Source organism: Kogia breviceps, chromosome 8 (genome assembly GCF_026419965.1).
Source record: "Kogia breviceps isolate mKogBre1 chromosome 8, mKogBre1 haplotype 1, whole genome shotgun sequence".
Taxonomy (NCBI): Eukaryota; Metazoa; Chordata; class Mammalia; order Artiodactyla; family Physeteridae; genus Kogia; species Kogia breviceps.
The window spans coordinates 15,679,373-15,823,551 of record NC_081317.1 but is presented as its reverse complement, the minus strand read 5'-3'; positions in this window follow the sequence as shown (position 1 = coordinate 15,823,551).

Below are 144,179 nucleotides of genomic sequence, written 5' to 3'. Positions count from 1 at the left end.
GTGACCTTGGATAAGTTACTGAACATCCAGAATTCTCAGTTTCCTTCTCTAAAAAAAGGGGTGGAATAGCATCTATGCAGTGGGTCGATATGAGGATTTGATCCTTGCTGCTACAGGTATGGTACATAAATGAGCATCATCACCTGGAAGCTTGATAGAAATGCAGAATCTCAGACCCCACCCCAAGCCTGAACAGAATCTGCATTTTAACAAGGTGTCAGGAGATGCACACGCACACTAAAGTTTGATCAAATGGCATAATATGTATTAAATCGTTCTGTGCAGTGCCTGGCATATTTCAAAAAAACTCAATGAAAGGGTGTTCATTTGTCTAACAAATATTTATTGATCACCTACTAGGGACCAAGAACCATTTTAAGCATTGGAAACATTCAGTAAATAAAACTGTCAAGGACCCCAAAACTCACGGAGTGTATATTCTAAGAGGGAGACAGATAACAAACAGATAAGCAAATAAATACATAATTTAAAAGCAAGTATTATGTTATTATTAATAGAGCCATTTAGAGTCACAGCCAGTTGAGTTCAATACAATTAAACAAATATGCAATAAGTAAATATTATGTACATGGAACCTCACAGGTATCTGTAGGGGATGGAAAGAGGCCAGATCTCCTCTCTCTTAGAGCAGAGCTCTTTGCAAAGCACCATGCTGATTTCCTACTTAAGATGAGAGGTAAATAGTTCATTAGAGCCAGAAACAACAGGAAATCACCAAGTCACTTTATAAGCAGCATTACTATAGGGACGCATCTGGGGGGGGGGGTCCCTGCTAAAGAACCCCAGGCTTACATTCCAGCTGTCAGTGTGCACACTGCAACTATTGATTCAACATATTCTTATACATATTCTTTTGTTCACAATATATGGGGATCACAGAGTCTTCCAAGTAGGAAGGAGTTTGGCAGAACTAGTGAGTATGGTCCATTTCTTGAGGGTTAATGGCTGGCAGGAGAATTCATGGTCCAAACTCATGGCTCACATCACTAACCTCAGCTGACCATTAGTCCCTTTTGACTAGGTCCAAGATCACTGCAGAGGCCGGAAGCTAATTGGTGAGAACCTATGCATCTGTGTGCCCACATACAAATGTGCACACACACACACACACACACACACACACTATAAATGTGCATGAGCAAACACATGCTATAAGTGAGATTGTTTAGAATAAATGCAAAACACAACAGATTAAAGAGAATGAAGATGATTCTTGAAGAATACTGGTTTGCAGCAAGTGCTCCAGGTTTATGTGTCATTCTGGGAGATGGGAATCTCTGATGTCTTTACTCCCTATCTGATCCTGCAGCATGAGACTTACTGCCTTTTTCTCACCCACTTTCTGTTCCTGTAGCCTGGGAAATTGTTTCTGCTCTAGCCTTTTTCCATCAGGGTTCTGAACGAGAATTAAGCCCAAAGGTCCCCAAGGAATCCCTAACGTGTAAGTAAATAGCTTCTCTCCCATGAATCTAGAATGCCCTCCTTATGTGCCATCCTTGAAAAAATGTGCTAAATAACTACTCACATCGTTTTTGTGATCTGTGGTTCAGATGAAGAACCCAGGCTGAGAAAGACTACATGGCAGGAAGTCCTAACAAGGTCGTTTATGGTCCTCAGTCATCACTTTCTGCTTGTGCTCCTGAGTGTGCATCTCACTCACTGCAGTGGATCTCACTGGATAGCAAACCTGATAGCCCCATACCTATCTATCTTGCCCCCTTGCGTTGTAACTGGACCATGAACTTACTTCTTTCCCACCAAGGCAAGAGCACATGTTTGAGCTCGTTCTCCTAAAGTTGGTTTCTCTAGTTCAGGTTGTTGGAGCCACATGGACCAGGATTATCAGGTATATATATTTTTAAGAAAGTTTCCAGTTTTCTTCACCGTTTTTTTTTTCCGTACATTGGGAAAAATAACTATTCTGATGGTTTGTTGTGAAAGTTTGAGAAAATAATCATCCTATACTGTGTTTATAATACATGATTAATGAAACAGTAGCAGCTATGATTATTTTGTTAATAACTTCAGAGGACCAAATGGTGAAATGTTGTACTGACTAAAAGTGCAATAGGACTTTACAAAGAAATAACTTTGTGTTGTCAAAGTACTAAGAATGATCTTCAGAGAATGCAAAATCCATGCTGCGTTTAGCGGTAAAGAGAGAAGCAATATTGGTTGAGAGCTTGCTATAGGCCAAGTCCTGAACTGTTTCACTCCTTAAGTTCCCGTCAGGTTTCTATTATTGCCGCCTTGAGGATGAAGAAACTGAGGGTCAGAATTTTAGCAGCTTCCCTGGTAGCTCTTGAATAACAGGCAGCTAAGCCAGACCAAAGAGATTTTCAAGCTGTGTTTTCTGATCTCTTGGGTTTCCTTGGGGCATCCCAGGGCAACCGTCAGGGCCAGGAAGCTCGGAGAAGAGATTGGATCTGAGTCTCTACTTTTCTTTAAATGTGATAGATCTGTTTTAATGTGTTTTGTGTTTTGGACTTCAAGACAAGTTTTCATGGATACATGGCTTCTGACATTTCATAAAATGGGAAAAACCTTGAACTACATTACCCTTATTTTTGCTACATGGAGACAGAAGAATAATACTTAATATATCTAAAATATCTTTCCCTTCCCTTTACAAACAATGGAGTTTGTAATCAAGCGATTCATCTCTTTTCTTGCTGTTATTGCTGTTTGCTGTGTGTAATGAGATTTGTATGTTTACTGCCCTTCCTTTCATGCAGTTGAATTTTTTCCATTAGTATCCTATTCAGACCTCAAAGGACACCCCAGTTCTCCTGTGGCAGGATGGGCTGTGTGCTCCTATGCCCCTTCCCCTCCCTTCTCCATCCCCGTTTTTATTTTATAGAAGCTAAAATGGCTTTTGCCAAGCATCTGGCTTGCCTTTCCTGGGCTTTGCACTTTCCTATCAGTGAAAGGCAGCCACTGGAGAAAGACCTTTACGCCCTCACCAAACTGCCTTCTTCAGCATTCAGCCATAATAGCCACCCCCTCCCCAACTTCATCAGCACTTTCCGCAGACTGTTTAGGGCTATTACAGTAGACTACCACTGGAGAGTCTGAACGGGAAACTCATTAGCTTTGTGAGACTGCATATGTCCAAAGAGAGATTATTTGTAATCCCAACAATTTTCTTTTGTTTATTCTTTAGGTTGCATTCTCTTTGACTAGGGTTGATTACACTAGAATCATGAACTCACACACACCTGGAAATAACCCTTTGGGGAGTCATCCCAGCCCAGACCCCAGGGAGGAGCTACATAATAGTTCCTCTCCATCGCCAATGGCTCTGTTTCTAATTAATGATAGTCTCAATGCTGTTTTTAGAGGTTCTTCTTAGTTCACTACGACATCAGCTCTTCAAGGGAAAAGGAGCTACTTAAAATCTCCCTCATGAGTTTAAGTTCCTATTACTCCTTTGCAGCTTCATTTTCGGTCTAGCCCATACTCTGTGATTTACCATTAGAAAGTCTAAGGATGCCACACGTTTTTTATTTACCTTGACTCCTTTTAAGATATTTCTTGACACATGCAATAGTTTCATATTCATAATATCACATGGAAGATTTTCTTATTCAAGCTCAGATTTTTTTTTTTTTTTTCCCTGAGAGTCAAGAATTTAGATGGTAATTTTAAATTCCCTAGTGCAATTGCCTGGCACATAGTAGGTGCTCAATAAATGGAAACATCTCCACTTTTTCTGCTGGAGCTCTAAGATGTCATTATTCTGTTACTTGAATTGAATTATCACGGTGAAGCACTATAGACTTTAAATGACCCCAAAACAGTGAGAAAAACCATGTCAGGTGACTCAGACATCAAACCGCAAGACTTGGATCCAGGAAGTAAAAATTATTTGAATGCCGACTTGCAATCCCAGTCTGGTGCTAATATTCTTACTTCCACTACTGTTCCTGTGATGACTGTCACCGACAATAACTAAATGCTTACTATGAACCATGCACATGGCCAAGCTCTCAATGTGCATCATTTCCTTTATTTCTCCAACAATACCTATTAACTCCACTTTTAAAATGAGGAAAATTAGACTTGGTAAGATTAAGTAAAATGACCAAGATCACAGGAAAGCAGGTAATAAAGCCAGGGTTTGAACAAAGATAGTCTAACTCCAGGACCCATGGACATATTTGGTCTGCCTCATCTCACCCAACCACCCAATGTTCTCCCTTTCCCTCAACCCCACTCCTCCCCACTCTCCCCCTAAATACCAGTGAGTGTCCATTATGCCACGTTTCTAATTTGAACGAATTGAGGGAATGAAAAATAAGATGATGGTGATAGGAAAATATTGGAGGATTTCATTGATCAGAAGTAGAAGGGTTAAGTAATTATATAATATATTTAAGGTGAGATGCTAGGAACTTGAATGCTAGTTCTGATGGTCATTTATGATCTTCTATGCTCTGTGATAGGTTATGGAGATGGAGCACTGAGCAAAGCTATATCTCTATCCTCAAGGACCTTATAGTTTAGCTGGCAAAATGGGCAGTAAACTATTGATCATTCAGAATTACTTGCTATGACTGGGTATATGATGCATTGGAAGCCCAGATGGGGCCCACCTAATTAAATTGTAGAGATCATGGGAAACTTTCTAGGTGAAATTAAATCTGGGTTGATTACCTGAAGGATGAGTGTGAAGCAGGCAGGCTAAAGGGGATGGTGAAAATTAAGACATCAATCCAGGAAGAGGGAACACCATAGGTAATGTCTGAGCATTTCTCCACGCTCAAAGTAGATGTGGTCTTCTGTAAAATGAGGTCCAGAATGAAAATGTCTAATGTCTCTAAAGCAGAGCACATATCGGGTGGGCCAAAAAGTGCCTTCGGTTTTTTAAGTAAGAGTGAAAGACACATTTTTCATTTTCACCAAGAACTTTATTGAACAATGTAGTCACCCTTTTGTTCCACTACCTTCTGCCATTTTTCAGGCAACTTCATAATTCTGTCTTCCCAAAACTTTTTATCATTTTGAGCAAAGAACTGTTCCAGGTGCCTTTTACAGTCTTCCAGGGAATTGAAATACTTTCCACTAAGAGAATTTTGTAAGGACCTAAATAAATGGAAATCCGAAGATTCAATGTCTGGTGAATACGGCAGATGAATCAGAACTTCCCAGCCAAGCTGTAACAGTCTTGCCTGGTCATCAAAGAAACATGCAGTCTTGCGTTACCCTGATGAAAGATTATGTATTTTCTGTTTAATTCTGGACGCTTTTCATCGAGTGCTGCTTTCATTTGATCTAATTGGGAGCGGTACTTGTTGGAATTCATCGTTTGGTTTTCCGGAAGGAGCTCATAATAGAGGACTCCTTTCTTATCCCACCATATACACAACATCACTTCTTTGGATGAAGACCAGCCCTTGGTGTGGTTGGTGGTGGTTCATTTCACTTGCCTCAAGATCTCTTCCGTTCCACATAGTTGTGCAGTATCCACTTTTCATCACCCATCACAATTTGTTTTAAAAACAGAACGTTTTCATTATGTTTCAGTAGAGAATTGCATGCAGAAATATGGTCAAGAAGGTTTTGTTCGCTTAACTTGTGTGGAACCCAACCATCAAAGCTATTCGCATAACCAAGCTGGTGCAAATGATTTTCAGTGCTTGATTTGGATATTTCGAGTATGTCAGCTATCTCCCGCGTGGTATAATGTTGATCGTTCTCAATTATTGTTTCGATTTGATTGGTATCAACTTCAACTGGTCTGCCCAACCGTGGAGCATTGTCCAGCAAGAAATCTCCAGCACGAAACTTTGAAAACCACTTTTGACACATTCAGTCAGTCACAGCACCTTCTCCATACATTGCACAAATCTTTTTGTGGGTTTCAGTTGCATTTTTACCTTCCTTGAAATAATAAAGCATAATATGCCGAAAACATTGCTTTTTTTCTTCCATCTTCAATATTAAAATGGCTACACAAAAATCCACCAATTTTGATGAGTCTTTTTTAAAATGCACACTGATATGACAGCTGTCACATACAATCTAACATAATTGTTTAGAATGAAGTTAAAGACAACTAAGTGCTACTAGAGTCATCTTATGGAAAAAACCAAATGAACATTTTGGCCCACCCAATAGTAAACTCTAAAAAATTAGACTGTAAAATTAGCTCTGTAAATTTTACTATCCCCTTCTTTCGGTAAGGGCTAATAAACTGATCCTTGAGCAATGTGGACTTTTGTTACAACTAACAGTCAGATTGGGGGAGACTTATTCTAGATAGTTACTGTTGAATAATAAACCACCCCAAACATTGTAGTGTAACAAATAAACCATTGTATTATGCTATGGATTCTATAGGTCAAGAATTCAGCCAGATACTCATACAGAATGACAAATTAAGTTGACCGTTGGCTAAAATAAATTATAGTGTCTGCATGGAGTCATGCAACCATATTTGGGTTTCAGTCTCAGCCCTACTGTTTACCAGCTGTGTCACCTTGGACAAGTCACACCCTCTAAAAGCCTCTGTTTCACCATCTGTAAAATGGGAATTACAAGAATAAGCAACATTCCATGGTCATTTCAAGGTTTAAATGAGCAGAGAGCTAATTATGTAAATCCCTAGCAGAGTGCCTGACAAGTAATGAGACCAACAAATGTTAGCTATTATTTTTTAGTTCAGCCAGAGTATAGTGGGAATAACTGATCTCTGCCCTTTGAGGTTTGGGCTCTTATCTGAGAAGACTTGAATGGTTGGTAGCTAGAAGTACCTAAAGGCTTCTTTTCTTGATTATCTGGAATCTGAGCAGGGATGTCTCCAACTCTCAGGTCAACTGGAACTGTGAACCAGATGTGCGTGGGGGACTCACCGTGTGGCTTGGGCTGTTCAAAGATGGCAGCTGAATTCCGAGAGAGTGGTCCAAAAAGGGAGCATGCAAGGAGCATATGAAATAGAAACTTTCTGGCTACCTTTAGAAATTAAAATCGGTTGCAAGACCATCCCAGAAAGAAAGTTTCTTTTTCAGATTGAAGTATAGTTGATTTATAATGTTGTGTTAGTTTCAGGTGTACAGCAAAGTGATTCAGATCTCTATATATATATTTAAAAGTATATATATATATATATATACTTTTTCAGATTCTTTTCCATGAAAGTTTCTTTTTTTTTTTTTTTTTTTGCGGTATGCGGGCCTCTCACTGTTGTGGCCTCTCCCGTTGCGGAGCACAGGCTCCGGACGCGCAGGCCTAGCGGCCATGGCTCACGGGCTTAGTTGCTCCGCGGCATGTGGGATCTTCCCGGACCAGGGCACGAACCCGTGTTTCCTGCATCGGCAGGCGGATTCTCAACCACTGCGCCACCAGGGAAGCCCGAAAGTTTCTTTTTTAAAACAATTTCACAGTGTCTGAATAGACGCATACCACCTAGTCAAGTATATTCATATGAGCACAGGACCTGGCCACCATACCAGATGGGATTTCCTTGAGAGCAGGATTTGTGTTTTAGTCACCATTGTACCTTTAGTGTGCCTTACAGTGGCTGGTGTATACCAAGTGCTCTATAGACATATGTTGAATAAAGAAATGAATTAATTCAAGCTCTGTTGAAAGAATGTCAAATAGTGAACACATGTGTAAAATACTTTATTATTTTGTCCAGGAAGTCTAAAACTGTGTGACCTGATGTGGGTACAGTTTCCCTGTCCTAAAAGAGCCACTAGTGGTGGCATTTCAGATATTATGATGCCAAGGGAGAAAAAGGAAATTATTTATGGACCAAAGACTTTGCCAATACTCCTCTCCCTCCAGATCCTATCATTTTTCCTAGAACAGTTTACGCTGGTACAGGAAAGCAATATAATTTCCATCTAAACCATTAAATAGTTCTGTTGGTTTGTGCTGTTGCTTTTCCTTGGGAGACTAATTACATAGTTAAGAACAAGGAGTCCATGGCTGAACACCATTTTGGTCAATAACTCATCGTGTGACCTTGAACCCATGATACGCTTTTGACATCAGCTTCCTTCTCACTTAGCACAACTTATAGCTAGAAGACACAGCCACAAGAGATCAAAATTTTATTCCCAAGTGACAACACAGGGAGCTTCACAAAAGTAATGTATGGTGATCCTAAACACCTTCTCCCTGTGCCTAAACACTCTCTTGACCATAAGTCACATCACCCTGGAAGATGCATTGTCTCTCGTAAACAATCGGAATATGAGCCCTCAATGCATAGCAGCTGGGAGAATTTGGTGCCAATAAATTTTTTTATTTGCTAACATCATTTGGCTTTCTCCTCAAATGAAATTTAAAATGAAGCAGTTTGGCAACCCACATTAGCACCATCTAGCAATGGTCCCATGGTCCCAGTGAAGTCTGACAATTTACAGACTCATTGGACTGAAAGGGACTTGGCAAGCTTAGCTAATTCAGTGGTTGCTAAACCTGGCTGAACATCAACATTTAATGGGGACCTTTAAAAAATACAGATTCCTGGGCACAAAGCCCTACTGATCAGTAGGTTAGAATCTGCACAAGTGGGACCTAGAAATCGTAGTCTTTACAAAGCTTTCCAAATGATTCTGATAAGGTGGGATTTGAAATCATTGCTTTCATCTGTATCTCATCTTCGACTGAAACTCTGAGAGTCCTTTTATTTGCTTATTTACATGTTCGTTCATTCAATTATTCACTTACCTGAGTAAAGAAAATGTTGCAATAAAACTCTCCAGATCCCCATTGGTAATTTTCAGACCTCTCGTGGGTGAGTGGCCAGGATGTGCTTTAATCAGTTTTAGAGATAAGAGGCTAGAAGTTCTTCAAAGCATGGGTGCTTCCAGGAGCTTACCATCCGCAACATTTCCTCTTCTGTAAATCCCTAACACTAGGTCACTCTCTTTCCCTTCTAAACTCTGATCTTGTTTTAAATTTGCTTATTCCCATTGGACTCTGGTGCTTCCCTGAAAGCAGAAACTTTATCAAACTTTCTTAATGTCCATCTCTCTTAACAGCATTACTCTTTCAGTCGAGATATCATAGATTAAAAGAAAACGTATGAGATTATAATTGTCGACTGAAAACAATGCACAACCTAAAAGTTGAGAATTATGTTTTATTTGGTGGACAAAACTGAGGATTTAAGCCTGGGACACAGCCCCTCAGCTCTGAGAGATTGCTCCAAAGAGGTGAGGGAGGAGCCAGGTTGTGTAAGAATTTTTGCAACAAAGAACAGGTGGTTGGAACTTCGAAAGATTACTGATTACTAAAGAAAACCAGATACCTCAAGTTAATGAATTTAGCTCTTTTCTTTGTATGGGAAGATGCAAGTGTCTGGGCTCACTGAAATCATTCCTTTGATATGCACCTTAACTTTCTAGGGCCAGTATCCTGCATTCAGGATGCATCCTGAATCCCTCAGGGTACACAGTTGGAGGTGGCTTCACCGCTGAGGGCTTGATGGCAGGCAACATTTTTCATTCACAAATATCTCCCTATTTAAAACTCTTTAATGATTTCTCATTTAATGAAGAAAACCAGACTTCTTACCCTGTTCTTGTGCACTTGCATGCTTTTGCTCATACTGGCTTTTTGACTGTATCGTGTCTCATTTTCCTTCTTGTTCTCTAGCTTCAAAACCTCCATTCTGTTTTGTGAACATACATGTCCTGCCTCTGGAGTTTGACCCTTATTATTTTGCTCTGCCTTGAATATTTGTCTAATATATAACTTAGCCCAGTATTCAGATCTAACTTAACTCTCACCTCCTCAGAGAGCACTTCCCTGATAGATCTCCCACACACCTTATCACTCCCGGGTTTATCACCCAGTATATTTTTCTTCTACAGCAGCAGCAATCAGAAGCTGTTATGCTTTGTTTATTGATATATTCATTGTCTTTGGTCTGTCACCCTGTTAGAATATATGCTTCCTGAGGGCAGAGATTTTGCCCCTCTTCTCTACTGTGGAATTCCTGGCTTTCAGCAGGGGGCCTGGTAGAAAACAGGCATTCAGTACATACTCACTGAATGAGTAACTTAGTGTTGCAGGTCTTACCAATGCGGGCTCTGCTGAAATCAGAAGTAGCTTCTTGTCGAATCTGCTGTGTCATAGGAAACTCTTCTCTCTTGGTACATCTGGTTGACTGAACAGTTAACAATTTTACTTAGTCATAGTAACTCATATCTTAATGTAATCATCTTACTAACTAACCTAGACCCTTCTTTCTCCAACATAAAGCTATACTCTTTTCGTAGTGACTTCAGGGAGAAAAAAATCCACTGGCACACTAACAGTGTATTCTCAGTAACTTACTATTAGTAAATAACACCCTTTGCTTTGAACATCAAATTCACCACAGCAACTGTATGAACCACCTAATGAAGATGTAGATCATTTCATTATTTGTACACAGCAAACATTTATTTTTATGAACTACCCAGTCTGACAGCATTTAGAAAGTTTTTAACCTTTTCATATTGAAGTTTATATGATTCTAAACTTGAAGCATGACATTGTGGAGAAAGCACTGGGTGAAGTCGTGGCTTGAAGTAATTATTTCACTCTTTGTGTGATCTTGGAAATGTCATGTCACATATCTGAGCATAAATTTCCTCCTCAATAAAATGGGGATAAAAACCTAACCCACGGAGTTACTGTGAAATTCAACATCCAAATAAATTTCTGTACATGTGTTAGACCTGAACGGTCTCTGAGGGATCCCAGCTCGCCCAAGAACCGCCAAGAGTCGAGAGTCGCTGCAACACGCAAGAGGTTTATTAGGAGCCGGTGCACCGGGGTTCCTTGGTCCTCACGCAGGAGGCCGAAGAGGAACCCCTTAAAGCGGAATTACACATATTTTATAGTTTTCTTTATCTAATTATGCAAAGTGTGGATACATCGAGGGTTTTCTTCTGATTGGGCTCGTTTGGTCCGGAGTGGGGACTTGGTATTTCTTGATTGGTTAGCTGTTGGATGCCTATTTTACATTCTGGTGTTTTTGTGGTGGGGGGTTGAGTCACATGAGTTATGGTTGGCTAGGGCGACCTTTAAACTCTGGCTTAATCTTTCTTATCACCCGCCATACTGGTTTGCTCGAGGTTTCATCCCCCGCCATACCTGTTTGCTGGGAACGGTTAGGGACCTGCGGGGGAAGGGGGGAGGCTTACTCTCGGGTGAGGGTCTGGCAGAATATGATTGGCCCTTCAACAATGAGGAGACTAGGGTGACTAAGGTAGGCATCTTGAACAATGCAGTTGCAACAGCCTTTTCTTCCAAAGGTTTGTTCTAACCTTTGGCCTGTGGCAACACACCTTCCTAGAACAATCTGGCCATTTTGGGTTCCTGGAATTGTTCGCCGTTGGGGTGGGTCACCTGCGCAGGCCTGCGGTTTCTGCTAACTTACATTTTAATCTTACACATGGATACATTTTATAAGTAAGAATACTTTATTTAAATTTAAGGAAGTATGTAAATGGTAGCTGCTATTCATTCATGTAAGGTGACTTACTGGGCACTTAGTATGTGTAATCTTTGTGCTAAGTGCAGGAGACACAGTGAATGTAACAGGCATGGTTTTCATGGTCTAAGAAAAGGACAGATGGTATATATTCATAAATAAATATATCATCATTATTTTTAATAAGCATTACAAAGGAATACTATATAAGACTATCAGAGACATAACATTCAACAATAAATAATAACAGTTATGAAATTGATACAGTCCTAAAATAATCCTCTATTATGCCAACATTATTAAAGCTCTCATTCTCTAAGGAGAGGAAAAGAAGTAGTTGACATCCAAAAAAGGGAGTAGCATTGTTCATTGAAATATTCTAATACGTTAGAATTGCTTCCAAGTCCAGAGTAATGCAGTTCATGGAAGACTGGAAAATAAAGGAATTTCCTTAGAGAAAATGTATGTATCAACTCCCAGTTCTATCTACATTCTAACCTTGGAATTTTACCCATTTTAATTTTCACTCACTTTCTGTTCTTCCTTAATAACACCTATTTTCTGAGTAAGTTCACACTTATTTTCTTCTATTTCTTTACCATTACCATAGTCTTGACCACTTATTAAAGTCATTGTAATATTCCATCAATTCATATCTGTGTTTCTAGTATTTCCTTTTCAAATCTAAGTGGTATTTCCTCTTAGGGATCATTTGGCCAGTAGCAGTTCAATGTAGATAAGTCATAAAAGCAATTGAAAATTTGACTACATGATACTTGACAAAAAAAAAAAAAAGAAAAAAATGCCTACACATAACCAAAAGACAAATAATAAATGGAAAAATTATTTACAGAACATAACATAGGGAAATGGCTGACTTTATTAACATGCAAAGAGCTCTTAAAAATCAATAACAGAAAGACAAATGATTTAATAGAAAAATGGGCAAAGAAGATGAACAGGCAGTCCCCAGAAAGAGTCATATATATATGGCCCATAAACATGAAAAAGAGCATAATCTCACATATAATTAAGGAAATGCAAATTAATATTTTAATGAGATGTCTTTTGTCACCTATTCAGAAGGGTATACGTCAGTTTGAGAATACTGCATACTGGCAGTGGTTAAGAAAATCCGATCTTGCATTAACTATTGATGAGATTGTAAATTTGTAAAATATATAACATGTAAAAAAAAATAGAAATCAATTTGGTTCTATCAAAATTTAAAGAATGCATACCCTTTCATAGAGTAATTCCACTTGTTAGATTATACCTTACAGATATACTCACATTTACTTATGTTAGTGTATTTTGTGTGATTTAAAAGAAAATATGCAAACAACATAAATGTCCATCAACAGAAGACTGGTTAACTAAGTTTTCTACATTTATATGCATTGGGTTCTTTGAGAGACTGCCCAGCAAATAGCACACCTTTCTCCTGCCTAAGTGAAGAATCAATTGAGAAATAAGACAAGAAATAGCATATGTGGAGACTAAAATAACCCCTTGAAATAAATAAACAATAAAGGCTGTGCTAAAGAACAATAAACAATAAAGCCTGTGGCTTATATATACAGGCAGATTGGCTTCCTAGAATGCCCTCTGTACCTGTGGACCAGTAGAGGGCTTCCCACTGGGCAGGGCTTGCTCCTGTAGGGACTTCCTAGTGCATGCTCCCTGGGGTAGAACTTCCTAAAGAGAGAAGAAAGGAGGAAGCTGAGACAAGTATGTGAAATTCATTCTTCTCAAGTTGACCAATTAATAAGTGATCCCATTTTGGTAAAAAAAAAAAAAAAAAAAAACAAATCCAAGGCCACAAAGCAAACTTGAGTAACTCAAACTCTTCTGGAAATATGACCAGCTACTCTTTATTGGTTACATTTGTGGAAGACAACAGATCAAGGACTCAGGGCAACTATAACTGTTCATTTTATATGCTTTGTATTTTTCAGATTTGTTTTTATTATGTACATGTATTATTTATTACAAAGATAAAACTAAGTTAAAACATTTGTCAGTGGCTGATTTTTGCTATTGAATAAAAAAAGCAAATTTAGGGCTTCCCTGGTGGCGCAGTGGTTGAGTCCGCCTGCCGATGCAGGGGACACGGGTCCATGCCCAGGTCCGGAGGATCCCACATGCCTCAGAGCGGCTGGGCCCATGGGCCATGGCCGCTGGGCCTGCGCGTCCGGAGCACTCACTTGCTCCAAACCTCCCTTCAAACTTTGTCTCCAGCTAACACCTAGACATTAGGCCTGAATACCACCAAATGTTTACATTACCCCTGCCAAGGTTATTTTATCAGTGGACAAAACATTCCCCATCAACTCTGCCTATCAGAAAACTGTCTAAGAAGTCACAGTCCTATCTACTGTTGGGAAAGAAGATTGATAGAATATTTATCAAAAATGACATAGCAGTATCTATCAACAACTTTAAAAATGTCTTTTTATCTGGTAGTTTTAGTTTTAGAAATTTATCCTAAAGTAATCATCATGGATGTGAGTAAAGACTTTATTTCTAGGATGTTCATTAGAATATTGTTTTTAATCCCAGTAACATTTTTTTTTTTTTTTCGGTATGCGGGCCTCTCACTGCTGTGGCCTCTCCCGTTGTGGAGCGCAGGCTCTGGAAGCGCAGGCTCAGTGGCCATGGCTCACGGGCCCAGCAGCTCTGCGGCATGTGGGATCTTCCCGGACCGGGGCACGAACCCGTGTCTCCTGCATTGGCAGGCGGATTCTCAACCACTGCGCCACCAGGGAAGCCCCGAGTAACATTCTTAATACTAAATGTCCAGTATCAGGAAATTGGTTAGATAAGGTATGAGATATCCCTATAAAGGATACCTTGCAGTCATTAGAATGATGGAGCAGAATATACCCTGACCTGAAAAGCTGTTCACAACATATTCTTAAGTGAAAAACACGTAGCTACAAAACATTATGTAAAATATATATCTGTTTCTGTATATAAAATCTAAATAAGAATAGCTATAGAAGAAAACATACTAAACTATCAATAGTGGTTATCTCTGTATGATGAACTATTGACCTAGTTTTCATTTTCTTACACATATATACTTTTTTCAGTTTTCTCTAATAAACATATGTTACTCTTTTATTAAAATAATTAAGCAATTTTTAAAATAAAAATGTAGCAGAAGAATACTGCCAATTTCAGGACCCAGCTAGGGAATCATCTATCACAGGATGCCTTCCATGTCTCCATGTTGTAATTATTTCTCCCATTCTCCCTTTACAAGTGTTTAGACCTTCTTGCTATATCTATGACTCCTGCCCTAGGCTGAAGGCTCCTTGATGGCAGGGACCATGCCTTATCTAACTGGGAAACCCTTATAGCTCCCGAGAGCAATGCACGGAATATGTATACAATAACTGCTGGTTGACCTGAATTGAATTACCTGTGTTGGGTTTACATTTAAAAGGAGAATACCACAGTACTGATGATGTAACAGTAGATATAGGTCATGTTAACTATGGAAATTACCCATTGGTGGTAAAAACAAAACTCTACTTTGATGAATTTTTCAGTTTCTGCTGAATGTGATTCCATTTGAATGGACACTCAGATGGATATTTGAGATTGTCAAACACAAGTGCCAGAAGGCACCCAAAAAGGCTCTCTATACCTTGAGCAGAGGCAGTGGCGTGGCACAGTAAAAATCAGGTTTCCACAAGGAAAGTTTTGCTATGGAGAAAGTTCTGAGTCCTCCATCAGTCCAACCCTTGTACAAGTCTGGAGTTCTTTAATAAAGAGCCCAGTAATCTAGTACCTGCTCTCATTCTTACCTTCTGGGGAATAAAAGCAGCAAGATGAGGCTTGGCAGTTTTGTGCCTCTGTAGGACTTGTTAAATTTCTCTCTCTCTCTTCTTCTACCGCTTGAAATCTTTTTTTGTTTTAAACATCTTTATTAGAGTATAATCGCTTTACAATGCTGTGTTAGTTTCTGCTGTATAACAGAGTGAATCAGTTATATGTATACATATATCCCCATATCCCCTCTCTCTTGCGTCTCCCTCCCACCCTCCGTATCCCACCCCTCTAAGTGGTCACAAAGCACCGAGCTGATCCCTGTGCCATGTGGCTGCTTCCCACTAGCTATCTATTTTACATTTGGTAGCGTATATATGTCAGTGCTACTCTCTCACTTCATCCCAGCTTATCCTTCCCCCTCCCAGTGTCCTCAAGTCTATTCTCTATGTCTGCATCTTTATTTCTGTCCTGCCCCTAGGTTCATTGAACCTTTTTTTTTTAAGATTCCATATATATGTGTTAGCACACAGTATTTGTTTTTCTCTTTCTGACTTCAATCTGTATGACAGTATGACAGACTCTAGGTCCATCCACCTCACTACAAATAACTCAATTTTGTTTCTTTTTATGGCTGAGTAATATTCCATCATATATATGCATCACATCTTTTTTATCCATTCATCTGTCGATGGACACTTGGATTGCTTCTATGTCCTGGCTATTGTAAATAGAGCTGCAATGTACATTGTGGTACATGACTGTTTTTGAATTATGGTTTTCTCACGGTATATGCCCAGTAGTGGGATTTCTGGGTCATATGGTAGTTCTATTTTTAGTTTTTTAAGGAACCTCCATACTGTTCTCCATAGTGGCTGTATCAATTTACATTCCCCCCAGCAGTTCAAGAGGGTTCCCTTTTCTCCACACCCTCTCCAGCATTTGTTGTTTGTAGACTTTTTGATGATGGCCATTCTGACTGGTGTGAGGTGATACCTCATTGTAGTTTTGATTTGCATTTCTCTAATGATTAGTGATGTTGAGCATCCTTTCATGTGTTTGTTGGCAATCTGTGTATATTCTTTGGAGAAATGTCTATTTAAGTCTTCTGCCCATTTTTGGATTAGGTTGTTTGTTTTTTGATATTGAGCTGCATGAGCACTGATGCTTTATGTTCTGGCTTGTAAATGAAGCCTGTTATTATCATTGAGATATTGTTTTTATGGCATAAATAATGAGCTCAAACAGGGGAAGCTGCATTGGGTGGAATTACTGCCTGAGCTGAGATGAAAATAGTCAATATGTCCTCACTTACAAATCTCATCTTCACGTCAACTCCATCCTGCTGGCTGTCTCACTACAGATTCATTTCACAGAAGACCCAATAAAACATGCAGGTGGCATTGATCTGTTTTATTCATCGCCAGAGATAGAAATGCGTCATTTGAAAGTAATAGGAGGGCTTGTGTTTATAATCCAATCCAGAATGGATTGGCCTGCAATGCAGACCATTAAGAAAAGACTCATCCACCTGAAGGAAGAGATGACTCCAGGGACCCATGTTTGAAATCCTCTGTGATGTCATGCCTGTTATCACTCACCATGCTTCAGGGTTTGGCAACCTGAACGATGCAATTACTCATTAGAACAAGTCCCTAAATCAACCCAAGATGCTATGATCAATTTCCAGATATTTCTCCCAAATCTGCCTGCCCTTTTCTTCTTTAATCCTGTGCAAAAAGAACACTAAGACATAATCTTATAGAAATGGAAAGGAACCTTAGGTATAATCTATTTCAATATTGTTCCTAATCATTATATATGTCCAAAATTACAATGGTCAACCACTCTTACTGAATAGTTTCAGATAAGGGAAATTCACTATATTATAATACAGCCCCCGGCCTCACACACACACATAAAATATTTTTTGAAAGCTTTGGTTTTTAGAAAGTAATAATAAAATCATCCTGTTGGTATTTTTAGGGAAGACAGTTTTATTCCCTAGAGTCACCAGAGTAACCCATTGCATTCCTGGTATGATAGCATTTCAAGAAAGTGCAAAATAAAGAAGCAGTCCTTAAAATGGCCTATAATGGCAATCTTGCTTACCTCTGTAATTTATCCTGTACTATTCTATTTCCTTTCTTTCAATTCTAAGAACACGTCATGCCCCCTCCTCCTAGGTGTCCCTTACTAAATACCCAGATAACACATACTCATCCTCAGATCAAATGTCATCTCTTCAGGAGAGATTTTACCCGTTCCCCCAGGCTGGACCAAATCCCTCTGTCGTATACCTTAATCCTATCAAATAAATACCATTATAGCTCATGTTGTATTTTAATTAAACTTTTTATTTTGAGATAATTATAAATTCACATGCAGTTATAATACAGTAAGATCCTCTGTACACTCTTCCAAAGTTCCCCCAAGAGTGACCTCTGGCAAAGCCACAGTGCAGTATCACAGCCACTATATTGATACTGTTATACTTCACCAACCTTATTTATATTTCCCCAATTTTACTTTTTGCACGTGTGTCTTTAGTTCCATGCAATTTTATTACATATGTAGGGTCATGTATCTACCACTACAGTCAAAACACTAAAGAGTCCATCACTATAAGTGTCCCAGATATTGACTTTTATAGTCACATGTCCACTTCCTTTTCCTCACATACAACCCTGAGCCATCCCTAACCCCTAGCAACCACTAACTTTTTCTCCACTTCTCCATTTTGTCATTTTAAAACTCTATGTAAATGGAATACATTATGTAATTTGAGGATTGGATTTTTTCACTCAGAACAAATTCCTTGAGATGAAACCAAGTTTTTGTGTGTATAAATTGTTCACCCTTTTTATTGCTGAGTAGTATTACATGGTATGGACATTCCACAGTTTGTTTACCATTCACCCCCACTAAACAACATCTAAAGTCTATTTTTCCCTTGGCTTTTGGTGATTACAAACAAGGCTACTATGTGAACAAATGCTTTTATTTATCTGGAAAAAAAAATGCCCAAGAAGGTAATTGCTGGGTTGCATTCCTATTGCATTTTATAATTATGTATTTGAGCTTTTTAATTCACTTACAACTGTGTTAGCCACTTGGCTGTGAGCTCTATAAAAGCAAAAGACTAAATAGTTTTGTATCTCTGGCACCCAGCATGATGCCTGGCACTTAATCATTATTAAATACATGTAAACACAGTGTATGTAGGTATATTTTTAATACTCTCCTAACTGGTGTAGGGGGTTGATATTGAGCCCAAGCTTTTCAAGCCCACGAGTCCCACTAGACTTCTCAGTTTACACCTTCCTTTTCTAGGATCTGTGAGTGTCCTAAGATCTGGCAGCTAAGAATTCAGAAAAAGGAAGGCTTGTCTGGATGTGTCCTACGATTCTTTTCTTTCATGTTGTTTATCTTCAGTCCATGGTCTTTTACTGAAATAATGTCTGTTGTGTCCTCTTGACTCTAGGAAGTTCACTGTGTAGAACTTAAAGAGGAGGGGAAATAATAAATAAAAAGACACCAGAGATCCAATTTTGATAATAGTAACCTTTGATCTGCAAGTCAGTAGTAAATAACCTGAAAGATCTAACAGTGAATTAAAGACAAGAAAAATATTTTTAAAACAAAAAGTGTGTCTCCTCTGTTGTTTTTTTCTGTTTCTTTTTTCCTCTATGTTTCTGACAAAAGTAACATTCTTACACAGAGGTTTTCTAGAGAAGTTCACTTTCAGGCGAGACCTGGGTTTCTTTCATAATTTTCTATTATCTTTGTTGGGTAAATCCATATCCCAGAGCCTCAGTTTCACAATAAAATAAATGTTGGTAATAATGCCTAAGAAGGTCACATGAAGTGAGGCATGAAAAGGTAATATTACAATCATAGAGTATCATGTGAATGCATATATCCATTTTTACCCATTAGACTGAAATCAGGTTCCTACAGCACCTCCATTTCAATTTAGTTCAGAAGACTTGAACTGGTCATCTCCTATGTTCTAAGCACTAAGGATAATTACATGTGTGTGTGGCTAGGGATGGGGGTTGGTATAAAGGTAGAGGCTCTGTATGACTTTGTCACCATGGAAAGAAATACTGGTGATAGTGTAATGATAGATGGAAACAGAAGGTGTAACAGAAAACCAGAGGAGAGACACCTAATCCAACCTGGGAAAGATGAGGGAAGATTCTGGGCATAAGTAAGGATTCTTTGGAGAAGATGATATTGAGAGGGTCTTGAGGAAGGTAGGATATGGACCTTTCGAGATGGAGGAAGGAGATTTAAGAAAAGTGGCGTTAGAGGATCAAAGGCATAGAAAGTGAAAAGGCATTAAGAATAAGTGAATTGGGCAGAAGAGTATAATGAGTGGACAAGGAGTAGTTAGGTGAATGAAAACGTAGGTTTGGGCCACATCATGAAGGGCCAATAAACGTAGAGGTAAAATTTTGGCCTTGAACCATTGGCAAGAGAGCCAGTTGAAGGCTTTAGAGCAAGGACACCAAAGACACCAGGTGAGGAGTTGTGCTGAGGAAGGTGATCATGGCAGCAGAAGGGGTTGGAGAAAAAGAGACCAGATGAACATATACTAGCCGAGGAGTGAAAAAGAGAATGAATAAGCAAGATCAGAAGTCAGGGTGCTACAAGCAGAGTAGAATTTTCAGGAGGAGATTGGAGGAGTTGAGGCAGGAACACTCCAGGAAGTGTTTAATAGGTGAAGTTAGGTTATAGGCATGAATTCTACAGATATATCTCACTCAGCTTAAATGCTTATTCTTCCACTTAGTGTGTAACCTTAGTGTCCTCATCTATAAAATGTGATCAATGACATAGAATCCAAAACAGATTCCTATTTTTATCATTAAATCAAATAAGTATAAACATAGTCACTAACACATAATAGCTTAATAAATGTTAGCTATATTATTAATTTTTTTTTTTAAATTTTGCTTATTATTACCCAGGAACTTAAATTCTATCTTGTGTGCTAGGAGGGACATGAAGGGTATTAAAATTTAAAAAGGTTACCTTCGGGCTTTCCTGGTGGCGCAGTGGTTGAGAGTCCGCCTGCCGATGCAGGGGACACGGGTTTGTGCCCCGGTCCGGGAAGATCCCACATGCCGCGGAGCGGCTGGGCCCGTGAGCCGTGGCCACTGAGCCTGCGCGTCCGGAGCCTGTGCTCCGCAGCGAGAGAGGCCACAGCAGTGAGAGGCCCGCGTACCACAAAAAAAAAAAAAAAAAAGTTACCTTCTCCACAACAGAGAGAGTGGATTTGAGGAAGGTAAGACCTACAAAAACGAGACCAATTAGGAGGCTGTTTCAATAACGTAGGAAAGATATATTGAAAACCTGGACTAGAGGAGAGGCATTTTATGGTAAACCTCATAGGTTGCTCATAGTAGTAACCCCATGGCTTGGAAGTGCACTCAGCACATGGTGGGCTCTCAGAATAACTGAGGGATGACTGAATGAATGAGTGAACAGAGTGGCAAATTTGAAAAATTTACAGAGAATAAATTTTAAAAATTGAAGTATAATATGCACTCAGAAATGATCACGTCATAAATATATAGCTCCATGAACTTTTACAAACTGAACAAACCCATAAAACCATCTCCCAGATCAACAAACAAAATTATCTCCACTCCCCATCTCTCTTTCTGTGGTCTTTCTGTCACTACCGCCACACAAAGAAACTGCATACGTTAGATTGTCTTTTAAATATATATATATACATATATATATATAGTCATTTGCATCCATGTTGCTGCAAATGGCTATATATATATATATATATATACACACAAAAATTGAGGCATATAAGTATATAATTATTTGTGTCTTGTCTATTTCTTTTGCTCAATATTATATTCATGAGATTGATTCAAATGTTTGTGTGGAACACTGGGTCTTTCATTCTTATTGCTGTGTAATATTCCTTTCTGTTAATATACTAGAATTGTTTATTCTGATGATGGCTGTCAGGGAGGAAGATATTTTCCTCTGCGCTTCTAGGTTTTAAGATCTAGGCTGATCTAGGAATTAGACTGACATGAGACAGATTAACAGGATAAAATCAAACAAAAGTTTAATAACATGCATACCTGGGAGAGATCCAGAAAAACTGAGCAAGTCATCAAAATGAAAAATTATTCGCTCAAGAATTGTTTGTTTGTTTTTTTTTTTTCTGTGATGATATCCAGTTGGCTGGCTACCCTTTGTTGGCAAGATTGTATTTTCCCAACACAGTGATATCACCAATATAGTGAATTAGGTAACCATATTCTTGAAAGTGTATTCTCTTCTGTTGGTCAACTTATCTAAAAAACACCATATTTTAAAAAATTTTATTGGGGTATAGTTGATTTAGAATGTTGTGTTATTTCTGCTGTACAGAAAACGGAATCAGTTCTACATATACATGTATCCACTCTTTTTTAGATTCTTTTCCCATATAGGCCATTGCAGAGTATTGAGTAGAGTTCCCTCTGCTATGTAGTAGGTCCTTACTAATTACCTATTTTATGTATAGTCGTGTGTATGTGTCAATCCCGATCTTCCAATTTATCCTCCCCCCCACCCCCCACCTGCTTATCCACTGGTAAGCATAAGCTTATTTTCTACATCTGTAACACTATTTCTGTTTGTAGATAAGTTCATTTGTAGCCCTTTTTTTTAGATTCCACATATAAGCGATACCATATGGTATTTGTCTTTCCCTGTCTGACTTACTTCATTCAATATGACAATCTCCAGGTCCATCCGAGTTGCTCCAAATGACATTATTTCATCCTTTTTATGGCTGAGTACTATTCCATTGTATATATGTATCACATCTTTTTTATCCATTCCTCTAATTCCTCTGTTGATGGACATTTAGATTGCTTCCATGTCCTAGCTATTGTAAATAGTGGTGCAGTGAACACTGAGGTGCATGTATCTTTTTGAATTATGGTTTTCTCTGGATATATGCCCAGGAATGGGATTGCTGGATCATCTGGTAACTCTATTTTAGTTTTTTTAAGGAACCTCCATACAGTTCTACGTAGTGACTGTACCAGTTTACATTCCCACCAACAGTGTAGGTGTGTTCTCTTTTCTCCACACCCTTTCCAGCATTTATTGTAAAAAAAAAAAAAAACCACCATTATTTTGCATGTTTGAGGAAATCAAGTCTTTGGGAAGGGGCCTTGGTGGTATTTGATGGTTTCTCCAGGAAGCCCTAAGTTGCAACAAGCCCTAAAGATTGGCTTTGAACACAACTACAGACAGTTGCAGCTTCTGTTATTTTAATATTCTTGGAATGAGATCTGTTTGAAAGCTCCATGTAAGTGGCTGCAATTTCATTTGCCAAATGTGTGAAAAATATGTATCTTCACATTTTCCTGAGAACACATAGGTTAGGTTCATTTTTTTCCCCATGCATTATTAGGCATAATAACTTTGTTCTGATGTTTCTTCGAAACCAAAGCTCAGCCTGGTCACAGAGAATAATGGTCAAGGCTTGGTTCTTCCAGAGAGCAAGGTTCTAATCTCAGAGCTCCCCTGTTTCAGTGGGAGACACATGGTGAAGTCATCTGAGTGCATGGTGCCTCATTTCCCTCAGAGTAAAATGAAGCTCATAAAAATTTAATTATATATATCCCCCAGCTAAAGAACCAATCAACATTTCCCTCAAATAATTATTATAATTGTAAAATTGGAAAATATGTGTGATAGCACATTAGAATGTTAAAAACTCCTTTGCATAAAGATATTATTCTGGTGTGCTGCTTCCCTCCTAGATTATATTTTGTTGTGGGTCCATAAAGTCTTTAACTAAAGGTGATGTGCTATTAAAGAGAATAAAGACTGTGATGCAGTGAAATTGACAACTGCCTTCACTTCATCCATAAATTTCAAAGGAATTCATTCTAAATTTTTCCAACACAGCCTCCTCAGCATCTACAGTTTCCTCCTGGCTTCAAGCTGTTCCCCTGTGGGGTGTACCAAACCTGAAGACATGATTAAAACAGTTATTTTCACATTTGAATCTTCTTTTCTGCCAGTGATATGTTTACTTCTCTCTTCCCAGAGTCAAATTTTTGAATCAGGAGATTGAAATTTTGTTAACGTATTGATAGAGGAAAAAAGCCATAAGATTCCATATGGACACGTAGCCTCTAGTCTTTCCCCATCACAAATCTAATGTAGGATATCTCAACTTCCTGAAGCATTAGAATTTAATCAAGGAGGGTGGGGGTACTTTCTCTCTCTCTCTCAACTTTTTATTTTGAAATAATTAGAGATTCAAGGGGAATTACAAAAATAGTATATAGAATCCCAAGAATCTTTCACCCAACTGCCCCCAATGGTGACATCTTACATGACTCTAGTACCATATCAAACCAGGAAATCACCATTGGTGTAACCTTTTTAATAGACTACAGACCTTACTCAGTTTTCACCAGTTTTTAAGCATTTGTGTGTGCGTGTCTGTGTGTGTGTGTAATTCTACGTGATTTAATCCAGTGTCTAGATGAACGTAACCATCACTACACCCAAGATACAATAGTGTTCCCTCATCTCAAAGGAACTCCCTTTTACTATCCCTTTCATGGTTGCCACGTGGGTATGATAGCTGTTTTTCCCGGAGGATAAAGTACAAACTTCTTAGCCTATTAATTAATCAAAGCCCTTCAAAAGGAAGAGGTTACTTTGAATTGGCAGTGCCTAAGTTATTCACTGGGACCTGGTTTACCTGTGGGCAGAGACATTGTGAGTGCAAAGGTTAATGCACAGATGTTAATCTTCCCCTAATCTTGCTCTAATGACAAGGTAAACTTTTGCAGAGTACTTCTGGACATCCTCACCTTCTTGAGCCCTTTTCATCTCCAGGCAGGTGGTGTGGCAAAAATATTTTGTAGAGATCTAAAAAATTGGGACAGGTCTGCGATTTTCAGATTTTCTTATTTCAGTTCTGTTACCTGCAACTGGATAAGTAAACTGGGCCAGAATTTTCCCTACAGAGGGCATTTTAAATTCAGAATTAGGAAGTGGAATTAATGTTCTCCCACACAGCTTGTTTCAAAGCTTTGCAATGAACACTGTTTGATGCTTTCCTAAGTATTAATCAAAAAATGCTCTGTAATTAACAGTGGACTAGTCCATTTCTACTTGTCTTCAAGGGCACTTGCTTCCTGTATATCTCAAAGATATATTGTTAAGTTATGATATATTAATATATTGATATAAGATATATTGTTACATGATATATCACTATGATATACTGATATATTGTTCATGGTAATGGTTGTTAAATCTTATTGGCAAATTGTAACTTTATCAATTAAAATAATTATCTTTTTGTTTTGAAAAAAAACAACAGTGCTCTGTAAAAATTCAGCTATTTTCTTCACGTGTATTTCTTGTTCAGATGGGATCGTGGAGAGATTTTATCTTGCCTCCACTAAGGGAAAGACAAGGGGTGGGACCACCAAATCCCATCTAAATTCTTAATATCCACCATATTCTAGTTGTGTTGCTAGGTTCTGGAGACTTAATTGTGGGCAAAATAGGCACAGCATCTATCTTCAGAGAACTTATAGTCTAGTGGAGCAATTTTTAAGGGCAGCATTCACATATGATTATCTCAGTATAGTAATATTGATTCCAATATATTATACATAGTAAATATTCATTATATATTGGACACATAGATTCAATAGCAAATGAGTGATTGAAGGAACAAATGCCAAACTGAGATATATTAACAAAAAGTTTTATTCTCTTTCTTCCTGCCCTCAATTCTGTTTTGTAAGATTTGGAAACAAGTTGAGGTTTCATAAGAAAATGCTGTCTTTGCGTTTCAAGCGGAAACTTGAGGCCAAAGCCTGAAATTTTGCAGCAGTGTTTCGAAGCAGCTTTACAACCTGTCTTCGTTTTGAAGGCTGCATCCAGCAACCAATATTCAGCATTTCTCTCCTCCTCATTCTAATTTACAGTGCAACCAATTCAAATAACATGCAAAAAGAAGCATTATTAAAAAATAATCAATTAGCATACAAAAGTGGAACTGTACAAGCTGTTTCTGGATAAGAGGTCCTGAGAGAGCTCAATAGCCCATAGACAAGAATAGTGCTAAACATTCAAGTTTACAATCCCTTTGGGGTGCTTGAGCAAAGAAAATCAACTCCCTATCAGTGGTCCTAAAGCAAACCAGTTTTAATTCCCTGCAAACTCAGTTGGAAAACAGCATGATTTGGGGGGAAACCTTTAAGGGTGTTGTAAAGAGAAAACTCTCACCCATCCAAAACTCTAGGTTGACCTATAAGAGCAGACCCTGACAAAATACGAATTGTGGACAGGTCATTTGTTATAAGTTTAGACTGAATGCTCTATTTAAAGCAAATGGGATTTAGTTATCTTCAGAGAAATGTATATGCACTCCAGCCAAAGGGCACTTGAGCACTGAGAGTGGATATGCTATTAAAACTGTTCCTTTTAAATTCTTTTTACATAATACCAAATTCAGAATGCTATCTCCTCTGTGAAATAGTCACAGATCCTCATGGTCGTCATACATTCTGTTCTTCTGGGCTTCCTCAGTGCATTTTGTACATTAGATAGCCCCTTGCATGGTTTACAATATAAGGCCCTGAGATCAGAACTTGTGTACAGCTCCATCTTCATCTCTCACTTCTCACCATGCTTCTTTTACACTTTGTATTTCAGCCAACTCAAATGAATCATGGTTTCCTAAACATATGATGCCAAGTCATGCCACCTGTCTTTGCTCGTGTTGTTTCTTTCCCTCTATGTGGAATGTCTTACTTCATCATGTTCAACTAATAAACTTCCCATTTTCAAGACTTACATCAAAACTCACCATCTTTTTTGACCACTCCTACAGAATTGGGTACTGCCCCTTTTCTGGCCTCCACAGTCCCATGGATATACTTTGGTTATTGCATCTAGGTCATCTTTGTTGCATTTTTAAACAACATCTTCTGTACTCTCAGTGCCTGCAAAAGTGCATGCTTAGCAACAGGTAGCATCAATTATAAATGGAAGAAAGGAATGAATGTTGGTAAGGGAGCAAGCCGTTTAAAACCTTTGTTAGCTTATAAACCTTGGGAAAGGAATACCAATGTGCCAAGCCTCAGTTTTCTCCTGTGGGAAACACCAAGGAATAAATGAAAGGAGATAGTTATAAAGGATCTGGCATATACAGATACTCAATACTTGCTAATTCCCTTCCTTTTCCCCTCACCTTGAGTTGTGATGAGTAAAGCAGAAACTGCATTAAGTAAGGCTAAGAGACATTTTTATTTTTAAAAAAATCTTTATTGGAGTATAATTGCTTTACAATGGTGTGTTAGTTTCTGCTGTACAACAAAGTGAATCAGCTATACGTATACATATATCCCCATATCGCCTCCCTCTTGCGTCCCCCTCCCACCCCTCTAGGTGGTCACAAGGCACCGAGCTGATCTCCCTGTGCTATGCGGCTGCTTCCCACTAGCTATCTGTTTTACGTCTGGTAATGTATATATGTCAATGCTACCCTCTCACTTCGTCCCAGCTTACCCTTCCCTTCCCCCTCCCCCCGTGTCCTCAAGTCCATTCTCTACATCTGTGTAAGATACATTATTGACGAGAGGAAACAGAGAGCAGTATCTAAGGGATACTGAGCCAAACACTCTGTGATGTGTGTGTGTGTGTGTGTGTGTGTCTGTGTGTCTGTGTGTTGTCAAGAGGCAATCATCCACCTATAGAATGGGAGAGAAAAGCCAATATCTGCTTTTAGGAGAAGTATACGGTATAGCTATGTTTTGATCATTGTTGGAGAATGAAAATATCCAGATACTTAAACAAAAAGTTGTTTTCTTAGGCTGTACAAATCATTAGGCTGTGCCACTTGAAAATAACGACGCAGATGTATTTGGGGGTGTCTCCAAAAGCCCAAGTGAGCATCTGTTGTTGACACATCCCCCAACTCAAAGGCTCTGTCTGAGCAGTCATTTTCCAATGATGTGACCCCACAAGTGAAGCTCAGTCACAATCCCAGCCTCATTATTAGGGCTGAAATGTTCAAATTACCCTGTACTGGGGGCTTGAAAGAAGGGCACATGAACTGTGGGGCAGTGAAGTAGTCCCCTTTTCCAGTGTGTTTGGGGGAGCAGAGAAATCCAGTCTGGATTTCACAGACCATTACATCCACGGGATGCAACTGGGAAAGAAAAAACAAAAAGGCTCTGTGGTGATACATGTGGTAAATTCTAGTTTAAACAAAATCCATTTTAATCAGTCACCTTACTACAGGATTGCTTAAAACCTATAAACTGGTAATATGTTTTGTGATTCCCCAAGATATATACTACATACTATATGCTGTAAATATAGTGTATATATAGTTATTTCCATCTTCCATCATGGCAGACTCATGGGGCTAGTGGGCCATGGAATACACTTGGAATTACGTGGGATAGAGATTCTGGAGAAGATGGGTTTTAATCCTGGTTCCACTAATGACTTTCTCTGTGACCTTGATTGAGCAAAGCATTTGACCTCCCTCAGCCTCTACACTACGTATGTAAATTCAGATCTACTTATTTATGCCTTAGGTATTTTTACTGTCAAAATCTGACTGAACAAATAATCCCTACCCTTGAGTATTGCTGATAGGAAGTGGCACATTCACAGAGTATATAAGGAGATCTCAATAGAGAACTGCTAACAGTCAGGTCGGTAGGGTTAAAGGACATGAAAAAGAATTGAGAAAGTACCCCAGTATGAGCAAGAGCAGGACACTTTCAACACCCCTGGGTCTGAAGAGACAAGGTGATTAAGCAGTTATAGGGACCTGCAGAGATTAGTTATTAGTCATAGGAGAGGGCTACCTAAAAGGAGCAGTGGCTACTGTAAAGGGACGCAGCCAAGCCACAGTGACCAGAAAGGAAGAGACCTGAGGAATAAATACCCCCACCTCATTTCTCCCCTGACCTCCAGATCAGCTGCCAGTGCCTCCCATTGGCTGAACCCACCAGAAGCCATAGGACAAAGGAGGCCAGTAATATTCAATACCAGTCAGCTTCCTGGGGCACAGAGCAGGAGAGAAAAGGGCAGGGAGTACCCTACCCTTTTGTTTGTACCTACAAACAGTTGGCAGTTGGCAACCAAACTCATTCATAGATACATCAAAAAAAAGGTAGTCAAAATGATAACACAACTCTTTGGAGAAATTGACTTTGATGTCACCCTCATTGGCATGATTCAAAACCTCCCCGTGTCTCTCAAAGTATGGCCCACACTACTAAATGTTTCAGAGTTTTCCCTAATTTGAGGAAATCAAATACGATTCAAAATCAGACCCACTTTGAAGTCTCCCAGCAAGTAGCAAATCTGGGACTTGATAGATCTAGTTATTAAGAGTCAGTCCATCTGAGCAATCTGTTTGCCTGCCTTTCTTGCTGTGTTGGTAATTTTGCACAAAAACTGCTGAATTTGCTCTTCTCTTCACGGCAGATTGTAGGCAGAGTCAAAGTTGTCTCTTGGTTGTCTGTCACCCTTTAGGAAGAATCCCCACCCCCTTCTTTCAACTACTCCCATCTTTCTCACTCTGGACATTTAGAGAAGGAAGTATAGGAAGAATTATCATTAAGTGAGTGATCGTGTGTTTCATGTGAAAGGCAGAGAAACATCTCGTGCTCCAGCTACAATCTTTGGTTTGCTGTTCTGGATTGAAGAATCTTCAGTCAGAGGGAGCTCCGTGGCCTGCAAGATGAAAAAGAGACTGGGGAGTTGAGGGGAAATCTCAAAGATTGATTGAAAAGGAGAAAAAGAGGGAGTTAAAAAACAAGAGGGCGTGTGGTAGAGCCCAGACAAAGAGAGGAGGAAAAAAAAAAAAATACAGCACAATTCCCCAAGTGAGACTTAATTTCTGGCTATTTGTTGCCAAGAATACAGCTCTAGGAACTCAGAATCTTTTTTGCATTTCTCTTTCCATCTGAATTATTATTGAACTGTTGGGCACAATTAATTGTGAATTACATCCAACAAGCACCTACCATCACCAGCATTGAAGAGAATCCTCACCATATGCCAGATCATAAATGTTTCTTTCCCACAGGAGTGACTTACCTCTTCAGCAAGAATCTATTCATCCTATTCTTAATGACGCTTGCCCCCATTATTTTTTTTTTTTTTAAATAAGGCACTGTTTGAAGCAGAGAATGTAGAAAACTACTTCCGTAGTCTTGGGAAGACATATTAGAATTGCAAGCAACCTTGACCAATTTGAAAGACAAATTTGTTCTAATATAAAAACATTTAACAATAGGGAGCATTTCGTACCGGTTGACCTACAAAACTCCCCAGATTCCATGCTGGATGAGCCTGACCATATGCAAAACTCCAAAAGAGAAAAATCTAGGATTCTAAGTAAATATCATTGTATTTAACAATCACAGATGTAGAATTGGTACTATTCATGTAAACAGGCTATAAGTGTATCAAAAACAAAAGGAAAGGGAAGCTAATGCCTTTCAAGTTTAACACCTGATTCATATATTATATTAAAGACTATGTCTAATTCAGAGCCCAATAACTTCCGTACATGATTAAGAATGTTAAATAATTTCAAATTGTTTTTAGAAAGATATGAACCCCAGATTGAGTGGAAGAATCTTGGTTGAAGAATGAAAGATCCAACCCTGCTCACTCCTCTCATCTCACTGACTCTGACCTCCACCCTATGGACTCTGCCTGTTTCCCTCCATCTCAGCCTCTGCCAGTCTCACTCTGCTCAGCTGTCCCTGTCCCAAGTCTGCTGCTGTCTACAAGCACAAGTGCAATTAATCTCAATGATTACATACAGGAAAGAAATATGGAAGCCTACTACCAGACTAGTTCAATCACAGTGACCTTGGAGCCTAAGACAGGTAAGGCCATACCTTGAACTAATGCACAGAAACAGGAGCATGAAGGTATATAGAGGATTAGGGGACAGGAGCTTCTTCCACATGCCAAAGGACATTTGCCAAACTCATTTATTTCAATTGATGGAAGCATTTAAAGTACACTTGCCATAAGAATGCACAGAAAAGAATAAAGTTAATCTATCCATTGTCCAACACTTCTACATGTATCTGTAGGATGTATATAGGAATTCCTGGCCACCAATGTGTCCTTTAATAACTGTGCTCCTCTTAGCCCTAACCATGATTCCTCTTGAAGTATTCCACATTCAGAAGTTCTCAGTCACCTGATGTATCGTATATGCTCAATAGATGCTTGATCCATGAACTAATATCTTCTACCAAAGGCACATATTTCACTGGAAAATAATTGTGACAGTTTTTACCCTTTCTCAGCGTATTATCATAGCAGTTCTCATATCCGTATTGCAAGTGTTAACCAAGATAATGCCCATAAAATTGCTTGCAACAATCTATTTCAGAAATGCACTTTCTATTCAATTCTTTCTAAACCTCCTCTGTTCAAGACGCATACTTCTGTTATAAGAGATGACATTGTCCTTTGTTTCAGATCACAGATGATGCATTTTCTAAAATATGGGGATATTTGCCATAACTGGAACATTTCCTTTGATGGAGAGACTGTGGTGGCCAGAGACTGATAAAAGTGAAGGTTTCCATGTTATGGGCTGAATTGTATCCTCCCCGCCCCCCAACAATTCATATGTTAAAGTCTTATCCCTAGTATTTCAGAATGTGACCCTATTTGGAGATAGCGTCTTTAAGGAGGCAAATAAGTGAAAATGATGTCATTAGGGTGAGCCCTAATCTCATACAACTAGTGTCCTTCTAAAAAGAGGAAATTAGGACACAGACACATGCAGAGAAAAGACAATGTGAAGATACATGGGGAAGATGTCCATCTACAAGCCAAAGAGAGAAGACTCAGAAGAAACCAACCCTGCCAACACCTTGATCTTGGACTTCTAGACTCCAAAACTGTGAGAAAATACATTTCTGTTGTTTAAGCCCCCTTATCTGTGGTATTTGTTATGGCACCCCTAGCAAACTAAAATACCCCAAGACTCCTGGGATGTCTTAACAGAAAGAGTCGGGAAACCTAGGTTCAAAATGTGGCATAGCCACTAGGTCACTGAGTAGCTTGGAGGAAGGTTTCTCAGGTCTAGGAAACTAAAATGCCAGACAGACTTAGAACTGGATTCTAGCTTCACCCTTATCATCAGCAAAGTGGCTAATCTCTGGGAACTTCAGGTCTTCATCTGTAGAAGGGCTAACAAGCAACCTACTTCCTAGATTTTATGTGAGCATTCATTGTAAACATATATTTTAAATAAATTGTGCAATACTGAACATATAATAAATACTATTAAACAACAGGTATTATTAGTAGTAGCAATACTCATATTATTATCATTATCTCTTAATGACTCAGTTTTAATATTAATAAAGTAGAATACCTTTGCCTAACTAGGAGGGTTAAGAGTAGAGAATTAAATGCATTAATACTGATGAAAGAATATTTCTGTTTGTGCCAAAGGTGGTGACGAGTGTGTTCTGTCCCAAGTACAGGGGATAAGCTGATGCGTCCTTTGTAGAGAATTTAAAGGCAATAATACAACTGATTAAAATTTGGTCTCCTTTAATGATGTCAGTTATGAAATACATTTGGGGTACATCTCTCTCACCCACCAGGGTTATATTGTAAACTAAAATGAGCCAAATCAAAGTAAGATTTAAAAAATGATCCTTGTATATTCTTTACATCTTCTGAACGCTCTACTAAGTGCTAAGCACTTTACAAGTTATCTCATTCAATCTATAGACTCACCCTATAAAGTAGGTTTAAAAAGGGGAAGTAAAGTGCCCAAGATCACAAAGCATACAGCAAAGCCTGCATTTGAAGCCAGGGAGCCTGACTCCAGAGCCAAACTGGTTGTATAACAGTCCTTATCATGATATAGGGAAGAAGTATCTTTCTCCCTCTTCCTTCCTGGACAATGTGCTAACAAGGAGGAAGCATCTCACATGCTTAGCCAGACCCCCATATGTAGCCTGCAAGTCTCCAACCTGATCTTGGTGGCTGTCATTCTTGATGTGTCCTATTCACGCTGGCCCACTGTTTGAATTTCACTCATTTGGTGACTTATGGACCATGTCAGTGTAATTTAGGGTCTTAATGCTCCTAGTTAGAGACCATCAAATGTCTTCTAAAGCCTCCAGTGCCCTTCAGGGAGGCAGAAGTAGAACTCAAATGTTAGCAGCTTTTGTGCTCTTTAGGTGAAAGGAAAAGTATATTGGGCAAATAGTCAACAGACCTGAGCTCCCGGCTCTGCAGCTTATTAGCTATGTGACTCTGTATATGTCAGTTCTTTCCTCTAATCTTTATATCACAATAGCTGCCACTCTGGATTTTGACTCATTTACAGATTTGTCTTTTTTTCTGGGTTCTGAGCCCCTGCAAAAATAAAATACAATCTTATATATAAAAATTATGTCTGTTTATTTGATATCCTTAGAATCTAGAGAGGTGTATGGGCACTAATGAGGGTTCCTTTTTCTCCACACCCTCTCCAGCAGTTGTTGTTTGTAGATTTTTTGATGATGGCCATTCTGACCGGCGTGAGGTGATACCTCATTGTAGTTTTTGATTTGCATTTCTCTAATAATTAGTGATGTTGAGCAGCATTTCATGTGCTTCTTGGCCATCTGTATGTCTTCTTTGGAGAAATTGGTATCTGTATGTAGTCTTTGGAGAAATGTCTATCTAGGTCTTCTGCCCAGTTTTTGATTGGGTTGTTTGTTTTTCTAATATTCAGCTGCATGAGTTGTTTATATATTTTGGAGATTAATCCTTTGTCCGTTGATTCATTTGCAAATATTTTCTCCCATTCTGAGGGTTATCTTTTCATCTTATTTGTAGTTTGCTTTGTAAAAGCTTTTAACTTTCATTAGGTCCCATTTGTTTATTTTTGTTTTTATTTCCATTACTCTAGGAGGTGGATCAAAAAAGATCTTGCTGTGATTTATGTCAAAGAGTGTTCTTCCTGTGTTTTCCTCTAAGAGTTTGATAGTGTCTGGTCTTACATTTAGGTCTCTAATCCATTTGGAGTTTATTTTTGTGCATGGTGTTAGGGAGTGTTCTAATTTCATTCTTTTACATGTAACTGTTCAGTTTTCCCAGCACCACTTATTGAAGAGCAAATTTTTTTTTTAATATAAGTGCATGAACAGGCTTACCAGTGTCTGAGTGTACCTATGAACAGTCCTGAGGAACAGGCTCAGAATTTCGTCTTATTTTAAGAACTACTAACTAAAAATATGAGCATGATTCTGTATTTTGAAATAAGGGAGCTGTATCATGAAGTAAAGGCAGAACCATGTGGGATTAAAATGAGCTTAACACAAAAGGTTGATTCAGAAGTAAAGGGTAAGATCAAAATTTCTTTTAGGAAGGGATACTCTAGAAGGGAAGTAGATATACTTTTATTTAGCATTCCTGTGGCTTTCAAGATATATATCAGAATCTTGAATCTAAAAGGAACCTCAGAGTTTATCTACTTTGCTTCCTCAGTGTTCAGTTGAGGAAATAGTGGCTCAGAGAGAAGAGACTAGTTAATGATCAAACAGTTAATTAAGTGCAAATCTTTTTTTTCACCACACTGATTCTTTCTAGGATATTCCCCCAAACAGTCGAACTGTTTCTTTAATGAAATATATTACCTACAGAACCCCATATGAAAATTGATACAGTGGAATTTTTTCTCATTGAAGCAGGTCTTGGGGCTCTGGAACTAAAACGTATTCCCTAAAGCATGGAATCTGAAAATCCTAGTTTGAAATCTACTGGGCTAATCCATACTAGCTTTCATAATATTTTCAATGCAAATTAAAAATGCAAGTTAGCTAAGAAAATTCTTACATGGTTATTAAATGAGTGCATTCTTGCAGAAGAGGAAATGAAGGGTGTTCCCAGTCTAAAGCTCACCTTTAAAGAGAGAGAGACACAGGATGTCCAGCGATATGTCCCTGGTCCCTGCATAAGCTGTCAGAGCAGATAATTGCCTGGATGGATGATGGATGACATTTCTTAGATTCTTACTTACCCTCAGCAGTCTTTGGCATGATATATAAAATATCTATTGTTTGGTTCCTGTTTCAGTCTTTTCTTGCTTGCTTATGTAAGGGATGGTGTATCTCATGGGGATTATTATTGTTCAGAGATGCCACTCACTTGGTCTTCCCAGTCCTGCCATCAGAATGGTGATGGGAAGCCCATGCTGGGTCTACATTCACTGTCCTTTAACAGGTAAGTACCCGAGGAGGAGACCGAGTGGGCCAGCCTTCAACATAGACACTTCTACCATGATACCAGTTTGAATGTTTCAATATCACTAGTTGCAGGATAGAGGAAAAGGAAACCCTTTATTCTTGTATACCATGGTAATGATTTTTCAAAGATTTTTCTCGGGCTTCCCTGGTGGCGCAGTGGTTGAGAGTCCGCCTGCCCATGCAGGGAACACGGGTTCGTGCCCCGGTCCGGGAAGATCCCACATGCTGTGGAGCAGCTGGGCCTGTGAGCCATGGCCGCTGAGCCTGTGCTCCGCAACGGGAGAGGCCACGGCAGTGAGAGGCCCGCGTACCGCAAAAAAATGAAAAAGATTTTTCTCATCATCTTACCTGAGCCTGCTAAAAATCCTTTAACGGGGCTTCTTTGCCCTCAGAATGAAATCTAAATTCCTTCGCATGGATTTCAAGGCCCTTGCAGATCTGTTCCCTGCTCACACCTTTACTATTCTTCTCAACTGATTCTTGAATTGAATGCTTTTTCAAGCCACACCACAGAATTTCCTTTTCTACCTTTAAGACAGAGGCTCTCTTTTACCTCCAGGCCTGGATATGTACTGTTCTCCCTATTCGAACAACTATTTCTTTTTTCCCTATCTCTGTCTGTCCTCTAGTCTTAGCTTAAACTTCACCTGCCTAAAAAAGTCCTTTTCTGACCCCAGTAGAGTATGTCAGGGTCGCCTCCTTTGTACCCTTCCCACCATATTGCTTCACACACTAATGGGAATGGGTTGCTTCATTTCCTACCTTTCCTGTTAGACTGTAATAGGGTAACATGGGGACAGATAATATGGTAATCTTGCTCACAGAGAGCCCACTCAAGAACCCTGAAGTGTCAATAAATACATATATATATATTTTTTTTTTGCGGTATGCGGGCCTCTCACTGTTGTGGCCTCTCCCGTTGCGGAGCACAGGCTCCGGACGCGCAGGCCTAGCGGCCATGGCTCACGGGCTTAGTTGCTCCGCGGCATGTGGGATCTTCCCGGACCAGGGCACGAACCCGTGTCTCCTGCATCGGCAGGCGGATTCTCAACCACTGCGCCACCAGGGAAGCCCAATACATATATTTTAAAGGGTGGATCAGTTATTGAGTGTAAAGCCCTAGAAAAAGGGAGGTATGGACCTTCAGGATCAAGACCAGAAGGAAATGTCTAGATGGTAGCTGCAGAGCATAATCTGAAAAGCCAGCTGTTGGTAACACCCTGCTAAAGTCATCAGATCAAAAGGAAAATCCTGAGCAGTTTAGACCAGGAAGGAACGAATGCTTCCTGTGAAAATGGGACCTTAGGCCAAGGATCCAGGGCAGACAATGAAGTTTTGGAGACAAGAACTACAACAAACAGCCTCACTAATATCTGGCTAATTCTGCCACACTGCCTTTTTGTTACCTGGAATTACTTGTATTCGTTTATGCAAGGTGACTGTTTTCCGGGTTAACTTAAAGGTCTCTCATGATCTCTGATAGGAAGTTTGAGGCCCTGCACAGGGACTGTGTGATGTGTGATGAAGATACATCATAGCTGCACTGGTATAGTCCAGATGAGCTCAACAGTTGACTCAACTCTACCTGTGGGTGGCCTACCTTTCCAAATTTACTAGTGACTAAGAAAAGTGCTGGTCCTGAACTATAATAAAATGGAAGTTCCTCTTCTCCTGCCAAAGTCTGATGACCACCAAATTCATATCAAAGATTGCTTTGAATTTAAAAGCAAGCAATCTTTGAGAGTATCATCAATTTAACTTCAATTATCAGCCACAGTATTAAGCTTGCATTTGCATTATGGAGACACAGAAAGAGAAAATATTATATATACATTATGTGTGTATATTATATATATAATTTATGTATGTATTTATGAATGTGTAATTTATATATATATATTATGTATATATAGTATGTTTAATATATGTGTTACATATATTATATATAATTGTGTTATATCTCTTTTGTATATCCAGCTGAGCTACAGTTCCATAAAATGGAAATTTAAGGAAATTATTTTATTAATTTTTGCCTTCATGGATCTAGGATACACTGAGGATTTTGTTTTATTAATCATGATATTTGACATAATAAGTTTCTTCCAGACTTTACACTCAATGCTTCCATGATTCTGAATGATATGATTTCCCCACTAATAGGAAGGTTATCAAATGACTGATTTCCTTAGTGTTGTGTCTACAAAACCCTTAGTAGCTATTAATCCAAGCCTTTTTCCTTTTCATTTTAAAAACTCATGTTTCTCCAAGGAAAATTCAATCCACTTAATCTTCATTGATTGGCATTTAGTGCAGCAAGATGATGTTTTGTGAGAACTCTTGAGTGTCTAACCAGCAGTTTGATCAATTTGTTATGCTTCTTATCATGCTAATCATATTTTGCACCTGGAAACCATGTTTCCCCTGAAGTGTTCTAACTTCATTTAAAGCCAGTGTCATTTCTAAGTTGACAATGGAGAAACTGAGGCAAGAGCTATTGACGATCTTAGGTTAGTCAGTGTTATCCACAGCTCTGTGCTACTGGAATTCCTCCATAATTAGATCTCATCCTTTCCTTTGAAGAGAAAAAGTGTCTTTTATTTTTGTAACACCCATACTTGTTTGTGACCTTGAAATACTTATTTAGGATACTGAGCCTTGGTTCCCTCTCCTATAAAATGGGAGAAATCATTTTTACCAGAGGGGTTTTATAAAAATTTATTAAATAGATTTATGAGAGAGAACCTAATTTAGTACCAGGAATATAGTAAATGTTCCAGAAGTATGGCCTGAAGGTGAAAGTAAAGAAACAGAAGGAGTAAAGGTAGTGAAGACATACTCTGAGAACTTCCTAAGACAGGGTTCTCCAAGTCTAGTACAGGTTCCACTTGAATCAAGGTTATCGGGAGTGGGGTTTTTTTGTTTTTTTTTGTTTTTAATTTATTTATTTTTGGCTGCACTGGGTCTTTGTTGCTGCACTCGGGCTTTCTTTAGTTGCAGTGAGCAGGTGCTACTCTTCATTGCAGTGTGCGGGCCTCTGACTGCAGTGGCCTCTCCCGCTGCAGAGCACGGGCTCCAGGCTCGCGGGCTTCAGTAGCTGTGGCTCGTGGGCTCCAGAGCGCAGGCCCAGCGGTCGTGGTGCACGGGCCTAGTTGCTCCGCGGCATGTGGGATCTTCCCGGACCAGGGCTCAAACTCGTGTCCTCTGCACTGGCAGGCAGACTCGTAACCACTGTGCCACCAGGGAAGCCCGGGAGTGTTTTTAAAAGTATAGATTCTTATGGCCCATTAAGACCAACTGAATTGGGTTTCCCTGGTGGCGCAGTGGTTGAGAGTACGCCTGCCGATGCAGGGGACGCGGGTTTGTGCCCCGGTCCGGGAGGATCCCACATGCCGCGGAGCGGCTGGGCCCGTGAGCCATGGCTGCTGAGCTTGCGCGTCCGGAGCCTGTGCTCCGCAACGGGAGAGGAAAAAATTTTACCCTTTTCTCTGACACTTCGTATATACTTGGATGAGTAGTATTTGGATGTATAGGAAGCAATACTGTAACCTTTTCATTAAGCATTCTAAAATCCCAGGGAGGTCCTAAGCAGAGGACGTTAATTGAGTAGACAATGATGGAAAAATGTGTTGGTTCTGGCACAATGTTGGATCCGTCCTTTCGATAGAAAAGGGGGTTATATAAAGAAGTTGCAGTCCTCTTTTGGCTCTTTGGTTTGATTCAGCATAATCCTCCTTTTTTGGTGTTCTGGCCTAATGTTGTGTTGCATCCATCGGGTTTCATTTTCTGCCATGTTTCCTTGACCATGCTCCAAATTCATTGCCTCTTCTTAACAAGGACCTAAGGAAAAAAATTCATCTTTGCTTTTTATACAAAGAACATTTGTATTTCTAGATACCTTGCTTTTTTCATATGTAAACTCAATTGGTTGACTAAACTAGTTACCCTTTTCTATTTGACTGCCAGGAAACTTAGAAAAAAATTCATGGAATGCCATAAACAGATGCCTGGTTTACTAGAGTCTAATGTTTATCTTCATTTCTTGTTTGTTCACTCAGTTATACATGCTATATTGTAAAGTTTTATATGTCTTTGAAGGCACCTTTAAGGATTATCCCACAGACAAATAAGTGCAGGGATTGTGAGCAGAGTAACTGTTCGAACATGGATACTAGTTGCCTAGCCTCAGGGATTGGAGAAAGAACCAGTTTCCAATGAAGGTGAGGTTACTATGAGCTGGAAATACACACATGAAATGTGTACATTTTTATTCAGGCACGCTGCTAAGTCCTAAGAAATCATCCTGAGGTTGACTGCATTCTTACTTCTCTAAAGTCCCCTGGGCTCCATCCATCTGTTGAGATGTCTCTAGATTAGAGTTGAAGTCAATGAGAGTTGAAATGATCATAATAAGCATTTACTCAGTGCTTATTAAGGAGTAGACAATGCACTAAACATTTTAAGTAGCTGTTACTCTAAATCCTCACAAGACTCCTATGGAGTCACACCATTATCTCCGTTTATGGATGAGGAAACTGAGTCATAGAAAGGTTAATATCTGGCCAAAGAACTTCAAATTAGAAATGGTGAGGCCAAGTTTTGAAGGAGGATAACTGATACCAGAGTGGCAGTTGTTAACTGCATACAGTGCTGTAGAAACTCCCTCCCCAGAGATTAGCTCCAGGAAAACCTAACTACATGCCAGTGGTAACCAAGTTTCCCTAGTTATCACAATCTGAAAGGCCCGTGGGAGCCTAGAGCAGAGTTTCCACTGCAGTATGTAGGACAAGATCTTTGTTCTAGTCTATAATAGCCAATTAATTTACTCAATTTGAAACATCTAAGGTTGAGAATATTATAAACCCCAAATAAAAACACTCTATTTTTACCTCTTCAACTAACATAATTCTTATACTAATGATGAGAGAAAGTCATTCATTGTTTATTATCTGTGTTATAGAGATTAGGAACATAAGACTCATAGATGTTAACTGACTTGCATGCTGTTAGGTAATGTGGTAGATCTGGAAATTGCAGTACCTCTGACACAAGGGCAAAAGGTCTTATTCATATACTACATAATTTCTGCTGTAAAAGATTGTAAGTTGCAGTTCTCTGTGGTTCTGAGTAGAAAGTGAGACAACTGTAAGAAATGTAGATATAAAATTGCATGTGAATTCAAAGGTAGAAGAAACTAGTAATTGGAGACATTTGGGTAAAGCTCTACAGAGAAGATGGACTTTGAACCAAGTCTCAAAGGATGGGGCATAGTTGAGTAACTACAGTGTGGTATAGAAAATGTATTTCAGGCAAAGACAAAAAGACAGTCTATTAGATGTAGGTGTTTTAGCGTTGGGAGGTAGCCACATGTCATAGGGTGTACTTGGGCTTTATAGACAAAGGCGGTTTTAAGTCCTACCTCTGTGGGATACTACCCATGTGACTCTGGGCAGGTTATTTAACTTCTCCAAGAGTCTCCATTCCTTCTTCTGTTAAATGGAGGCAATAAAATCTGCCTAGGAAAAATATCTATATTAATATGTCTTTTGTCCGTTGGGGAAAAACCCTATATTAATGTGTCCTTTGCTGATTATTACTCCATTAACATGGCTAAGTTCTTTCTTTTTCCAAACTCTGGCATGAATACCTGCGTGCCCCGTGCACTGACTCAGGATTGCCTATAAAGACAATATGCGCAGAATCTGTTTGATACAAAGTAAGGATTCTGTAGCTTTTTTTTCTTAAAGAAATGAATTAATGCGAATAAAGAAATACATCAAGTGATATCATGAACTCAGCTTCCTATATCATCATTTTCAGTTTTGCATGTTCCTATGTAAATCCCCATCTTCTTCACCCCTTTACATCTTTGCAGTGTCTCTGCTTGCATACATTTATTTATTATTATTATAAAATGTATGTTATAATTATAATAATAATTACTAATAATAACAGTTATAATAATCTGTTCTCTCAGTAAATCCAAGAAAATGTTTTCCTCATCCCCATATTTTGCATAACACTCCCAAGTGAAAAGAGATTATACCCTTCTCTCTGCAAGTTGGGTTGGAAGAGGATTCAGCAATCCTCTTTGCTCACACAATGTTATAACCATCAGTTTTTCCAGCTGCTATCTCCTTTTGTGTTACTGTTGGAATCCTTTGTAGAAGAGCGATAACCCAGGTAAAGCTTTTGTTTCCTTTAACACACAGAGCCAGGAGTGATGTCACACAGTGCAATTAACTGCAGCATCAGCAACAATTCTTTTTAATTTTTTAATTTGTCTATGCTGTTTTAGTATTAGCACAGTATTTCTAGAAAATATATCTTTCCCAGTCAGTGGACTGAAGGAACTAGAGGAAGGTTACTTGTTTTATTTTGTTTGTTTCCTTCCCAGATTTCTTCTCCTATTTTGGCTTTTCAAGGAGTCAATTAAAACAATGATGTTTAAATGTAATTTACCTGCACCTCTTGAGCTCTTCTTGGAAAACCACATAACAGTGGTTCTTAAAATATTTGACTCATGGATTTCATTGAGAAAAATAAAACAAGTTTCTAAAATATAGTGCAAACAATTTCAAGGTATTCATTGGTCCCATTACCTAAAAGAACTTAACCCTGTCTGTTGCCCTGGTCTGGCACCAGTGAGCTGTGTGACCTTGGTTAACTTCCTCATTCTCCTTCTTTAAACTAAATTGTGTTTACTGGTAACATGAGGAATTTGAACTAAATGATGTCTAAGGCTTGTTTTAGAGTTGTTATTCTATGAAGCAAGACAAGGTAAACTAAATATATGGAGACTGGGCAGGTGGCGAATAAATGCACTGTGGATCTCAGAAGCTTAGGGAAGTTAAATGACATGCTGGGTTAGGCCAGAACCTGAGTGTTTAAGCCTTCTTTTCCTCCTCAGTGATGATAATCTGGGTAATGTCTTGTGTTTGAGAGAGCAGTGCTTCAATCTTTCTGCAGCCTTTAGCATGGTGTCCAAAATTCCAACAATGTGTGTCTCTCACATTCCATTTTTTTCATCTTTCCCCGCTTTTGCTCCAGTTGCTTATATCCATGCCCCATCAGAATGGCATGGCCATGCCTCAGTTCTGTTTTGCGCTCACCTGTCCTCAAGGCCCTGTCTATGCCATCCTTTTTCCGTAACATCTTACCTGTCAAGCCAAGGGTGAACATTTTATTCATGTGCTATATCCTCTGACTTTGCAGATTTCTCGCTCTTTATTGTTTTTTGTTTGTTTGTTTGTTTTTAGTTTTTATTTTGTTTTGTTTTGCTTTGTATGGTTTGATCGGCACCGAAGGCATGCCTTGAGTTGGAGAGGGGGGTCAAACTAATGACAATAGAAAAGTCTTACCCAGATCTAGAGTACCTGTATAGAGTGGTAGGTGTATAGAGAACAATAGCAGGAGAGTTAATGTGGCCAAAGGCTAGATTGGAAGGTAGATGTCAAAGGCAGTGTTTGGTGTGGAAAGTCAGTACTGAAAAGGGCACAATTGCAAGTTACTGTTTTTAGGGATATTACCGATTCTTGAGTTTCTCTTGTACACAAAATAGCTAGCTTAATATTTTGCATAAATTATTAACTCTCTGGAACCAACATGCCTGTTTGTATTCTGGTCCTGCTATTTGCTTAGCTCTGTGACCTTGGACAGGTTAATTAACCTTCTGTGCCTCAGTTTATATTAATTAATTAATTAAAATGGGAATAATAAAGCATACCTCATAGGGTTGTTGTAAACAAAAGAGGACACTGGGCTGGAGTAACCCTTTGTCCTGGACTCCATGGAAGAGTGAGCACATAGAAAGTGCTCAGTTCATCGTCATTATCACCGTCATCATCATCATCACCATCATCATCTATTGTTATATTGTTGTTATTCTGTATGTCAGCTTTCTGAGATAAGGATAGGTACTATTGTTAGAAGATAAAGTGAGGCATATTAACAATTGTAAGAGTTTATTTGAGCAAAAAATCTACGGGAATTGGGCAGCATCAAACCAGTGTCTAGGAGTGCTCCTTGATCGGGAGCTCAAGGAGAGACTCTTGTTGACAAAAGGTGGAAATAAAGTAAAGAGATTATTGATTGGCTATAGCTTAAAGCCTAGTTGGCTATTTGTGATGAGTTGTCCTTAGGTTTCAATTTTGTGACCTTGAGGCCTTTAGAGGCTTAGATTTTGCTTTGACTATTAGGCCACCAGGGCACTAGGGCTAATTCAGTCTAATGGCCTCCTTGTTTAATTAATAAAATTAAAAATTAAAAAAAAAAAGTAACCACTTATTAATTTCTTCAGTGAATCAATGATGTGTTTGAGCTTGGTAAAGATGAACAGGTTTAGACACATACTTTTCTAGGAAAGTGAGAGGATCCATGTTGAGGTTTTGTTTCCTGCCTTTTCCCCAACACATCATGGAAGCGTAGAGTCCTAGGAAGCAAAACCTCAAGACCTCCTGCTCCCAGTCCAGCCCTGGCCATCCTTCCTGAAGGGAGCCTGTGAGATTCACTGCCCCCAGGCTTTAAGCTGAAACTAACTTCCCAGGTCAGAAGCTGGGAACTCAACCTAGCCATTTAGCCCTGAGTTTCTTTTCCTGCTGATCAATTCTGACCTTCTGTTTTGAAGTTTAAAAGCCTCCAAAGCCTCCTTGGACATCAAATAGCTCTTACCAAACTCCATTTGGGCAATTTAAATGCAAATGAATTGGCAGTATTTGGGCTGCTTCCAGTTAACTCGCTTGCACTTTCCCAAACAAAAGAGGAGGCTGGGCTGGAGCCACACTTTGTACTGGACCGTGTGGTGTCAGAGTAAAATTGTACGGGACATTTGTGAAAAATAGCAATACGGATTTTATTCAGGCTACTGTAGTAGGTGAAAGAGACTTCAGTTCAGGACAGAGCTCAGCTATGCTGAAACAAAAGGCAGGGCTGTTTTCTTAGCACTGGGGTGAATTAATAGAAAATTAGCACAGGACCTTGGGTGGAAGTTGCTCGAGGTGATTAGTCCATCTGTGTGTATGTGTGTGCGATTTGTCCCTTATTGAAGTTAGGTTCCGACCCTCCTGCAGAGACTGGGAGATGGGGTGCTATGTTCCTTAATGGGGACATCTTAAAGCAATGGCTCCTAGGTCCTCGAGGAAAAACACTCCCAGGCTGTAAAATGGCAAGTGGCTGGGAAGAGTTATATCGCAAAAGAGCAGAGAAAGAAATTATAATGACAAGTTTTATAAAGTAAATGCTCTAAGAAAAGGGAAGTCAGCGTCCTAGACTCTGGAAGAAATGTGTCTAAATTTAGTCAGGCTGAGGGGAATATTAAGGTTATCTTGATCTGTGGTCTTCACAGTTCTTAAAAAATAAGTTAATTCAAGACATTGGACACTCATACTCTGAATCTACCCTGCATTGGTTTCAAAACCAGTAGAGATGAGTGTTTTCATCCTAGAAAAAGGTAGAATAAAGGCTCACAGCCAGAAAGAGACATAAACCTGGAAGAAGGAGGGAGAAATCAGATTTGTACTTCTGTCTTTGCTATTAATTCTTTGGGTGGCCTTGACAAATGACATTCATCTTCCTGGGCCTCACTTTCCCCATCTGTAATATGAAACCACTGACCTCTATGGATCTCTAAGGGACATTTTAGATTATAAAAGAATATTTTATTTTCTTGATTATGTGACTCTATGAAACTCTGGTGAGGAGAAAAACAGTTACTAAAGATAGCTGCATTTCTGTTAGGGTAAAACTGTTTCTTTCGAAGACTCTTAAACGGACCTCATGAAAGGTTACGAAAGAGAAGGACAGGCATCATCTGACTGGGAGAGGTTAAAACTGAAAGAGCTGAGGGTCCTTTGTGACCACCTAGAGGGGTGGGATAGGGAGGGTGGAAGGGAGGGAGACGCAAGAGGGAAGAGATATGGGGACATATGTATATGTATAACTGATTCACTTTATTCTAAAGCAGAAACTAACATACCATTGTAAAGCAATTATACTCCAATAAAGATGTTTAAAAAAAGAACAAAAAAACACAGAGAGCCAAATTCCTCTGAGTACAAAAATTCCTTTAAAAGAATTTCTGCTTCCTCTAGGTTTCCTAGGAAAAATATATTAGGGCCCAGAAATTCGGTGAAGGTGATAATGTTTTGTATTTTATTGAAGTTTAGTTGATATGATTTACAGGTGTACAATATAGTGATTCATAATTTTTAAAGATTATACTCCATTTATAGTTATTATAAAATATTGGCTATGTTCCCCATGTTGTACATGTCCTTGTAGCTTATTTTATACGTAATAGTTTATACCTCTTAATCCCCTACCCCTAAATTGCCTCTCCCCCACTTCCCTCTCCCCACTGGTAACCACTAGTTTGTTCTCTATATCTGTGAGTCTGCTTCTTTTTTGTTATATTCACTAGTTTGTTGTATTTTTAAGATTGCACATATAAGTGACAACATACAGTATTTGTCTTTGTCTGACATTTCATTTAGTCTAATACCCTCCAAGTCCATCTGTGTTGCTGTGAATGGCAAAATTTCATTCTTTTTTATGGCTGAGCAGTATTCCATTATCGTATCTTCTTTGTTCATTCATCTGTTGATGGACACTTAGGTTGCTTCCATATCTTCGCAATTGTAAATAATGTAAATCATCTACGATGATTTTTCACATCAAGAGCACGGATATAGGATACATGTCCTGATGGCAGATCTGCCAGCATTTTGAACTTGAGTGCAAGGGAGACATTGAAACACAGTCTTTTCTCTATGCAAAGTGTGCTTTGGTTTTGCATAATGCATTGTGCTTCAGGTGCCAAGTTCCAGACACAGGGAGAATTAATGGAATAACATCGGTAAAGGGGCTTTAGACCCCTCAGAGGAAGTTCCCCAGCCTCCTTAAAGGTAATATTATTCCAGAACAACAAAATCATATTTTCCTGTCTTTATTGCTGATTTCTCCAGGCTTGGTAAAGCAAGCTGTGCTGTGAATTCACAAGCTCTATCACCCTCGTGGATCCCAGAATTGCACTTCAGAATGGCCTCCACCAGGGTACCTATGAGCGTGAATCGTGGGGACATATAGGCACACGCATTTTCTAAGTATTTGTGTGCATATAAACCTTGTCTCTCTGCACTTTATCACCTGTGAATATGTTTATGTTTCCTATTGAATTGTCAATTTCTTGGGGGCAAAGGACCTTATTGTTTTGTTCACTGATTTGTCCCCAGTGACTGCCACGATGTCTGGCACATAGCGGGAGTGTCATAAATGATGAACCATGCACGCATGCACACTAAGCCAGCAAAAAAGACTGAAGGAATCCAGGGAGACCAACCAGTCTCCTTGTTCTGATGGGAAGATTCTATGAGCTTACAGGAAAGTTTTTCAGAACATTAACTGAGCTCTTCCACCTTCCACTCTAATCAGTCTAAATTCATTGAATTGCACCCATGTCAGTGGTGGCCACCAGAGACCATACATTGACATAAAAAAATCCATGATGATCTGGCTTCTATTTCTTTGGTCTCATCTTCTACCACTCTCCCCTCCCAGACTTACTGTCTTCCAGCTACTGTGATCTTCTTGCATGTCTCAAATACACCAAACACTCTCCTACCTCAGGACCTTGTACCATGCCCTCTGTACTTTTTCTCTTCATGGAGTCACTTAAACCGCCTTTACAGAGAGGCCTGCAGGGACCCCCTACCTAAAACACCATCTGTCTTCACACCTTCACAAAGGTAATTGATGAGTCTATATACACAGCATGTATCACCACCCAACATTTATTGTATTTTTAGTTATTCATTTTTAATGTTTTCATTCTTCCAGTCACTACTACAGTGTTTGTTCCATGAGAGCAAAGGTAGTATTTGGTTTATCGCTGCTTCTCCATAACAGGACCTGCAAACAGCAGATATCTACTGCATACTTGTTGAGTGGATGGATGGGTAAATAAATAAATGAATAAACTTTAACATGCACCATGGATATAACACTGGGCCAAGAGTCAAGAAAACTTCTTGTTTAAGGTCCCTCTTCTGTTATTTCTAATCTAGGTCTCAGTCCTTTATTTCAGTTCTCTGAGTTCAGCACTTAATATGTGCCCAGCATTCTGTTTAGGAATTTGCCTGAATTTTCTCATTCAGTCCTTTCAAAAGTTCTGTTATCTCCATTAAGCTTTTCTTTTTGTAAAATAAGGATGATTATCTTCATTTTACAAAAGAATAAAGGTAAATAGAAGATACATATAAAAGTACTTTGCAAAGGGTAAAGCCCTTTACGACTGATAAGTGTTCTCATCAACAAAGCTCTCTCCCCCTGTTCAGCTTCTACAGTGAAGTTCTTCTGAATTAGGTTTTTATATTGGTGCCTTCGTTCATACTGTGAGCAGACACAAAATACATGCTTGACCCGAATGTCGTGTGCTCATCAATGTTTAACAACCAGATCGCTGCAGGGCAAAGCCTCTTGTAGCCTTTGCCAGGTTCCATAGTGTAAATGCTCCCACCATGAGATTACATGCTGCCAACTTGAAGTCCCTGCATTGGAGATAGTTGTTGACAATCGCTCTTCAGCCGGAAGGGTGGCTCCAATGCACCACTGCTACACAGTCTTGTAATGGGTATATTTCCCTCCAGCCTTGGCTTCTCTCCTTTCTCCACAATGCAGCCTGAGTGGTCTTTCTAAAAATAAAATACACCATTTGGTGAAAAACTTCAGGGCCTGACATTCCTTTCAATGCCAAGTTAAAGATCGAATGCCTTATGGCTGTTCTCACAAGACTCTGCATGAGTTCACCTTTGCCTCCTCCCTAGCTTTAACTTCATCTGTTTCCACCACTCTTCTTTTTTTTTTTTTGCGGTATGCGGGCCTCTCACTGCTGTGGCCTCTCCCGTTGCGGAGCACAGGCTCCGGACGCGCAGGCCTAGCGGCCATGGCTCACGGGCTTAGTTGCTCCGCGGCATGTGGGATCTTCCTGGACCAGGGCACGAACCCGTGTCCCCTGCATCGGCAGGCGGATTCTTAACCACTGCGCCACCAGAGAAGCCCTCCACCACTCTTCTTGAAGGACCAGAAGTGCAGGGACTATGTCTGTTGTGCTCACCACCGTTTCCTCAGTTCTCACCATAGTGCCTGACGCTTGTTAGATGAGTCTGTGAGTTTAAGATGTTATATTCTGAGTACAAAGTCTTTGGCCTGTTATACTTTGTGACTGTGCGTTTGCCCAGTATATGCACACATTTCCAACTTAAGGTGATTTCACTTGCCACGGAGCATCATTGACGTTGCTTTGTGTATGGTACATTATTATTCCATTATATTTCCCCTGATGGAAAGCTGGCAGGCTGCTCCTCCGTGACAGATGTGCTTGCTTTGGTTGAGTCACCACCACGAGGCGTATTATCAGGTTTACTAACGTGTGCTCTTTTACACTCCAAAAGGTAGTGTGATTCATCCAGTCGGTGCAAGTCAGGAGACTGACACACACATAAATCTGTATTGCGTGAAGGTGTGCACACAAAATTTCATCCATGGGGAGGGAAGGACCGTGGAACACATGACCCTTGCATGCGTAATACATGCACATCTAAACAAAGGTGCAGTTAGCTTATGTATTCACGGGCACACACACTTTCGTTCATGCTCATTTGATTTCAGATGCTCCAGAGGATTGGGATGGATCTTTTATTACTTGTTGCTGTACACCAGTTTGCCAGTCTGTGCTAGACTCAACGCATCTGAGTCAGCTGGAGATAGTTTTCATATACAGATTCCTGGATTCAGAACATAGATACTCCTTTTCAGGACAGTAGGGGTAGAACCTGGGAATCTGTCGTTTTTAAGAGCTCCAAAAGTTCCACAGCTGATTCTGATGGGCAGGCAGCCTTTAGAACCCCTGTTTTTAGACGATATATACCTAATATGAGCAGAGGGTTTTGTGAGACACTTGTATATATACACCTAAACTTTGTTAAAATAAAACATTTACTGCAGTAGCGTAGACAGTTTCTACCATCTCTGCCTCCATATTTCCCTAGGTCTCAGATCTGGGAGGTTGATGTCTTCATCCATGTTTGAAAGACAAGCACAAAAATCTGCTGTATAGGAAATACTTATGAACTTCATGGATTGCAAGCCCCATGAAGGTAGGATGTATCCTTTTTTCTTCTCCATATCTTTAGTGTTAAACACAGTGACTGGCATGTAACAGGTCCTCAATAAATACTTGTCGAACGAATGAATACATCTAGGTATGTGTTTCAAATTCATGAAAGCATGCAAATGGATGTTCACTGACCAAAAGGTTATTCTTAAAGGACCTCACTGAGTAAGGAAAAAAAAAAAGGGATTAACTGTCAACCTTGTTCTCCTTGCCTGACCCATTCAGTATTACTTCACTATCCTTTAGTCTACCATGAATAATAATGAAAGAATGGACAGCTGAGATGTAACAGTTTAAATTTTATGGTTTGGAGCAGTTTTCATGCTGGTTTTTTAAAGCGCGTTGGGGAAATCTGCGTGTGTGTGTGTGTGTGTGTTTAATCAGACTCTGTCAACCCCTTTATTTGGGCAGTGGTGACAGATAACCCTCTGCAGGTCTCCTAGGCCATAACACCCTTCTGGTAAATGAGGCCATCCAGACCACTGGAAGCACAGCATAAAGGCTGGGCTGCCAACTGAACTACAGTGAGGTGCAATGAAAAGTAGTTTTGTTCGTTACAATCTGATTCTCTCTCTGTCTGCTGTGGTCCTTTATATCTCTCCGTCACTGCACTTACTTTGCTGGCTCTGATGAAGAGGTGAGTGGATTAAATTCCTGGGCACAGACAAAAACATAGCCTCCCTTGTTTTTCCCCTGAGCTCGCCTCCTAGAATACTCCAGAGACTGAAAGAAACTAAGGGACTCAGGAGCAGGAGTGAAGCCCTGTAAACATACTAAGTAAGCTCCCCTGTGAATATTTAATTATTCAAAAGCTGAGGGCTAATTATTAAATGAGCATCAGCTTGTATGGGGCAATGAGGACAGGTGTTCAGCATTCGGCCACTGCCCCTATAATTTCTGAACATCTCAAATGTGGCTTGATTCGGTTACATCTAGGGGTGGGAGGGTGTGGACGTTAGCAGGCAAAGGATCTGAACCTGGAATTGGATTCAGCTAATGTGGAAGGCAGTCAGTGAAGGTATAAACCTAGCTTCAGGGAGCAGTAGGAAGCCAATATATTTGGTTAACACAATATCTAAGGAAGCAAGTGTACCAAACATCTTACGTGGTTGCTCCAATGTGCGTTTCGTTTTCCAACACCATCAAGCAGTTCTACATACCCGCTGGGTGTCCTACACTTCAACTCAATTCTCACGCTACCTGGAGGTAGTGTCAGATCACACAGGTTAAGGGCTCAGTCCAACAAGACTGCTCCCCCACCATATACAATGTCAGACCCCAATCACGAGTCCAGGTTTTCACCTGTGTTTCTAGCCCATGAGCTAGATCAGAGGTTCCCACAACCCCTTCCTTGGGTTTGATTAATTTGCTAGTGTGGCTCCCAGATCTCAGAGAAACTTTTGCTTATTAGATTGATGATTTATTATAAAGGGATACATACAACTCAGGAACAGCCAGATGGAAGAGATGCATAGGCAAGGTATGGGGAAGGGACAAGGAGTATCCATGCCCTCTCCAAGTGAACCACTCCCGGTGTGCCTCTATGTGTTCACCAACCCAGAACCGGTCTGAATTGCATTTGCGGGGGTATTTTATGGAGGCTTCATTACATAGGCATGATTAGCTAAATCATTGGCCATTAGTGATTGATTCATTCTCCAGCCTCTCTCTCATCTTTGGAGGTCAGCAGGCTGAGATGGAAATTCCAAATCTCTAATCACATGGTTGGTTCCCCTGACAACCATCCCCCAACCTTAGGTGATTTCCAAAAATCACCTCATTATCATAAACTCGTGTGGTTGACAGGGGTTTGTTATGAATGTCAAGACAGCTTTATTGCTCTTAATCACTTAGGAGATATTCAGAGTTTTAGGAGCTCTGTGCCAGAAACAGGGGCGAAGACCAAACACATACTTCTTATTTTAAATCACCATATCACAACAGTCGCCAAACACAACTGCGACTTTAAGTTGACTACACGAGATACTGTAGGCTGATAGACTACAAAGAAGAGGTGCCTCTGAGAAGAAAAATCTATATCATCTAGCAGATAGCTAGACAGTTTAAGTGACATAAATTAGCAGATTGCAGGACTTATCAAGACCTGTAGTCTTAGGCACAGGAGGTGGGGAATTTGCTACATGTCAGACGGGGTGCTAATTCAGTAAGATTTTAGAAAAATGAGTGAGACTCAGAAATATAATTTTCTGTGCCAATATCCAGCATAATTCAGTGTTAAGTCATGAACTAATTTTTAACTCAAAAAATTAAGTTGTGCTTCTATAAACCTGACAAATGGTTAATTGTTAAGATGCTTAACACTCCTGATATGAACCATTTATTTGTAATGTACTATACAAAATTGATATTTAAAGCACATGTGGGTAAATAGGGTTAATTTGTAAACCATAATTTTTCATTGTTTCTTCATTTTTTTGTAGTTCTTGCTCTGGTCTAAGACTTCACTTTTCCATTTAAAGCACTGACTTTCTCAGTGGAACGAGTTGTTTTGCTCATTTTCCAACTAGAAGGGCCCATGGAAAGTTCATGTAAGGTTACTAAAAGTTATCTCAAGGGCTGAGATAGGCCCTTTTATTCCAAAGGTGAAACTCTTTGGAATAAAATTCTTCCTCATTTATTTCCACTAAAAGTCGGATGATTCAACTTTTATATGTATAATATATTAAATTCTATGTAAAATCACATTAAAATCTTTTGATACTTTGAGAAGTTTGTAAAATGTTGAATTTCAATGACCTCATTCTTGTCGACCATTTTTAAAAAGATAGAAATATACACATTTAAGTTTGCAGAGCATGATTTGAGAGGTCACCTGTTAGGTATCTTCAGATAAAATTAGTGTGATTTAGTGGTAGGGAAGAAAGTTAGGAAATAGATCCAGCCTCAAGTGGTAGTTCTAAAATTTCTATATAATGATAGCTAATGTGTATGTGGGGTTTACTGTGTGTCCAACGCTATTCAGAGAGCCTCAGATAAACTCATATAATTATCATAACAGATATTATAGAAGATATTATTAATATTTCCTATTTTACAAATAAGAGAAGGGAGACACAGAGGTTAAATAGCTTGTCTAAAGTCACATGGTTAAAAAGATGCAGAGCTAGTGATTTCAACCCCTGCAGGATACCTTCAGAAGTTTTTTTGTTTTTCTTTTTAATTGAAGTAACATTGGTTTTTAACACTATATATGTTTCATGTGTACAAAATAATATTTTGGCTTCTGTATACACTACAACATTCTCACCACTAAAAGTTTCAGTTTTCATCTGTCACCATACAGTTGACCCCATTTACCCATTTCACCCTCCCCCTACTCCCTTTCCCCTCTGATAACCACTACTCCATTCTCTGTATCTATGTGTTTGCTTCTGTTTGCTTTGGTTTATCTATCTATCTATCTATCTTGTATTCCACATATGTTATCCTGTCTTGAGTCTCTACTTCAGGAGCAGGAAATTTGTCCTGAACCAGCATCAGTACATTCACTTTTCTTTCTACTGTACACACCATTTACTTATTCATCCATTCATTTGGCAATTTAAAAATATATATATTTATTTATTTGTTTGTTTATTTATCTATTTATTTATTTGGCTGTGCTGGGTCTTAGTTGTGGCATGAGGACTCTGATTTGTGGCATGTGGGCTCTTAATTGTGGCATGAGAACTCTTGGTTGCGGCATGCATGTGAGATCTAGTTCCCTGAACAGGGATCGAACCCAGGCCCCCTGCATTGGGAGTGTGAAGTCTTAACCACTGGACCACCAGGGAAATCCTGGCAACTATTTTCCAAGACTTACTATTTGCTATAACATCACTTAGGTGCCTTTCCTCATTCCTTGATATTTATTTAAATATATTTGATTAAAACATTGAATTTAAATGAAAACCATTTTCAATGACTCTTAAGAGTTTCAATTTCCTAAGAGAGATACAAAGCACTGAGTTGTTTAAATCACTATGAATCCTCATCTTGCATGGATTTACTTACCTACAAGCAAATGGGAAACAGCTTTTGTCCAACCCCAATATATATTGTAACCCAAGTCTACACTCCTAGAGTCTTCTGCTCATAGCTCCCACAGCCTTATCTACTGATGTGAGTGGCCTTGGAAATCAATGAAAAGACATATAATCTTTTCAGTTTCTTGAGGGAAACAAATTTTTTTTTAATAACAATAAAACTGTATTTGGAGCATGGGCTCCTCAAAATGTGATTATTCAAACAACCCTCTTTCTCAAAGCTAAATTCACAGAAGGGTAGTTTATATCCTCAGAGAAATCAATTAATCCACCTTCTTCAATATGGGTGTCCTTCTGGCTTTTGTATTGGGTGCAATCTCATTTTATAATTATGTTAAACCAATAAAAGCATTCTAAGCATTCTCCTGGCAGGGAGCAATAAAAAAAAAGGCAGCATCCTGTGTTAGATAAAATCTTTCATTATATACAGCCAAAATACCATGTATTTTGCAATGGTGAAACATATTTGTGCATTTTACACATGTGATGTGAATCATTTTAAAAGCCATAATCACAACACAGCAGATGCTAATAAATTTTCAATCTGTTAGGCTTTGTTTTCTGGAGAATGAATTTGATTTGTGATACAAATGTTACATGGGTGATTGTGTTTAGCCATGGAGATTATGGGAGTTCTGGTATGCCGACCTCTGGGGTATTTTTTTTTTTTTTTCTATCTGATAATGTTTGCAGAGAATTCCACTTCCTAGGGTACCATGCTTCACTGCAATGGGCCCATTCACCTGTTTTAAGCCCTTTTAGAATGCTCTTTCCAGCTCTGTAATATGTGTTAGGACCTGTTTATCAGGATTCTAAATGCTCTGAAGGATACTGAACAATGAGTCTTAGTCCTGAGATATCCGCTTTCCTCTCCATTATTTCATTCCTAACAGTGGACTCTTGGTTAATCCTTACATTGCTCCTTCTTTTAGTAACTTCAGGTATGGTAGCTGATCAGGTAATTCCTGCTACTCTCTTTTCACTCTGATCTCCTTATCTTGACCTTGGCTCACATGCTGGTAATGGCCCCATAATTCGGCAAATTCCAATACAATTCCCTTTATGCATGATGAATACAGCCTGGGTTTGAAAGAGGTTCTGTGGTGAGAATCCTTCAGGACTGAGGGCTACAGCTGGAGATTAGGTGACTAGAGGTACCTCAGGAGAGCGAGCTCAAGACAGAAAGTAAAAGAAAGCTGTGGATAAATGCAGAATCCAGGATCTAGATGCTTATTACCACAGTATAGAGAGAGATCCAGAAGCTACAAGCGAAAGAAATATGGACCAAACTGGAACAGAATGCACTGTAACAAATATCAGAAAATTGGAAAAGTAAAAAGATTCAACATCAAGATACCACCCCAAATTGTCTCAGAAACTTTGCTTAAAGACTTAATGTAGCACCAGTCAACTTATATCTCCTCTCCTCCACATGTCACAGTTTTCAAGCTAAGAATATCTTCTCTTTTAGAGTCTTTCCCCTTAGAGGTTATTACAAAATATCGAGTATAGTTCTCTGTGCTATACAGTAGGTCCTTGTTGCTTACCTGTTTTATATGTAGTAGTGTGTATATGTTAATCCCAAACTCCTAATTTATCCCTCCCCCCCAACCCTTCCCCTTTGGTAACCATGAATTTGTTTTTCTATGTCTATGGGTCTATTTCTGTTTTGTAAATAAGTTCATTTGTATCTCTTTTTTTTTTTTCTGACATAGAGATTATCATACCAAGTGAAGTAAACCAGACAGAGAAGGACAGATATCATATGATATTGCTTATAATGTGGAATCTAAAAAAATACATATTTTTTTTTAACAACTTGCAGTTAATATGCTTATGATATTATGCTCTAAACCTATTCTAGATTGCAAGGCAGATATTATAACATAGTTCATCCAGTCTTTATAACATTTCATTAATGTTTTATAAGTTAATTAACAGTTCTCCATTTAGGAGACATTTATATCATATTCATATTTCCTTTATTGTAAACAATGACACAATGAACATCTTTCAATAAATGCAGACTTTAAGTAATTGATTCTTTTCTTTGGCTACAGTACTAAAAAGTATATTCCTAGCAATCCATAGCAATATACTTTTATAGTTTTTGATTTATTGTACAAAAGTGTTTTCCAAAGAGATATCAGAATTTATGCCAGTGCCAGAATTGTGTATGTACCAATTTCACTGTAACCCCTCTAGCGTTAACTAGCTATATATGTATATAATTTAATTTAATTGGTGAAACACAGAGCATCCCACACCTAAATTCAAGGACTTTATAGCATAATGTGTTGTTAGAAAGATTTCTAGAGGTAATCTAGCCCAATTCTCTTATTTAAAGTTCAAGAAACAGTCCTGGAGAGAGCCAATGATTTATTCAAGGTTACAGAGTGCATTACTATTGGAGCAGATAATTGAATCCAGGTTACCTGACTTCTTGTTCAGTGGTCCTTTACATCAGCACCAAGTCCCTAGGGCTTCTCATGGATTAAGTCACTTTGCATACCAATCCAAGAACAATACTTATTAGTGTGTTTTTTATTATTGCTGCAAAACACATATCTGCATGTTTATGTTTCTGCACCTCAATCAAAAATGTATTGGCCTTTTAAAAATAAAGTTTAGACTATTTTTAAATTAGTGGATGTTAATATCTTTAATAACTTGTTTGTTTTGGCTGTTCAAGAAATTTTCCTTCCTAATAGTCTTTGGCAGTATTTTCTCTTTATCTCTTTGGAAAGAAGGGTGTGGTAGGCAGAATTTTACATGGCCCTCTCGCTCTTATCATGATTATGTTACCTTACTGGCAATGGGGCTTTTGTTGATACAACTAAGGTATGAATCTATTGATTATTTTTTTCACTTTTAAAAAATTTATTTTATTCAAGTATAGTTGATTTACAATATTGTGTTAATTTCTGCTGCACAGCAAAGTGATTCAGTTATACATACATATATATTCTTTTTCTTATTCTTTTTTTTTAACATCTTTTTTTTTTTTTTTTTTTTTTTTGCGGTATGCGGGCCTCTCACTGTTGTGGCCTCTCCCATTGCGGAGCACAGGCTCCGGACGCGCAGGCCTAGCGGCCATGGCTCACGGGCTTAGTTGCTCCGCGGCATGTGGGATCTTCCCGGACCAGGGCACGAACCCGTGTCTCCTGCATCGGCCGGCGGATTCTCAACCACTGCGCCACCAGGGAAGCCCTTTTTAACATCTTTATTGGAGTATAATTGCTTTACAACGGTGTGTTAGTTTCTGCTTTACAGCAAAGTGAATCAGTTATACATATACATGTGTTCCCATATCTCTTCCCTCTTGCATCTCCCTCCCTATCCCACCTCTCTAGGTGGTCACAAACCACCTAGCTGATCTCCCTGTGCCATGTGGCTGCTTCCCACTAGCTATCCACCCTACATTTGGTAGTGTATATATGTCCATGCCACTCTCTCACTTCGTCACAGCTTACCCTTCCCCCTCCCCATATCCTCAAGTTCATGCTCTAGTAGGTCTGTGTTTTATTCCTGTCCTACCCCTAGTCTCTTCATGACATTTTTTTTTTTTCTTAGATTCCATATATATGTGTGAGCATACAGTATTTGTTTTTCTCCTTCTGACTTACTTCACTCTGTATGACAGACTTCAGGTCCATCCACCTCATTACAAATAACTGTTTCATTTCTTTTTATGGCTGAGTAATATTCCCTTGTATATATGTGCCACATCTTCTTTATCCATTCATCTGTCGATGGACACTTAGGTTGCTTCCATGTCCTGGCTGTTGTAAATAGAGCTGCAATGAACATTTTGGTACATGACTCTGTTTGAATTATGGTTTTCTCAGTGTATATGCCCAGTAGTGGGATTGCTGGGTCATATGGTAGTTCTATTTGAATCTATTCATTTTAAAATAGGGAGATTACCTAGGTGGGTCTAATCTAATTACAGTATTCCTTTAAAAGCTACCTTCTGCTACCTTCTTCAGTTGGTCAAAGAGACAGAGAGATTGAGAGTGAGAATGGTTGGCTGCAGCATTGCTGGCCTGAAAATGGAGAAGAGCACAAGTAACGACTAGAGAACTGTCTCACAGATGAAAGTGACCCTTAATTGGAAGCCAGCAAGAAAATGGTGACCTTAGTCATCCAGCTTCAAAGAACAGAAGTCAGCCACCAATCTGAATGCACTTAGAAGCAGATTCTTCCCCAGAGACTCTAGGTAAGAACCTAGTCTGGCAACCACTTGATTTTGGCCTAGAGAGACCCTGGGTTGACCACCAAGTGAACCTACTGAGACTGCTGACTCACAGAACTGGGTGTTGTTTTAAGCCTCTGAGTTGTAGTAATTTTTACACAGCAATAGAGCATTAATACAGAGGACAAATCAGGATGACTGTCTTTCTCTGAAGAGGCTCAAGAGATTAGACACACTTTCCTCTACCCCAGTACACCCAGGAGTAGACCTAGGATTGAAACTCAACCAACCAGACATTCCCTCTTAGGATTCTGTATTTGACTCCAGGGTGGCAGTGTTAAACAACAAAATTCAACTGAGTAAATTTGAAGATCTAAATGAATTTATTAAGTGATTCATGAATCAGGCAGCATCCCATCGAACAACTAGAAGCGTACTCTGATGGGTTGTATAAAATGGAAGGTTTTTATAGGAAGAAGTGTGGAGCAAGGGAACTATTAGCAAAAGAAAAGAATTAGTTTTAAACCAGGACATCTTTGCGGGGGAAGGGAACCATTTGGTTTTATCATGTATACATTGCTTCTGCAGGATGGCAAGGACCCATGTGACAAATTACCTCACTGGTGCTGACCAGAAAATTCCAGACTGGTTGATTAAGATTACATTTCTGGGGAAGTTTGAAGCTGTAATTAAGTCAGAGTTTTACTCTAAGTTTCATATCATGGGCTCTAGCACAAGTGATGCCATTTTGGGCCTGTGGTTTTTTTTCATTTTAACAGTAGGAAGAGTCAGAAGCCAGGAATTATAGATGTAAAATTCTCACAAGACTATTCCTGATACAACTGTTGTATTCCTGCTGGCTAGCCATCTGCAACAGGCTTCCCTCCTGAATTCTAAACCTGGACCTCCAGATATCCATGAGAATGGTAAATTCCTTAATATACTTCCCAGTAATTATCTTTTGCTTAGATTATCAAGAGTTCTTTCCTGGTACCTGTAAGAAATATGCCAAATGATAGAAATGCTAAGTAAAACATAAAACAATTATTTTCTAAATCTTTCAGTCACATTCAGCAACCAAACCAATTTCTTTCCAACCTAATTTGCTTAATGGAATATTTCACGGCCTCATAGCGCCAGTACACATCTCCGTCGGCCCCATCTGCTTAGTTTCTACCCACTAATTTCTGGGACCAATATCTGAGTTCCAAATCCTAGAAAAATGAGAATCAGGTATAATGGTAATGTTGGGAATTGAGGGATGGTGATTTAGTCAATACTTATCATTTTGTTCATTAGGCAGAGTCTGAGAAGAGTATCCTTCTTATTTTGAGGAATTGTTTCCTATCTCAATAATAAAGGTCTACTTAAAGCTGTCAATCCCAGCACCTCTATCCTAGTCACACTGTAGGTATGCACCCGAGGCTGAACCAATCATATAACTCAATTCTCTAGTCATAGGATTTGATTCAGAGACGGACACATGGCCCAAAATGGACCAATCAGAATCATTCCCCAGGATTTTTCCCAATGGATGGAGAATATTTAAACCTAAGTATTTCATTTTCTTTGGAATGACTGCAAATGGCATTGTTTTAAATTTTTGTTTTTGTATGTTCATTGTTAATATATAACAATATGATTTATTGTGACTCATTTTTGTGTGTTCTGTGGCTGTGCTGAAGTCACTTATTAGTTCTAGAAGTTTTTTGTAGTTCTTTAGGCTTTTCAACATAGGCAATCATCTGCAAATAAGGACAGTTTTATTTCTTCCTTTTAACTGTATAGACCTTTTATTTCTTTTTCTTGACTGATTGCAGTGTCTGTAATTCCCAGGATCATAAATAAAAGTGGTGAGAGTGGGTATCTTCACCTTCATCCCAATTTTAAAGGGAAAGCACTCAGTCTTTCACCATTATATATGATTACATGAAATATTAGCTGTAGGATATTTGTAGATGCTCTTTGTCAAATTGAGGTAGTTCCCTTTTATTTCTAACTTTCTGAGAGATTTTTTTTTCTTTTACTCATGAATGTTATTGGCATAAATGATTTTTTTTTCCAAACCTGGTTCTAGGTTTCTTTCTGGAACTAGAACCCTTCCATGGGTTTCAGGGACACTCATTTCTCCTCTCAATCCCTGCTGGCCCATTTACCTGGACTAGAGGCTGGACTGTACTTCTCGTATCCATCATGCCTTCAGAAAGCAGTTATATGGTTGTCTTCAAGGCCTTCAGTACAAAGATGGATAAGGCATGGAGCCTGTTTTCAAGGGACTGATAGTTTAATGCAGGAAATGAAATGATATTAGAAGGTATGATATAGGTAGATGTCATGAGAAAGAGGGCAGTGGTGGGCACAGCACATTCATATGGCTCTAAAGAATTAGGATAGCTTTTTGGAGGCATTGACACTTATATAGAGTTTTAAACATAGTGGATCTAGCCAGAAAAAAAAAAAAAAAAGGAGGGGAGGAAGATGGCAGGAAGCAGGGGAAGGTGTTTTACACATACACAACTGGCTTCGAGCCTTGCATAACTAAGAATCAGATTTGAAAAGGGACATGTAAATGTCTAGGTTGCAGCAAAAAAAAAATAGGTTAAAGTAAAGATGGGAAAGTGCTTGATGGCAAAGGATATTCAATAATGAAATCCTCCTATTATTGGAGTTAGAATTAAATAGATCATGGAGACCTTTAAAAAGAAAAGAGATATCTTTTGAATGCTTTAACTCTAGGCCTATACTAAAAGCAGAGACAGAAATATAGTGATACAGTTAGTATTTTAAACAGCTAAAAGCATTTCCATGGACATTATTAGCTTGGAGACATCCAAAATTACTGAGCTCTACCCAGTCTTTACACTTCTCCTCTTCAAATGCCTACTCTACCGTAATCATGAACCCATTCTCAAGAGAAACAAAAATGTCTTTAGACAGCAGGTAAGCAACCTGAAAGATTACATCCAGCTAAGGTGAATGAGAGAAGATGATATTTTTCACAAAAATGGTGTAACTCAACCTACTGGGAGCTATTTGGCTGTTCATCTAGCTTATTGGAATTTATTTCCTCAACTTAAATACACGCATGTAAAAAATGATTTTTTTAACCCAGTAATTACCAGCAATAAAGGAAGAAAAGAATGAAGCCCACTGATTTCAATAATTCTACTGAAGAGAATCTTCAAAATAGCAAGTAAATATGAGGCCATACAAAGGCATTATTATTTGGCTAATATACTAATTGACTGTCCACTTTGCAGCACTCACTGTGCTGAGAAGTGTAGTGAGCATGGATGAAGCCAACCCTATGCAGTTCCCACGAGCAATTTGAGGTGAGAAGTTGGTATTATGTATGAAACACCCAAGTTCAATACTAGTGGAGGGAGAAAGACAGAGGGAGGTGAAAAATGTTTAACTAGGAAGTGAGAAGGTGATGGAGGGCTGTTTTATTGCAGAGCAAAGAAGCTTGGTTAAATGTATGGATGTAGCAAACAAAATACGCTTAGAGAATTCAGTTTGGTTAGGATGTAATGTTTAAGTAGCAGGAGTAGAGAGAAAAATATTTTTAGCGCTGATTGAAATACACATATACTACTCTTACACTATAGAGGACTTGTCAGTATCCTGTTGATCAAACTTCAAAAGGCAAGTTATTCTCCTGTCTGACTCTCAAAAGATTCAGGTCTTCAGTCTCTTGCCTTGGCTATTTCTTATGCAGATGGCTACTTGTCCAGTTGATGACTGGTAAAGTTCTTTTTGTTTTATCTTACAATTCAAATCCTTTGAAAAATATGTGGTTTATAAGACCAACTTTACTTTGTAATTCTGACAGCCTGTATTAGCTCTAGGGTCTTTGATTCAGGTGAGTCAAAGTTCCAATAATTAGAAGTGTCTTGAGTCACCTTCAAGGCCATTTCTGTTGTGCCAAAGCAAAGGTGTTTAGTTAAGCATCTTTGTAGGATGCCATTTATCAGTCCACTAGCCTCTTTCAACGTTTTTCACTCATTTTGTATTTTCCCCTTTGTTTACAATTAACCCATCAGTCTAGGTTTAAGTAATAACTCAATGTCATTTTTATATTTAAATCATAAGTATGTCTTTCTTAGACTTCTTCAGAGACAGTAGGAGGACTGAGATAAGTGAACCAATTAGATTTCCTCCTAGATATTTTAAAATTTGTGACCCAAGGAGAGTTAAGCATTCTGGGAGAGAGCTGAATAGACACACCATGAGACAGTAAAAGCCTTAAAAAAAGCAAAAGCCATTAGTGAGTCAAAGCTATGTGGGAGCCAATAGATCTAATATAGTGCCTGCACATCCTCCAGAGCCTAAATTACATATGTTTTCTTGGTCCTAAAAAACTTTGCTTCATAGTTATTTCCATAAATCTTCTTCCCATTAAACATTGTGCCTTGAGGTAAAATTATACCAAAAATTTAACTAACACAATTAGACTTCATGGCACAGGATAGGCAATGTGAACTTAGATCCTGGAGATAAGAAAACAATTTATCCTACAGGTAAGGCATTGGAACAGACTGGGATAGAGAACACTGTGTCCAGGAAAAAGGAACTGTCTTATGCAAAACACTGAATGGGAGAGCAATTCAGAGGTGTAAGGCCAGTGAAAGGGAATCACTGTTTGTGGCTGGTTCTCAAGCTGGAAGGTCACAGAACTCCAGGGTCAGAGTGGACCTCATTCTTAGTAGCCAAAAGAGTCTAGAGAGAATGATGTATAAGCAGAAGCCCAAGGAGAGGGAGAGAAATGGGTCAAAAGAAAAAAGAAAAAAAAATCTGAGAAGGGCAAGAATGACTCAGGTTCTGAAAGAGAAGGGACAGGATCCTCAGTTCCAAAAGTCTGTCCTCACTGTGCACTATAATCCCATCTTTGGATAACGAGAGCTATGCTTAAAAGTTCCCCCACCTCACCCCCATTCCTCCATCCCCGTTATCGTGCACACACACCAATTACTTGTACTTCAAATAAATGGTTGTTTCTTCTAACATCAGCGACACCACTACTTAAGTAAACCTGAACTGAATCCATATGAGCTCATTTAGGGTTACATATCATGCTAAGTTTTGGACTTGACCCTGTAAGCAGGCTTCTAGGCTAGTGCTCACTTTTTCCCAATATTTTGTTATTGAAAAATTTAAGCATACAGTACATGTGAAATTTTTAAGTAAATATCTATATTACCTACAACCTAGATTGTATCATTAACATTTTACTATACTTGCTTTATCACATACCTACCCATCTCTCTACCCCATCCATTGATCGATCTTATTTTTGTTTCATTTCAAAATAAATTGCAGAGATCCATGTGCATCCCTCTGAATGTTTCAGCATGCATATCATTATCTAGGGTTTGAAATTTATTTACAGTTTTTAATGTAAAAGTTATATACAGTGGAATGCACAAATTCATACACCTCTGTAGTCTAAACCCTTATCAAGATTAAAGTACTGTGTTATTATCACCCCAGAAAGTTCCTTCATGCCCTTTACCAGGCAAGCCCTGTCCCCACCCCGTAGAAGAAACCAATGCCTTCATTATTTTTCACACTATACTTGTTTGCCGTTTCCAGAATTTCGTATAAATGAAATCACACAGTAGATGGTCTTCGTGTAGAGCTTTGTTTGCTCAGAAAGTTGTTTATGAAATTCATCCATGTTGTTGCGTCATAATTCATTCCATTTTACTGCTGAGTGAAATTCACTGCAATTTGCTTATCCATTTTCCTACTGATAGGCATTTGAACTGTTTCCAGTTTGTGGGTATTTGGACTAGAGCCCTTAGGAAAATTCTTGTACAGGTCTTTTTTGTGAACATATGTTTTCATTTCTTTTGGGCAAATACCTAGAAGTGGAATTCCTGAGTCAGAGAGTAGGGATAGGGATACGTTTACTTTTATAATAAAATGCTAGACATTGTTTTTCAGTATGATTGTACTATTTACAAATCCTCAACAAAAATGTTTGAGAGTTTCACTTGCTCTGCAGCATCACCAAACTTTAGTGTTGTCACTCTTTCTAATTAGCCATTCTAGTAGGTGTATAATAGTTTCTCACTGTGTTTTTAATTTGCAGTCCCTAATTATTAATGATGTTGAGAACTTTTTCTTGTGCTTATCAGCTAATTGTACATTCTTCTTTGTGAAATATCTATTTATCACGTTTGTCCATTTGTATTAAAATGCCTATTCATTCTCATAATAGTTTATTCAGATGTCCAGAAGTTTTAGATTTTGATGAAGTCTAATATATCATTTTCTTCTTTTATGGTTATTTCTTTCCATTGTGTGTCTAAAAAAACCTTTGCTCACCTGCAAGGTGTGAAGATATTCTCCTCTGTTTCCCTGTAAAGTCTTTGTAGTATTTTTGCTCTTATGTTTAAGTCTGTGATTCTTCATGAGTTAAGTTCTGTGTATGATGCAAAGGAGGAGTTGAAATTCATTTTTTTAAATGAATACCTTGTTATAACAGCACTGTTTCTTGCAATCATTTGTCTATATGAGGTATGTCTACATTGGATTCCTCCACTGCTTTCGTTGAAATAGTTTGGGTTCTTTATTCTGTTGCTCTGACCCATTTACTGTTCCTTGTTCTACTGCTGCACTGTATTGATTACTAGAGCACTTAGTAAGTTTTGAAATCAGGTAGTGTACATCTTCCAACTTTCCTCTTTTTCAGGATTGTTTTGTATATTCCTGGTCCTCTGTACTTCCATGTAAAGTTTAGAATCAGCTTGTCAACCTCTAAAAAACAATCTCCTGGAATTATTTGGGGAGAATTGACAACTTAAAAATATTGAGTTTTCCATTCCATAACATATGTGTCTTTTCACTTATTTAGGTGTTTTTAAAATTCCCCTCAGCAATGTTGTGTGGATTTCGACGTATAGGTCTTACATAACTCTTATTAAAAGTATCCCTGGGCTTCCCTGGTGGCGCAGTGGTTGGGAGTCCGCCTGCCGATGCAGGGGACGCGGGTTCGTGCCCCGGTCCGGGGGGATCCCACGTGCCGCGGAGCGGCTGGGCCCGTGAGCCATGGCCGCTGAGCTTGCACGTCCGGAGCCTGTGCTCTGCAACGGGAGAGGCCACAGCAGTGAGAGGCCCGAGTACCACAAAAAAAAAAAAAAAAAAAGTATCCCTAATTTTTCCATAAATAATCCTATTGTAAATATATTTTTATCTTAATTTCCAATTTTTTGCTGCTAGCATGTAAAAATACAATTGATTTTTGGATTATTCTTTTATCCTGAAACCTGATAATTCACTTATTAATTCCAATAGATATTTTTTGATTCCTTAGGATTTTCTGTGTTAATAATCGTGTCATCTGCCAGTACAAATGTGATACAATGAAGCATCATTTTTTTTCTGCCGTCAATAGAAATACATCACTGGAAAGGGAAGAAAGCAGAGAGGAAATTAAGAAATGGAGTTCAGAATCACTGGATAGATATTCAAGTTCAGTCTTTTTCTCTTTAATTTTGGATTGAATAGCAGTATAGAAAATCCAGAATGAGGAACAAAAATTCGATGATCTGTTCCCTCTTCATCTAAAGAATCAGAATTTTTTTGAATTTTGTTTTGTTTTATTTTTAATACAGCAGGTTCTTATTATCTATTTCTTTTTTTTTTTTTTTTTTTATCTATTTCATACATATTAGTGTATATATGTCAGTCCCAACCTCCCAGTTCATTCCACCACCACCCCGCCACTGCTTTCTCCCCTTGGTGTCCATACACGTGTTCTCTACATAAAGAATCAGGCTTCTTATTCACGTCTTATAATTTAATTCAGGGAGAGATCGAGCACCTTTCAGAGCTCCCTTTCTCTTTCATTCCTGAACTCCTGAAAGCCAGTCATGTTCCTAGACTTCCCTTTCCAGAGCAGAAATTCAGGCTATATCAATCTTGGGTAAAAACTTTATTTCCCATTGAATGAAATTTCTCCCTGACACGACAGCAAGAAAAAATGAACTATGGACATGGAAAATGTAACAACCACCCATTAGGTGCTGTGGAGTTTAAAAATAACGACATCAGAGGGGCTCAGTTAGCAAAGGCCAGTTGCCTGGTCACACAAGTGCATCCTGGTGGGGTGCATCACCTTTGTAGATCCACATCCATTCAGGGACTGTCCCTTGGCTTGCCTGTCTCACATACTCATTGTTAAAAGTGTTTCAGAGTTTATCCGGTTCAGGAATACTGGTTCACACTAATGAAGCTTGCAAGGGGCTGATGAATAAAGCCAGAATAACTATGTACTAATTTACACTGAGAAATATAAATCTAACATAGATTGAGTTTTATGTCAGCCTGGGCAGTGCATTCTCTCTCTACAGAACAGATAAGTGGGAAGATAAATTAGAAGAAAGTATGCCTGATCAGCACAGGATTGACACAAGGCAGATGAGTTTATATGACGCAGATACTTAATTGCCTCAGTTTAATAGACTCTTGATGTATCCATCCCCACAATAGGCATACTCCAGCAACTGGAACCAGACAGGTGACATTTTTAGGCTAGAAAATGTTCTTTCCTGGGCAGAGGAAGTCTAATGATGGTTCTGTACTTCCACTGAAGAATACTTCCAACCTATTTTTACACATCCTTTCTGTAGTTGGGTTTTTACCTTCCATCAGATTACTGAACTGATTTGGAACGATTCTGTATTTTTTTTTTTTTTTTTTTTTGCGGTACGCGGGCCTCTCACTGTTGTAGCCTCTCCCATTGCGGAGCACAGGCTCCGGATGCGCAGGCCCAGCGGCCATGGCTCACGGGCCCAGCCGCTCCGCGGCACGTGGGATCTTCCCGGACCAGGGCACGAACCCGTGTCTCCTGCATCGGCAGGCGGATTCTCAACCACTGCGCCACCAGGGAAGCCCGATTCTGTATTTTTAAAGTTACTTGGCATTTTCTTACTCATACCCATCACGGGTTGATTTCATGGCCTATACTTTAGTAAACGATTTTGTCTACCTTATTTAAAAATTCTTATTTTCTTTGGAGTGTTCTGATTAGTGTCCAGTTGGAAGCAAGGCACAGTTCTTAATATTTTAAATCTTCAGAATGATCCTGAGATGTAAACATTATTTATTACCATATTTTCTTTTTATAGACGTGAAAACTGAGGATCAGAGAATTTAGGTGATTTTACCATTTTCAGTTGACAAATAAATAATGAGCATCTACCATGTGCCAGGCATGGTGGGAAATGAGAGGATAATAAACAATCTATTCATACTGTCTATCTTACAATAACATAATAAGGCTTAAATAATAGCATAATGAAATTTAAACATGTGAGACATGTTGCCAACTCCATTAAGCTATGTCAAAGCCAGGGGGCTTTGTTCCGTTTGAAGCTCATTTTATTCAATGACGTAAATGAATGAGTGAATGAGTGGATGAATGAACAGGCACTATTTTTTGGCATTGCTTCTTTCTATAAATAAAGGAAAAGCAAAGTTGAATAAGTATGTTTACATCTTTAGAGATTTCACATGACTCGGGTCCCAGTTGTTGCAACTTTTAATGAATTCCAGCAGTGTTTCTGGCATTGTGCAGAATACAGAGGAGATGTGACCCAGACTAACAGACATGCCATCAAACTGGGACAAAGGCCACCAGGATAACAGAAGGAGAAGGTGAATAACTTGTTCCAAGAGGACACAGCTGGAGCTGGTTTCTGAATGCTAAATAGTTTTGAGTTTCTCTTTGATTCAAGAAAGCCAAATCCTCATAACTTAAACTTTGAGATGTGTTCTGAACGTCAGCAAGACCCCCGAACTGAGTAGGGAATGTCCTGTGGAGAGGTATCCTTGGGTTATTTTCTTAACTCCTCTCTTCTGCATCAGTTCAGCGATGTAAGGAAGTGGCCTTCGTCTGATATTTTCTTCTCAGATCCTAGCACAATGCTAGAGTGGCAAAGGTCTTGCAACATATAAAGGGGAAATATAAGTAAGATGTTTCAGTTTAAAACAACATAAAAGAGTTCCATTTATTTCATTCTTAATACATACTAGATACTGTCATAAGCATTTAATGTAGTGTCTTAGTTTAACATTAAGTCAACCGTGGGTGAGTGGGTCTGTCATAACCTACATATTATAGGTGAGGACACAGAGGTCCAGAGAGCAATAGTGACTTATCCAAATCTAGTAAGATCTGAGCAATAATTTAAACCCAGTTGTGGAAAGTTCTAAAAGTTCAAAGGCTTCACCATTACCCACACTGTCCCTTTCAGTTAAGGGCTTGCAGGCTTCACCTGGCACAAAATCTTCCGTTCTGGCTCTGGCCTAATTTAATTGCCCCGTTTTTTTCTGTATCTTCTAGAATATCTCTTTTGCCTCTAACAGGGCATTAAACATTTAGTGTTGTTTTAGGTGTCAAAAAAAAAAATGTGCTTCTTCACTAGATTCTCCTCTCCTTGAAAGCAAGAATAATGTTTAAATTTGTTCTTCCCACCAATATTTCCTAAGACATTATTTAAAACAATCTTTAGCAAACATTCATTGAATTGAAGGTCATTTGAGTGCCTGAAGAGGTTTGAGTAATATATAAGCTAATGTGAAAACGTCACAGTTTATCTGTTTAATGAATTTTGCTAAGACCGTGGACCATTCAGAGATGTCCAAATTCACAAGCAGGAAAACCTTGCCAATCTCTATTATGAACAAAGAACAGGAGCGATTTATTGAGCATCTACTGTACTCCCATTATTTTGTTATACACTATAGTTCTTGTCTAAAATAATCCATAGTCTTACAGGAAAGAGCAGAAAAGCCCACCTCTGGAGGAATAGAAACGTTTATCTTTATATCTTCAGGGCCTATCACATTGGCTGTCCCAGACAAATCCTTATTATGTGTTTGTTGAATGAAATTTAAAAACTGAGCAAAGTGACCTCAGCAAGATGGCCAAATAAGATGCCCTTCGCTCATATCCCCCCATCAAAAACAATAATTATCAACATCTTATCAACAGATAGAAGTGCATTTGTGGGAGCTTTGGGATTCAAGTAGGAGGTTGTGAAACCTCAGTGCAGTCCAAGACCAAGGAGAACCATTTTGAGAAGGCTGACTGGCACCCAGGAAGCTGACTCGCTGACCGTGGTCCCAGATACAGACATGGAAAGAACTCCATACCCCTGAAGACTCAGCTACAACCCTGTTTGGCTTTGGTCATGTCTCCAGCACCATACACCAAGGGACCCAGTAGAGGTCATGCCCATTCATGTATCAGATAATAGGCATACAGACCTTGATCCTGGCTGTAGACCCTGAAGTGGCCTGTGAACTGCCCCAGCCTCTCTTGGCCACATTCCAAGAGCCCCTGGATATAAACCGACCAATTCTGTCAGACTGTAGGTTCTGAAAGGACCATGTAACTGGGCTCCAGCCCTGTCAGAGTCACAGTGCACCAGCACACTTGCCAGTCCAGGGACCAAGCAAGAGACACTTCAGCCTGCACTCCAGGAGAGCTTGAACAGGCCCTTTGCTCGGCTCCAGCCCCCACAGCCACAGTCCGTGGAGCAGTACTCTGGCCCAGGGAACTAGTGGGAGATAATCCATATACACCCCTAGAGAACTTGAAAGGGCCTTATACTAAGTTTAAGCCCTTCCCAGACACAGTCTGTGAGCAGTCCTACCTGTACAGGGACCAGGCAGGAGACACCCATATCTACATCTCAGAAGATCCTGAAACTGCTCTATCATCAGCTGCGTCCCTACAGCTTTGGACAGGAACCAGATCAGTCTGCCCAGGGACCGGATAGCAACACACCCATCTATGCTTCCAGAGCCAGGTTTGCAGACTTCAGTCCTGGCTGCAGAAACTGAAATAGCCCTGAGACTTTGTTCTAGTCCCTCAGCCACAGTCCAGGGCTAGGCTTGCCCACCTAGGGACACTTCCAGTGATCAGGCAGCAGCCTTACCAGAGACCTGCTGGAGCCATGCCTGAATGTACACCTGGTAATAGGTTGGCTGTCTGAGATCTCAACTGTGGACCCTGAAATGAACACTTGTCCCATTGCTATCCTACTGAACAAGGTACCACGAGGCAGTCCAGTTCACCCAGAGATAGACAGGATCCATGCCCACTCGAGCCCCTGGTAACAAGCTTGACATCTGCAGACCACACTGCAGACCCAGTAGCAGCCTTGTAACCAGGTCTAACCCAGGACAACTGCAATTCTGGGTGTAATTCCATCAGCTGGGGAACAGACAGGAGAAGGTCTTTACCTGCTGAAACCTGTCTTTAAAGGCTGGAAGATGTATTTGAATATAGATGCAAAAAAAATCCTGGAGCTGAAGAATACAAGGACAGAACTAAAAAAAACTATATATAAAATATATATGTGTGTGTGTATATATATATATACATGCATATATATTAATCAAATCATCATGTACAACTTAAATTTACACAATGTTATATGTCAATCATAGCTCAGTAAAATTGGAGAAAGAAAAAGAGTATGAGTCATGAACTGTATACCACCAAAGCTTGATTCCAGGTCTTTAAAAGAACCTTTGTAAGCTAAACTTTCTTAGGTTGCAACAGAAAACCCAGCTCAATATTCTGCTTGAAGCTGTCCTTGTTTTCTCCCCAATCCCATCTGAATTAATCTACTTTACATCTCTTAAATCCAGAGGGTCTTCCTTTGACTTGGAAGGTCCTAGTTTCCTGGAACCAGTTTTTGTTTCAGAAGACAAGTGCCTTCTAAGGAATTAACATGCAAGAACCAGGACTGTATGAGAAAGTCAACTGACATAAAGCTGTCACTCCACAAAATGGGTTGATTAAATAGTAAAAGGTAATTAATTCGGATTTTGTTAGAATTCAGTCTGAGCTATAGTGAAATTTACATTCCCATGCCTATGAAGACATGATTTGGTAAGAGAAATAATGTGGTTATATTAGAGAAATATATACTTAAAAAATTGACAACAAGATGTTTTCAATTTTAGTTTACCTGTGATCATCATAATGCCACTAGCAATTCATTGATACATTTTTGTTGAATCAGATTCCTTAAAAACTTTCAATAGCCAGAACCTTATTTATCTAGTTATTTATTTATAGTTTCTTGTTCTAAAAGAAATTTGAAGTGGCTAATATCATTTTTTTAGCCCAATTCAATGGAACACCATGCATTTGTAGAGTTAATTACAGAGAACATCTGTTTGTGTATCTCAGTTAATTCACATAGCACATTTCCTGAAGTAGGTAAGAGAGTTTATGGAGCCCATTTCATTAGTGAAAAAATTGAGGCTCATATACTCTTGATGACTTGTCTAAGCTAACCTTAAAAATGGTCAAGGGGAGAGGCAGGACAAGGGCCTGGAGAGGGTTGCAGTGTGTAGTCATCTCCATTGCACTGGCTGCCGCCTGTAATTACTCTACATGCTTGAAAATAAATAGAGCTCTGCTTTCAAAACCAAAACAAAACTGCATCTCTAAATCAGGTGCTTCACTAATCAGATAACTTCTGTGAAGGTTAAGCCCCCAGCCTTGTGTGTGAGTGGCACTGAAGAATCACAGAGATGGGGCAGGATATTCCGGCTCATAATGTTGAGGGATGAACATCAATGAAAGGTCAGGCCCAGACGTGGAAATGTCACAATCATCTCCCCCCCGCCACCCCTCACTAGCCTTGACACTGCCATTGTCCAAGCTCTTTTTATCTCTGAAAGAGGCTATTGCAGCAGCCCTGGATCCAGTGCTTATCCCTTAAAATTAACCCTTCCTATTTCCAACAAAATTCCTTAGCTAGAATGTAAAATCCTTGAGGGTCTTGTCCCCAATTAACTCACTTTCCCATGTCATGCTGCTCTCCAGATTCCATGTGTTTCTTCAGTTATTCTTAGGGAATTTTACATTCCTTCCTTATCTGATATCTGTTCATATTATGTTCCTGCTGTACCCTGAATGTGCTTTCCCTCTCTACCACTCTTTTCAAGTGCAAAATTTCTTTGCAGCCTTTAGGTTGCAGTTTATTTATTTATTCATTTTTGGCTGCGTTGGGTCTTCGTTGCTGCGCGCGGGCTTTCTCTAGTTGCAGCGAGCGGGGGCTACTCTTCATTGCGGTGCACAGGCTTCTCATTGCGGTGGCGTCTCTTGTTGGGAGCATGGGCTCTAGGCACATGGGCTTCAGTAGCTGTGGCACGTGGGCTTCAGTAGTTGTGGCTCACGGGCTCTAGAACACAGGCTCAGTAGTTGTGGCGCACAGGCTTAGCTGCTCCGCGGCATGTGGGATCTTCCCAGACCAGGGCTCAAACCGGTGTCTCCTGCATTGGCAGGCGGATTCTTAACCACTGCACCACCAGAGAAGTCCCTAGGATGCAGATTAAGTGTCATCTCCTTCTAGAAAACTTCACTGACTCTCCAAGCCACATCATAAACTACTCATTGTGTTCACAGAACAAAAATATTTTCCCACTGATGAAACATCATTCACCATGTTTACTTCAATCTGTTTCTATGTGTCTCTTATCAAGCAATTATGCATGAAGAAGACTGACTTAAGAAAACAATCAGGCATGTCTTCAAAATATATGTCTAACAGTGTTCCATTCTTTACATAAATGGAAAAATGAAACAATGGTATGTCCAAAACTTGGACAATGATTTAATAAAAACTTACTTTTAAACTCCATCCTTGAGATTCTCATCTAGTCCCCTACCTTTTAAATCCATTTAAATGTTGATGACTTATAAATATATACCTCCTGCTTGGATCTTTCCTCTCAATTCAGTTCTTTATTTGAGATCTCTACTTGGATGTGCTACATATATCTCAAATCTAACATGGTCAAAAGTGGATTCCAAATATTCCCCCCCAAACCAGTTCCTCCAGCATCTTCCCAGTCTCGGCTAACGGCAACTCTGATCCTCCAGTGGCTCAAGCACTGGACATCTCTCATTCTGTTACTTACCATGTCCAGTCCATTGGCAAATCCTGTCACTGATACCTTCAAAATGCATGTGTAACTTGTTTCTTTCTCACCACTTCCATGGCTATCACACTCATCCAAGACATTTCTCACCTAGATCATCATGATAGCCTCTTAAAATGGCTTCCCAGATTCTCCTCCTGCATCTTCTATCTAGTCTCAACACACTGAGATATCATTTTAAAATAAAATCCAAATCTTTCCCTTCTTTGCTCCAAACCTTTTGAAAACCTCCCATCTCACTTACAGTAAAATCCAAAGTCCTTCTGATGGCCTACCAAGCCCACAGAATCTGACCGTTGATTTCATCTCTGATATATCCTGTATTCTCCTCTCTGTTTAATTGGCCCCAGCTATGCTGGCTTCCCTTTTGCTACTGAAACATTCCAGGCCTGTTCTTACACAGTCTTTGTGTTTGATACTTCCTGTGCCTGGACTATTCTTCCTCCAGATATCTGCATGGCTTACCCCTTCACTTACTCTTTATCTCAAGACTTTACTCAAACATACCTTCTAAGCTGTGGCCATCCTGCCTTCCTCCCTTCCTGACCACCCCATCTAAACGTGCAGTCTCAGCTTGATGTTTCTTATCCCTTTACATGATTCAGTTTTCATCTTACTATCGAATATATTATGAACTGTATCTTTTATCTTGTTCATTGCCTTTCTCTCCACTAGAAACTATGTTTCCTGAAGTCAGGGATTTTTGACTGATTTCTTTCCATAATCCTGGTACTTAGAACAGTGCTGGAAAAAATAGACAGTTGTCAAAATAAGAAAGGAAGGAAGGAAGAAAGGAAGGGAGGGAGAGAAGATCATCCATTACATGTATTGTTATGAAGTCATTCATAAGAATGAGGCTGATCTATAGTCATGATATGGAAATATTTCTAAAATACATTACAGAAAGAAATCAGTCTTCAGAACGGCATGCATAATATCATTCCAGTTTTTAAAAATAATTTTATATCAGGTTGTATATATATAAAATGAGGGCAGAGAAAGGTATATGCCAGTTAATAGTGGTTGTCTCTGAAAGTGGTATTAAACGGCACTTATCATCTTTGTCTTGCATTTCTGCATAATTTGCATTTTAAAATATGTATGTATTAAAATTTTAACAGTGAAAATTTGATATTCAGTGATGGTGGAGATACATTTTTTTTGAACATTGAAAGCTGTTTATAATACACTCATCATGTCGGAGAGCAGTTTAGAATAGTAATAATGTAAGCGTTAATGTTCAGTTTGGAAATCCAAACACTCTGCAAATTAAATGTATTTTTTTCATTTTTGTTGCCAAAACACATTTGGCCACAAAACCTAACCTGAACTGACATGAGTTTATTTATAGACCTTAGCACCACATAATGTGAATATTCATAATTTTCACTAATTCTGCCTCAGAAGCTGCAATGATATGTCATATAATGAATATGCTCTAAATTAACTTTCTAAAATCTAAACAAATTCTGAAACACATCCAACCACAAGGTTTTTTACATAAGGCATTTTGGGTGTATTTTACTATTCTTACAACAAAACTATTATCTTTGGTTTGTATGATTTTGACTAATTTTTTTTCCTCTTTTGCTCAGTTGAATCTTATACATTATTGCTTTCTATAATAATTTGTATAATCTCTTATACATTATTGCTTTCTATAATTATATTAAGTCTATAATAGGTGGCTTGGTAATAAATAAAATAACACGTAAATTAAATTAAAACTTTAGTTAAAATTACATGCATTAAAAAAAAAAATTTATAATTAAGAAAGCTATTGCCCAGTCCAGGTATGGCTTTGTATGTTGCCTCTTGAAACTAGCCAACCCTATGATTTAGTTGACTCAGAGTCTCCAGGTAAGAGCAAGGTAACCTATTAAATTAAAATACAAAAATGGATAAATTTGGATAAGATGGGGATATAAGGGAGGACGGATTCCAAGAATACTCTGGGACAGGTTCTGCCCCAGGGACAACTTCAATACTGCAGCGGTGACAGATGCACAGTCATGGTTGAATTTGTTGAACTTCAGTAAAGGGCAGTTGTACTTCCCCCATCCCAACATTTCAGTCTGGTTTCCATTAAAGACAGGAGGGCAAGCCGGTGATATTAATAGCAGAAGCATGTTCTTTTCCTGTTCAGCTATTTAAAGAAATGCTCATCTGCAAGGTGTGCTGCTTTATGCAGCTTATCTTCTTCAACCCAGATAGAGCTCACTGCCCTTCCCTCTCATTACAGCCCTCACTCAGTGGGTCTGTAACTTACTTACATTTTGTGATGTAAAATTTACAAGAAAAAAGTGTGTGTGTTGGTGGAGGAAGGGGCACTGTTATTGTTTCCAGGTGCTGCTGATTACACTTGTGTGGGTTATGAACACCCTTAATTGGGTTCTTGGCTATAAATGTGTCATAAACAAATTTAGGAGACAATCAGGTAGTGTTAAAGGAGAACTGGGAAATTATTGTCACCAACTAGGTAACCTTAAAGCTCAATACAAATTATTCTTTATGGGGATTAGAAACACAACAGGCTATTCCTGAATGGCTTAGAGATGTGGCCAGCCAAAATGAAACAGAATTAGACCCCAGAATAAAATGCAGCATGTGGTTTGGACCTTGGATTTTTAGAGAAGGATCTCACATCTGTTTCTTGACATCCTTTCCAGCATTCAAGTCCTAGCTCAAAAATTATTTCCTCTTCAAAGCCTTCCCAAATTCCCACTAGTTGGAATTAATTTTCCCTTTCTCTCAATAACTGCTGTTGATGTTTCCTGCATCTACTAGGCTATTTATTATAGTTTATTTATTATAATGTTTGACTTTAAAGTGATTATGGTTTTATGGAGCATCTCAAATGCCAGTTATCTGTGCATATGAGATATTTTGCCAAATCTGCATGCTGTCCATACTTTATTTATTTAATATGCTCTTTATATTTAGCAACTTGTAGAAACATTTCTTCTTTAACCTCATCCTAGGCAATAACATAAATGAAATTAAAATTTTAATGTAATTATATACATGCATATATGTTTATATATTTCAAAGTGTATCAAAATAAATACATAACTATCAAATTTTTAAACTGGTTTAATGTATAGCCTCAAATCATTTGGAATATTATCAGTAATTCATATACTCTATATCAAATCCATACCAATATTTGCAAAATACTGCCGCATCTTACACTGCTAGGCACTTAGGTAGAGAAACCATTTTTAACGCAATGCAATGTATTCAAGAACCTATGCAAGATAGTATGCTAGGGCACCATAAGCTCAGTAAGCAAGATAAAATATTTTAATACTATAGTATTTTGATATAGTTGAAAAATATAAAAATATTAAAAATCAAAACAAATTCCAAGACTCCACACAAAACAAAACATCAACATTTTCTTTATTTTTCTTTTTATTCTTTTTTTTTATTGAGGTATAGTTTATTTACAATATTATATTAGTCTCAGGTGTACAACAAACAAATTTAAAATTTTTGTAGATTATATTCCATTTATAGTTATTATAAAATATTGGCTATATTCCCTGTGCTGTGCAATATATCCTTGTGGCTTATTTATTTATACATAGTAATAGTTTGTTCCTCTTAATCCCCTACCCTTATCTTGTCCCTCCCCACTTCCCTCTCCCCACTGGTAACCACTAGTTCTCTACATCTATGAGTCTGTTTCTTTTTTATTATATTCACTTTTTGTTTTATTTTTCATATACCACAAAAACGTCAACATTTTAAATAAAGACAGCATCAGTTATTTATAAACGGAAATGATGATTCCTGGCTTAGGGACTTGTTTAGGGAATTATAGAAGGTAACATATTAAGCGTCTGGCTTGTTTTCCTCTAAAGCCCTTGCTTTTAAACTTTGCTATGTGATTGCAGAAACTTTATTCTTCCCACTTCATATTTCCTGAGGGAACTTTTCTAGGAGAATGCTTCAGGGCTGTGTCCACAGCCAGCTTCTCCCCACAGGAGGAGGAGGGACGAATCATGGGATGCAGGAAGGGATTCCAGGTTAGGAGCTCCTGGGAGCGTCCTGCCTCCAGGTGCCCCTGTGAGTTAACTGTCCTGTCCTTTGCCCCTCTGCCTGTACCCAGGTGAGTAAGGGTAAATCTGGGAAGAAGGTGCTTTATAGGGAAGCTTGATAATGGTCTCAAGCCCAAAACATGTCCTGCAATAACTGCTTTAACTGCTTTAACAATAACAAACTTGTATTTTGATTCCCACCTAAGTTCTGGAACTATTTCTGTTATTTCTGAACTTAAGGGAAAGAAAGGTATGTTATTGATTAGCCCCCTTAAACCACAACACAACATGCCTTCCTATTTCAAAGTGCTTTACAAACCCCAAAACATTAGAATAAGCATATTTATTGTCATATTTCATCAGTGTTTTTGTAATATAAATTCACTGGTATCCTTACTAATTATTTTATATAAAATGTGTACAAATGCATAGTTTAGTGCCTGGGAAACAAAAAGACATGTTATTTGTCTTCCTTTTTCATGCCCTCTCCCTACCCCTATCTCTTAACTACCAGTCACATAATATCAAGGAGTTTTCTATCCTTGGCCCATAGCTGCTGCCTCTGTCCCTCTCCCTTTGTGCCCTGGGCCTCAAGGAAAACATCAAGTTTAGGATGATAATGTAATTAAGGTCATCTTCCGCCTTCAGTCATCAATGTGCAAATGTTGTATGACTAATGAGACAGTCTTAACAGAGTCTCCTAAACTGTATCCTCCAATGAGGCTAAACAGGCATGGTTTCCTCGGCCACTTTCTGACAAGAATGAAAATTTGTCCTTGCCTTCAGGCTTCTGGCAGAGTCAGAGGAGTAATCAGTGTTATAATCATTGGCATTTACAGAACACGGATTCTAAGAAAAATGAACTTCATTCCTCCTATCTCTCTAGTCAGCTGCATTGTCGCTTCCTCTCTGGAAGATGCACTGGGGTATGAGGATGGGAATTCAGGTACCGAGAAAACTGGACTTCATGTGGACTCAGAGGATAAGCAGGCATTAATAAAGTGCAGAGGGTCAGAACAGAAGACCCATTCCGGAGTATCTGGGTGGAGGGGAACCAGCAGAGTCAGGAGACTGGAGCAGGGTTGCAGTTCAGCTGTGGCTCTGGGGTTTAATTCTCTCCATCTCCTGAAACAGAGGCCTAATCCTATCTGCTTTCCACAAGGTGTTTTTTTTAACCATTTGTGTTTATTTTTTTTCTTTCATAAACTGGAGATTAATGACCACTTGATAGGGCTCATATAAGAATTAAGTGAGACCACGCATTTTTCTGGTTCGTGGTGTAATGTAATGCAATACCCCAAGTAAGTAGTAAATAAATATTAGTTCTTTTCAATAATTTAAAATCATAGATCTGGTCTTTTTGTGACTAATCCTGGGCATTAATTTTTCTACTGATTTTTATTCTTAAGTCACAACATTGGTCTAATCATAACAATTATATAACTTCATTATTCCCCCCTGTACTACTGGAGAAAAACAAGCAAACTTAAAACAGCTTCCTCTTTTTGCCTTTCCCAATATTATGTACATAATAACCTGAGCACAATATTTTTTTTTAAATGCGTATCCAGTCATAGTTATCTCCTGCTTACAATGCTTCAATGCGTTTCCACCATTCTTAGAATAAAAAGCAAAATCCTCAACATAAGATGTCCTAAATGATGCAGCTCCTCACCTCATGCTGCCTTTCCTCCCTTCTTCTTGAGCCTCTAACCATGCTTGTCTTTCTTTCTGAAAGAAGTCACTCTCTTTACTGTCTCAGGGCCTTTGCACATGTTGTTCACAAGCTTCTTTTCCTAGTTAATTCTATGTGTGTTTATATCCATTTAAACATCATTTACTCCAGGAGAACTTAATTAACACTCCCCCTGCCCCACCTCAGATAATAAAGAGTCCCTTTTTTTTATATGATTTATTTACTGCATTTGTTTTTTTTTTTTCTTTTAGCACTTACCTAAGTTAAAAATTATGTATTGGTGTGATTATTTTGACTATCCTTCAGTCCCTCTTCATGAGGGTGTGGACCTTGTCTATTGAACATGTTCTTATTTCTCTGGACCTGAAATTGTTTGGAAGGCACTGAATAATTGTTTGTTAAGGCACTGTGCTATAGCTCCATTTTAAATATTCTGAAAAAATTGAAATTAAAAATTTTTAAGTGATCTGTTCAAGGTCATCCAGCCATCAAATGCTAGGATGTTAAATTGGTAGCAGTGTTAAAAAAAAAAAAAAGTTTTAAAAGAAGGAGAACTGAAATGGAAATGCAATCAGATTAGAGACGTAAAGTTGGCAGAGGGCTTCATACCCTTCTTTCTTCCCACTGCAGACATTTTTAGTCACTCCTAACACTCTTTCCCACTAAGCACGGATTGGTCCTTCTCAACACAACTAACTCTCCAACAATTAGTTGAAACCCATTTGCCAATTCTAGCAAATATTTGAACAAGAAGATTTTTTGAATGCTGAACAATGATAAATAAATATTATACTTATTATACTATCTCTGTGGCAGTGGTACCAGAAAGTATTGGCTTAGCTTTTTTCAGATGTGTTTTGGATTCCTCGGTTTTTCTTTTCTTTTTCTTTTTTTTTTTAACATCTTTATTTGAGTATAACTGTTTTACAATAGCGTGTTAGTTTCTCCTTTACAACAAAGTGAATCAGTTATACATATACATATGTTTCCATACCTCGGTTTTTCTTGAAGCCCCTCAAATGCATATTATCTAGTACACCCATATGAATATATAACCAAACTTGGATAAGTAATTGAATAAATGAATTTAACAGTGAATGAATGAATGAATGAATATAACTGAGTCACATGGGAATAATAACAGTTTCACTCTTAATTTTGACATGAAACCTAAAATGCCAGGTAGTATAAGCATGTATGTCCTCTGGTTTATTCTATAGTCAGTTGAGGGTCTGACCACACTTGGAAGGCCGTATAAAATAGGACAGGGAACACAGAACATTTCAGCTTCCCCTTGCTTAGTTGGAGTTGTCTTCCAGGATCCTGTTCCAGGTCAGATTCCCCGAGTGTTTTTAATGTCCTGGCGTAACACTGAACATGAGGGAAATTAAATATGATGCATGTTACCTGGTCTTCCTGGACTGCCTAGGCCACTCTGACTCTAGCCATTGGACTCTATCCCTATCCTATTAGGATTTGCCTCCTCCCATCAAACAGAAACATTTCTGATCCACAGCTGAGCTTCTGCAATCTTTTTGACAGGTTATCCACTACTTGAGTTTAATCTGCCCCAGGTAGATCAAGAAGAATGGATATGAATTTTTTGATTGGGTACCTGTCCTTTTTTCTCTCCATTCTTTACCTTTTGGCAGCTGAAGGGGATCCATCATGATAATTTCCCATTATTAGGTTTGAAGTGTTTTGAATGTGAAATGCCTTTTCACTTAGAAAGAATTGATGCCTATAACTTGTAATGTGTTAGCGGTTTGGTAGAGTGCTTGACAGCCCAAACTGCATTACAGGTAGCTAATCCCCATGGCTGAGCTCTATTAAAGAAGAGATCATATCTGTTAATACAGCCATAGAGTGTGGGTCATTGTGCTGAAAGGCAGTCTAGCTGCTGGGAGAAAGATTATTATGTGACTTTATTCTATTTTAAACTTGGAGAATGTATGGTAGATATACTAGTCATGACTGATTAAAGATACCAGAGGGGATTTTATGACTCTCCTGGTATGTGCCAGGTTTATAATACCCGCCAGGAAGAAAAATGCTCCCAACGGCTTAAACGAGACCAATAGCAAATATCAAGCTATGGACAGCAACCCAGCTCCTGTACATTCTTCACTTTGACTTCCCCCATATTTCATACAGTTCTTCGGAAGAGATGAGAGCCTCATGCCCTCTGATTCTTAATGCTTATTGATATTGACCCCTAAGAAAAAAAGAGTTTCTGGTCCAATATCGTGGCCCTGGTCTGATGTGGGTTATTAACATTTTTTTTCTGAAAGCCTAGAAAAGGTAAGTACATTTCAGTTTATGTACCGTCTTTAATCAATAGATAGGGAGAATCTTGTGGTTCTTCACTGAGGTCTAAAAAGTGTGGTAATGTGTCTGTACTATGATTGATTAAAAATGACCACCTTCAGCAACAGATGAGAGATAGGATGCCAGTGTACCACATATTTGTCATCCCTGATAGACGAACTCATGCATAGCTTGGTGAACTTTGGAGTAATTAAAAATATAGTCAGGTTTATGGCTCTTGCTGATTCATATAATCTATAGGAAAGTGCTATAGACTGAATGTCTGTGTGCCCTTTGGATTCATGCTTTGAAACCCAATCCCCAATGTGATGGTATTTGGAGGTAGAATCTTTGGGAGATGATTAAGTCATGAGGGTGGAGCCTTCATGAGTGGGATTAGTGCCCTTATCAAAGACAGCCCAGAGAGCTCTCTTGCCCCCTTCTACCATGTGAGGACACAGAGAGATGTCCATGAGCCAGGAATCAGGCCCTCACTAGCCACCAAATCTACCAGTGCCTTGATCTTGAACTTCCCAACTCCAGAATTGTGAAAAATAAATTTTTGTAATTTAAGCCACCAGATCTATGGTCTCTGTGTTATAGCAGCCCAAACAGACATATACAGAAGGCCAATTAGAGTATCTGAAGTCTGGATTATGAGATAGCTCCCATTTTATTATGTTAAATGTAGTTTTTTAGTAAGCAAAGCATGATTAATGAAACTCAAAAAAATAGCCCATTGAACAGTCAAGACTTCACTGAACAGACATTTGTATATTAATCCCAAAATTCCATAAGAGGGAAGAGAAGTGCTGACAAGATGCCTAGCCTTAAAGAATACACGCATCATGGCAAGACATGAAATGCAGGTGTATGGAATAGTTCAATAACCAGCCAAATGGCTTTCAAGTACCAGAATGTGAGTAGTCTATGGTTTTATAAATTGACCCACACAAAATGGCTTCAAAGTCAACTCAGAGTTCCTTCGGGGGAAAGGGTGCTTCTCAAGGTCTACAAAGTACTTATTTCTTGTAAACCAAAGATTGTGGCTTAGAATTTATCTAGCTCATGTCCTGATTTATAGGGAAACTGTGTGGTCAGTGGAGATTATTATATTTATCAGAGGTCCTCAGTTTTGACAGCAGATCAGGTATCTGAATTCCCAGTCTAGTGTTGGTACAGAAAAATTCTAATAATTTTATTAAACAATTTTTAAAACAAACAAAAAAAACAATTTTAGGGTCATTCAGTTACTTAGTAATCTCAGTTATTTAGTACTTCATCATTTCAGATAGCCTTGTGTAGTAGATAAGAGCAAAGGATTGGGATTAACATAAATTTGGCACTTCCATTTAGTAGCCAAGTAACATTGGCGTCATGCTCTGTTTTCCCATCTGTAAAATAGAGAAAATAGGGCTTCCCTGGTGGCGCAGTGGTTGAGAGTCCGCCTGCCGATGCAGGAGACACGGGTTCGTGCCCTGGTCCGGGAAGATCCCACATGCTGCGGAGCAACTAAGCCCGTGAGCCATGGCCGCTGGGCCTGCGCGTCCGGAGCCTGTGCTCCGCAACGGGAGAGGCCACAACAGTGAGAGGCCCACATACAGAAAAAAAAAAAAAAAAAAAATAGAGAAAATAATACCTACTAGATAAGGTAATAGTGAGGTTTAAATGGGAAATTTATATGAAACCAATGTACAGGACACATACTAAATATCTTCACATCTCCATATCAGAACACCTTGTCAATCACAGAAAAGGTGTGAAATCTCATTGGTTCATTTTTCTTCTCCTGTATGTAGTTTCAGCTGCTGAAATGATTGAAACTGCAATTGAGATACAAATTGGAAGTGATTGTAATGTATCTTTGTGTCCATTTAGTCTAAAGAGCAGGCTAATACCAAAAAAAAAATCATTCATTTTGCATTCATTATTAATTAGCAAGTATTGAGTGAGCATATTTTAAGTAAAATTTAGTTCTATTATCTATAAGTTTTCTCAGAAAACCTTGCCTATAGCAATAGCTCACGATAATTGTGTTCTTGATCTTAAATGCAAATGACCCAAATGTTTGTTTCTAAACCAACTTTAAGCCTTACAATGATAACCACCTTCTTTAAGGTTATCCATTATATTCAGTGCTTTAGTTTAGTGTGATATGAGAACCCAGTACCTCCTCATCTTCTGGCTAAAATCTCTCTAGTAGGGATATTTGGACTTGTGTCAGAGTTCTTCCCGCTTCTCAGTGGTCTTTCTCTGTCATTGTCTCTCCCTAGCCTCCCTACACAAATCCTGACAAACCAATAATTAAGGTCCTCTATGGGACCCTATTTCTTACTATGGGGAAAACAATACAAGTGACCAGAACACAAATGAAACCAAAACACCTCATTCTCAAACCATGCAATGAAGATCCAAACATGGGCTTCTAAGACCAGTCTTTCACATGCTCAAAATTATAGGCATTGCTTTGTAATCCCCACAAAGACCCCTCCAATTTGGAAGGAAACAAACACAAGTACTTGGATGTGGTAGATAAATATTAAGACTGCAATTATTACACTCATAGTTTTTCTATTTTGGTTTTCTACTTTGATTATTTTTTTCTGTATTTCACAAATGCATAAAAATAGAACTGTGACTTTTATTTCATTGTTTAAGCTCCTGATCAAATGTATTTTTAACATTTCTGGAATATTTCCAACAGTTAGACATTTATTCCCTTTTACAATCTGTTGCAATATGCCTTTCCCCGTACTTAACCTTTTTGCTCTAGACTCACATTTGTCACTGTTAGGTCATGTCTTCCTTTTGTAACTTCTGTATCCAGGTTCTAGAAACTTGCTCTGAACCCTGCTCTGAACTTGCTCTGAAACTTTCCTGCAGACAGATAGCCTGATGTCAAATATTTGCCTCCATATCTGGATCTCTAAGGAAGCCTTCTGGAGTCTCCAAGGTTACGATCCATCTGTTTTCCTGCGTAAATATCCTCCTAGGTCTTGATGTTAACATGTTTTCTAGATTGCCCTCCTGTCTCCCGTCACTGTCCAAGCTGGAGATTTTTTTGTTGGTCATCCTGGACTTCCTTTCATCATCTGTGCCTGAATCACAAATTCTGGGGCATCCCAACTTTGGGGGTCAGACCCCCAGACAGTTTCAGTTAGTCATTGTCGTTACATACGAGAATTTTTTTTAAAAAAGTCCCTTTTTACTCTTTTCCCATTAATCACAATGAGGCTTAATTTTCCTTAAAAAAACAAAAGTGAACGCCCACACCCCACATACTAGAAGTTAGCTGATCCTAACCTTAATAACTAAAACGTATTGAGTACTTATCTTATGACAAACACTGTACTAAGTGCATTATGACCCTTATATCTTTTGATAATCAGAATAACCTTATGAAGTAAGTACGTTTTTTAACCACCATTTTTCAGATTAAAATGAAACAAACAAATAAAACCTGAGTCTTAGATCAGCAGCTCAAATACATTCTATGACTAAGCAGAAGAAGCAGAACTGGAGTCCAGGTCTATTGATGTTAGATTACAGCCCGGTTGCCTTTCCACCAAACATCCCCACTTCTTGACCAATTTAGGTGGAATATGTATTTAAATATGTATTTATTGACTCATTGAGTCAGTGAGTCACAATGGTTTGTAGAGCAGGAGAACAAAAAAAGGAGGGAGGAAAAAGATCTCTTGTCCCCTGCAGGCAACAACTAGGCAACAACACTGATATAATGATGTTAATTCATTACGACTTTTTCATTGCTAGAAGTTGCCAGACTTCAGAAATTCTTTAAAAAAATAAACTTAGAACTTTACATGACGTCCTTCCTTTCATGCATGTGACAACTAACAGATGTGCGCATCTGGCATCTAATATTCTGTCTCACATGGCTGCTTAGATTTGGAGACTTAGCAGCAATCGTGGAAGGGAAAGGCGTGAGGATGCTCCTGTGGGGAAGCTCAATGATTTCTTGGTCCATTCTGCCCCTGTTCTGTTTCCTCAGCTCCTCTCACGTCTTTGGCTTTGCCGGGCCCTTGCTTTCAGGAGCTCCCTCACCGTACAGTTTGCCAACTTGCAATTCCACACCACATTTGTCACCATAGCAACAAAAAAACCCCTACAAAGTGGAAAATTTGTTGAATCAGCCACCAGATTTGTGTCTTGCTGGTGTCGAGTCAAACACATGGCTGCATCTTGGGTAATCTGTGCAATGGACTGGTACGTTTCCAGAGGGTGTTAGAGCCTGAACTTCAATTTCCAGCTGTCACAATCTCTCGTTCACTGACCCTGTTTGCTTCTGACCCCGGCTTGGTGGTTGGCCAAGAAGACTTTTTCCCCATCCACACTTCAAGTTCTGCTTTCAGTGAGTCTTCCTCTGGTGTACAAAATGAACCCAGACTGAATTAATCAATGATTAAGAAGTAGTGTTTATCATTGTCTTTGGTGTTGGTTGAACAGCATGGAAATAATTGCATCTACATCTGAATACTATAACTTATGAGAGATTTACATGTTAATTCTAGTCAGGGAGATCCTGAAAATGGGTGTCAAGAACTAACTAGTCTGTGCTTACAGTCAAAGTTTCGTGTAAAGCTAAAGTGAAGCATGGTGGTGGCCACAGTCTGAGAGAGAAGCCCAGTCAGACAGATGATTGTTCAAAATGTCAGGCTCAGGTAGGGAGACCAGGTGCTCATGTCGGCACAGTGTGGCAAACTCAAAGAACAAAGAGAGCAGTCACCTGCAGTTCAGTAAGGATCTCCTTCGCTACTGCCAAGGGAGCTCTCGTTTCTTCACGCCAGCTTTGGGCCAGAGACTAGGAGGGCAATAGAAAGTAAAGGCTTTTCTCTGCAGGCATCCTTTCCATCCACAGAACTAGATGACTCACTGCTCCCAGATTCTGCAACAGTTTTCTGTCTTGCTCTACCTCTAAATTGCCTTTTCTCCATTTAGCTAAATATGCAAATCCTATCATCCTTCAAAAAACCAGCTAATGGGACATCTGCTCCTTGGACTCTTTCTTTTACACCAATCCTAAAATTAAATAGGACTGTCCACCCCTTCTGTACAGTTATAATTATCGATCCCTGTTTCTCCTGATACATTGCTTGCTTTATTCTTTGTATTCAAATTGGTGCTCCAGTTGGTGTGGGGGGGGGGGGTATACAAACTTACAAACTGTGTGAGGGTAGGGATGATATCCAGTTCACTCTAACTCCCACAACTAGAGCAGTTCTAGTTGATAGTATTTCTGTATGCACAGATGAGAACACACAGGTTTATGCTGATGGTTAGAGTGTATTCTATCTGGTGCAGATTATCGGTGAGCAGGATGTGTGTCTAATTTGCCTTTCTCTGGTGCCTAGTACAATGCTTTGAACATAATAGGTTCTTTGAAGATCTTTGTTCAACAAAGATCTCTCAAATTTATGAACTATAGGGCTTCCCTGGTGGCACAGTGGTTGAGAGTCCGCCTGCCGATGCAGGGGACACGGGTTCGTGCCCTGGTCTGGGAAGATCCCACATGCCGCGGGGTGGCTGGACCCGTGAGCCATGGCCGCTGAGCCTGCGCGTCCGGAGCCTGTGCCCCGCAACGGGAGAGGCCACAACAGTGAGAGGCCCGCGTACCGAAAAAAAAAAAAAAAAAAAAAAAAAAAAAAAATTATGAACTATAGAGATTTTCCAGTGCATCTGAAGAGGCCAGACAAGTTTCCTGCTTATGTAGATCAATGCAAATAAGTATGCAAATATTACTAAAATGATTCAAGGAAGATGGACCGCTACTAACAGAAATGACTCACAAATGTCTCCATTACCACTGTTTCCCAGAATCCCTCAGCCTGCACATGCCCAGTTGAAGCTCCATGGCTCTTCCCAGGAACAAACATGATGGAATGATGTGCTACCTCTGGGGCTCTCTAAGACCCTCTTTCGAACTCCCCGAAGTGAGAATGACAGGAGGGACCTGTGCAGCCCCTAAATAAGAACTGTACAGCCAAGCACTGTTGACACTACTTCATTATGAAGACGCATGGGTTGGCTGCTAGCTAATGAATGCCAGTGCTCGGAAGGATAAACTCGGATCCTCCCTGATCACAATTTAACGTTGTATTTCCCTAATTTGAGCCTGATTTAGTCGCTGGGGTATTTGGACGCCTCTTCTATGGTGCCGATAGTTAATTAAACAGATGTTGCAGAGGGAATCATTAATTTTAGTGCTGCAGATGGGAGTGAAATGACTTTGTGAAGTTAATGTTTCAGCAAAACAATGGGCTTCTGTCGTCAGATGGTATAAACTGAGTAAATTAAGAGAACAAGTAGAATAGGGTAGATCGCTCTGAAGAAATATCAATTATTCATTTTAGGAATTACACCTCTTTTGTGTCTTTGCCTTCCCATAAGGGGAGAAAAGTGGATGTCTGAAGGGTGGGGTAGTGGCAGCGGGAAGAAAGCAGATTGAAAAAGTCTATAGCTTTAGCTAAGCAAAGATTTGTCACTTGGTCAGGGTTTATTTTGTATATGGGAGTGGGTGGTTTAGGAATACGGACTGAGTCAGGTGAACCAGGAAAACCTGTGACAAGATATGTAGTTAGGAGAACACACCCCTGGAAGACAGAGAAATGTTCTTATCTATTGTACTAGGAATTATTCATTATTTCAGCAAATATTTATTGTTAAGTGGAACTTGGGGACCAGAAACATGGCAATGAACATAGAAGCAGGTCCCTGCATTTGCAGAGCTCACAGTCATTTAGGAAAAAAATGTATAGGTGCAAATCCTTGTCCTAGAAAATTTCCTCACACAAATATATGTCCGTTTATCACACACATATGTAGGGGAGAGAAATAACATTCATTGAGCAGCCCGCATGAGCCATGTGTGCTTGTGCTTAATGTTTGTTGTGAGGAAATTTGACAAATTTATGGGGAAACTGAGACCCCAGGAAGTGGAGTGTCTTCCGAAAATCATGAGTGTTATGAAGAAATTGCACATTAATATTGGTTCAGAAATAAATTTTGCCTTCTAGAAGCTTACATTCAATGAGAAAAGGTACATTATGCAAGTAGATCTATCCATTATACAAGATTTAAAGTGACTCACTATATAAATAAAATCCACTGGAAATTCAAGGAGGAAGACACAGATACCCACAAGGCCAGTCACAGAGGAGGTGGCATTTAAAGTAACCCTCGAAGAATGGGTTTCACTTCAACATGCCAAGATGGGAAGAGGGCTTATGGAGGACACGGATTTCATCAAAAGCCATTTCATGATCAGGATGATTTCTTCTCATATGACACTGTGAAATTTGTGTTTATCAGTCTATTCTGCTCTGGTAGTCAGAAAAATGGCCGTACAAATATGTCCCTGTCCTCATCTCCAGAACATGTGACTATATTACAGCAAAGGGAAATTTTGATTACAGTTGCAATTAAGGTTGCTAATCAGTTGACCCTAAGGTAAAAAGATTATCCTGGATTATTCCAATGGGCTCAGTGTAATCACAAGGATCCTTAAATGAGGGATGAGGGAGTCAGAAGGATCAGAGCCAGAGAGATGGCAGCATGGAAAGGCTTGACTGGCCATTGCTGGCTTTGAAGGTGGAAGAGTCATGGGCCAAAGAATGTGGGCGTCCTCTAGAAGCCAGAAAGCAACACAATGGATTCTCCCTCAGAGACTCCAGAAAGGAATGCAGCCCTGCCAACACTTTGAACTTAGCCCAGTGAAACTCATTTCAGATTTCTGACCTCCAGAAGTATGAGATAATAAAACGTGTTGTCTTCAGCCGCTAAGTTTGTGGTAATTTATTACAGCAGCAATAGGAAACTAATACATTGACAGAAGAGGCTTATTTCTTCTTTGGTTTGAGTAATTTCTATCAGATAAAACCCAGATGCTTGTCTTTTCTGATTCAACTTTTTTTTTCTTAATGAAAATGTATATTGCGTTAATTTTTTGTGTATCCTGACTAATCATTCATTCCATGAATATTTCCTTAGATTTCCTGAGATAAGATTGTACATAGAATAGATGGATTCCCTTTCCTCCTGAAGCTTACATAGTGAAGAAAACGGTAGAGATTAGATTTGAAACAAGGTGGATGGGCCTGTCATTTGCTGTGCCAGGGAATGCAGGAGCAAAACCAGGTATGGGACAGAAGAGTTTTAGTTTAATTTTATCTGTGTTGCATATAAGGTTCTAGGGTGCAGGTTTGCAAGTCAAAAGTGAGAAATGGGCTAGGAATACAAATCATTGTACTTATTCAGCTTCCATCCCAGTTGCATTTTTAGTGCAGGCTGAGCCAACAAAATGGAGCCATCCGTGGCACCTGAGGACCCCCTCTATGGGGTCGGCTCAGTCTCCATCTCTCGGCGTCTCGCACATGATTCCTGGTTCCCTGAGCCTCACTGGCTAGGATGGGCATTATGGGGAAACAATGATGGAAAGAGCCCAGTGGTATACAAAATGATTACTTTGCTCCACCTCAGCATGGTGCTGAGCACACCTGCTGTGCAGGGCCCATTCAAGTGACATGACTCCAAGTGGGCTGATTAAATGGTATGCTTATTGATCTCTGGGGACTCTGTTCTGTTATGGCACTGACTCAGCTGGGTAAACAGGTTTTATTGCTGCTTAGTGTCTCGTGATGCGCCCACCTTATTATTCTTAATCCACTCTCTGTAATAATTGGTTTCAAGAGTATACCCCAACCCCAACCTAGATTATGTTTTCTTTCTGTCTCTGATAGGTACACAATCACCACTTGATGGCAAATTTAACCAAAAAACACCTAATATTCCATAATGGTTTAAGAGTTGAACCCTGTGTCTATCTTAAATTCTCAAGCTTTCATCTTAAACTATTTGGTCAAACTGGACCAATTTACAAAATCAGTTATAGACATGTACATAGATATGGGATATATTTTTAGAGTTGAAACAGTACTGGGAATCAAAAATTTTAAGAATTCAAGCCTTGAAAAATGAAAATTGAGGCTGGTACACTATTACAATCATTGCTAGATATTTTTGTTTGTGTGTGTGTTTGTTTTGTTTTTTTTTGTGTGTGTGTGTGTGTTACGCGGGCCTCTCACTGTTGTGGCCTCTCCCGTTGCGGAGCACAGGCTCCGGACATGCAGGCTCAGCGGCCATGGCTCACGGGCCCAGCTGCTCCGCGGCATGTGGGATCCTCCCGGACCGGGGCACGAACCCGTGTCCCCTGCATCGGCAGGCGGACTCTCAGCCACTGTGCCATCAGGGAAGCCCTGTTTTTCTTTTTATATGGTGATTGTAGGATTAATTCACAGACAAGCTGCTACATGTAAACTCAAATTGAAAAGAGCGCTTAGAGGAGACGAATCACATACAGCAAAACATGGTAAAGTCCTTTAATTAACCAGAGCAACAGTGCAAAAAAATTATTGAGAATGGTCTCCAGGGTATCTTCTATTCCCTGAGGCAACTTCTAAATTATCAAAATTTATTTTCTTACCGTAACTGCTAAACTGTGTTTTCATCATTACTTCTTCCATTGTTACTATTAGTCAAATAATCTTGGAAATATGAGATACCGTTAAATCCTATAATTTTCCTCTTGGGGTTACTGAGACCCTAAAAGGGCAGGGGATTTGCCCAGCTCTTGTCTTGCAGCAACATGGTAGACTAGATGCCCTGAGTGACACTCCTCTTTAAGGGAAAGAAAAAAAAAAAAAAAAAAAAAAGCTAGGTTATAAAAAGTACAAAATTTGGATGCAGTGTTAGTGTTTTTGTGGTATGCGGGCCTCTCACTGCTGTGGCCTCTCCCGTTGCGGAGCACAGGCTCCGGACGCGCAGGCCTAGCGGCCGTGGCTCACGGGCTTAGTTGCTCCGCGGCATGTGGGATCTTCCCGGACCAGGGCACGAACCCGTGACCCCTGCATCGGCAGGCGGATTCTCAACCACTGCGCCACCAGGGAAGCCCAGTGTTAGTGTTTTTTAAAGGTAGGGAATATTTCCACAAACATCCTGCTCCCAGAACATATACAGCTCTAAGCTGGTGGAAGCTGGGGAAAATGGGCCAATGAGAGAAGTAGCAAGTGCTTGAAGGTAGGTATCTAGAGAAATCCTGTATTAGAATTACTGAATCTTGGACCAGCAGAGTGGTGGAAAGCTGGCTCTGTGGCTCCACATCAGCCATGACTCTCAGTGGAAGAGCAAATGTCCCCAATCTGGGGCATACATAGGGTTGAGGAGAGGCAGAATCATACCTCCATCTGAAAGTCGTTTCAACACAAACACAACCAATAGCCGAATACTATGGCCGTAGAGACAGGCTGTTCGTGACACCCGTTGCTGAGGGTCTTTTAGAGCCCTTTTGTGACACAAGTGAGGACATTTCTAGGTCGGGACGCACTTTTGCCCAAGGGAACGTTAAGACTATGTGAGAGAAGGTCTTTCTCTCTGTACAAGAAGGTCTTTCTCTCTGTCTTTCTCTCTTGTGAAGAAGAGGATACACTAATGGTTATTATTTCTAATAATTGTAGCAGTCTGTCTTGTTATAGTGCTTAGCTTCTGGAAGTTTCTGACATGTGCTAATGAGGACAAGATAGCAGGTTTGATGGACAGAAGAGTGAGTTCATTTTAGTCCTGCCACCAATACTGTCAGTGAGTATGAATGATTAGGAGGGCCACAGATGTTAGAAGTGTGGCTGCCTCTGGTTAACCCATCACTCTTATAATGATGCTCCACAGTACAGGAGTTAGCAAGAAAGCGTTCGGCATCAAAACAGGTGGTCCATTTGCTCTAAACTTGATGAGTCATTGTCCCAGTTGCCGGTCTCTAAATTCCACGAGGACACAGATTAAGTTGGTCTCATTCATTACTATATCCTGCATGCTTAGCTGAGGTCTTGGCACATAGATGGTAATCCCTTACTTTTGGATGAATGAATTATTTGAATCAATTTACAAAATATTTAATGTAATACCCTGGAGGGAGTCCTGGCATTGGAGCCACAAGGTGCAGGCTATGTTAGCAGACTTCCCCATCAATGTTGTGGCCTGTGGAAGGTATTTAACCTTTTAGGACCTCACCACCTTTCCCATTTGTAAAATGGAGCTTGGATACATATTTCACCAGATTGCTTTATGAGTTTAGGAACTGTAAAGTTTTCCACAGATATTAGGTACTATTATAAATTTAGCACTTACGCAGCACTGAGTAAAGAAATATAAATGAGGAAATAAATGAATTAAAAACTGAGAATTATTGAGTAGCCCCGAATCATACACTAGATACTTTAATATATGCTTTACTATTTAAACAATAGCATTTTAAAATAAGTGTTAGTGTCTCTCAATTATCAGGAGGACAACAAAAGGCTCAGGTACAGTTTGCATTTACTTGGTTTTAAGTGGCTACGATGATTTCCGTCTCTCCACCATGTCTCACTGCTTCCTGGCACAGGTGAAAGGGCAGAGAACAACAGCATGTCAGAGTGTACTTAATTGCTTAATTACGTAGTACCACATATAATGCTGCAGTTTGGAAAAGAGGGAGAAGAGGGATGCCAGGAAATGCCTAACAGACAGAGTAGGATTTTAATGAAGCTTGGAAAGATGGGTGGAATTTTTTTCCTCTGATTGAAAAGGGACAGCACACACCTTGAGCACACATGGAGCCCTGAGCACCTAGAAAGGAAGAGAGGCCAACATAGGTACCAGGGTAAATTCCATTTGCAGACTTGGGTAAAGCCAGTACCTGAGAGTAAGGGAAAGGGAATGGAATTGCTTTGCTTCACCCAGATTATACACAAAAATATTGAGCCCTTTGTGCACCAAGTGTGATTACTTACCTGGATTCCCTGAACTTGATCTTGAACATACAGGTGCCAGGAATGAGGGTCCAAACTTGTTCTTGAAGAAGCTGGTAGTACCACAGCCCACCACCACAAACTTCCTCATCACCACAACCCAAAACAAGTAATAGAAGTATTGTTGGGAGTGATGAAAGAGAAGCTGGAATTCCAACAGTCTGAGCCATTTTTATATGGATATTAAATTAAAGTATTTCCATAGAATCGCAGAGAATTTGGGATATTCAGGAAACAGAGAGTTACACTTTACTCAGTTTCTAGTTGCAGCTGTTTATGTACTTGAATTCATGGGCATTGCTATTACTATAGTAGTTGATTGTCTGAATCTTCTTTTTATCCCTTAAATGAAACTTGCATTTTAGTAACTGTCAGTTCTGCTTGTATGTCAGAATTACTTAGGGATACTTTTAGAAAACTGTATAGACCAGGGTCCCACCCCCTGAGACTGTGATTTCATAGATTTAGGGAGTTATGGAATCTAGAGTTTGAAAATTCTCCCCTGAGATTCTAACGCAAGACCAAAGTTCACTTCCAGTGGCATAGATCATACAAACACCTGATCCAGGTGACCCCATGAATTAATAGCATTCTTTAGGATTGGGAGGGCTCCTCCATCTCCCATCCATGAGTCCTATCTCTGGCTGCACTTAGTTACATAACGTTTTTGGTTTTTGGTTTTTTTTTTCAAAAATAGATTCTTAGGCTTCATGCTCATTTCGATATAGGAACATGGATTCCGTATTTTTAATAAACTTATTTTTTCGTAATTTTAGATCTACAAAAATGTTGTGTAGCTAGTTTAGAGAGTACCCCTATACCCTTCACCTCAGCTTCTCCTAATCTTAACATCTTATATAACCATGGTACAGTTTACAAAACTAAGAAATTAAGACTGGGATATTGCTATTAACTAAACTATAGACTTTATTCAGATTTCACCAATTTTTCCATTAATGTTCTTTTTCTGTTCCAGGATTCAAGCCAGGATATGATAATTCATTTAGTGGAGTCTATATTTTAAAGACAATTTTAAAGGTGATTTTGATATAGTCAGTCCTCATACCAATGTTTGTAACTTCCAGCCTTATCCAAGCTGCTCAGTTTAGAGGTAACTGAGCACATTCAGAAAGGACTCAGTTTTGCCTCAGTTAACCCAGCTATCTGACAAAAAACAGCAAGGCTTATGAACTCCTGGTTATCCCATTATCCCACACAATCATGACTAGGCTCCAGGGGATTTCAAGGAAGCCAATGAAACCTTGTGGAAATAAAAGCAGTTACAACACTCAGTAGGAGTGAAGAGGCTCAAAGACCTATTAGCGCTTGAGGAGCCCTTACCTCATTGGTAATGAATTTGAGAAAAACTGCTTACTCTAGTTTTTTTTCTTTCAATAGTGTATGAATTAATAATCTTAAGATTATATCTGTAATCAAGGACTTAACCACAAAAACACAAGACATGCTCTGTACTCAACATTGGCAAAATCTATTTTCCATTGATTTATAGAAGTAATCAATGGTGTATAGACTTCTGCAGGAGCAAAAAGTGTCAATACCTGAAAAGTAATTATAAAGACAGAAATTCTAATTTTGAATAAATTTCTCAGAAGGGAATTTTCCTTTCTCTGTAAACAGCCCTTTATTTCCAAGAGCTATACAAATACTGTATGGAGTTGGAAAATTTAAACACACACACAAACATGCACATGTGCACACATACAGTTATGAGCATGTAGCCGGCTTCTCAACCCTGAATAACAGACTGTTTGAGGTGAAGTCCTCATGCTCTCTGCTTATGATGCTTTGATTCACCTCCTGACATTGCTTGGCTAGATTTCATACTTGAATTTATTTCTTTAGAGCTCAGCTGGTCTAAACCTTTGCACCTTGATGAAAATTTATTTAATTTTCTTTTTTTCAAGGTATTGAGCTTCTAATATTCACTTGCTCAGCATTGCCATCAATGTTTCAAGCTATTAATATTTTTAGGTACTAAATTCTGACCATTGTCAAGCAAGGGTAATATAGCAAGGTAAAGAAGAAAGGGAGAACATTCTCAGAGGAAAACATATGTAACCACATCACCTAAATTTTATTTAACCAGGGTTTTATAGTTTGCAAAACGTCATCTCCTTATTTGAGTTTTACAACAAACCTGAGAGATTCTATGGTACTTCCATTCTACCCATGCCTCTCCTTATGGTTCCAGGAATTATACAGTTCTTTGGAGTAGTAAAATTAACAACCAAGAAAGATTCATCCACTGCATTTACAAAAGTTCACTGACTGCTTACTATGTGCCAATCATTGTACCGAGTTCTTTTAATAAAGAGACATTTCTTAACCTTTTGGAAACCCTTGACAAACATATATAACATCCCCCCAAATCTAGGGAATTTCTTAAAGGCTCTTACCATGAAATAAGAGAAGTCCATTGGGGTGCTGGATCATACACTGAAAGTCATCTCGCTTGACTTCTCAATTGACTTTTTACTCATGCAAACAAGAGGGTATCTTGTTATAGGATTCAGGGTGGGAATAATGCATGAGCCCAGATATTCTCTTTGAACAGAAAGGTTAGTGGATATTAAGCCCGGGCCAGATTTAAGATTAGCTAGAAGACAGGGTTGTCAATATGCTATGATTTGTTGTGCTTGAAACATCTCCACTAATCCATGCCCCACTAAACTATTTTTCACCTTGACATTGAAAAAGTGTCTAATATCCTTGTATTAATCATGAGGTAGTTAAAGTGTTTAGGGATAGATGGTAGATTAAAGATCATCTAACTCAGCTCATTGATTTTACAGATGGGGAAATTGAGACCCAGAGAAAGGAAATGGCTTATCCAAGATTATGAACTGTTTGGTTGTGAGCTCAAACTATAACACAGCTCTCCTAACTCTATGTCCATTATCAGTTTCTGTTTATACTCCCCAACTTTATGCTATTGCTACTGCATAGCTGTTTCACACTAATAATGAAAAATGACCTTATAAATTTTTTAGGTTCATAGTCGTGTAGTTCACCACAGAATCTATATTTTAATAAGTTATCCCAGGTGATTGTAATGCACCTGCCCTGATACAGGTCCACAACCAACAGTGGGCAATTCCAACTCCAGTCTCCCTTATCAGAGACCAGCTATTATAACCCTCTTACGAATTTATTTTTGCATGTATAAGTGTTTCACTATATATTTACCATAACGTAATTATGATTACTCTAGCATATTGTTAATTAGGACTCAAGACAGCTTGGAGCATTTGTGTTAGAAGCCCAACTCTCCCTAAAAAGACCAGAACTAGAAAAGGCAAATGGCAACCCAAGAAACACAAGATCATGAAAATTAAATCAAGAAAACATCCTGTAAATATTTTAGTTCAATCCTTTCTTTGACGTGTGTCTCAAAGGAAATAAGAGACTTGTTTGATCACATAATGATGTTGTCAGATGTTGTACTTGTCTGCTAGAGCTTCCATAACAAAATACAGAATGGGTGGCTGAAACAAGAGACATTTATTTCCTCACAGTTCTGGAGACTTGAAGCCAATGGTCAAGGTGCTGGTAAATTCCATTCCCGGCGAGAGCTCTCTTTCTGACTTGTAGACAGCTGCGTTCTCGCTGTGTCCTCACATGCCTTTCCTCAAGTATGTGCATGGAGAGAGAGGGCAGCGAGTGAGCTCTGGTGTCTCTTCTAATAAGGACACTAATCCTATTGGATCAGGACTCCATCTTTATGACCTCATTTAACCTTAGTTACCTCCTTAGAGGCCCCATCTCCAAATACAGGTCCTCTGAAGGTTATGGTTTCAACATAGGAACTTTAGGGGGACACAAACATTCAATCCATTACAAATGCAAGTACCAGTTTTGTTATTGGTGTTTAAAAAGATACAGCATCTAGGAAGTGGGAAACATGTGCTGCAAGTACTCCTTTATGATCATGCATCACAGTATATCTCACATTGGTGTCTTCATTCAGTGTGGGCTTAGAGTATTTTCTAGGTTAAACCTACAAGTAAAGATTCTTACATTCTAAGAATATGAGTGTATCATAGAAAGGAGAGAAGATGGTGAGGAAGAGGAGGATATATATCGCTTACAGCAATGTACATAAGCCTATTGTTAGCACCTCCTTGTGACTCTGTTCGGATAATGTCACATCAATGACATAGAATCAGCTATAGTGGGAGTATTTACAACACGCAAATTGGTGAATGTGAGGAATCAGGGCCCACTCCACCCTACCCCCATGCCAAAGAGCCAGTTATGAATTATTTACCAACACACTGTTTAACAGATTTGGTCAGTGATTTGGGTGTGTGTATGGGGGTGAGTAATAGCTTATGGTGGGGCCTTTGATCAGACGATAGACATTCTGATCTATAATGTGGGTATTTGGGTGTACAGCATAAAATAAATATCATGGTGCTGATGGGTCGTGGGAAAAACACTCACTCTTGATAATTCTAAATTCTCCCATCTGTAAAATGGGATGTTATCTACACTTCGGATTAGAATATGACATTAGAAATGACTATGTTTGTATAAATTTCTAAGAAAATATTGCATAATGATTAGAAAAAAAGATTCAGAATCTGACAACATTTAATATGGGGTCAGGCCCAGTGATTTAATAACAATTTGACCTTAGATGAATCTTTTAATTAGTCTTAACTCCATGTTTCTATTTATAAAATAGGGTTAGTATATCACTTTCTCATAGAATTACTGTGAAGGATAATTAGATCATGATGTAATGTGCTTAGCGTACTTCCTGGCATCTAAGTAGTCAATTCATACCACAACTTCTGCTATTACTACTTTTGTTACCACCAATACTTCTATTACTACCACTTCTAATACTACTACTGCTATTACTACTAATGAACTTCCTCACTTTACCAAGTGCAAGGCAGGAGTTGGGAGTCCTGAGAGGAGGGAGATTACAGCTATTCCTGGCTCTGAGCAGTCGATATTCTTTTTACTACAGAGCAACCAAATTGATGTTCTCTGCCACTAGGTTGGCACCTTTCCTATGCCAACAAGTTTGGAGTTACGGAATCCAAACTTACAAGAGCTTATATCTGAACAGAGAATTAATAGCAATTAAACAGGTTTCATTGTGAGCACCTCAGTGGAAATGACTCTCTCCAGTTCATTTCTTCTGACAGCTGGCTATGGTTGGGAGACTAAATGAGAATTTCCAGGGAAGGAGACAAGGATGATTTTGGAATCCAGAGCAGTATTTTCAGATGGCAAAATATGAAACTGGGCATTTTTAAACCGTGTTGGGAAGGATAGGTGGAAGACTCCTGCTGGCAAAAACCTATGCCTGTCACATTTTAAACAAGAAATGGATAGATCTTTAGGGATATATTTAGATATGGAAGGAGAAGTCTACATAGGTCAAGAACTAAGGCTTTGGAGGCCCTTTCCACATAATTTAGCCTAAGATAACGTATGGTTTCCTCATTTGTAATATTGGGATATTCATGTGCTCTCCTCGAAAAGCTCTTGGAAGAATTAAATTATGCAGTCTATGGAAACCAGAGATCATAGTGCCTGAAACATAGTATAAGCTCAAAAAGTTGAATTTATTGAGTTTATTTTTACCCACATTATCAATTTCTCTTTCTCCTCTTCTGTTTTCTTCCCTTCCCCCTCCTCAACCTTCTTTTTTTTTTTTTTACCATAGTTTTCATCATGATCACAATCATGATCATCATCATCTCATTCCCTCCATCATCTTCTAATATATGTGGAGTTCTTACTATGGGCTGGACACTCTTCCTATTTAATATTCATTATAATTCTTTAATGTAGATATTTCATTAACTCTGTTTTACAGATTAATAAATAGAGACACAGAGAAGTGAAGTAACCAACACACATAACCAGTTAGGAGTAAAACAGAGTTGTAAATAGTTATCTTGTCTTCAGAGCTGGTGTGCTCTCAAACATGTATATATTTGTGTATTTGCTAATCACTGCCAAAATGTAAATTCCCTTCTTAGAATCATTGCCTTAAAGGGTCTAGTTTCAATTTTGTCATCTGGCTATTTGGGTGGTGAATTGAATTATAATCATCACTAAGGTATTAATTACCTATTTAAAAAAACCCACGACTATCTGATAGCCTAAAAATGATACTGACAATGCAAGATCAGGGTTTATTCATTCACAAATATTTAGAGATTACTTACCATATGCTAGCTACTAATCTTGCTGAGGAGGATAAAGTAGTGAAAATACTGGCAACACTCAAGTTACTATGGAACTTACATTCTAGTGGGAGGAAATAAACAATGAACTAACAAGAAGGTTGGAAAACTTTTTTCTGTAAATGACCAGACAGTAAATATTTTATGCTTTGATAGCCATATGTTCTCTCATGCAACTATTATAAAGTGCAAAAGCAGTCATAGAGAAAAAATAAATGGCTGGGTTCCAATAAAGCTTTATTTATAAAACCTGGTGGCCAGCCAGATTTGGCTTTCAGGCTATAGTTTGCCGACTCTTGAATTGACACAGAAATGAATACATAAAGTAAAACAACATTAGTTAGTGGTTAAGTGCTAAGTAAATGTTTACTGTAGGTAATGTCACAGATGGTGACTTATGGTGTCTTCTTTAGGTTGTAAGGATTGAGAGGATCTTTTAGAAATGTAAGCTGAAATTTTAATAAAATGAGAGAGGCAAGCATGAAAATCAGAAGGAAGAACATACAAGGAGAATGCAAAGTGTCTAGAGGAGAAAGTCCCAGGACCTACTAAGGAAGGAGAGTGAAATAGATAAGGCTGGCAGGGCAAATAGTGGACATATAATAATTTATAGGCGAGGTTAATAAATTATAATTTTATTATAAATGAATTGAGAAGTCATAGGAGGGTGTTAGACCAAAATTTACGTAATTTGTTTAGCGTTAAAAAATTACTTCGGAGGATTCTAAGAAGATGGTAGTAGTAGCATAGTCTTTTATTCTCTCTTAATCATCACCTAAAACAAAGAAACTAGATAGGGAAACCAAAAACCACTGGATTATATTTACAACAAAAGTAGGTGACAAGATATTTCCAGGAACACAAAACTACAAGCAAATTGCCAGAATCCATAGGACCTGTGTAATATCAACATTTGCGTGGCAGGAAACAGAGGCAAACAACAAAGAATCAAAACCCAAAATAGTCAAAAAATATTCATTAGAAGAAATACAGCAGTTTGAGAACAGCAGTTCTCAATGTCAGTTTGAGAACAGCAGTTGAAGGGATTTTGGTCAGATGAAGACAAGGAGTCTATGGCAAGACTAACAGAGCTTGAGCAGGTAGTCAGCATTGAATTATTCACTAGCAATTGCATACTTGAGTATATTGACCCAGGAAGACCATACAAAGACATATAAAATTACTAGACTTTCAATAAGAAAAATCCTTTGAACATCTAGGCAAAGATATCAAGTGACTTATAAGGGAAAAAGAAACGACATCTTCAGACTTCCATCGTATTTCATATTCAAAGATAGAAAAAGTGAGCTAAGAATTGTTATCCAGCAAAATTGACTCTCACATATAAAGAGTGTGAACTGTTATCAACATGCAAGAATCAAGGAAATACTGTTCTGATGAGCTCTTCTTAAAGAGTCTGCTAGAGAATGAGCTTCTGAAGACCAAAATAATTGGAAACACATTGATATTCCTGGTGTAGAACATAAAACATATACAGTTGACCTTTGAACAACATGGTTTTCAACTGTGTAGGCCCACTTATATGTGGATTTTTTTCATTAGTAAATACTGTAGAATTACACAGTCCATGGTTGGTTGAATCCACAGATGCAGAGCTCAAGTAAGGGAGGGCTGACTCTAAGATTTTCAGCTGTGCGGAGGGTTGGCCCCCATTACACCCACTTTATTCAAGAGTCAACTGTAGTTACTTATAGACTTAAAATTATATGAGGTTTAGAACAATGGAATATAGTATGCAATAGCTATATGCTCAGACAGTGAGAGCATAAAAATAAAAATTGTTATGCTCACAGAGAATGAGCTTATGGTTTCCAGGGGGAAAGGGTGGGAGGGAAGGGATAGATTGGGAGTTTTGAATTGCATGTACACACTGCTATACTTAAAATAGATAACCACCGAAAACCTATTGTAAAAAATAATAAAGAAAAAAAATTGTTTAAACCTGAAAATAATTTTATATATGTATACTATTAGGTAATAAATTTTATTTGGGAAAACAATTTTTTAAAATTAAAAAATAAATAACTAAAAATTGAGGAGGTGGAGATAACGAGGGAAAAAAATGTGACTTTTTTTACCCTCAGTGGTGGTGGTATTAGTATTGTTATTCTAAGAACATTGTGTAGATAATGTGGGATAAGTAAATGAAAGTATATGAATTATTTTAATTATATTATTTTATGTATCCTCAAGGACCATGATTCTTGCTGTGCAAGAGGAGTGATGCAGATGTTACACAGAGAAAGTAACACTTTTACAAAGAAACAAGCATGCAAACAAAAAGGCCTATAGTTCTAAATTAGACTTGAAATTACCAGCTGCATTTTTCTACATCTATGTCTATATATATCGACATCTTTATATCTATACCTATACCTTTTTTTCCTTCAAGTTCTGTCTAAAGAAAAGACATTACCAATGACCAGACCAGTAGTGACGAGCTCAGAGAACGTACTTGAAATATCACATTTCATTTAAAGAAAAACAACAATAACAAAAAACATATAGCAAGACCTCTTGGAGAAATGGCTACGACCAGGTCTGGGGCAGGAACTGTTCAAGATGAACCTAGAATATCTTGCCATTCCAGGTATCTAGGAAGCAGTCAAAGATCACTGAAGGCATGTCAAATAGGCTCAAGACTCATCATAAGGAGGACCTCACTGCCAAACAAGAGGCAACTGAGCTTCAAAATGAATAGTAATTGCAGTTAATTGAAAACTATCAAAAACGTTTAAATCCGTGAGTTCTGGATGACATTTAAAGCAAAACAAAACAACAACAAAATGTAATTGGTCACATTTGGCCATAATAGGGCACCAAATCTTTATCTAGAAAACTGGTAATTAAAGGGAAAAATTCAAATGTTTATCGTACCTGTCTCTACAGGTCCCCTATGAACTGTACCACTGGCTAACCACACAGTAGACAAGCAAGCATCTCTTTACAAAAGTACACCAACTGTTCAATAAAGACAGAAAAGAAATAATTTGAATATCAACATTTGGCAACTCCTAATGAATTAATGGATCCCGACACTGAGCTGAAACAGCTGAGAACTTCTCAAAAAGAGAAATAGCAGGAGTGACGTGTCTCCTGATGACAGCACACACCACCACGTCTAGTTTTGCCAAAGAGACTGAACATGAGTGTGACCTGGGCTCCGGATCCAGCTGCCAAAGTGAAGGGTGAAAGAATGAGTGACCTGGACCGTGGATGTGTAATAAGCAAAAGCCAGGCTGTGGGGAACTCTGCAAGTTAAACTCTTTGGGCTATTCAACAGATAAATTGTAAGAAAAAGAAAGGGAAGAAGTGGTCATTGTGGTTGTAGATTATAGGCAACACTAATCAAGGAAATCTGATGACAAAACATTAAACACACACACACACACAGACACACACAAGATTATTATAAAAGTCAAGAGAGTGGCTGCTTTTGGTTGAGTGAGATATTTAAGTTAGAAACAGCCAGACGCAGAGAGGGACTTCTGAGCTGGATGGCAAAATTCTATTTTTGTCCTTGGTAATGGTTTCAAGTGCGTTTGTCTTACAATAATCCATTAACCTCTATATTTGTTTTGTGGTTTGTTGAATCTTTTGTTTTACAAGGAAAAATACTTAAATATAATATTTGTTCTTCTGTAAAGAGATTAGTTGAAAGGGGAGCAAGGATTAAAAACAAGGACTCAGGTTAGGGAGCAAAGTAGCCCAGGCATGACTATGGAGAAGGAGTTTAGCAGGATTCCCTTTTGTACTTCAGAGAAAGAGAGAAATCATTTGGGCTGCATTCTTCTTCCTTACAGAAAGAAGAACACTCAAGACACTGAAAGGAATGTGGAGACAACTGTAACAGTAAGAGTGTTTGGACTTAAATCTAAACACCTACTTGATTGACGCATCAAACTGTGCCATTGGGGGTGCTGCACACGTTAGTGAGATAGCTACCTTTTTTAAATGAATAAGCACAATATGATAAAAATCTTCACTGACAGGCACTGCTTTAGTAGGACTTTTGAGAGTCATAATGGCCAAATTATGATTTGAGACTTTTGTATATTACCAGATTAGTTTTAAACTAGTGTATATTAGTTCATATTGGAGGAGACCATTTCAATTTGGGGTAAAAGGGTTGGACAAGGTGTTGCCTATGGATTTTCCACATATCCATGATTATAACACATATCATAGGTTGTTAGCTATTAGAGAAGGGACCTGTCTTATTTGCCAGTGCTGCTGTTTAAGTACGTGATAAATTGAATCCAAAATTTAAATGAAAATTGAGTTATTGAATTATTACAAAATTAATTAATATCTACAAATAAATGGCATTGATAACTTACACACCAAACTCACACTTACTCATTCTTTTCTCTGTAAGTGACAGTAGATCTTTATGATTACTATAGAGGCCAGAAAGGATGGGATGTGTTAGGGATTGGGGTAGGGAACTGAGAGGACAAGGAATGGAATATGGACCTGGGGGTGGAACAGAATTGAGTCGGATGCCTGACTTCAGTCATTACTAACTGTGTAAACTTGGGGAAAGTCCCTTATCACTACTTAACCTTAACTCCCACTGTTGTAAAAGGGTGTAAAGCAGGAATGATAATTATGAGTGTTGAAAGAACTTATAGTCTATGGCTCCATGCTCCTATGGCACATAAAAGTTGCTCAATAAAAGTTACTTTTTTTCTTCCTTAGGGATGATTTTATTTGTGACCTTCTTCTACCAGTTCTGAAACCAGTTTTTCCATGTTGGCTAAGCCCTGATGCACCATATCCTGCTGAGTGCTTTTCATCTTGAATGGGTCACTGTTGACATCAGGGCCGACATTTCCCAGTACATCCTCTGCAACTGCTATGTTGACGCCAACATGACCTGAGTGGCTTCTGTAATAATCCCTTTCCTCTACACAGTCACCTGCTGTCAGGAGCTGCCTGTGCAGAAGGAAATGATTCCCAGTCCCATCAGAGCCCTAATTAAAAGTGCACCAAATTAAACTTGAATGCATGGAAAACAATTAGCTCTCTCTTTTGTCTCTCCATTCAAATCCATAATGCAGAGCAGCCAGGTGTCATGTTCAACAAAACGCCATCACTTGATGGCTAGAGAAAGGAATGGTGTTGGAAAAGCTCCAGAAACTTCCCCTGGAGGCCCTTTCTGGCTTTCCCATCTTTGCAGAGACGTGATTGTCATGATGCTACTGCTGGAATACCTCTTTCTAAATATCTCATTCTTCTCCCATCTTCCGCTTTCTTCTTCCAAGAAAACAAACCTCAAAATAAGTCTCTTTATCACCATGTTCTTTATCTGGAGGTCTGCAAAATGTTTTCAACAAAATGCGAAACGTGGTTGTCTGGCCTTTTTTTTTTTTCCCACAGGATTAAAGTATCAAACACAGACACCAGTCCACTCTACTGTTGTCCTAACATTACATACATGCAGTAGCAGAAGGCATCCCTGCTCCCTGCCGTGGTAAACATAGTCAACCCTGTGTAGGCTGTGATATTTTTTCTCTGTATATACGCATAAATGATTCTGCCTAGAATTCTTTCTTGCAACTGAGTGGTCCTTAACCTTATACTAATTCCAGTAACTAGGCCTCTGCCTTATACCCTTATAATTACAGGGGAACCGAATAAACTGCTCAGTTCTCCAGTGTCTTTTAGACTGGGGCCCTCACTTAATCACCCAAGCCCCACCATTCTCAAGACCTGGAAAATTATTATTTCTCTGGAAATTCCTGAGGAAAATGGTTAGGAATCCAACATTAAATCAAAATATACAAACAAACCTATTATCTTTTTGAAAACAAGATCTTTGGGAGGAGAGACTCATGGGCTAGTGGAAAGGAAAAAGTTCAGGCTTCGGACTATACCATTTTGAATTCAAGTTTTGTGACTTGAATTATCCATGTGACCTTTGGTGTATTACATAACTTCTCTGTGTCTCTGTTTTTCTGCTTATAAAATTGTGATAATAAGCTAATGTCTATACATGTGCTGTTTTGAGGATTAGTGATGAGTTATGTAACGTCTTAGCATGGTGATGGTGTCTTAAGTATATGAAGGATGGTATTGCCAATGTGAAGGAGGTCAGTCTGGTTAGAACCAAAAATTCACACTGAGCTATTGTCTGCAAACAAGACTGAGGGCACGGGCTTCCCTGGTGGCGCAGTGGTTGAGAGTCCGCCTGCCGATGCGGGGGACGCGGGTTCGTGCCCCGGTCCGGGAGGATCCCGCGTGCCGCTGAGCGGCTGGGCCCGTGGGCCATGGCCGCTGGGCCTGGGCGTCCGGAGCCTGTGCTCCGCAATGGGAGAGGCCACAGCAGTGAGAGGCCCGCAAAAAAAAAAAAAAAAAAAAAAAGACTGAGGGGAGGACATATTACAGAATGAGGTAGAATGAAATTTGCAGTTTCTCTTGGTGATACTATGAATATCATAGTCTAATTTAAGGACCACCTGGTTTTCTAAATTTGTGGCAAGGTCATAGAAGCATTGGAATAAATGGAAGTGCTCTTAGAAACATTTAGTCCATGGTAAGCACACGGCACAATTGCCACCATTTTCCATCTTATCATCAAAGCAGATTCTGCCATTTGGTCCCAGGGCTCTCTCCCAGTGATTTGGTCATATTCTCAGAATTCCTTTCAATTATGTAAATGGTTTATTGCAGCCTCTAGCCCACAAAGCCTCTAGTGGTAATAACATACTCAATTTTCTCATTTTCAAGTTTCCCCAGTCAGAAAATGTCATTTGCAGACACTCAGCCATGCATGTACCTTCCTGCTTATATGAATGACAGTCATGATGAACAGACAACTCTGGTCAAATCTACACAGCAGTGGTGAGAAACATTTGTGGTTTGCAGCACACATTCAGATACTAGAATTTCTGTTGTCACACTAGAAGGCACAAAAGGACTCAAAACAGCACTAAACAAGTCAGCAACAATTACAACATCATCACTACCGTGGCATAACGATGACTCACAGCTTCTTTCTATAAAAGCATCCACAGTTATTACACCATTCACCTGGTAACCCTTTGGCACTGTTTTGCTATTTGAGGAGAACTTTACAGCTCTGTAGAACTTTTCTTACAATCTTGAGACTTAATACTCAAATGTTTTAGTAAATGCCTGATCATTCTTTTTTGCTGGTCTGCTGTTTTACTGCACTTCTTACCTCTCACTAGTAGCAAGAGGTGAGCATTGTACTAACCTCTCTGCCCCGAGCTCCATCAGACAAGCATCACCTTCATGATCTTTCTCTGCGGTTGTAGCCAAAGGGAATTTGAAATCAGCATCTGGTGATTCACCTGGGACGGGCTTGCTGTACACCAGTGTGCTGTGGGGTACATTTTTATAGAAAAACAAAAGCTCCCACTGTAAATCATGATGGGAGGTTGGACTGCTTAAGAGGGACCAGTGCTTCAGGGAGAGTCTTTGGGACATAACAGACAAGAATAAAGCCTCAAGGAAACAATCAGAAAAATGGTAGCCATATGGAACTGAGGGGAAATTCTCACTCTTTTCAGTATTTATGAGAAAGAGGTAGAGAAACTTTCCAGAACAGTTACATAATTATACCCATCAAGAAAGATATTGCCAACAACTGGTTTTCAATGGGAAAGGGAGTAATACAAAAATGAAATAACTACCTAGAAGATATAAAATGGGGTGGAAGGCTTTTCACCCTTTACTTCTAATTACCATTAACCCTTTTCTCTCATCAGCTTCATAAGTTCCAACCACTGTATCTCTTTTCTAGGAAAAGTCCTCCTTTCTTATTCTGTTAATATGGTACACAACTCCTGTCTTAGGTTTTTATGTCACAAGAGTTAGAAGTCAATGAGTATATAATACTCTTATTTATTCCACCTATGTTCACCCAGCCTCCATTATTGTTGGGATGTTCTTTATTTTTGTAGACTCTGTATACACTTTAGAGACATTGCATAAGCGATGTCTTGTTATTGTTATTGGTGACTGTTGCCTTATCCTTTTCTTGGAGTTTAGAGAGTGTCTTTAGCTATATCTGTTTCTCAATTAATCGTGATCAGGTAATTTTCGTGTGTGCATGACATTTCTATCACTTTTACTCACTTATTGCTCTCTTATGTTTCTTTTTTATTTACTAGTTTCTATTTTCTTCTTTAATTTTTATCACATAACCTTGTAATATGTTTGAAATTGTCATTGTGATTACAACTTCTCTATAGTGTATCATATACTAGGATATTCAAAGGGCTTGCCTTAGAAAATAAGAATCTCATTTTTGATTCTGCAGGATCTCATCCCTGGTGTGAACCGGCTACCTGGATCTCTGTACATCACTTCTTAACTGAGGCCTGAATTCAGTTATCTTCCTGTGTCTTCTCAACATACTTTACATGGAATACCTGCCTGCCTGGTGAGTTTTCATTTTTTCCTCAGTTTTTTTTCCCCCATTATCATGTAAGTTACTGATGTCAGAACCTAGCATACCCCTCATAATTGCAGTCCCTTGATCCTTCAGAAAAGATGAAACTATTCTGGTTGTCAGAATATTAGGTTATTTTAGGCAGGCCATTATGACCATGACGTCATGAAGCAAGACTCGGGACCAGCGGTTCGCAACCTTTTTGGCACCAGGGACCGGTTTCACGGAAGACAGTTTTTCCATGGCTGGGGTGGTGAGGGGATGGTTCAGGCGGTAATGCGAGCAATGAGGAGTGATGCTTCCTAACAGGCCACAGACTGGTACCAGTCCATGGCCCGGGGGTTGGGGACCCCTGCTCTGGACAACGTGCAGTCTGGTCCAAAAATATATTGTGACTAAAGCCTTATATACATAATAAAGCCCTTCTTCCATACAGCTCCCTCTCCCTGACCTCTTACCTCACCACCATTACCAAAACAACCTACATCTGTTGTTGTTCCCCAGAGGGAAGATTACCAAAAGATAATACTTTTTTTTTTTTTTGGTATGCGGGCCTCACTGCTGTGGCCTCTCCCGTTGCGGAGCACAGGCTCCGGACGCGCAGGCGCAGCGGCCACGGCCCACGGGCCCAGCCGCTCCACGGCACGTGGGATCTTCCCAGACCGGGGCACGAACCCGCGCCCCCTGCATCGGCAGGCGGACCCCCAACCACTGCGCCACCAGGGAAGCCCGATAATACTTTTTAAAAGGCTTGTCAGTGCAATCTTGGATTGTCTTTTATTTGGGAGACTTTATGTTATGACGTGCAACCTCTACCTTTAAATTCGAATCGTTTTCTAGATTTTGGCATTACTCAACCTATGAGTACCTACAGTGTCTTTTAAGTCTTACATATTGAGCATCAATCATCAGCCAAACTATTAGAGTTGCCTAAACCCCATGCATCAATTGAGGGAAAGACTAAAGGAGATTTAGGATCTCACTGAGTTTACATTGCAAAATAAGGGAATGTGGGTTAAAAGATGTTGCAGGAGAACTTCATGCTGAAAATGAGAGTACAAGAAGTGTTAAGCAGAATTTTATTCCAGTTCTCATGTACTTAAGCAGCATATTCAGAGTAGCACTTTCATTAGGGAAGTTGACCTTAACAAAGTCAGTCTCTGGCACCCAAGTCTTCCACTGAATTCTGAGCTCAAGACTCTATTGTGAGCCTCTCACCTCTGTCTAGCTCTTAACCATGGGCTGCCTGATTCAGGATTTTACTTCTTACTTAGTCTCTTGATCCCACAATCATTCTTCTCCCCGGTACTTTTATTCTTTTTATCTAAATACGTATTGCTATTCATTTGTACACATGATACTGCAGTCTTTAACACTTATCTTGTCTTTTTCTAGTTTGTTTCTCCCGAGGCAGAATATCTACTGGGTAACTCCTGCTCATAGCTGTGGTCTGGGGGGTCTGCTGAGAAGTAGAAGCCTAGAAAGAATGATTAAGAGGTTTACTGGGGAAGGAAGCAGGAAACAACAGAGCCTTCAGACTGTGATACAGGTCTTGATTCCTCAGGAAAGAGAAAGAAAAGAAAGGAAGACTGGAGTGACAGGAGTTTCACATTGCATCATGGTTCCAGGAGAGATTTATCCAGGTCAAGAGGAAGACCTTGAGCCATGGCCATCCATTTGATTAGTCCCTGTCTCACTAGCATGGACCTTGTTTAATACCCTTACTGTGCTCAGTCCCTGGCTAGGATCTGCCCATGGGAAGCATGGTGGATCTGTAGGGCAGTAGCTGGGGACATCATTCTGCTATGCCATCCTGCAGTAGGAGATCTGAAAGTTGAATTTTCCTGTCTGCCACATGAGGTCAATGAACAATAGTGGGATTTAAGGCATCATTATGAGATATTTTTGGCCCAAGGTCTTTTCTCATGACTTTTCGATGCGACAGTCAATTTTACTCTGCCTCCTTTTCTTATTTAAATCTTAACTCAAATCTCAACTTTTCAGGGGAGCTTCTCTGACCGCATCATTCAATGTTGTTCTCATTCCTGAGCACCTCAATGCCGCAGTGTCCTGTTTTATTTCCCTTGTAGCCTGAATTGCTATTGGACATTTTCTTATATATTTGAGTGCCTGTTTACTGTGTGTCTCCCCCATCCCATTAGAGCAGGAGTCTAGTCCGACTTGTTCACCATTCTATTGCCAAGGCCTGGAAAGTGTTTGATAGCAATGCCTAGAAAGAATAAAATGCCCTGTAAATGTTATCATTACTAAAGTTATTTTTTCTTCTAATTCTGTCACTCACTGTGGATCCTCCTTCTTTAGACCATCTAAAATACCACACTCATCCCCCGTATTATACAACATTGTAGCCGATATTTTTCACACCTTCTCTTACTAGTGTGAACTAAGAATGTCACCTGCCATGTCAGTAGACAAAGGATGTTGTGGCCGTCAAGCCAGCAGCCACTGCAGCCACCAGACTGTGCACCCTGAGGGGATTCAGGATGGGAAAGAGCAAAACCTGGCCCTAGACAGCTAAGGTGCACATCAAAGGAGTGATTTCAATGAGCCCCGGCTCTTGCATCTTCCCATACATAGAAAAGAGCTAAATTCATTAACTTAAGATGTCTGGTTTTCTTTAATTAACAGTAATCTTTTGATGTTCTAACTACCTGGTTTTTGTTGCAAAACGCCTGTATGTCCTGGTTCCTCCCTTACCTCTTGGGAGCAGTCCCTCAGAGCTATCGGAGAGGCTGTCTTCTAGGCTTAAGTCCTCAGTTTTGTCCACCGAATAAAACATAATTCTCAACTTTTAGGCTGTGCATTGTTTTCAATCCACACTAGTCTGTGAACATCTTGAAGGCCAAGGCCATGTTTTATACTGCATATAGCAGTGCATTGGGTATCCAGTAGTACCGATGAATGAGTGTTGGTAAATGGCAGAAAGAATGAAGGGGAGATTCCCAATGTATGCAACTTTCTCAGTGCACACTCATGTGTATAATGGCCTGTGAGTTAGTGCAGTACAACATGTGCATTTGAGCATACGCACAGCTATGGAAGAAACATAGCAGGAAAAGATGGAAAATGGACCTGAGAACGAGCAGAACAACTGTGAGCAAAGTCTACAAGATGCCTTTTCTCTTTGCAGGAGGTACATCCATTTGGTGATCAAATAGGAAGTACACAGCCAGGTTCGCAGAGGAAATCTGGTGTTTGCCTTTGTACTGGAGACAGGCCCTGAGGCCGCTGCCTGATCCTGGGGCCAGGGACAGGAGCTGATTGCTCCAGCATCCTTTCTTATGAGCATAACTGCTTTGTGCAGTGATCAAAGGCCCCTTCCATTCCACATCTCACACTTCAGTGCCTCTTTGTCACATACCTCTAGAGAGAGGGTTTTCCCCCCTTCTTTCAGCTGCTTCTATTTCTTAGCAGAGAAGGAGCAGTTGAGTTGGGCTGTTGAGTATTCATCCTGTCACGATTTGGTTTTGACATTGTTCTCAGTTTTAAATTCCCTGATTTAACAACTGTTGGGTTTCATTTTTTTAGAGGAGGAATGTACCGGGACTCTGTGTTGACAAGGAGGGAGAATTTTAGCTCTAGCATTTTCAAACTGTGCTGTCACAGGCCAGTTACTTAACTTCTCGGTGCATCAGCTTTTATAGCCCCAGAGTTTGAATTGTAATACGCATCTCATAAGATTTTCCTGGTGGATATACAAGATACTGTACTCTTTACAAACACAGTTTCTGGCCCATACTCTGCTCAACACACAGTGATCCCCTGCACTGTCTCTGGAATAGATCTCCCATAACCTTTATAGTTACCCAATAAAATGAGTGCTCCTCTGGTGGAGGAGGAGGTGCTTATTCCCCCAGCCCCAATGCTGGTGCTTTTTTAAAAATGGAGGATACTTAGAACTCTTTGTCCTAGTTGAGGTATTGCTTATGGAGGCAGTTATGAAGCAAGGAAAGCCTTTCAATCTGTTTATCAAAAGCCTTGCAAGCTTCTGCTTCAAGGTAGGTGAATCAATTAGATAGTATTGAGCGGGGGAAGTTAATCTGCATCCAAAGCATTTTACTGCACAAACAAGTTAAATAAAAAATCAAGTGCAGGCCAATTGACTTTACTCCACTGTGGCTGGAATTGAAAGAAGAGGAACCATTCCCTCTGAACCTCTTCTGATTCTTTCTTACCCCTGCCTTAGAGCAGAAGCAGAAGTCTTGTGGGAGTAAGAGAGGGGAGAGTCCTGACCTGTGACAAACAAGAAGTGTGACTGATGCTTATTAGCTTAAAGAATTAAAGACTCTTGTGAGTATTACTGTTCTTTTAGTGACTAGGAAGGACTTTTATCCAGAGGAAAGTTTGGGCCAATGGGTTTATGTTACAGGGAAACCATTTCTTCCAAAGAGATTTTCCTTTCTCTGCATATACAGTCACCCCTCAGTATCCATGGGGGACTGGTTCCAGGACCTCCATGGATATCAAAATCCACAGATGCTAAAGTCCCTTATATAAAATGATGTAGTATTTGCATATAACTTATGCAGTCCTCCCATTTACTTTAAATCATCTCTAGATTACTTATAATACCTAATACAATGTAAATGCTATGTAAATAGTTGTAAATATAATGTAAATGCTATGTAAATAGTTTCTGGCTGTGGCAAATTCTAATTTTGCTTTTTGGAACATTCTGGAATTTTTTTCTTCAGAATATTTTTGATCCTTGGTTGGTTGAATTTGTGGATGCAGAACCCACAGATACAGAGGGCTGACTGTACTCTCACTGGATCTTAGTGTTATCTCTGACAGCTCTCTCTTTGCACCCTGCACCCAAGCAGTCAATAATCCTTAAAGAGTCTATTTTAGCATATTAGTCACTTTTCCCCATTCTAAAGGCCACCCCCATATCTATATTCTCATTAACTCTTACTCAGAATGTTACAGGATTTTAGTTTAACTCTGCACTCCTTTTTTAGTCTTACTCTCATCTCTAGTTCATTCTGTACACTAAACCTAAATTAGTCCTCGGCACAACATGGTGGAAAGAATACATACTTTGGTGTCACAGAGATTCCACTTTGCACCTCTACTTAGCTATTTACTGACTTTGGGCAAGTTACTCAACCTTTCTGAGCATCTGCTCATCTGTAAAGTGGGAATAATTACAGCCCTACCTCACAAAACATTTGTGACAAATAAAAATGATGGTTCATGGAAATCATTTACTACAATGCTTGGCACCTAGTAAACACTCAATAAATGGAAGCTATTAAGACACCATAAGAGTTCACTGAAAAGTGACTTTTTCTGATTATGTCATTGTTCTTCTAAGACTCTAGTTTCCTTGTGAGCAGAAAACATTTCCAAGTCTTCTTTGTTTCCACACAAGCATCTGCAGTGCAGCACATAGGCAAGCACTCTTACAATTCTGCCCATTATAATTAAGGCAAAATCCCAATTTTACTATTTATCTTGTAGCTAAATATAAAGTGTGCAGGGATTGTTTCTAGATGAGGCAATAGTATAAACAAAGATGTGGAAAAAGAGATCAGTGAGTAAAGCACAGTGAATGTCTATGCAAAACGTCTTGTGCAAAAACAGCCTGATGACCCCAAAATGATACTTTGTGTAGCAAAGCAATGAGATAGATATACTCTGGAAAGGGGTTTCAGGGAGGCTCCTGGAGGTCCCAGAATGCTAGGTTACGAGTACATGAGCACTGGGTACTTATGGAGGGTTTTGAACAGGGGGAGTGATGGAATGCACTGGGCAAGAGAAACAGTGTCCACCCATTTAGGTCGGAGAAGGACAAGGCACAATGCCTTCATAGCTCAGAACAAATCACCCAATTCTATTTCTCAAATTGTTCATCTTCTATGAGGCATGATGAATGCTGACTTTAGACTCCTTCCTCTGGTTCTGCCAGCAATTCAGTAGCTTAATCTTTTTTCCAATCTCAGCTGTTGCCTAATAATCTGTTCCAAGCACAGAAATTTCATTAACTCCTCGATGATGTCCACAGGCTTTGACCATGGATTTCATCTGTTAAGCTGCTTTTATATCAGCTACTATACAAATTACCCTCTGCCTGGGAAAAAAAAGAAGTGTGTGGTGGGGAGTGCTACAAGAAAAAAGGGCTGAAGCCCTTCTGTATTTCTTAAACAACTTTCCTCTCTGTGAAAATAGATGTCCATAGAAGAAACTGAATTTCAAAATCAATGACTCGATAATGGAGTGACCCCAAATTTTCTCACCAGTAGCTTAAGAGGGGGCCACTATCACAACCAGCATGATAAGTGATTATCTCATCATCCCTAGAAAACAATATTGTATTTGATAGAAATGGAACTGTGGCCAGTGCTAGAAATGTGCTAAGTGCACACTGCTTTCTGCTAAGCCTGAGAAGTGGTGAGATGAAGAGGTGGAGATGGGAAAGTGGGAAGGAGGTGGAGGCAGGAGAGGAGATTTCTACTAAAGATCTCCTGCTTAAAACTCTTTCCAGGTTACTGTGCACAGCTGAGTGAATGATGTTGGAATTTCAGGCATCAGGGGAGAAGGTATTTTTGGACTGGAGCCATTCTTTATAAACTTTCCTCTGTGAAGCTTCTTCTGACTTGTAGAGCAAGTTGCAACTTCTCCTGAGCTCCTATGACACATTGAATCTTCTTTTGTGTCCCATATCAAAACGCATCACACTGCCCCCACAACTTGACCACACTTGGCCCTGCCATGACCGCACCCTGCCTGATTTCAGGTACTCAGACTCCACCTTTACTTTCACCTACGTTGCTGGCCCCCAGAAATGGGCATGTCTAAAATATCTTGAGGAGGACCTTCAAGATGGTGGAGGAGTAAGATGTGGAGACCACCTTCCTCCCCACAAATACATCAAAAACACATCTACATGTGGAACGACTCCCACAGAACACCTACTGAACGCTGGCAGAAGACCTCAGACATCGCAAAAGCCATGTGGCTGACAGGGTCTTGGTGTTCTGGCCGGGTGTCAGGCCTGAGCCTCTGAGGTGGGAGAGCTGAGTTCAGGACATTGGACCACCAGAGCCCTCCCAGCCTCATGTGATATCAATCAGCAAGAGCTCTCCCAGAGATCTTGATCTCAATGCTAAGACTCAGCTTGACTCAACGACCAGCAAGCTCCAGTGCTGGGCACCCCATGGCAAACAACTTGCAGACAGGAACAAAATCCCACCCATTAGCAGAGAGGCTGCCTAAAATCATAATAAGTTAACAGACACCCCAAAACAAACCACCGGACGTGGTCCTGCCCACCAGAAAGACAAGATCCACCCTCATCCACCAGAACGCAGGCTACAGTCCCCTCCACCAGGAAGCCTACACAACCCACTGAACCAACCTTACCCACTGGGGGCAGACACGAAAAACAACGGGACCTAGGTACCTGTAGCCTGCAAAAAGGAGACCCCAAACACAGTAAGTTAAACAAAATGAGAAGACAGAGAAATACACAGCAGATGAAGGAGCAAGGTAAAAACCCACCAGACCAAACAAATGAAGAGGAAATAGGCAGTCTACCTGAAAAAGAATTCAGAGTAATGATAGTAAAGTTGATCCAAAATCTTGGAAATAGAATGCGGAAAATACAAGAAATGTTTAACAAGGACCTAGAAGAACTAAAGAGCAAATAAGCAATGATGAACAACACAATAAATGAAATTAAAAATTCTCTAGAAGGAATCAATAGCACAATAACTGAGGCAGAAGAACGGATAAGTGACCTGGAAGATAAAATAGTGGAAATAACTACCACAGAGCAGAATAAAGAAAAAAGAATGAAAAGACTTGAGGACATTCTCAGAGACCTCTGGGACAACATTACATGAAGCAACATTCAAATTATAGGGGTCCCAGAAGAAGAAGAGAGAAAAAAAAAATGGACTGAGAAAATATTTCAACAGATTATAGTTGAAAACTTCCCTAATATGGGAAAGAAAATAGTCAGTGAAGTTCAGGAAGCACAGAGAGCCCTGTACAGGATAAATCCAAGGAGAAACATGCCAAGACACACATGAATCAAGTATAAAAAATTAAGTACAAAGAAAAAATATTAAAAGCATTAAGAGAAAAAGAACAAATAACATACAAGGGAATCCCCATGAGGTCAACAGCTGATCTTTCAGCAGAAACTCTGCGAGCCAGAAGGGTGTGTCAGGACATATTTAAAGTGATGAAAGGGAAAAACCTACAACCAAGATTACTCTACCCAGCAAGGATCTCATTCGGATTCATACATATTGATAATTACCTTAAATGTTAATGTTTTAAATGCTCCAACCAAAATATACAGACTGGCTGAATGGATACAAAAACAAGACCGATATATATGCTGTCTACAATAGACCCACTTCAGACCTAGGGACACATACAGACTGAAAGTGAAGGGATGGAAAAAGATATTCCATGCAAATGGAAACCAAAAGAAAGCTGGAGTAGCAATTCTCATTATCAGACAAAATAGACTTGAAAATAAAGACTATTAAAAAAGACAAAGACGGACACTATATAATGATCAAGGGATCAATCCAAAAAGAAGATATAACTATTGTAAATATTTATGCACCCAGCATAGGAGCACCTCAATACATAAGGCAAATAATGGTAGCAGCCATAAAAGGGAATTCAACAGTAACACAATGCTAGTTGGAGACTTTAATACCCCACTTCCACCAATGGGAAGATCATCAAAAATGAAAATAAATAAGGAAACGCAAGCTTTAAATGACACATTAAACAAGATGGACTTAATTGATACTTATAGGACATTCCATCCAAAAACAACAGAATACACTTCCTTCTCAAGTGCTGATGGAACATTCTCCAGGATAGATCATATCTTGGGTCACAAATCAAGCCTTGGTAAATTTAAGAAAACTGAAATCGTATCAAGTATCTTTTCCAACCACATGCTATGAAACTAGATATCAATTACAGGAAAAAATGGTAAAAAATACAAACACATGGAGGCTAAACAATACGCTACTAAATAACAGGGAGATCGATGAAAAAATCAAAGAGGAAATAAAAAATACCTAGAAAAAAATGACAATGAAAACACGATGACCCAAAACCTATGGTATGCAGCAAAAGCAGTTCTAAGAGGGAAGTTTATAGTAATAAAAATCCTACCTCAGGAAACAAGAGAACTCTCAAGTAAACTACCTAACCTTACACTTAAAGCAATTAGAGAAAGAAGAACAAAAAGGCCCCCAAAGTTAGCAGAAGGAAAGAAATCATAAAAATCAGATCAGAAAAAAATGAAAAAGAAATGAAGGAAACAATAGCAAAGATCAATAAAACTAAAAGCTAGTTCTTTGAGAAGATAAAGAAAATTGATAAACCATGAGCCAGACTCATCAAGAAAAAAAGGGAGAAGATTCAGATCAACAGAATTGGAAATGAAAAAGGAGAAGTAAAAACTGACACTGCAGAAACGCAAAGGATCATGAGAGATTACTACAAGCAAATCTATGCCAATAAAATGGACAACCTGGAAGAAATGGACAAATTCTTAGAAAAGCACAACCTTCTGAAACTAAACCAGGAAGTAATAGAAAATATAAACAGACTACTCACAAGCACTGAAATTGAAACTGTGATTAAAAAACTTCCAACAAACAAAAGCCCAGGGCCAGATGGCTTCACAGTGAATTCTATCAAACATTTAGAGAAGAACTAACACCTATCCTTCTCAAACTCTTCCAAATATATAGCAGAGGGAGGAACACTCCCAAACTCATTCTATGAGGCCATCATCACCCTGATACCAAAACCAGACAAAGATGTCACAAAAAAAAGAAAACTACAGGCCAATATCACTGATGAACATAGATGCAAAAATCCTCAACAAAATACTAGCAAACAGAATCCAACAGCACATTAAAAGGATGATACAACGTGGTCAAGTGGGGTTTATCCCAGGAATCCAAGGATTCTTCAATATACGCAAATCAATCAATGTGATAGACCATATTAACAAATTGAAGGAGAAAAACCATATGATCATCTCAATAAATGCAGAAAAAGCTTTTGACAAAATTCAACACCCATTTATGATAAAAACCCTCCAGAAAGTAGGCACAGAGTGAACTTACCTCAACTTAATAAAGGCCATATATGACAAACCCACAGCCAACATTGCTGTCAATGGTGAAAAACTGAAACCATTTCCACCAAGATCAGGAACAAGACAAGGTTGCCCACTTTCACCACTATTATTCAACATAGTTTTGGAATTTTTAGCCATAGCAATCAGAGAAGAAAAAGAAATAAATGGAATCCAAAATGGAAAAGAAGAAGTAAAACTGTCACTGTTTGCAGATGACATGATACTATACATAAAGAATCCTAAAGATGCCACCAGAAAACTACCAGAGCTAATCAATGAATTTGGTAAAGTAGCAGGTACAAAATGAATGCACAGAAATCTCTTGCATTCCTATACAGTAACGACAAAATATCTGAAAGAGAAATTAAGGAAACATTCCATTTACCATAACAACAAAAAGAAAAAAATACCTAGGAATAAACCTACCTTAGGAGACAAAAGACCTGTATGCAGAAAACTGGAAGGCACTGATGAAAGAAATTAAAGATGATACAATAGATGGAGAGATATACCATGTTCTTGGATTGGAAGAATCAACATTGTGAAAATGACTATACTACACAAAGCAATCTACAGATTCAATGCAATCCCTATCAAACTACCAATGGCATTTTTCACAGAACTAGAAAAAATTTCACAATTTGTATGGAAACACAAATGACCCCAAATAGCCAAAGAATCTTGAGAAAGAAAAATGGAGCTGGAGGAATCAGGCTCCCTGACTTCAGACTATAATACAAAGCTACAGCAATCAAGACAGTATGGTATGGGCACAAAAACAGAAATATAGATCAATGGAACAGGATAGAAAGCCTAGAGAAAAACCCACATACATATGGTCATCTTATCTTTGATAAAGGAGGCAAGAATTTACAATGGAGAAAAGACAGCCTCTTCAATAAGTGGTGCTGGGAAAACTGGACAGCTACATGTAAAAGAATGAAGGTAGAACACTACCTAGCACCATACACAAAAATAAACTCAAAATGGAATAAAGACCTAAATGTAAGGCCAGACACTATAAAACTCTTAGAGGAAAAACATAGGCAGAACACTCCATGACCAAAAACACAGCAAGATTCTTTTTAACCCACCTCCTAGAGAAATGGAAATAAAAACAAAAATAAACAAATGGGACCTAATGAAACTTAAAAGCTTTTGCCCATTGAAGGAAACCATACACAAGATGAAACAACAACCCTCAGAATGGGAGAAAATATTTGCAAATGAAGCAGCTGACAAAGGATTAATCTCCAAAGTATACAAGCAGTTCATGCAGCTCAATATCAAAAAAACAAACAACCTAATCCAAAAATGGACAGAAGACCTAAACAGACATTTCTCCAAAGAAGACATACAGGTGGCCAATAAGCACTTGAAAAGCTGCTCAACATCACTAATTATTAGAGAAATGCAAATCAACTACAATGAGGTTTCACCTCACACCAGTCAGAATGGCCATCATCAAAAAATCTATAAACAATAAATGCTGGAGAGGGTGTGGAGAAAAGGGAACCCTCCTGCACTGTTGGTGGCAATGTAAATTGACACAGCCATTATGGAGAACAGTATGGAGGTTCCTTAAAAAACTAAAAATAGGGCTTCCCTGGTGGCACAGTGGTTGAGAATCTGCCTGCCAATGCAGGGGACACGTGTTCAAGCCCTGGTCTGGGAAGATCCCACATGCCACGGAGCAACTAGACCCGTGAGCCACAACTACTGAGCCTGCGCGTTTGGAACCTGTGCTCCACAACAAGAGAGGCCGTGACGGTGAGAGGCCCTAGCACCGCGATGAAGAGTGGCCCCTGCTCATCACAACTAGAGAAAGCCCTGGCACAGAAACAAAGACCCAACACAGCCAAAACAAATTAATTAATTAATTAATTAATTATTTTTTAAAAACACTAAAAATAGAACTACCATACGACCCAGCAATCCTACTACTGGGCATATACCCTGAGAAAACCATAATTCAAAAACAGTCATGTACCACAATGTTCATTGCAGCACTATTTACAATAGCCAGGACATGGATGCAACCTCAGTGTCCATCAACAGATGAACGGATAAAGAAGATGTGGCACATATATACAATGGAATATTACTCAGCCATAAAAAGAAATGAAATTGAGTTATTGTAGTGAGGTGGATGGACCTAGAGTCTGTCATACAAAGTGAAGTAAATCAGAAAGAGAAAAACAAGTACTGTATGTTAACACATATATATGGATTCTAAAAAAAAATGGTTCTGAAGAACTCTGGCGTAGGACAGGAATAAAGACGCAGACGTAGAGAATGGACTTGAGGACATGGGGAGGGGGAAGGCTAAGCTGAGACAAAATGAGAGAGTGGCATTGACATATATACACTGCCAATTGTAAAATAGCTAGTGGAAAGCAGCCACATAGCACAGGGAGATCAGCTCATGCTTTGTAACCACCTGTAGGGGTTGGATAGGGAGGTTGGGAGGGAGACACTAGAGGGTGGGGATATGGGGATATATGTATACATATAGCAGATTCACTTTCTTATACAGCAGAAACTAACACAACATTGTAAAGCAGTTATACTCCAATAAAGATGTTAATATATATATATGCATCACACCAGTTAATTTACATATCTTCTCTTTTCTTCACCTTGGATTTTTTTTGAGAGCAAAAGTCAAGTTATATGAGGCTAATGCCAGTGCTAGGAGGCCAGAAATTCTCTAGGTATCAGCAACAGCATAGCTAAGGACAGAAGTTACTAATCGGTAGCCAAGGAAACCAGAAATATAAGAGAGCTAATTTTGGATTAAATAGAATAATGTGTGTATACTGAATATTATAGGACCTAGACACGCAGTACTTGGTAGTGATGTCAGTAAAGATGGGATGTTTGTTCTGTCACTTCAGTGGGCACATTTGTACACACTGATTTCTGTTATTCTAACATGTAGAAATTTAGCTAGACACTCAGAAGCTTCTGGAGGAAGAGGTAGTGATTTAGGGTGGAGTGGGTACTGTTAATGGTTGTTTGCTTATTTGTCTGTGTTGAGAATCTGGGTTGCAACTCTACTTTTTCTTCCTCTGGGATCTGACTATATTATTGTATGTAAGACGAGGTACAGGGTTAATGGCACTAAGGAAAGACCAGAGGAGGTCCTCTCTCATTCTGGGTGATGTTTCCACATAGACATTTAAAAGAGGTTGACCAGGCATGAGCTAATTTTAGCATTGCTGACATGTTTTCAAAATATTTCTCGTAACCAGTTTTTGGATCAGTGTCTTATCTTGAAATAAAATGGCAGCCTGTGAGCATTTTCAAATGAATGGTGTCTAAAATTTTGTATACAGTGTCTTATACAAAAAAAAATGCCTGCCCTTTGATTATGTTGCATTTAAAACATTTTTCTTCTTTGGAAATATACCTTTTATTTATAAGCTATAAGAATGTTTTCTATTGTATATGAAATTATCAATTTAGAGGTGCTCTAACTCAGTAGGGTTATGAATTGATGGGTTTCTGTCTTGGGTGGCTTTAATTTTGTTTTCTTTGAAAACCATGGAGTCAGTTTCACATCTCCTATTTCTCCACATTTCTCTGTAAAGTACATAGGCTGGCCCTCTTAGTTCATAAATGGGAAAGTTCGAGGACCAGAAATATCAATCAACATGCTCAGGGCTTCCCTGGTGGCGCAGTGGTTGAGAATCCGCCTGCCGATGCAGGAGACACGGGTTCGTGCCCCGGTCTGGGAAGATCCCACGTGTCGCGGAGCGGCTGGGCCCGTGAGCCATGGCCGCTGAGCCTGCGCGTCCGGAGCCTGTGCTGCGCAACGGGAGAGGCCACAGCAGTGAGAGGCCCGCGTACCGCAAAAAAAAAAAAAAAAAAAAAAACAAAACATGCTCAACATCATGAGATACCTGTGATAAAATCAGAATTTGAAGGCCCATTCTTTGTTCTAAAATGACCTGAAACTAACATAATATTGTATATCAACTATATATTTTTTTAAAAAACTGCTGTGAGAGAGAGGCTAGAATCTAGTGCAGTTTCTCAAATAGAGTTAAGAGAATGCCCTGAGAATTTGTTTAAAATACAGCTTCCTACCCCAGACTACTACACCAGAATCTCTGTAGAAGCACGTGGAAATTTGTATTTTCAATATGCACCGAATGTGCTTCTTCCACACGTTAGAGATTTAGAACCATCAAAATAAAAAGACTATAGCCAAAAAAAAAAAAAATACTTTGGGATATATTACTCTTCCCTTTTTTAAAACCTTGTTTTGAGGAGTAATTGACAAATATAATTGTATACACTTAAAGTGCACAACACGATGATTTGATGATTTGATGTGCATATACATTGTAGAATGATTACCAAGATCAAGATAATTAACACATCTATCACCTCACACAGTTAACATTTGTTAACTCTTGTGTGTATGTGTGTGTGGTGAGAATGCTTAAGATCTACTCTCAACACCTTTCAAGTATACAATCCTGCATTATTAACTGTATTCTGTATGTTGCCTTTTTAATTTATTGATTGTTTCCTTTGCTATGCAGAAGCTCTTTAGTTTGATGTAGTCCCATTTGATTACTTCAGCTTTTGTTACCTGTGTTTTTAGCGTCTTATCCAGGACTCTCTCTACTTTTGTAATTGCTTAACTTTTTTCCTGTAAGGTAAGTCCTTACCACCATCCCTACTTCCACTCATTTGTGAAACTAAGATTGATCCCAGTCAGGATCTCTGCAAAACTCTGCAATCCCAAATTTTTTAGACTTGAGTTACCTCTGATTCTGTTACCTCTATACCTTCTTCTCTTAAGGAGGTAGCATATAGCATAGTGGTGAAACTCAGTTTCTCCAGGCAGGCGGAACCCACAAGTCTTCCACTTACTGAGATAACACTAAACACGTTAACACTGAAGTTTTCTTCCAGATGTGAGATTTAAATGACGTAACTCATGGAAAGTGTACAGTAATGGGTGCATTTTTTTATGCTAGATATGATTAACATTGGGATAGATAATATTAGCCAGGCCCAGTGGTCAGGTTCATATCTGAACCTGAATTTTGTCAGTTGATTCTTATTTTCAGTGCTTGAAACCGACTAGGTAAATGTCATCATGTTTTCTCCAGTGCAATGGTTTCTCAAAGTGTGGTGGTCACACCACCTACATCTGAATCTCCGTAGAAGATTGTTTAAAATGAGATCCCTGGGATTCACCCCACCCTACTGAATTTCTGTGATGAAGCTCAAGAATCTTCACTGCAACAAGCTCCCAGTTTATCCTGATGCAGGCCATGATTTGAGAATCCTTTCCTGTTCCAGAATTATAGTCTGTTGGGATCGTACAAGATGTTCTATCCCTCCATGATTTTAGTGGGACCGTTTTTAGTTGTCTGGGTCTCTGAAAATTTCCTTCCTTTGTTTCCATTTTGTGTTTAATGTTATTACCAATCATCTTCTTTACTCAAAAGTTAGAACCTCCAAAGCTGACTCTTCTCCTGAATTCCATCCTTTGTTTACTGTCATTCATTTAAAATAGCATGTGTTGCCTCCTGGACCAGACTTCATTACATCCCTGCCCCTCCATGTGCACAATTCTTGGCTGGATGTGTCAATTTCCTCTCCTTTTCATCAGTAAATATATTTCTCCATTTTTTCTTCTTTTTCCTAAATGATGTCACCCATAATTTGGGGGGGGGGTCATCTTTATTTCATTAGCACTCATGCCTTTTGGGTGGGATTTGACCCCGCCTCTGGCTTCTGAGATGAGCCTGAATAGCTCGAGTGGATGAAGACATGCCATCTCCTTGACCGATAGCTCAGGAATGACCACTGATCTAACGTAGTCAGTGAGAAATAAAGAGATATTGGGAATGAGGAGGAGGCTGATTTCAAGAAAGAAATATATTCTTTTTGTGAAAATTATTGGAAGATATACTATTTTTTCCTAGGTCAATAGCTCACAATCCTGCTTGTATGTTAAAATCACCTGATCATCTAAAGCTACAGTGTTCAAAAACCCGTTGGGTTAGTTACTTTTTCCCTTTCAGTGTGGTTACACTATTTATTTCAAATTCAGCAAGGGACTTTTGTTTCTGCTTGTATTCTGGTTCGTCCTTCTTCCCCATTCTTGTTAATATTTTTTGATTATGTGATACATGAATCCAGTACCAAAGGTGAAACTATACACAAAGCTATCCCTAGAAAAGTGCTACTGCACCCACATTCTGTTCACCCAGCTCCCACTCAAGCCCACTGGTAACCAATCTCATTAGTAGTTTCTAAGTTCTCCATCCTCTGATTCTTTATGTATGGTTGAGCAGAAACTTGTATATTCTTATCTCTTCTTTCCTACACAAAGGGAGCTTCTATAGATTTTTTTTTTTTTTTTGCCTTTTGCTTTCTTTAAATGACAATATATCTGGAAATATTTTCATATCAGTCCGTGCAGATTGTCCTCAATACTTTTTCAGCTGTACATTATAGCACTCTACTTGTAGATGTACCAAAGTTTATTCAGCCACTCTACTATATGACTTTTTATGTTGTTATTACCAATATTTTAAAATTACAAACAATGCTTCAATGAATAAATGTATGTCTACATATTTTTGTGTATCTGGAGGATGAAAATCAGAATAAATTTCTATTGCAGGATTACTGGGTCAAACCATAAATGAATCTTTATTAGATACTGCCAAATTCCCATCCAAAAATGATTGTACCAACCTGCATTCCGATCAGCAATGTATGAGAGTATCAGCTTGCCCACAGCCTGGCCAATAGAATGTGTTATCATACTTATGTCCATCTGATAGATAAGAAATAGTTTCAATTTGTATACCTCTAATTATGAGTGAAGGTGAATATCTGTACACAGGTTTTTCTCTGTCAGTAACCTGTGAATGTACATTAGAATCACTGTGTGTGTGAGTTTAGAGTGCACATTTACCGTCTAACCTAAGAACTTTTATTTTTAAAAGAACCACCGGTGATTCTAATACACAGCCTATAGTGTAAATTACTGTTTGGAGTGATTCAGGATGAGGATATGGGTCTGGAATTGCAAGTCACTGTTGTTATCATAGGAGAAACCACCTGAAGAAGAAGCCCAGAGGGAAAAAAGAAAATATGAACCCACTAGAGTAACCTACATACATAACCAGTCCCATCTCTATGCTTCTTTTACATAATTCAGTGGATTTTTCCCCATAAGTCAATCTATTGTTTTTTATGTATGTATGGTCAATAGCCAGCTCCATGTGAGTGAGCCTCCTTAGCTATTCCAGCCCTGCTAAGTCTCCACTTGACCAGACCCTGTGAACAAAATAACCACCCAGCTGAATCCACTCAACCCACAGTTGTGAGAGAATTTAAAATGGTTGTTTTAAGCCACTGAGTTTGGGGGTGGTTTGCTAAGTAGCAATAGATAACCAACATATTCGTATACAAAATGCCCAGCTTAAGGCTCATTTGATATTTGCCACATTAAATACATCCATCCATTCAACATACACTCTGTGTACTAAGTACTGTGCTAAATACTGCAGCACTGCTATGTGTCTTGAGAAAAAGAAAAGGAGATTGCTTTCTCAATTCACAAATGATAGCATTTAGTTACAACGTTGAGGAATCTTTTAACTATAAATCATTGACCCTCATTTGGACTTGATCAAGAGTCTCTTTATCCCAATCAGGCCTTGCTGGGAGCCTGGAATAATTTCCCTAGGCACCAAGCACCATGAATCATCCACACCCCCTCCTCTAGTGCAGCCCCTGTAGGGCCCGGGAATCCAACAACACCCGCTGCTTGAGAAACAGTGGAAACATGACCTACTTCAGTCATGTCAGCAGAGATTTTGTCTTGCAACAGTTCATTCTTTGAGTAAATGAGGTGCGATCTTGAATAGCTGTAGGATAGTAAATTGATCGCCGATGGACCTCGTTCAAGCAGCCCCCTTTACCCACCATTCAGCCGCAGTTTACAGGCAGCTGTGACAGATTAAGTCCAAAAAGAGCACAGCAATTGCAGCCGCCTTGATGCCCAGAGCACAGGATGATGCCCTTTTTACCATTTTGGAGAATGAAAGAGACAGAATGAACCACCATACTGCACTCTGGCCCTGACAATGTTCCTCTCACCCTATTCCCACAGCAGTGGATACTGGAGGCTCGTGGATGGTTTGAGCTGGATGAGACCTAATGCAGCCCAAACTCAGCATTTGCCAGATGAGGAAAAGGAAGCCCCGAGAAGTTAAGTGATGCTCTTATAATCATACAGGGAATTAGAAGCACAGCTAAGACCACATGTCATGTCACTAGAATCTTAATCATATGTCCTTTCTATTTGAATACCCTGTCTCTCTGCTTCACTGGTGCTTGGGACATTTTTTCCAATAACTGCTCATGCTTTGAAAGAAATCTACAGTTTCCTTCAGAGGATAGATCACAGAGACCAGGATATGTGCCAGGACCATCTCTAAAACCTCATCACCTTCCTGTCACTAACAACCTCTTACCTATATAACTTCATAATTTATTAATTCAGCAAAGTTTCCTGGATGACTAATGTGTAGAAAATCCTATACAAGGTATTTTGGGGGTACAAAATTGTAGAACACTATTTTCTTGGTTCAGTAAATATATTTGGCAGGTGATAATTAATATTCAAATATATACAATAAAACTCAGTGTGTGATAACTATGTGTATGATAATTAATAGTTTAATTAAACGTTCCAGTGAAATGAACCCTGATTGTTTCCATGAAACAGTGGAAGTCATACAAAGATTAAAGATATCAGACAAAATGTACTTTGTCTAGAGCCTTGCTCTGGTGCAGCAGCAGCAGCAAACACCTGGGGCGGGGGGGGGGGTGGGGGTTCTTAGAAATGCAGATTCTCAGGCTGCGCCCCAGACCTACTGAATCAGAATCTGTACTTTAATCAGATCCTCGGGAGGTTTGTACCCACGTGGACATTTAAGAAATCTGAAACGGAGTAAAGAGGAACAGAGGGAGGAGGAATTGTTTTGACTGATATGATGAAGGAGGCTCCTACAGCAGAGGGCAGCAGACTGATGTGCTTATCAAGGCGCTTGGATCAGACAGCACTAGATGAAGCTGGAGGAACTCGGCAAGTTATTTAAACGACGTGCTCATAAACGGGTGGGGTATTAGTGCCTGTCTCCTAGGGTGCAAGAAAATACTTGTTGTGCGGAAGTTAGGTGGGTGTTGGGAATGGAAAGTTGGGCATGGAAGGAAAGGCATTAGGATTAAATAGTCCACAACATTGTTGCAACTGAAGAGACGGAGGGAAAAGGGTTGAGTTTATTGTCAGCCAGGTGGTTGCCTGGAGTGATAATGCCGTTAGCAAAAATAGGGAAGCTGAAGGAAAAGAGGTTTCCTAGAGTGGAAGAAGAGGAGGAGGAGGAGGAGGAGAGCATTTCTAGTCTTATTCTGTGAATTTGGACCCTGAGCCTCACTTCAACATGTCAATCTCTTAACTCCAGAGAATGCACAAAATTGAATTCAGTGGAAGTGGAGGTGGATTCTTCCTCTCAATTGCATCCCTCCACTGTGCTCCCGTGGGGCTCTTGAATAGTTCCCTGAAATAGATACAGAGCAGCCCTTTAACTCCACTGTAAAAAGGCTCCCTAAATGCAGCTCGATTTTTCACTCCACATAGCATTTTGCTTTAGGCACACAGTCACGTAACGTAAAGAGTAATTCAGGGTTGATAAATTAGCAGCCAGGAAAGAGGCCTACCCGGAGCTTCAGTGAGCCATTTAGCATTTGGTGAGTTCTGTAGAGCTTTGGTCTCTTCCCACACCCAGAGGTAGTAAATATCCCTCTCCGATGGTACTTGTGGAGAATGCCTCTGCATTTTGATACTGTGAAGTGCATTCCTGCGAGCAATAGTCATTTCGTGTTCTAGATTAGAACTTCGGGGCCATACTTCCGAGGGTCATTTTGCTTCAATGGGGAAACTATAGCCCAGGAAGGGGTCCTGACTTCCCAGGGTCCTTACTCAGCTAGTTACCTAAGTGAGCTCTTTAGGCCAGGTGATGTATTTCTTTTCTTTTCTTTCTTGTTTCTTTCCTTCCCCCATCCCTCTTTCCCCACTCCCTTCTCTGTCTCTATTTCTCTCTCCTCCCATGACTTCACTGCTGGTGAAAAGTTACTGATGTTAGATCAACATAACTGTAAAATTAAATTAAGTCAGGCTTAAAGAGGGAGCAAGCATTGAAATAATTTTGCTTTCTCCATTATTGAGATGCAGTAGTCCTTTTTTTAAGTATAGTTGATTTACAATGTTATGTTACTTTCAGGTGTACAGCAAAGTGACTCATTTATATATGTAAATTAATATAATATATATAATATATATATATTATTATTTTCAGATTATTTTCCTTTATAGGTTATTACAAAATATTGAGTATAGTTCCCTGTATGGTCCTTGTTGGTTATCTGTTTTATATACAGTAGGGTGTATATGTTAATCCCAAACTCCTAATTTATCCCTCCCCCTCTTTTCCCTTCTGCTAACCATAAGTTTGTTTTCTATGTCTGTGGGTCTATTTCTGCTTTGTATAGAAGTTCAATTGTGAGATGCAGTAGTCTAATTGTGACCCTGCACAATACCTCATCTGATTTAGGAACCGAGACCCCTACCCAACGTTAAACTCAATATGAATCTATAGTGTGATGTATCTGGCCAAAAACAGAAAAAAAATGTTAAAGGATCTGATATAAACGTCATCTCCGATGAAGGCTGGGCCGATGAAGGTGAAGGTTATACGCTTTCCAAAGGGGCTGGGTAGTATGATATTAAAGTTTCTCCCGACTCCAGAAGTCTCCTCCTCTGGGAAAATTGTTTCACTAAATTTAGCAGCTCCAAGCTGGTAAGTTGAGGAGAAACAGGAGATAAGGTGAGCTTTTTTAAACTTGAAAATTTCATGTGTGAGCTCTGAATTCAGCATCTTCATTCCTTTGGAAGGAATTGGCTTTTCCATCAGGGCTCTCTGTGGGCCTGAGCTATGTAGAAGGAAGTGGTTTCTTTTGAGGTTGCGATGGATCATTTGCAAAGGAAATCCATTTCCCTTTCAGGCCCTATCCTAGTGGACTGCTTATTGGAATTATTGTTGTTGTTGATAATATGCATAATCATTTTGCTACCAGCTTCCTCTTTTTCATGTTAATATACTGTGGTCTTTAGAGGGAAACATAGTGATGCAGAAAGGATACTAGACCAGACAGCAACCCACCTGGCTGCATTTCTATCGCCAACAAATGGCCGACAACGAGCCACTTACACTCTCTGCCTTTACCATACCACTCACTGAATAGAGTAGTTCGAATCCCTGGCATTTGTGTAGAAATCGACAATTTTAAGTCACTTTTATATTCATTTTTTTCATTAGAATCTCAGAATTACCCTATGAAGAGAGAAGGGGGATATAGATATAGATTTTTAAAAATCACTTCACTGAAGAGGAAACCCACAGGGTGATAAATCAAATGATTGCTTAAGGTTAGACTGCAATAAATGATGAAGTATGTATGTCCTTGAATACATAGTTTTTGACTCTTATCAAAAAATACATATTTTTTTAAAAGATAACATTACACCTCTCACAAAAATATAAAATGAACACATTGGGCTTCCGTGGTGGCGCAGTGGTTGAGAGTCCGCCTGCCGATGCAGGGGACATGGGTTTGTGCCCCGGTCCGGGAGGATCCCACATGCCGCGGAGCGGCTGGGCCCGTGGGCCATGGCCGCTGAGACTGCGCATCCAGAGCCTGTGCTCCGCAACGGGAGAGGCCACAACAGTGAGAGGTCCGCGTACTGCAAAAAAAAAAAAAAAAAAAAAAAAAAAAAAAATTATTTATTTTATTTAATTAATTAATTAATTAGGGTACCAGTAAGATGTTACAACTGGTTCAAAGGAAAACTCAAAAGTTTCACACATTATAATCAGATAAGAAGTGCTGAAATCAATTTACAAATGAATTTTTTAATTTTAAATTTGCAAAAATGCTCAATATCCATAAAGTGATAATCCATTGCATTCCATATGTATAATTTCCATTTCTATAAACAAAAATTATTTGTATTACTGTCAGTTTTCTACAACTTGCAAGGTTGTAAAATAACTCAACGACAACAGAAGGCAGGGATAACCTTAATGGGTGAGCATCTTACAGAATCTTTAACAATACTTTCCTAAACTCAAAATGTAATGTCCTCATTGTATAACTCCACACCCTAAAGAATAATGTTTTTTCTCTCTCTGACCCTATCACTGATCATCTGCAATATTTGTTAGATATATGTCAATATTTAAGAGTTGCTAGCATTCAGGAATAGATGCTAAAATACTCAGGTAATTATAATATCGGTAAAAATTTTAAAACCATAATAATAATTAGCATTTGTTGGGCACCTACTATGTACCGAATGCCAATAGTATCTATTAATAAATGGCTTTGCTTTTCTTATGTCATTTAATCATCAAAGCAATCTTATGACATAGGGGCCCATTTTTCAGACAAGAAAACAGTCATGGATAGAGTAATTAACTTGTACCAAACATCCATTTAATATTTAGTAGAATAAGAGCCTATATTTTAATTTTTTTTGTACTACTTAGATGAATTACATTATGGAAAAGATAATTAACTGCCCCATACTTGAATTTGGCCATCTGAAATTGGGGTGATGATATGAAAATATAGTAGTATTAATGCTAGGAGGGCTTCGAGAACTTTAGGAAGGAAAATGTTATATCAGCCTAAGGCTATATCACTAAGAGCTGTCTGTGAAACCTCCATGTGAAGTGAATAGTTTTCATTAATGCCCCTCATAGGACTCCTACTGAGAAATTGTTCTGGAAGAGAGGGGTGTGAGTAGAGGTCTCTAATTATAACAGAAAAGCACCCTTGATTAAATTGTGGCCTTCAGAACTGGATAGAGTTAACACTTCCTGTAAGCATTTTTCAAGATTTATTTAACCTACCTGAGCCTCAGTTTCTTCATCTTAAAATGAATAAAGTACCATTACAGACCTCAGTAGGCATTATGGGTTAAATGAGATGATGTCGATAAAGCACTTAGGATTGTGCTTGGCACATGGTGGGATTCTACGAACGGAAATTTATATGATTTATTATTATTATTAGACCCCTTGCATTCAAATTCAACATCCTCCTTTAATATTACTTTACATTTTAATTAATGATTGTGTCTGAAGACAATTTTAAGTAATAGATATTTTAGAGTGCATATTTCCTGACCCTACCATCTCCTTAGGGATTCTCTTACATGCCCTCAGGGAACCGTGCTTTTTCAGTTGAGAACATGGGACTAGCTCTCCAGTGTCCCTTCGAATTTTGTCTTGTGTTATAAGGCAGGCTATGCCTCTGCCCTCTGACATCAGAATGGAGAAAGGGACGGGACACAGTTTAATTGAAACCTCAGTAGGGGTAATTCTTAGCTTTTTGTTGGGATGAGCAACTTGATACAACTATTTTCTCAATTTAGAAATGATTTCTAATTTGCTTAAATCAAAACTCTTACTTCCAAAAGTCTACCATTTATAAGTCATTATGAATTTAATCCAGTTCAGCCCTTCATTCTACTTTGTTTCAGGTTCATTATTAAACTATGGGCAGGGGGGCATCAAAGAAATGAAAGGATGAAGTCCCTCTCCTCCAAGGACCCACTCTCTAGTCGGGAAGCCCAGCATTCCCAGGGACATGATTCATGCTAGATTTAGAAAATCAACATTAGAAATGACATCCAGAGGTTTAAAACCATTGGCTAGTAGGCCTGAGTGGCCTACAGATATGTGTATTTGATTTGAATTCTGTTGCAAACTTCCCAAGTTTAAAGATAAAAATCAGTAATTTCCTAAATTAAAATAAAAGTAGATCTCATAAGAAATTCAGGATTTCGGGTATCTCCCTTACACGGGCCTTAAAATCCTATCCAGCAACCATGAGCGGCCTGTGAGCAGTACTAGCCCATTCTGAAAGGATCTAGGGCTCTCTAGTTCACCACATCCAGTTTAAATTACTGATTTATCGGAACTACCTGGTCCCTCTGTACATTTGATCATGTAACCCCGGAAATAGTGACCCCTAAGAAGTGTAATGTGTCCAGGGGAAGAGACAGATTCGTTTCAACAGGGTAATGAAGCTGGGGAAAGAGCCAAGTAAAATTTGAGCATCTACTGTGTTTCTCATACTTCACATACATTTTCTCGATTAATTTTGCAATGACTGTCTTAAGTAGGTGGCACTGTAAGCCTTTCACATTTGGGAAAAATGAGGCTCAGAGATTATTTAGAAGTAGCCTAATTGGCAGAGCTAAGATGTAATTCCAATATAGCAGAGAGAAAATAACCTAGCAAGATTTTGTTTTTAAATGGATATACTTGCTTTGTAGTTTATATTAATCAGGATGGCGTAAGCTATGCTACGGTAATAAACAAACCCTGTATCTCCATGGCAACTAATAGTAGTGGGCCCAGGAAGCTCCAGGGCAGCTCCCTCACAAGCGAATGGTGATCCCAGCAGATTCTGTCTCGTGGCTTCATCACTGCAGTAAGAGGTTTCCATAAATTGCTGTTGCAAGAGGAAAAGTGAGCTCAAAGGTTTTGCATGGATTTTCAACGTCTCAACCTAGACATGTTATTTCTGTTCACAGTTCATTGTTCAAAATGAAATGGAATGGCCCTGCCAAAAAGCGAAGAGCCTGACAAGTCTTCCCTGAGCCCAGGAAGGAGAGGGGGCTTCATGTAAATGAGCACAGGTAACGTCCACCGTGATCACCTTAGCCAGTTATAGAAACTCTTTGTCTCACTTTTCTTGCTGGGAAAGGAGAATAAATCTTTCTCACAAGGTTTTCGTGGTGGTTTGAGATGCTGTTCGTAAAGCACTGAGTACGGTGGATGACTTCAAACGACCGATAAATTCATCTGTTTGATTTGCTATGTGTGATAAAGAGAGTGTGAGATCACAGGGCTTTTTCTGTATGGAATCAGGCGACTGAGCTGTAGCCTCAGTTCCAATACTGATGATTAGGACGTGTGGAAAAACCTCTGAGGTTTTATCTAAAGGGTAAGAGGGTTGAAATACGTGATCTCTAGGTTCCCTTCTGCTCCCAGTTGTCTGTGTCTACCAATGGTTTCCTTCAGAACAACTGTAAATGTTGTCCACCAGCACCCGGCACTAATCCTTTGACCCAGAATTATTCCATTGGGAGAAATATAGAAAGAAAAAATTTCCCATTTGACGATTCCACCATGCACTATGTTAGATAAAAAATAAATGTCTGAGTAAATGAGTGACCACCTGTATTAGACATCTCGGACTGCCATAAAAAAATCCCACTGACTGGGTGGCTTAAACAACAGACTATTCTGCTATAATTCTGGAGGCCAGAAGTTCAGGATCAAGGTGCTGTTGAGGTAGGTCTCTGATGAGAGTGATCTTTCTGGCTTGCAGAGGGAAATGATCTACCTTCTTGCTGTGTCCTCACATGGCCTTTTCACTCTATGCACACGTGCCTGGTGTCTCTCCCTCTTCTTAGAAATACATCGGTCTTATTGGGTTAGGGCTTCACCCTTGTGATGTTAATTAACCTTTATTACATCCTTATAGACCCTATTTTCAAATACACTTACATTAGGAGTTAAGGCTTCAACGTGTGAATTTGCAGAGGACATTATTCAGTCCATAATACCACCATAAGCCATGATGATTGAAAATACGGCCTTAGATACTCTGGGCCATAAAAAAATGCTCTACAAGGATTCCCTTTTCTAAAGGATACAGTGATTTTGAATGGAAAGAGCTCTCCTTTGGGAGCACTTTCTTATCAAATTCTTATCACTTCTCTTGGTCTCTCCTTCTTATCTGTAAAACTAAGGTAGTAACTAAGCAATGTATAGGTTTTATCTCAGATCCAATTCAAACGATTAATGGTGAAAACGAAAGAACTGAGACCATGTCTGGGATCAGCAAGAAAGTACAGTATGATTAATTAGAGATGCTTTTTATGGGCACAGAAAGTGACAAAGATGATATTCACAGAAGTTGTGTATTTGGAATTTTTGTATTAGAATGAACTTTAAGGAAATTCACTACCTACTCTTAACATTTTATCCTTCTGTGAATGAGTGCAATCCCTTTTAGAAAGAGGGTCCCTTAGACTCAGAAAACCAGAAAGTAAATAGTTTTTGTCCAGTTGTCAAGTCGAGACCTAAAAGCAAACTTGAAATAAATAATGTGGTCCTGATACCCAAGGGGAGACCTTTGTCAGCCTGTGTAGGAGACACAGTGATAACCTGTTAAGGGTTTAAGGCCTGAGCAGAGAACATGCTGTGTGTTCACCAAAAGGGGGCAGTAGAGGCCAGGCTCAGCAAAGTGGGTCAGATGACCTGAGCTGGGCCCACAGCTGCCACTCTCTGTTGTAGATGCCAGTTACCAGGAGAGCACACAAGGGGGAAAGCCTGATGCTTATATGACAGGGCAGGAGTGATTTTTGCCAAGGGGCACTTGTACCATGTAGAGAGAAAACTATGGCTTTCCGTTTGCTTTTAAATTGTCCCCCTCACCATCTTGAACTTGCTGACATTGACCAGCACATTCACCCTAAGGAGGAACAGCCAATTGCATGTCTCTTGCTGACCTGGGAGGGCTGGAACAGAGCCCCTGGCAATTTTTATGCAACCCCCTGCCAGTGTTTATTTCTGCCTCTTGGAGGAAGGCTTGTTAGGTAGGACGATTAACTCATCAGCTACTATTAGCAGGGCCTAATGACTGCCAGGTTTTTCTGGGAAATGGCAAACCTCTCACTGACCTTCCCAGAAAGGACTTCCTCCTGCCAGGAGGCTATTTAATCAGAACCACAAACAATCATGAATAAGGGGAAGGCAGTTGTATTAAGCAGTGTCTCTCCTGTGGAGAACCCAGTGATTGCAGAGGAAAAACAGAGCAAAGCCTGCCTGAATGTCCCTGGGGCGTAGAGACTGACTTCCATAGTGTGTGAACAAGCTGCTCTCTCTGTCTTCCTGATGGCCTCTCGGTGATGTCAATCCTGATCCTGTTGCCCGTTCTCTTAGTGGTTATATATTCAGCCCACATTACATAATTATGCTTATATGCTTTTTATTTAAGAATTGAGGGCTTCCCTGGTGGTGTAGTGGTTGAGAGTCCACCTGCCGATGCAAGGGACACGGGTTCGTGCCCCGGTCCGGGAAGATCCCACATGCCGCGGAGCGGCTGGGCCCGTGAGCCGTGGCCGCTGAGCCTGCGCGTCCAGAGCCTGTGCTCCGCAACGTGAGAGGCCACATCAGTGAGAGGCCCGTGTACCAAAAAAAAAAAAAATTGAGCCCATATTCATTGTAGACAAATGTACTAAACACTTTCCCCTCCCCTTATACTACTCGCTCCAAGGCTACTCCAGTAACCTTCTAACGGATTTCACTTTTTCAGTTCTTACCTCTTTCAATCCATTCACCGCAAAAATAGCCAGTGATTTTCAAAGAACATCACTTTGTCAGATCGTGGTAATCAACTTTCTTGGACATTTCCAGTGGTTTCTCACTGCATTTATAGTAAATTCTCAACTTCTCACCATGACCTACCGGTAATGCCTGGATTGACCTGGAACCTGCCCACTCTTCAACCCCACCTCATGACACCACTGCCCATACTCATTTTGCTCCGTGCGTCTTTTAAATCCAAGAAAAAAGAAAGTGTCTTCCTTTCTCAGTGCCTTTGCACTTCTTCTTTGCTTTATTTAGAACCTTCTTCCCCACCTCCTTACTTAACTAAATTCCACCCATTCTTCAAACCTCAGCTTCAATGTCTCTTCTTCATAAATGTCTTTTCTGATCTTTATAGAGGTTGTACTAGTCAGCTAGGGCTGTCATAACAAAATACCATAGCCTGGGTGCCTTCAACAAGAGAAATTTATTTTCTTGCAGTTTTGGAGTACAGATGGTCAAGATCAAAGTGCTGGTATGGTTGGTTTCTCCTGAGATTTATCTCCTTAGCTTGCAGATGGAGAGACTTAGCCCAGCTTCACTGCTTCTCTCAGCATCCTCATAGAGCTCACAAACGTTTATTATGTTTGTGCACCCCTGTTATTTCTTCCTCTTCTTACGAAGAAACCAAATATATTGGATTAGGGCCCCCGTCTTAATCATATCATTTAAATTTAATTACCTCTTTAAAGATCCTATCTCCAAATATTGTCACATTTGGGGTTAGGGCTTCAATACATGAATTTGGGGGGGACACACTTCAATCCATAACAGAGACCTTTCCTCATCTACACTCCCCATGATATTATCTGTTATAGTACCGAGATCTCTTCTTTCATAATTTTCTTTTTTTATACTTAAAAAAATTTCATTATTTTAAAGCATATATTTAGTTGTCTATTTATTGTAAATTCCACTATATTGGTAAACCTGACGTTCTTTTTCACCATTCTATCTCCAGCACCTGGAACGGTGCCTAGTACACAACAGGCACTCAACTATTGATTAAATGGAAGAATAATTTGACTGTTCAGTCACTGGGCAGGGACTAGGTATGCTTGTTCATCACCTAGTCACCAATATTATAGCTAAGGCTATTACCTATTAAGTTGAATGAAAGAGCAACCCATTATAGGAAGTAGGTACTCATCACTATCACTTCAGACATCGTGTATTGATCAGGGGTCCAGTCAGGAGACAAAATACATCTGTAAGTTGAATGGGAAACTTTCAATATAAATATTTATTAACAAGTAAACAGGGATTAACTGCTAAGAGGGGTAAAGAGAACTCTGAAGAATATAGAACTCTGCAGAAAGAAGAATGTTTACAGAGCCCAGCTCCAGCACCACAAAGCCAAGTGAAGAAGGGTGTATTTGGAGCTGAAAGGAAATAATTTGATAAATGTAATACTTAGTGCTTAAGAACCCAGACCTGGGTACAGGACTATCTGAGTAAAAATTCAATATAGGACTATAGATTTTAATTGCTAAATTTGGAGGGGCAGAGAACTCTTTAAAGGAGAAGTAGAATTAGAACTAGACTTTGATAATTTTATCAATATATAAGATGAATACATATGATAATATCATATACAGAAGGACATGTTATAGATTTTAAGTAACTAAAGACCTAATTCAAAGTGACTTAACTGGGACTTTTTTCCCACTTACAAAGTGTTTAAGATAGGGCTTGTGTTATTAAATTCAGTGGCTCAACAAATTATCAAAGACTCATGTTTTTTAACATCTTTCTCCTTGACCACATACAGCATGTAAACTTGTCCCCTTATAAAATTTCCCTCATGGATGCAAGTTGTTTGCAGTTGTTCCAGTGGTCATATTGATTCACCACTCCCTAAGGCAGAAAAGGGATTGTCCTTTTCATGTGTTTCTTTTTTTCTTGGCTGCATCGGGTCTTTGTTACAGCACGTGGGCTTTCTCTAGTTGCAGCAAGTGGGGGCTACTCTTTGTTGCAGCCCGCGGGCTTCTCATTGCAGTGGCTCTCTTGTTGTGGAGCACAGGCTCTAGGCGCGCAGGCTTCAGTAGTTGCAGCACGTGGGCCCAGTACTTGCGGCTTGCGAGCTCTAGAGTGCAGGCTCAGTAGTTGCGGCACATGGGCGCAAGTGGAATCTTCCCAGACCAGGGATCGAACCCATGTCCCCTGCGTTAGCAGGCAGATTCTTAACCACTGTGCCACAAGGGAAGTCCCTTCATGCATTTCTTTTTAAGAGCAATGAACCTTTTTTTCCCAGAAGCTTCTCCAACAGAACTCTTCTATGGTCTTCTTGGCCAGAACCAAGCATAGGGCCATATTTAAATTAATAACTATTAAGGGTGATGGGACAGCTAGCTGTATTGGCTTAGGCCCATCATGATTCAATCTCCATGGTGATGTTTAGTATAGTATTTACTGAACCACAAACTGGGGTTATTTTAGGAAGTAAGGGGATGACTTTGAATAGGAAGCCAGTCATATCTCTGCAATAGAAAAAGATTTACCCAGGGAAAAGAACTTGGTGAGGGTAATGGTACCCAAAAGGAACAGTTTGTGAAAAAGCACAGGTATTGGAAGCTGTTAGACTTAATTAGAGTACAGTTAACCGTTGAACAGCACAGGTTTGAACTGTGTGGGTCCATGCAGATTTTTCTCAATAAATACATGCTACAATACTACACAATCAACAGTTGGTTGAATCTGCGGAAGTGGAACCGTGAAAACAGAGGGCTGACTGGAAAATTATATGTGGATTTTTGACTGTGTGGTGGTCAGTGCCCATAACCCCCTGTTGTTCAAGGGTCAACTGTATTTCACATCACCCCATTCAACTGGATTATAGGTTGTGATAGGGAAGACTGAAGCAGAAGACTAGTAATATCATTTAGTGCATGCTTACAGTGTCTCTGATGCCAAGCAGTTGTTTTGGATGAATGAAAAAACTTTGGAAAATAGGTGTCCAATTTTCAGTTATAAGCACTGTACATGTTACAAGTCTGATTCCTCAGTTCATGAGCACTTTAAAAACAGACATAATTTCTTCCACTAAAATTGTAATTTTGCAGAACCTTACAAAAGTCTGTGTAGAAATAAATAATAAAATAAATCAATATCAAGAAAATAAAATAAAAAATTTAATTTTAAGAGGAAAGCATAATTATAATTTCATAGCATTATAAAACTTGGGCCAAAAAGAATGGAAGAATTTGGTTCCAAGCCATTAAAAGAGGATTTAACCAATAAATCATTATTTGATGAACATTCACTATAATTTTTCCAAAATTATACCCACTAGAATTTTAGCTTCTCTGTCCATTTCCTGATAAATGATATAGCTGAATTGTAGCCCTCCCTCCAATAGAAGATATATACACCCCAAACCAGTGAATGTGTCCTTATTTGGAAAAGGGTCTTTGAAGATGTAATTAATTTAAGGATCTTGGGATGAGATTATGCTTGTCTGAAATCCAATGACAAGTGTCCTTATAAAAGAAAAACAGAAGGTGATTTAAGACATGGGGACACAGGCAGGGGAGAAGGCCATGTGGGAATGGAGAGTACAGTGATGGGTCTATAAACCAAGGAATGCCAAGGCTTACTAGTAACCACCCAAAGCTAGGAAAGAGGCATGGAATGGATTCTTCCTCAAAGCTTCCAAAGAAACCAACCCTGCTGACCCCTTGATTTCAGACTTCTGGCCTCCAAAACTATGAAAAAATTAATTCTTGTCATTTCAAGCCACCAAATTTTTGGTAATTTGTTATGGTAGCCTTAGGAAATTATATCAATTTCTTTATCCATTCATCCATTGATGGACACTTAGGTTGTTTCCATATCTTGGCTATTGTAAATAATTGTGAAATAAACATAGGGGTGCATATATCTTTGCTAATTAGTGTTTTTGTGTTCTTCAAATAAATATCCAGAAGTGGAAATAGCTGGGTCATATGGTAGTTCTATTCTTAATTTTTTGAGGAATCTCCGTACTGTTTTCCATAGAGGCTACACCAATTTACAGTCCTACCAACAGTGTATGAGTGTTCCCTGTACTCTATATCTTCTCCAACATTTGTTGTTTCTTGTCTTTTGGGTAATAGTTATTTAAATAGGTGTGAGGGATATCTCGTTGTAATTTTATTTGCATTTCCTTGATAATTAGAGACATTGAACATCTTTTCATGTGCCTATTTGCTATCTGCATGTCTTCTTTGGAAAAATGCCTACTCAGATCCTCTGCGCATTTTTAACAACTGTTGTTGTTGAGTTGTATGAGTTCTTTATACATCTTGGATATTAACTCCTTATTGGATATATGATTTCCAAATATTTTCTCCATTTCAGTACATTGTCTTTTAGTTTTGATGATGGTTTTCTTCACTGTGCAGAGCAGAAACTTCTTATTTTGATGTAGTCCCATTTATTTGTTTTTGCCTTTGTTTCCCTTGCCATTGGAGTCAGTTCCAAAACAATATTCATAAGACAGATGTCAAAGAGTTTACCACCTAAGTTTTCTTCTAGGAATAATATTGCTTCAGGTCTTGTATTCAAGTCTTTAATCGATTTTGAGTTAATTTTTGTGTATGCTATAAGACAGTGGTCTAGTTTCATTATTTTGCAAATGGCTGTCCAGTTTTCCCAACACTGTTTATAGAAGAGACTGTTTTTTCTCGATTGTATGTTCTTTGCTTCTTTGTCATAGATGAATTGTCCACCTATGTGTAGTTTTATTTCTGGGCTCTCAATTCTGTTCAGTTGATCTGTGTGTATGTTTTTGTGCCAGTACCATACTGTTTTGATTACTATAGTTTTATAGTATAGTTTGAAATCAGGGAGCATGATGCCTCTAGTTTTGTTCTTTCTTAAGATTATTTTGACTATTTGGGATTTTTTGTGGTTTCATACAAATTTTAGAATTATTTGTTCTAGTTCTGTGAAATATACCATTGGAATTTTGATAGGGATTGCATTGAATTTATAGATTGCTCTGGATAGTATGGACATTTTAACAATATTAATTCTTCCAGTCCATGAACACAGAATACCTTTTCATTAATTTGTGTCTTCTTCAGTTTCTTTCATCAGTATCTTATAGTTTTCAGTGTACAGGTTTTTCACCTCCTTGGTTAAATTTATTCCTAGTTATTTTATTCTTCTTGATACAATTTTAATGAAATTATTTTCTTAGTTTCTATTTCTGATAGTCTGTTTAGTGCATAGAAACACCACAGATTTCTGCATATAGATTTTGTATCCTGTGACTTTGCTAAATTAATTGATTAGTTCTAAGAGTTTTTTGTTGGCGTCTCCAGGGTTTTCTATATATAGTATCATGTCATGTACAAATAATGACAGTTTTCCTTCTTCTTTTCCAATTTGGATGCCTTTTATTTCTTTTTCTTGCCTGATTGCTGTGGCTAGGATTTCCAATATCATTGAATAAAAGTGGAGATAGTGAGCATCCTTGTCTTGTTCTCAGAGGAAGAGTTTTCAGCTTTTCATTACTGAGTATGATGTTAGCTGTGGGCTTGCCATATATGGCCTTTATTATGTTGAGGTGTGTTCCCTCTATACTCACTTTGTCTTCTAGTTACTAGGGACCCATCAAAACTTGTATCTAAAGGAACCACAATAAGTACCTAGCATGTATCTGAATGAACAATAACAATTACATTTTAGGAACAGGATATATTAATTTTCATGAACATGATATATTATTTTTTACAACACAATTTTAATGCATGAACAATTTGATCTAAGCTGGGACATATATTGCATTAGCATTCCAACATCAAAGATGTCCATGGGAACATACTTGAGAACATATGGGACATTGTGAATTTCAGTCTTCTGTGCAGCTCCAAATATGCTGTTATATATTTTCCAGTTGTTTCTTCCAGAGCAAAGTTAGTTTCTCCCATATGTGCCACTGCCTATAACAGCAACCTAATGAACAGGCCTCTGTAGTAAACATTATTAGAAGTTAAAGAAAAAAAAAATAAAGTTGTTGGAAGAAAGGGTCCAGTATCTCTCTCTCTGGCTAGTTGCAAATTCTCCAGAGTTTCTTTACAAGATTAAAATATAACATAGCTAAGGACTCCTGTAGAGAGAGGGGAAAAAAAAGAGATGGTATAGTTGGCCTAGGAAAGCAGGTACAACAGAAAATTTGACCAGACTCTGTAGTGTGAAAGAAATCCTAACACAGAAAAGGCATGAATATTAGACAGAATCCAGGCTCTGAAAGTTATTCACTGCAAAATCTTGGCCAAGTGCTTTAATATACCTGGGCCTCACTTTTTCAATCTTTAAAATAGAGGTAATACCCTCCTCACAGTGGTGCATTGAGAATTAAATGGTATAATACATATGATTCTCTTGGCATAGATTTCATCTATATAGAGGATTGGAGGTAGGAAAAAGAAATTAGAAAGGACACCTTAACTGTAGGTCTTTCCATGTTTGGCCTTTCTTTACATAGAGTCACATATCCTTGTACTCAGGGGTTTCTACATCTTTTTAAGATCCACAAAGTCTTCACTGATCATACTTATACCAAACGGGAAGCAAGCAGAAGAACAGAACTGAAATCCCTAATGTTACTAGTTTGCATTAAAAGATTAAGCCAGTCATTTTCTGTATCTGAGCCATGGTTTTCTTATCTAAAGAGGGGAAAGAGAATACTTTAGGGCTAAAATGTTTTAATCATATAAGCTCATCATGAGACATCCCTCCTCGTAGCTCTTAGAATTAAAAGTATGTGTTAGTTCGTATCAACTTTTTGAATATTTTCAGTTCTCTTTGCAGAGATGTGGGTACTAGAGTAGTGATCAATTCCACTTTGAACACTTACTGTGTGTTCAACTGGGCAAATGATTTGATTCTTATAGTGACCTGATGAAGGAGGTCACATTTTTCTTACATTTCAAATAAGGAAACTGAAGCTTGAAGACAGAAAACAGCTTTCTGAAGGTTTTATAGGTAATAAATTGGAGCTGGGATTTGAGCCCAGAACTGTTGTCTGACTTAAAAGCCTATACTTTTTAGGTCTATATTCACTATCGTTAACCCCTGAGGGCTCACATTGTGCCTCATCTGTATACCCTAGAGTGTGTCACCCCATGAGAAGAGGTGGTGGAAACAGAAGTCAACAAGTAGCCTGATTCTACTCTTTTTTACTGTGCTGTGGTAGAAATAGTTGTAAGAATAGGGATCCGGGGCTTCCCTGGTGGCGCAGTGGTTGAGAGTCTGCCTGCCGATGCAGGGGACACGGGTTCGTGCCCCGGTCCGGGAAGATCCCACATGCCGTGGAGCGGCTGGGCCCGTGAGCCATGGCCGCTGAGCCTGCGCGTCCGGAGCCTGTGCTCCGCAACGGGAGAGACCACAACGGTGAGAGGCCTGCGTACCACAAAAAAAAAAAAAGAATAGGGATCAGAAGACTTGGGTTTGAGTTCTGTCTCTGACCTTGAATAAGTGACTCACCTACCCTGAGCCTTTGTAAAATGAAGATAGTATCACCACACAGAACTTTGGTATACTCATTTGAAATAGGGTTTGTGACAGTGCCCGCCTTACAGACTTGTCCCCAGGGCCACAAGGAATTATTGACACAAAAGTCTTGGGGGTGTGCCTGGAGGGTGGGGAGTGCTCAATAAATAAGTCCCAGTTCTTGTTATTAGTGATTGTGAATCACACTTTGAACTTTCCAGACCTGTAGAATTTGGGGTTTCATGTCTTTTGTTTTGCGGTACTAGGGCCTCTCACTGCCGTGGCCTCTCCCGTTGCGGAGCACAGGCTCCGGACGCACAGGCTCAGCGGCCCCGGCTCACGAGCCCAGCCGCTCCGCGGCATGTGGGATCTTCCCGGACCGGGGCACGAACCCATGTCCCCTGCATCGGCAGGCGGACTCTCAACCACCGTTTCACCAGGGAAGCCCGGTTTCATGTCTTTTCATGTGTTTCAAGGCACTGGCAGTACTTGTGTTTTCTAGAGATTTCAGTGGGGAAAGGAGGACTATCAATCTAAGGCTGAATCAAGAAGCACAAATGCTGTCGTCATCAGAGCTGGAGCTAACTCAGTAACGTATTGTCAGAGTGGAGGAAGCCCAGCCATGTGGGGAAGTGTGTATTGCTCAGTGGTGTTGATCGCAGAGGACTTTATGGTGGGTGAAACAGTCAAGTGGAACCAGAAAATGTTGGCCCAGAATTTGTTCCTGGTGTTAACCAGTTGCTCAGCCTTAGGCAAGTCTCCACCTCTTTGAGCTTTGTTCTTCTCATAGTGAAACACAGGCATTGATACTAATTTCATAGGGCTTTTGTAAAGCTAAATGAGAAGATAGTTAACGCAGAGCCTGGCACACATTCGTAATTAAGTACTTATAGGAAGTCAGTTTTCAATCTTTTATTTGTATTTAAGCAAATTGTGACACATTTCTGAGAAGTCAGACAGTATGTTCATAGAAAAATAGGATTTTCAATTTGAGCAGCACTCTCAAGATAATGCTATACAGGCTTCCTCCATAGCGTTCATTTACTTGTGTTTGTTCATTCAATTATTCAACAAACACAGAACATCTGTTCGTATAAAACATTGGGGAAGGGGAAATCAGAGAAGGAAGCATTCACCATCTCTTTGCCTACCTGTTTTTCATTCTTTCCCAAGGAGAGGAAGTAGAAATCTGTCAGATCACAAGAAACACATAGGACCGTGTTTACAGCTAGACAGAATTGCTGTGTATTAAACTGTTATGCTCCTTTTTATGCTTGTATCTTCTACTGCCCTCCCAAATTTGTGCAATTGGTGTTATTTAAAAGGACAGAGAATTCTGTCTGGGGGCCCAGACAAGCAGGTTGTGCCCAATTATAGCAAGACCACATAAGTGGACTGACCATAGCTTAGATTCCTGTACCATGAAGCTAATAATATCATGGTAAAGTTTCAAGATCTAGTAATTGACTTGCAGTGAGATGGAACCCTGTGGGCTTCAGCTGGCTCTACAGGAGCCCCATGTCGGAATGAATATGACATAAACACTTGCTTTAACAAAATATTATTCTTACTTGATGTTACCTTTGTGTGTGTAACTTTCTTAGGGTGAAAACTGACAACAAAAAGAATCACGTATTTCTGTATCCTCTAATCCAGTGGTCCTCAACTGGGAGAAGGGTGGCATCTGCCAATCTATGATGATATTTTGGTTATCACAGCTGGAGGGGGGTGCTCCTGGAATCTAGTAGGCAGAGACTAGGGATCTCGTTAAACTGTCTATAATACATAAGAAAACCCCCCCTCCAGATGGAGAATTACATAGCTCAAAATGCCAACGGTGCTATGAAGTAACATGGAAATCTTATTAATAGATTCCATAGGCCCTATACACCAGACATTTACAGTCTAGACCAGTTGATCCTCTCTAAAACAGTAACTTTGGCATCCACAGGAAAGTCATTAGAAGTGCAAGTTCTTGGTTCCTACCCCAGACCTGCTGAATCAGAAATTCTAGGATGTGCCCCAGAAATCTGTGGTTTATAAGCCCTCTGTGTGCCTCTAATGTTTCATCAAATATGAAAACCACTGCTTTAGGCCCTGGTGAGTACAGAATAATAAGTACAAGCAATGGGTATATCAAGAGGAGGAGTGGTAGGAAAAACTGGGATCAGATAGGATATGGATTTAAATAGTTTTGAGTAGCTGACTTAACTGATCCAAGTTAGTTTTTAGGATGGCTAATTTAGCAGTAAAGGTGATTTTTTTTTTTTTTTTTTTTTTGGCTGCATTGGGTCTTCACTGCTGCATGCGGGCTTTCTCTAGTTGCAGTGAGCCGGGGCTACTCTTCATTGTGATGCACGGGCTTCTCATTGCAGTAGCTTCTCTTGTTGCGGAACACTGGCTCTAGGCCAGTAGTTGCAGCACGTGGGCTCAGTAGTTGTGGCTCGCGGGCTCTAGAGCGCAGGCTCAGTAGTTGTGGC